This window comes from Pteropus medius, unplaced genomic scaffold (genome assembly GCF_902729225.1).
Source record: "Pteropus medius unplaced genomic scaffold, Ma_sr-lr_union100, whole genome shotgun sequence".
NCBI classification, from domain to species: Eukaryota; Metazoa; Chordata; class Mammalia; order Chiroptera; family Pteropodidae; genus Pteropus; species Pteropus medius.
The window spans coordinates 9,598,483-9,742,661 of NW_024346062.1; the positions used below are offsets into that span (position 1 = coordinate 9,598,483).

Here is a 144,179-nt window from a genome sequence, read left to right on the forward strand (position 1 = left end):
AGCTATTCTGCTTTCTCTTCCCCTATCAGACTCTTCACGTTGTTTTATGTATTATGCCCCAAATTTTTAGTTGTACTTGGAAAAGTATATCTACTCCAACTTCCTGGAATTTACCTGGATATATTTTTGCAGTTTGAATTTTTTGCCGTAAGCATGAATCATTCATTCAAATAAGTAAATACAGACATGGATACATACCTTGCTTTTTTAGAACTGACAATTGCTGAATCTCTATGAAGAAAATAAAGAACAGAATATAGAGTAGCAGAAGTAAGTAAAGCTGCTTGGTTAGAGTGGTCAGGAAAGGCCTCTCATATGACTCTTGAGCTGGGATCAGAAGCCTGTCTAGTGCAGAACTGAAGAAGAGCAGAGGAAGAGTAAATTCAAATGTCCAGATGTAGGAACAAGCTTATCATAATCCAAAAACAGAGAGAATTCTAGTATCAGTGGAATATTGGAGCTGGCTAGTGTCATTTTACTTATTGACATCATAAAAAGAATTTAGTGAACATTCATATTGGAACTGCACTTATCAGTTGCAGCCATAGGTTGAATACCAAAAAATTAGAAAGAATTCTGCAAGAATTAATATGTTATATGAAATTTACCATAAAGAACATTATATGTTTTGTGATTATTTACATGCTTCAGCAACATGTTCTTTATATTAGTAAAATTTATTCTAAAATGTATATATGTATGTATAAACATGTATGGGTATATGGTACTTAAGAGAAAAGTGAAGGCTAGGAATACATGTAAGAGTCATCAGTAGTGAAAAGGTAGTTAAAGCCATGTAACTAGATAAAATAAGCTAGAAAAAATACATGTGTTAAAAAAAAAATAATGAAGTTCAAGATCATTCCATGTGAAATGAAATGACCAATGTAGTAAAAAAAGAAAACCAGGAAAAAATGCACTGGAAACCAAATAGGAGGAAGTAGTCAACTCAGTTGGACTTCACAAAATTGGTCACCTCAACGCGAACACATTTAGTGGTGCAATGTTGGTGTTAGGAGCCAGATTTTATTAATTTAAAATAGTCATATTGTCAATCAAGATTTATGCAAAATGTATTTTGAAATTTTCTTCTAATTATGAGAAGAACCATAACATGGAAAACCACTTAACTCATAGGTTTACCTGGTAATTGGAGAATCATGTCATCTGCAAATAGTGACAGTTTGACTTCCTCGTTTCCTATTTGGATGCCTTTTATATCTTTCTCTTGTTTGATTGCACTTGCTAGGATCTCCAATGTTTTATTAAATAACAGTGGTGATAGTGGACAGCCTTGCCTTGTTCCTGATCTTAGAGGGAATGTTTTAGTTTTTCATCATTAAGTATAACGTTAGCTGAGGGTTTGTCATATATGGACTAGAATTTCTTTTTTTAACCCGACTTTCTAATGAGCCCATCCTTATGCTTGTCCCTCTCCCTATTTATTATTTATAGCAAAGTTTGCAAACTTACGGCCTTATGACCAGATTTTGCACATAGAGATAATTTGTTCAGCAGCAGAGTGTTGGCTCACACAGAATTTCTAAAACTTTAAATCTTAGGGATACATATTACTAGTCTGTCCCATCCTGCTTGCCCTTCCTCTCCCCATCATTAGTAAGAATCTTTCTACAAGACCATTCTCTTTTTTACGCATTTCTTAAAAAACTGTATAAATGTCGAAATATTGACAAATGAGATGATGTGATGTCTTTGAAAACAATTGGCTTCAAAATAATCCAGCATATGGGTAGAGTGGGAGGGTAGGGATTTGGTGAGGGTATAGAAGAAACAAAATTGGCCATATGTTGAAAATTGTTGAGGATGGATGGATACTTGGGTGTTGATTATACTGTTCTTTCTACATTTGTATATGATTGAAATTTTCCAGAATAAATAGATGTTTTAAATGTGGGGAAGAAACTATTTTTACTTTCATGAAAGTAGAAATTTTCATTTTTACTATCATGAAACTTATACACAATTTGAGAAGTCACCGTATTCAAGGAGTTAAAACTCAAAGGGTGAGGGGAAAGAAGTGGTCCTTGGCAAAAGGCAAGATGGCACGTGGATGCTTAAGGCTAAACCATGTTGATGGAGGAAACCAGACTGCAGCATGATTCGAGCATACTAGGAATAAACGTTCACAAAGTGCTTATTTCTGAGTGCTGTCTTGTAGGTATTTTCTCATTTACTGCTCATAGATCCCGAGAGGTCAATATCATAAGCAAAAAAAGTGATGCTGGGACTATTATTTGTTTGGGTCACAAAGCAGGTAATTGTTACCTTTTGAGAAAGTAATCGCACTGGAAAAGCTGTGATTATAATGGGCAGAGGAGGAGATGACCAGAAACCAGAGACTACCTACCAGCTAAATAAGACCTACAGAGATATGTTTAAAATGTTCTATTTCGTTGCTAACATTTAAAAATCGGAAACAAAGAATGAAGACTTGATTTATAGCTTCTCTTAACAAAAGATTTAACATCAGTTAACGGTATCCCCTTATAGCCAAGGCACTGCTGCCCCCTTTCTGTGGAACTTGAGCTTTCCTTTTTTGCCAGAGTAGTCTTCACTCATTATTTTTATTGCAAATATACTGCTTTACTTTGTGCATTATGGCCTATATAAGTATTTGAATTCATTTTTATACTGATTATATTCAACCTGGAGTGTTATGACATAATAGTGTGTATCTGATCAGTGAGAGAGAAAGGAATAGAGTCATAGAAACTCAATGTGATTTATCTACCACATGTTGAGAACTACAGTCCAAACCACTTCTTCAGCAATTAATCTCATACTTTATGCCTATTGCAATATCTCTGACAGAGTTTTCTTGTGCTATAAATGCTAAGTGCCATGTGAATGAGTGGTGTGATAATAAATGCTTGAGGATTCAGAGGTCACAATTATTTTGGCAATAATTAAAACAAAGAATTTTTAAAGTTGTGTTGAAATTTTATAAGAGAAATTAAAGCATTCCAGATGGAAGGACGAATTTTGAGATCATAGAGTTTGCATTTGAATCCAGGCTTTAGCATTTGCCAGCTAAATGATATGGACAACTTATTTAACTTCCACAAGCATCAGTTTCCACATAAATAAAATGGTGACAAGGATAGTTCCCACCATCCTCATTGGGTTGTTGTGAGAACCGAGTACCTTGGTTTTGGTTTCCTCCAGAGCAAACTCTGAAATATGGATTTGGGTTGAGATAGTTTATTTGGGAGAAGATCCCAGGAAAAGAGTCTTTCTGTGGATCCTCCATGAAAGGGCTGGGAAACAAGAAGGGTATTTTCCCCCTACCTGCATTCCTCCTGGGTTTGGGGTTGCACCTCGGTCATTAACTGTCAGACACTCTTGCCTACAGGTCAAGCACACTCCAGGATCAGAGAAAGCCCTTACACACAAAGGTCCAGGGCTTGAAGTAAGCCTTTTGTTTTTCCAGGAACTGTCCACCAAGGCTACAGGTGACCTCTGGAGGGGGCTGAGTGGGTATGGGCAAGGCATAGAGAGCATCTTCTATAGTGAGATAATGTGTTGGTCATAGTAGCATATGGAACATAATCAGCACTAACAAATGATATAAATACTTAAATTTTAAAAAATACTAAGCACTGTGATGGCAAAAGGAAAGTCTTCCCAGTTAGAAGGAAGAGATACTATTATCAAGATGAAATGGAGTCAAACCAGAAACCTGAAACCTGAAAGCCATCTTTTACATCGGCTTCCAATCTTCTTCCCATCCCATCAATTTAATCACTTGAACACCTCTCCATCCCAGCAACACTCTTGTAAAGCAAGCATTTCACATTTCTTGCTTGAATTATCCTATCAACCTTCTAACTGGCCTCCCTGCCAGCCTCTTTCTTGCCTTGCCCTGAACCCCACTCAACCCATTCATTATTATCAGAATGCTTTTTCTAAAACCTAACTCTGACAGTTATTCTTTTCTTCACAACTTGAATACTTCAATGACTCACCACTTATTTCTGAATGAAATTAACACTCTTTAGCTTGGGCTGCAAGACTCTTCATCATCTAGTCCTGCTTGCTTCTCCAGTCCCATTTCCCTCATGCCTCACTTTCAACTCCTAAATTCCAGACATAAGAAACCTTCTTTGGTGCCTCATATATGCCACACTTTCTCATAATTCAGTGTTATTTTCCATGTTCTTCCTCACCTTTTTTCTTCTAGAAAACTACTGAGTTTTATTCAGAAATTCAATTTGGTATTACCCTTTGCGAAAAGCTATCCCAGATATTTACTCTTCCCTCTGGATCAGTGATCAAAGAACATTTCTGTATGTCTCTTAAAATTTACCACTTGTATTATAAATGTCTATTTACTTTCTGTCTTACTAATTAGACCAGTATTCTTCATAATCAGACTGAGTGTCTGCATTCTTAAGGAGTACCCAAGGTGATTTTTATTCCCAATGAAGTCTAAGAATCATATTATTGTTCTAACAGGAAAAACCTAAGAGGAAAAACCTGTAATTCTAGTGTCTAGCATATAGCTGGTACTCAATAAGTAACTCTTGAATTAATAATTACAATTGTTTAAGTTTTGAGTATTTTCACTCAGAGATTTTATCAGGTTGCCACCTATGGTAATAAGACTCATTAAAAATTATTTTTTGTACCATGAGTATTGTAAATTGGGTCTCTCATTGCCCAGTCTTCCAGCTAAATGGCTATTAATTTTGACCTGTTGTTCCACTTTTTCACCCTTGATTGCCTTTAAACCTTTTTTCAAGAAAAGTATTTAATCTGACTGCTTTTGTTAATAAAGTCTAGAAGAGTCGTTCTCAAAAAAATGTATATTAGAAAGACCAAGAAAGCTTGTTAAAAATAGAGATAGCTGAGTCCCAATATCCTAGATTCCAATTCAGTATTTAAGAGAGGAGGGGTAAGACTGTATTTTTAATAAGATTTTGAAGGAAAAATCATCTCTTATATAAATACATCTATATATTATGTAAATAGACAAAAGGTTAGCATTTCTACAAACGGATAGATACATATTTTATTTCCTCTAGACAAACACTGTGACCTGTTTCACAAAAGGTTATCAACACACTTTACAAATAGCTCTTGATGTTTAGCAGTGCTATAATGTTTTGCCTTGATTGACTTGCTTAGTAATGTAATGTACCTAAAGAAAATCCATTGTCTAATTTTATTCTTTACTCTTAGTAGACATAAAGGTAGATTGTATACTTAGCAATCTACCAGAATTCTTTCCTTTTATTAAATTGTTCTATTATAGCAACATTGGGAATGCGGCCAAGGAATTGGTAGTATGGCCATTCAACTTCGGTTTATGTGTGCCCACGTGGCTCCCTTACTGCATGCAGTCTTCTTATTTGATGAGAAAATCAAATCTTACTCCAACCCTAAACTTTGAATCTGTGCTTATTTTCTACAACTACCACAGCAAGATCTGCAGTTACCTAAACCTTGACAACAATTTGAGGTGGGGCTGCAGGATGAGGAAGAGTATTTACAGTAATACTCTTTCCTTCTCCTTACCTCTGGAACACTACCCAGGGGTGGAATAGCAATCTGTGCCTCTGAACCATTTTCAGAGAGTGGAAGCTTTCATCATTTACACAGAGATTGTAAACTGAGCTTATCTGTCGCTCTATCTAGTTTCTGTATCTCTCCTCTAGAATTTATGTCTACCTTGGAAGGTGCCATATAAAGACATTTATTATCTTGTTTATCCCAGGTTGGCACATTCCTGGCCAAGGATGAAAAGGAAACTCTACCAAATTTGGTGTAAGCATTATGGTCCCCAAAGTGTAAAATTTGCTTTAAAAGTAGAATCAGAATACGAAGCAATTGAAAAAATAAGTTTCCTTTTGATGATACCTGGGTACATGATCTGAAAATCTAAAGGGAGCCTGGGAAAATCCCTATCATGGCCAGATGGAGTCAAAACGTGGGGACCTATTGTCTCACATGCTGTTATTAGAAATGAAAGAATTCAATAGTATAATAGAGTGATTCTCTTTTACATAGAACTATAAAAATTTATATCAATGCAGAAAATAAATGATAATGTCTGTGAATTTTCTGTAAATAAAATTTTGCTGGGTTTACAAATGAAATTTTTATAAGTTTAATGTCAAAGTTTTTCAAGTTGGAGAGTTTTATAGAAATATGTTTCTTATTTTATAGTCAAAACCAATTATAAAATACTATTTTATGGAATATTCTTTTGTAGCCAATTTTGCTATAATGGAGTTATTTAGTAAAAGCAAAAGACTCTGGTATAAGAACCTACCCTTAGAGTATACTTCAAAGGCCACTGCTATTATAACTGTGCATAATGTATACCTACTTATTTCATATAGTTTCTTTTTAAAAATTCAATATAAACTATTAATTTGATTATTAATTTGATTTCATGATTTGATTTATATGGTTTAACATCTGACAATCTCTTCAGTGAAACATTTTCTTTTATTAATATTTTTTCAGTTATGAAGCTATCTTTTCCTGTTTTGTCGTATCCTACTGAGCTTAACACTTAAGGAATTAACCTGAAAAGAATGAGAAGAGTGGCAAAGCCTGAAATTTTAATTTGAAAAAATGTATTAATAATTTCTTTCTCAAAACAAATGTGTTTTTTTAGGGCCATTTAAAACGAATATCAATGTGAAACTTCATGAGAAAAAATGTTTTACTGAATTTCTTCAATTAGACCACTAGATGGCAATCTCTTTGTTTCTTTGTGAATCCACTAGACAAATAGCTCTTGAAGAAAACTCTCAATTATCATAATTTTTAAAGCTTTGACCTCAGCTACCAAATAGCTATTCTTCAAATCTTAAAAAAATAAACTATGGAGAAGAAAACTCCAGTCCAGTTAAAGAGTACTTTATTTGTATTTGGGTTGTAGTAAATTAATGTCTTTCTCTAACAGCCAGAGAAGCACTGGGTCACAGAGGTGGAAAAGGGATGGCTTCACCTTGGAGCACACAGACTTCCAAGATTTTAGGCCTATAAGGAGACTGTACAGAAAAACACAGCTGAAACAGTGCTCTTGAATCTGTCTTTATTTCTTTCCACTCTTTTTTTTTCCTTTCTCTTCTAATTTCATGATCTCTAAATTTTCTTTTTCCATTTTATGGATTAAAAAACATAGCCAAGGGGTGGAAGAAAGAGTTTGAGAGTAGATCGCCCTTGTGGAGAAGATTCCTTTACCACAGAAAAGTTTACATACTGCATGTAAAAACTATAGTCACTATATCCAAAATATTCTTTTTACATCACTAATTTTGGGGTGACTTAGGTTTATATGTGTAGTACTCTGAATTTCTTTTTTAACTGGAGCTATTAAAATATGACAATTAGGTATTTAACTAGTTCCTAAAGTATGATTTTCAGAGGAAGGAGGGGGAAAATAAAATAATAAAAAAATAAAATGTTAAAAAAATTATATATATATAGTATAAAAATAATAAACTGGCATTTAAAAAGAAAGAAAGAAAGATGTTCAAAAGGAGAAAATATTTTTTACTCTCATGTAAATATAAAACAAACACATGTGAAAGATTTTCAAGTCAATAATGAGGCAATCAGTTTAAATGAAAATTTCAAAAACATACATACATACACACATAAAAAGGAATGCTAAAAAGAATTTGCTAATAGATGCAAAAGTGGTTAATCTATAGGTTAATAACATTTAATGTTTGTGGTAATGTTTTCTACAAGGCAGAAATCAACTTTGTATTTACAAGACAAAATTAGTTAATTTGCTATATACAAGAATTATTTGCATTACTATTAGTTGTGAACAAGTTAATTTCTACCATGCTGAAATGTAAAATAGCCTCTTAAATAGACAAAGATACATAACCTCTTATAATCAGATAATCTCCAGAAGCTCTGCTAAACTCAGTAACCTCTTTTTCTCATTTCCAAGTAGTGGACAATTTTTCCCAACATTACTATTTTGTAACATAATTATGTTAGTAAGAAGAGCAGTATAATTGCAGAAAGAGCCTTATCCCATATGCTTTAATATTAGGGCAAACCACAAGGAGGCATTTTTTGCACTAGATTTCTTATATAGATGGTGGCCAGTACCAATAATTAAATGAGGGACACTATCATTAAGTTTTGGAATAAATTAAGCAGATCATGGGTTTTCTTAGCTTTAGGAGTAGATGTTAGAGGAGATAAGCAAAGAATTGTCCTGAAATTAAAAGAGAATAGAAATTACCTGTCTCTGACTTGGCTCACTATTTTGAGTATGATGTGGTACCATAAAACATTCTGAAATCTGAAGCTGTGTCCCAATTTCTCCAGATAATTAAATTTAGGGGAAAAAAATAAGAAAATACAGTACATCTTATGAACTAAGAAAAATCAAAGTTTGCAAAAACAAATACCTACAAGGGCAAAGCCAATAAGTAAAATGAATAAGTAAAGCAGGCTGGACGTAATATAGCATACAGTAGGGGTGCTATGACAGAGTGGGAAGCTCATGCCCTATCTGTAGAGACTACTATTCGAGTCCAACTATATGGAAATACAGATTCCAAAATGTTAGATTTTAAGATTTTCTAAGAGAAATTAGAAAACTAAATTATTATATGGGTTCTCCTGTTTGTTTTTTTAGATGCTGCCCACTTAACCAAATAAATAAAAAACATAATGTGTCTTCCCTTCCTCTCCCAAAAAATTTGCCTAAGAGAATTTTCTAGAATCTCTCTCCCATTGTGGAAGGGGCAAGTTCTGAGAAGTAAGAGTGTGATTGCAAAAGTAGCGACAAGAATTGAGCAGCAGGGATAAGCAGATAAACAATAAAAACATGTGAACTGAATACCTATAAGTCAATTGGGAATCACCAGAAATGGAGGGTTTGGGGGGGGCAGGGGGGAGGGAGCCGGGAGGGGAGACGGGGCATTGACTTCTCTTTAACAGAAAAATGAACATCAAAACCAGTATTATAGTTTATTGTACTCCCCACCCCACCCAAATATGTCCAGTGCTGAATTCACTGAAGTTCAAATCAATAAATATTTGTTCATTGAGTTGTCATTTAGATAACAAGTCAAATGGAAGAGTCTATATAACAGCTTTTTTATCAACTGTTTTATAACTCAGACGCTGTGTGTGTGTGTATGTGTGTGTGTGTGTGTTGTCTTAATTTCTTAAAAATCAGTGGGGAAAAGGTGTGAATTAATTAACAATAACTCTCCAGAATAGAACTGGGAATATATTATCACCGAAGCTCGCTTTACCTCTTTAAGGATTTCACAAAACTCTAGATGATATGTATTTTAACTGGCCTTAGCCCCTGGAAGGACATATAGTAAGGCCTCTACCACCACAGCCTATCGATCTGCCTGGAGACACCTGACTTAAATAGAAGAAATCAGATTCTTTTTCTTAGAATTTTTGAATATAGATACTGAGCCAATGAGTCAGAAAATGCTAAACACTTGAACTGAAAAGGTCAGGGCAAGACGTGACAAAGAACAAGAAATCAAAGTCAAGTATAAGAAAATTTATGGGGGAGCAGAGATGCCCAGACACACAGAGACAAGCAGAGGCTATTCTACTCTGAGGGTGATGACAGGAATGTTAGGTTTCTAACATTCTTTTTCCATTTTCCCAGAGACCTAATGTTACATTATTTCTTCAAATATTTTTGAAAGGGCCAATTTTATCCTCTTGATAAATTCCCTCTTAATTGATGCTAATTTGAGTGTGTATTTATTACTGCAACCACACAGTTCTCTGTCTACTAGTTACAATACTGCCAGATACAAGAAGCTCATCCTTGGCAGAATGGAGAGACCTCATTGTGACCTGAGAAGGTGGTGTGGTCTCCATGGTGATTCTTACGGCTGATTCTCAAGTGCTTTTTATTGTTATGACTGAAGGTTAAATTAAAGTGTTGCTAAAAAGGAATGAAATAGAATCTCAGGGTCAAACTGAGTCTTCCTGTGTAATTCTCTCAACATCGTATATTTCTATTAAAAATATCATGACGACCACTTGATAACTGCCAGGTCTACATTTAAAAAGGTTATAATTTCTGCAGTTTTTTGCCATAAGGAATGTCATTTAAATATTTAAAAATTAGTCCATTTTATTACCTATTTAATGGTCAGGTATTTTTAAAAGCTTAGAATAACCTAAATAGCTCAATGGCAACAGATCACCTCAATGTACATGCATTTCTTCTTGATACTTTGATCAATGATTCGATTACTTTTTTTTTCATTTTCCCATTGTGTCTCATTTTTCTCCATAGCTTACCAGAATCTCTATTTGACTTGATAATATAGAACATTCTTTTAATACTTTCTATTTGTATATTCATTCGTTGATTCCCAGTGTTTAGTTCAGTAGTATGTATCTTGTGTTAAATAAATAAAATTTGAATGATAAAGGATGCATATATAAACATGAAATAGTTTTTAAAAACCTTTTCTTAAAAAACATTTTTTATTGGTAAGTAGCTTTGTGATTATATCTAATTATGCCAACTATGTGGACAATCATGTTACAAATAATTAAATTTCATTATTATTATTCTTTTGCTATGAACTTACAATACAGCATAGATTCAGTTTCTCTACCTCTAGTAATAAGCTTCTTGCACATTAGATTTTACCATCGGTAAATAAGTGTATAACTATTAAATAATATTGAGCTGGAGAGAATTTATTAAAATTAGTGTTTTATGGAAATTATTCTAATGGTAATGCTTAGGATCAGAGAGAGAGGAAGCACAGTAGAAGGTTCTTGCAGTAATCCATGTGTTAAATGATAGAACCCTGAAGTAGATGAAAGGTAGAAAGGATGAAAAGTAAGAGATAAGCTTGAGAAACGTCATGAAGACGATGGTATTTTTAACAGAAAAGGGCCTAGATAACTGATTGTTTGATTCTGGATACCTGTGAAAGAAATGGGTAAATCAAGAGAATTGGTTTTGTGGCAACATCATTTAAGTTGAGGTGATGATGCAACAACTCTTCATTATCAGTGATTGCTTTTATCGTTATTTTTCTACTCTAACCATAAACAATTCTACCATAAACAATTATGTTAACAACAGTACACATAAGAACCTAATCATTTGGAATAATCAGGCTTACCGCATTGAATAATTCCAGCAACAACTGAGAGTTCCACATCCTTGACAGCATTTAGTTTTATCAGTGTCTTGGATTTTGGCTGTCCTCACAGGCGTGTAGTGTTATCTCATTGTTGTTTTAATTTGTATTTCCTTGATGACATATTATGTGGAGCATCTTTTCATATGATTATTTGCCATCTGTATATCTTTGGTGAACACTAGATTTTTAATGTTAATTTTATATCCTGCCTCTTTGTTAAATTTTCTTACCGCTTTAAGTGGTTTTTCCAGTTATTTCCAATTATTATTTTGTTTTTTCCCCAGAAGATGGTAGTGTTTAGTATATATATTTAAACTTAAGAATGGAAGGTTTTAGAGTTCCATATGTGAAAGTGGCAAGGAAGGGAGGCTAAGCAATTGTATGCTGCATTGTAGTGATCCCACTGCACCTTTTCCTGGGGACTCCAGATTCAGTATCATTAGGTCTTGGCCAAATCACACTCCAAAATTGCCCCCAAAATGACTGGAGCACTTTATAGTCCTAGCAGCACAGCATGAAATTATCCATTTATTCATATCCTTGCAACATTCCATATTTTCAAAATTTTCCAGTCTGGTCAAAGTAAACAATCTCATTATTTAAATTTGCATTTCCCTGATTACTACTAAGGTTCAGCATAATTTTATGTTTATTAGCCCTTTTTGTTCTCTCTTCTATGAGTAACCTGTTTATGTAATTTACCCATTTTTCTAGTATGTAGTGAAGAGGATCAGAACACTCCAAAACATCCCATTTTAGCATATCGATTGAGCTGAAGGCAATTGAGAAAAAGCAAATATAGGAAGGGCTCTCTGAATTCTTGTTTTCTACCTAATTCAGGGCATAAAATTTCCTGTGAGAAAGATACCCTTCCTGTACCAGAACGAGGAGAACATTCTTATCACTAGGAATGGGGAGTCAACACCAAGTTTAATCTGCATAAACAAACCTACTAAAATAACCCTTGTAGTTAGTTTCTCCTGTGTATTTCCTAGTCACTTTTTCAGAGTTTACCAACTCTAGCCCAAACCTCTTTTTCTGTTGTCAGTCTTTATGATTTATTGTTGTTAAAATGATATATAAGCTCTCAAGCCTATCTGCATCTTTGGGTTTTCATTTCTTACATATGAAGGCCTCCATGTACATGTAAAAATACTAACATCAAAAAAATTTTGTATGCTTTGCTTCTGTTAATGTCTTTTATAAGTTTAATTCTCAGGCCCAGCCACAGAGCCTCAGGGTAGAGAACAGGTATTTCCTCCCCTACAGCAGTTTACCTTTTTCTTACTGATTTGTAAGCGGTTTTAATATTTGTTTAAAAAATGTTTTGTTACACAAGTTGTGAACATTTTCTTCTAATTTATCTTTTTAACTTTCTTTATGGCATCTAAATTCTAAGACATTTTAAATTTTGATGTAAATTTTCTTTTTGTTTCTATATAAAGACCTTCCTATCCTAAGTCTTAAAAATAATTTAAATTCTATTTTAATACACAGGTGGTTCTGTTTTTCACATTTAAGTCTTTAATTCATTGGAATTTATGATGGCAGGGGCCTTATTTCCCACATCAACATTTGGGATATGTATTGAATAGCCCATCTTTATCCATTGATTTGAATGTCAAATTTAACTACTAAAGGCTTATATGGGTATTTTTTTTTGTTTCTGGATTTTCTATTCTTGCCTATGGATTTGACAGCTTTTCAAAACTGTACTTCATATAGTGAATATCCTTACAAGAAATTACGTGGAGAATTTGTTAATATAAAAAATAACAATTACAGATTGAAATAAAATGTCCACTTTAATATTTATCACACAAATGTTTACTTACACTTATCTGAAAATTATAAGAGGACAACTTGTACATGTCACATTCATATTACTATCCATGTAAGAACAACTACACATAACCATTTATTCAACTATATCAGAGTAACATACAAGGTTTTTGTTTAAGACTTCTCAATTAAAAGAAAACACCAAATAAGGAAAATGAATTTCCAAATATTAAGTTATTAACAATATAAATAATAAAAATTACTTATGTCTTACGTTTTGTCAACTTTGAATTATACTTACATACTATTATTTCTAAAAAACATAAATTACAACAAGGGTCACTGTCAGGGTGAAAATATATATTTTTAAAGCTTTTTTTAAAATATGCTATTATGCTTTAACATCACTTGATATTCTTGGCACATGTGGCATCTTGGAAAGTAAAAATACACTTTGCCAATTTTATGTTATTGTGCAGGTACAAGAGAAAAAGCACAGTTTGGGAGGCTGGCAGACCTGTATTCAATCACCAGCTTTGTCCACAATTGTGTTGTGTAAGGCTGGTTGATTACTTCTTGGCACTGGGGCCAGGATTAAATTAAATAATGCACATTTTAAAATTCAAAACATGGGCACTAACTGAATGAGAGATCCTTTCCCTAACTTACTCATATTGAAGCAATAGTAAAATATCTTATGTTTTGGTACAATTTAAAAAACCTGAAAAAAAAATTGAGAAATTTAAAAATAATATCTGTTTTGAAAAATTGTACTTTTAGGGAAATAAGGAAAGCCTTCACCAGGTTTAAATATTTCTTAATAAAAATTAGTGCCTACTATGACCTGGTTAAAAAAAAAAGTCCTAAAGTATGATAAAATGGTCAATGGTTAAGGACTTTTGGTTTTCTTTTGTGCTACTGATATAAAAATAATGGCTATATTTAAGGCTTTTTAAATGATTGTTTGTAGTTGCCCTGAACCAAATTTAAAGTCTTGATGTTGCCCTATCAACTGAAACAAACTACTGCCTTGAAGGATTATTATAGAGAATCTCCCATGATATTCTATGTTTGAACAACCATGGCCTTCTTACTGATATTAAGTAAAGGTTCATTTGGTGGAATGTGACAGTACAGCTTCTTTGTCATTAAGGATGATTCTTGTATACACAATCACAAACCCATCTTTCTTATGCTAAGAACTTGGTATTTGGAAGACCTAAGATTCCTGAAAATTAAATTTAAACTGTCATGTGGAATAGCCTACTGTAGAACATAATGCTTCCATCCTTATTCTCGGATCTTTTTGTTTCCTACACTATCCACCTAACAAATTATCTTTTCAAATCTGACTTAAAAACACTTAAAAACCTCCTCGGGGAACCTTTCCCTAACCCAAACTTCACATCCCGCCACTTATGTCCCTGACACTTCAACCTGCACATACTGTTATTCATATTTTGTTTGCCTTCTACTTCTAGCTAGGATGTAGTCTCTTTGACTTCTTAGACTTCCACAGTGTTTTAGCACAATGCTATACATGTATGTATGTGAGTGTGTGTGTGTGCACACGTGCATGCACGTGTGTGCTGAATCAATAAAAGACTAAAGATGGGTAGGTGTAGGGTGGGAAGTTTCATAATTTTTCAGAAATCAATTTCTGGACCTTCCTAAAACTAAAAGTCTCATTTCCAAAGCTATCTCAGTTTGGTTATGGGCATGTCAATAATAAAAAGGCAGTGAAAAATCTTTTTAAAAAACTTTATGAAATATTCTGAAAGGTTTTTTAATAAATTATTAAGAGCACCGAACCAAAACATTTTACTAAATAGTGGTATAATCTTTCCTATAACTTTACAAATGTAGACTTCTTTTCATTTAAGACAAAGAATACTGAACAGGAATAGGTGTTGTGAATCAGGATTAAAAAGGCAATTAATTCACTCTAAGTCAATATCTAATGCACATTTTGCAATTAATTTGAAAAGCCTTCTTGTGGTACATATGTATGTTATGTTAAGTAAAAGAATAGTTTATATCAGGATGTTGTAGATCTCTATAGTTAGTTGTTTTGATACCATAAAATATGACACATACACTGAAGCTGCTATTTCACAAGAAAAATCTTGTTTATAGTAGTTGTTAATATTAAAATAGGGAATAATAAAAAATTATTCTCAATGTGTATATTTTCAGATTTGCCTGACAGTGTCCTCTTGTGAAATTTGACAATTTGCAGTTACAGATATTTGAATTTCACTTTTATGACTGAAGATATTACACATACATAATAACAAACAACAATATGTAAGAGCTTTTTACTGAAGCCTTCTGCAATTTACATTTAAAGATTTGTAATAAAACAAAAGTCATTGTACTTTTTGTAAGTAAAATAACATATACGCTATAATTACATTAAGAATAAATAAAATGAAGCATAAAAATTCTGTCCCATAACAATGGATTGTTTTAGCTGTCATTCTAAATCTTAGTTTATATGTCTGTATTGAGTTCTAATGTATTTAAACATAAGAACCTTTATCTTTAAATAATATATTAAAAATATCAAGTTTGTAGTATAAACATAACACTATGCCTTTTTTACTAGGTCATCTAGGAAATAAAGACAAATGGGAGGCAAGGACAGTTCTTTCTCTTATTACAAAAATGCCTCCCTGCTTCCCCATATACTTTTATGTCATTTCTAGAGCAAATATTACAAGATGACAGCTTAGGCAAATTATGATCTTATTTAAATGGTTTCTAATTTGGAAGAAAGAAAAAAATTAAACTAAGAACTTTCTTTTTTGGCTTATTCATTCTCAACCATTTTTCTCTAATATACAATAGTAGCATAATAGCACTTTTTGAAATGCTCACCATTAATCATTTTAAACAGCACAAAATAAATTGGGTTAATTTATAGAATTAATCGAAATAGATTATCAGTATAGATGCTAGGGTGAGGTCCTAGAATTTGTTACACGTAGGGCTAAACTTGCAAGAGATCGCATGGCAAAAGTAGAAACTTTGTGACATATCCCGGCTTTTGAAATGTAGTTAGAAGCCAATCGAAAAAGCCTTTCAGCACCAAAGGTATTGAAGTGCCCAGGAAGCACCTTCTCCACCAAACCTCTGTCAACTAATTCTATCAGACGTTCACAGGTTCCAACATAGTCACTTATCCTGCTGTATGGGAGCCAATCAATCAGTGATCCATCATACACCACGTCTCCACTGAAGAGAATCTTTCGGTCTTTGTCATGTAAGCAAATACTGCCCCTGGAGTGACCAGGCATATGCATAACAGTGAGCTGTCTGTCACCAAGGTTGATCACATCCCCTACAAATGGAAACAGAATTTACAGATAAACATGTTGCATACATGACTTCGATAACTTAAAGAACTGAAGAATATTAAATGGTTTGAAAGGGATTTGGAAGGATGACGCAATATACTTTTATTTTTAAAATATTATGTTTCTTAATGATGATTTAAAAATAAGTTGTCTGTATTTTATTTCTATTGTTTTTAAGACCAGTGTTTGCCAAAGTGAATAATGTGGAATACTAGTTCTACGAGTTGTTATGATGCATGAAGGAGAAGAAAAGATTGTGTGGTCAAATAATTCTGGAAATTTTTTCTCCAAAGAAAATAGCAGCTTTCTTTTCTGCAAGGCTTCTTAGAGCTTTTAATATGCAAATGCATATTGTGTATATATATGAAGGAGATATGGTTGTACAGTTTCTCAAACTTATTTGACCACAAAACTTTTATTTTTCAGAATACACATGGTACCAGTATCCTGGTGACATAATTCATGAATGCTGCTCTAGTATTATATTTTTGCTCCTTGTTTTATCACCCCGTTGGAATTTAGGCTTAAGGAATTGGTACATATACTGCTGCTATTGTTTTAATAAACTGTCCTTAGTGTCTAGCACAGAAACTTCATGTCTTCTTTCAGAATCCATTAATTTGTGGCAGACTAACTTGCACATAGGGTAAAATCTCATACTCTTCCCAGTTATTTGACAGTGGGAGGAAATTGAGCCCTATAAGTATAAAACTGCTATTTTATTGGATTTAAATAAGTACTAACTTAAGTAAATCATCATAAATTAAAAGTTTCATACTCTTATTTCTAGTGTAAACACACATACAGAGAAAAAATGAGAGAAATATAGTTAAAAAGTTAATAGAGGAATTAAAATGATGTAATAATCAGGATTTGTTAAGCATAAAAGAATACAATAAAGAAGAAACAGAGGGATAAACTAGAAATGAGACACAGAAAACAAATAACAAAATGGCATACCTAAATACAACTATATCATTACATTAAATGAGTGGGATAAACAGTCTAATCAAAGGCAGAGATTGTCAGATTAGATTTTAAAAGGGAAGATATATGTCAGTCTACAGGACAAATAAGGCCAGGGACGAGGTCCTATAAGCCAAGGACAAAAATAGGTTGAAAAAGTTGTATATACTATATAAACAGAGACCTAGAGTAGCTATATTAATACAGACAAAATAAACAATACTACTAGAGAAAAGAGGTATACTATATGAAGAAATACATTAGGTCAATACGTTAAAAATAAAAATTTTAAATGTATATGCACCAAAAATAGAGACTAAAGGATGTTTTATTATATCTGTACACTGAAAACTATAAGAACACTATGAAGAGAAATTAAAGAAGATCTAAACAAAAGGAGAGATATTCCATGTCCATTGATTAGAAGACTGAAAATTGTTAAGATGGCAATTAAATTCAATTTTTCCTACAGCTGGAATGTCGAATAGAACTTTCTGAGATTATCAAAATATCCTGTATCAAAACTATCCAATATAGTAGCCACTAGCTATATGTGGCTAAAGGCACCTGAAATAAGGCTAGTGCAACTAAGGAACTAAAATTTATATTTTAATCAATATTAATTAATTTAAATTTGTATTTGTATAGTCAAATGTGGCTGGTAGCTACTGTAATGGTCAGTATAGATCTATAGATTCAACATATCAATCAAAATTTTGACATGCTTTTTTTTGTAGTAATTTAAAATGTACCTCTAAAATTTATATAGAAATACAGATGACCTAGGATAGCCAGAACAATTTTGAAAAAGAGGTACAAAACTGGAAGACTTATACTTCTAATTTTAAGAATTATAATAAAGTTACAATAATCAAGACAGTGTGGTGCTGGCTAAATGATATACATAATTAAAGAAAGAGAAGAGAGTCGAAAAAGAAATACTTATATAAGGTCAATGGATTTTTGACAAAGGTGTCACCAAGATAATTCAGTGGGTAAAAGGATAATCTTTTCAATAAATTGGACTTGGGGCACTTTGGACATCCATATGCAAACAAAACAAATAAAAAAATAAGCTCTCAGCTCTTACTTAATAATTTTAACAAAAATTAATTCAAAATGGATCATAAAAAGCATAAAACATAAGGAAAATAACTAATTCGACTTAATCCAAGTTATAAAGTTTCATACTTAAAAGGACACCATTCAGAAAATGAAAAGTCAAGCCATACAGTAGGAGAAAATATTTGCAAATCGTGTATCTGATAAAGGACTTGAATTGAGAATACATAAAGAACTCTTAGATTGCAATTAGAAAACAAAAATTCAAATTTTAAAAAGATGATTTTAATAGATCCTTTACCAAAAAAGATATCTGAATAGCAAATAAGTTCCTGAAAAGATACTTAACATCATTAGTCATTAGGGAAATGCAAATAAAACCAAAATGAATGGCTCACTAGAATGGCTAATCAAAAGGACTGAGAAAATCAAGTGTTAACAAATATGTGGAGAAACTGGAACCCTTATGCACTGCAGTTGAAAATGTAAAATGGTATAACTAATTTGGAAAAACAGTTTAGTACTTTCTTTAAAAATCGACATATACTTACTGTAAGATCCAAGAATTCCATTCCTAGGTATCTACCAAGGGAAATGAAAACATGTATCCACACAAATACTTATATGCAAATGTTCATGGCAGTATTATTCATAACAGCCCCAAACTAGAAAGATCCAAATTTCCTTCAACAGGTGAACAGATATTATATCCATGAATGGATTATTTCCAGGCAACAGAAAGGAATGAATTACTGATACAATAACACAATTAATCTCCAAAACATCATGCTAAATGAAAGAAGACATAAAAAACTATATATCAAATAATTGCATTTGTAGAATATTTTCAGAAAAAGAAACTATAGTGACACAAAACAGATCAGTGGGGTCAGGGGTGGGAGCAAGGATTGTCCTGGTCTTGTCTTGAATCTCAGTAATTACAATGAGATGGGATCAGATACTCCCAAATTTCCCAACATTCCAGTCATAAGGGGCCAGATTCTTTTACAAGATAATTGTTCCAGATTTAAGGTGCCTCTGGGGATCACAAACCACTGCCACTTACTGTATGAGTGGCAGGCAAGGTAAAGAAATTGTAGCTAAGTTGACTTAATAATAGAGCTGTTGGAGACCAACTATTTAATAAGTGGAAACTATTTAATAAGAAAGGAGGGGAGTAAGGGAAATTTGATCCTAACAAAGAAGCTTTAGAGAATTACCAATGTAGAGTCTTATTGATCTTTGGTTATATCCATCTGATAGTCAAAATATTTAGCAACAGAAAAGATGTAAATGCCCAAACTGTTAAGGCCACAGTGGCTGAATATTAGTAGATCTGCCATTAACCTGTGGCTTTATAAATGCCTTACATATGCTTATAATGCTCACATCTATCATTTCATCAAAACCTTTCCTACAAGAACCAGAATTGCCCATGAAATTTCCATTGTGACATACATGCATGCACGTGAACATGCACACACACACACAGACACATATTATCCTTCCAAACCCTCATCCTGACCCACTTACAAGATTCCAGCCACACTAGAGTTCTCCTGGTTTCTCAAATACACTTTTTCATCTTGGCATCCTCAATCTTTTATTTTTATTTCATTTTTAATCAAAGAAATATATGTACATATTTCAAATAAAATATTCCAGAAAGTCTTAGATGTAAGAAAAAGTTCTTTATGCCATTCTGGCTGTTTCCAATCCTGCTCACAAGAGGCAACCACTTTTAACAGTTTCAGCTTTTTTTTTTTTTTTTTGGTAGTTGCCTCTACTCAAAGTAGTTATCTCTAAATAATTTTTATATTCCATTTCCTGATTTACCAATTAGATAAACTGTTCTGATTTCATTCATGTATTATCATTTCTTGCTTTTTAAATTTAGGTATTATCTGTTGACTTTCACTATGAAATATAAGGATTTTTAGCTCCTTAGTCCTCACTCTCCACCTACTGTCACCACACATGTATGTATACATTTCTCATCCTCTCACCCTCTTAGAGAGAGTAATGATTGAACTGCTCCAATCTAGAACCCTCTGTACCTGGAGTACTGTCATGCATCCTTTCAACTTTCTCTTGCATTAACTCTATTTCCTGTATTCCATGTCTTCATCTTGGTTTACTCCCTTGTTTTGAAGGGAATAAATAGGATAAAGGTAGACCTCTCTAGATTTCTAAGTAACAGTATGTGGAAAATAATTTTTGGAGACTTTGATCGTTAGTGGAATAGATGTAGAATTCTAAGTTGGAAATCAATCTTATTTAAATATGACGTAGCTCTTCTTTTCTAACTCCAAGTATAGATAATCTTTTTTAAGTTTCTGGAAACTTGATTCCCAGTATTCTGAAATTGTACAATAATATGCTTTGGGTTTGATGGGCTTTCCTCACTGTGCTGGGAACTCTGGGGACTTGTTCCACCTGGAAATTTACATCCCTTACACGTGGGATTTTTTTCCTTGAATTCTCTCTCCTATGCTTTTATTATCCTCCACTTTCTTTATTCTATCTGTGCTATTATTCCAATGTTGGATTTTCCCAAGTGGTTCTCTACTGATTCTCTTCTAGTTTTCATTTTGCCTATCTGTTCTTTTTGTAAGTTTTCAACTTTATCTTTTGGATCTTCTACTAAGTAATTTCTGACATCTGAAATTCCAAGAGTTTGTGTGTGTGTGTGTGTGCACGCGTGTGTGTGCGCACGCGCGCGTGTGTGTGTGTGACATCTGTTGCTTATTTTTAAAGCATCGTATTATCTCTTGGATATCTTGAATACAACAGCTTCTGTTATCTCCTGATGATATTAATAGTAGTTTCCTCTCTCAAGTTGCTTAATATTGTTTATTTTAGCATTCAATCTCTTGTTAGAGGATTTTCCCAGATTTTTCATAATGCTTGGCTGCCTGTTTAAGAGTCAGGATGAAAAGGCTGCTTGAAACACAGGCATGGGACCTAGTGACTTAGCCTTCATTGTAGAGATATCAAGCCAAGAATTACTTAGGGATCAGCATCTTAGTCTGTCTTCTATGGCTGGGCAGATATTCCAGGTAAGATTCTTCCAATTTACTACCAGGGGATGGGGGTGGGTGGGGTGGGGTGGTAGGAGAGGGGGCTCTAGTCATTTGGGAAACTAGCAGGGAATATATATATTCCCTATTTATTCCTATTTTCCATTCTGAAAATACACATACACACACTTATTCCTCCTATTTCCACTCTGAACCCCTGAGCTCAATATTATTTGACATCTCTCAATCAAGAAACCAGTTTTACTCTCTCCATAGAATAAACTGACTGGATGGATGGGCTTTCACTTAGGAAGAAGGGTTCTAGAATCTTAACAGCTTCTTAAATGGCTTTTAACCAATTCTACTTATTTTAGTGGTATTCCTTCCTTTGCCCCCACTAAAGTACCAGCTACTAATTCCTTTCAAGGCTCTGGCAGTGCAAACTGGGACTGGCTCTTGATTTCTCATTACTAGAATAGGATAAAACTGCTAACTCAGGCATCAGTTACTACTCTCCAGTATCCGAAACATTGAGTTCCTCAATGTGGATTTATACTTAAAATGAACAAACCTCAGTCCCTTTACAATGTTTTGGAAGGGAAAGTCCATTTGAAACAACTGCTCTAATATTTTGGTGACTGTGGGCAAATTGTTTAAACATGCATATTAGAAGCACTTCGTATCACTTGAATATTGGGCAAAATGTGTGCCCATTCAAGAAGAATGTGCTACATCAATCTAAGATTTATCACTGTCTTCTTACAGGAAGATAATATTTCACTAATAGTATGGTGAGTTGTTTTTCCATCAAAGATGATGCACTGGATGATGTGCTCTACTTTTCCTTCTTGTCCCTCATTTACAAGTCGGCTTTTGAGTTAGTGATACAGTGTACAGATTTATGTTTCTCCAAGACAGGTGATCATCAATTCACTTAAATGAAATGTAATATAAAAGAAGACTTCAGCCTCCTCATGTTATAACCAAAACAATGAAGACTTTACACTGCTTGGTATCCACTGTTGATGTGTGTATGTAACTGTGTATGAATTTTTAATATAAATATTTAATATCTCCTTCCAGGCATCTAGATTACAACAGTAATTTAGCAGACCACACCATTCAGAAGAGACAGGAAATTAATATTCCTGAGAAAAGAAGAAATTATATACTACTGGAGAGGATGAGGCATCCAGCTCCCAATGAAAAACAACTTTTGATTTAACATAGTATTATCACCTTCAAAGTGGTAAATATTAAGCTTTCCTTTCACATCTTCAGGCTTAACACACCACACAGGTGGATTGCAGGCCCCTTGAAGCTTCAAAATTCATTAGTCATAATTATAAGGCTATAATTCTACCATCAACTGGGATTTAGGAAAACTGGACTCTAGTCGCATCTCTTTCCCAAAGTGGCTATGTGACCTCAGGCATGATATTCACGCCTGCTTGGACTATTATTCATCTATGAAACAGTAATTTTTATTACTCTTTCACCATTGCTTTCCTATTGCTGGCAGAGAGCAAAAGTAAATAAATCGAAAGTAATTTATTCGTTTAGAAAATTTAAATATATTTTAAATAGTAATGTAAACAATTTTTAGTCTGGATGCCAGAAAAAATTTAGTCTCAACACTCATCAACTACATGGAAATCTCGACTCTAAAAGTATCAATTTTATCAACATCTGCAGTAATTAAACTACATTTAATGTAAATGTACTATTCTTTCTCCTCAGATTGTTAGGTAATATAAGACTCCTCTCTAAATCAGTTCTTTTTTAATCTTTAAATTTAAATTTTTAAGGAAAAGACTTTTTTGGTAGGGTATGAGGTATAGAATCTTGCTTTCTATTTTTTATATCTCAAGTGATCAGGATCTTATTGTAAAACTAATTTTTCTAAAATATTTTATTATTTGTCATATTGGTCAGTCATAAAGTGACCCTACTGTACTGCAGTAACTGAATTTTTCTACCTCTTCGAGGAACATTTTAATAAATGAAATTGGCAATTAAAATGGATAAGATATAATGGAAAGAAAGGGGATTCATATTCTACTCGAAATTACTGTAATATATTTATGAGGTAGGATTTGTGTATGATTTGCATGCTTTGATCTGTTGTGCCTTAGTTCAAAACCTAGCTTTTGTCACTATCTTTGCTCTGTGCACTTTAGGCGTGTTATTTCATTGGGGGTCAGCTGCCTCCCCATCACACGTGTTGTGAGGATAAAATAAAATTAACAAAAGTATTCTAAAAAGAAGGAAATATACAAATATTGCTGCTGTGTCTAATTAGCTCAATTATTTAAGTGCCTGCATAGGGTTGGAAGGATTGGGGCCTTACTCATATTTTATTCCATTAGTTTCTCTCTGAAACCCATCCTATGTTTCGCAGAGCCAAAGAGGCTCCAGGGCTACTATGCATTAGTCCACATACTTTAACTATCGCCGGAAATAACCTCATTAATCTTTCTCAGGCCTTGCTTTCAACCTGACCAGATATATCTGTCATAATGTAAGACTCAGACATATTCTACTTTTTATGTACCCTATCAAGCTTTCGCTCTCGTGAGGCAACATCAAGAACAGAAATCTATCTGGAAAATAAGGATGCACAAGCAGATTAGAACCACTGCTCTTTAATGGCTTTCTGAGCCTACAGGTGGGAATTGCTTATAGCTCATAGCTGGCGGTCACCTAGCAGATGAGGTCGCAGTTCTCAAAAGCACAGAGCATGACACACTCTCCTCCGTGAGACATCATTCCTTAAAAGTCTCGCTAGAAAAGCGCCTGGAAACGTCAGACAGGTGTTCGGGAAAAGAATGGGAAATTCCTAGCCGCAAGTCTTTGCAGCGTTACACAAGAAACTGACTAGGGGGTGGGGCCATCTTTCATTCGAGTACTGAGCCTTGCTACACGGTGCCAGAACTAGTCTCTGGCAGGGAAAGCTGCGATGGCCCTCGCTCTGGTCGAGTGAGCTTTCACTCAGAGGAGGGAGACGCAGAAGTGGTGTTTCTGCGACGTGACGAATCAAGCCCCTTAACAGCCACACACATGTGCAACATGCATCCCCGGGCAGGTGTCTTCCCAACCGCCTCCCTTAATAAGAGCGCGCGCGCGCGAGGGCTCATTACCATCCTGCAGGATGAGGGTGGGCTGCACAGCCTGCACTCGGAACTGCCTGGCCCTCCAACCGGGGCTGGGCGCCCGCACCACCTCACTGTCGGACAGCCAGGTCACGGTCTCAAAGTTGTCCCCGCGAGCCAGTGCCTCGGCTTCGGCGTGGTGCACGGCCACCCGGTCGAACTGGTAGAGACCGCCGGAGTGGTCGAAGTGCACGTGGGTGGCCACCGCCAGCAGCGGCCGACACGCCGCGTCCTCTTTGGCCCCGCCGTCCTGCAAGAGGCCGGAGGAGTACAGGTACTCCGGAAGACTGCGCAGCCCCAGGCCGGTGTCGATCACCACGTCCTGCTCGGAGCCGCGCACCAGCCAGATGTTGGCACGGTTGCCTGACTCATAGAAGCGTTCCTGAATCCAGAAGATGCCGTCGCCCAGGGACTTGTGGGCGTACCACTCGAGCGCAGACATGCTGGGCAGGGTTGCGGCTGGGCGGAGTGAGCGTGGGCGTGTGTGCCTCCGGAAGACTGTTCAGACTCCAGGCGCTGCGGCGGTGTGGAGCGGTCTGCCCGCAGCCAGGAAGGAGGTGCAGAGTAAGGAGGGGGCGGAGGATGCGGCTGCTGCAGGGGTGGGGGAAGAATCAGGCGGAGAAGGCTGCACGGAGACTGCATGCAGTGTCCGCCCGCACTCTGCCGCCAGGTCCGCAGAGAGCAGAGGCTGCTCTGTCCGCACTGGGGCGCTGGAGCAATCGGGAGCTGCAGCACAAGACAGCGTTCACACAAGGGCCACTGCAGCCTACTGGAGACCTAGGAGGCGACACTTGCCCACCTTGGGGGTCTGACTGCAGAGGCCCGGCGCGAGACGTAGAAGGCACCAGATCCGCCCACCCACGGCGCGCCGCGATGCGCACTTTCAGCTGGCTCACAGTCAGGCCAAGCCAGTGTTGGACGACTACGGCGCCTGCCAAGGGCTAAAAAGCTCTTCGCCCAGCGGGCGGGGCCTAGCCGAGGAGTGGGCGGGGCTAACTGGTGGGGTTCTGAACTAAGCTCTGAGGCCGCGTGGAAGGCGGAGCGCGCTTCTCCAGAGCTGGAAACAGCACCCCTGCGCCGGCGCCTTCTGTCCGCACCCTTTCCTTGCCGGTCGGCACTTCGGCTGCAGTTTTGCCCACGCCTCGAGACTTAGCAGGTAACAGAGGAAGCAACTGAGAGCTTGGGAGGAGCTTGAGAAGGTAGAGGGGAGTTAAAGGGCCACATGGAGAAGATGGGGGAAGTCAGGGGCGGAGATTCGGTAAAGCGCCTCTAGGTTGAGGGGCGTTGAGAGATAGCTTTACCCCTCCTGATCCCTTCAAAATCTTTTAAAATCGGCATTTCCAGATCTTACCTAGTCGCCACTTCCTGGGACTGTTTGCAGTGAGTTAGAAAGGAATTTATGCTCTTACTAATGGTACATTTTCAGATCCGGTGATTATGTGATTGGTTCAAGCACGGATCATTGCTGTAGACTTGCTGTTAAGGACAGACTATTCAGAATGTTTTCTTAACTGCTGTCACTTTATCCTGTTTCATGGGGAGAGGGATTGTTAATTTCTTCTCTTCTAAAAAATTAAATTCTGTATTCTTCCTCCGCCCTCTTCTTTTTTTATTGGTTAGTTTATCCGCTCTTGGAAGAGAGCAAAGAAAGTTGTTAGCAAGGCTCAACTAAGGAAAGTGGAGGCAGCCACACCTTGTGAGAACAGAAAAAGTGGATAATAACTGTGTGTGACCCTGCCAGCCACATAAATCACCTCCACTTTTAACGCCAGGTCCCTTTCCCCACCTAGCACCTCCCAGCTACTGAAACATCCATTTAGGCTTCAGAAATCCCCTTGAGAACGTGACTAATTTCCCTCGTCAGCCGCGAAAATATATAGAGACCCATGAGACAGCATTATAAAAGATAATTATGAAAACCCTTATTGTGGCAGCCGCTAGTAACCCTTCACACAAGGAGAGATGTACTCTCCTCTACACGCCTAAAGCTTTTGGTGGGAATGCAGCCTTTCTGAATATTTTCCTAACCTATTTAGAATTTTTCCAGTCACTCTCTTCAGGGCTATCCTTATGTGCAAGCCCCTGGGCTAGATGATTTATTTTAATAGGATCTTATCAAGAGCAAGGTGGGATGAAATGACTGTTGTGGATGTTGAGGAGCTTAAACTGGATATTAAGGTTAAAAGGGATGCAGCCAGGCAGGGAGGAAGGGGAGTAGGTTGCAGTGGAGAGAATGGTAATCAGGACATGATTACAAAAGAATAAGTCAGGAGGATAGGTGCAGCTGTCTTAAAAGGGCTCTGAATACTTGGATAGGGAGTTTGGATTTAATTTTTTTGCCAAGAGGGAAGATAGGAAAAGTAGCATAATCAGAACTATGTTAGGATGAACAATGTGGAAGAATAAATTAAAATAAGAAGAATAAGGGATACCGCAAAATTTGCAGTTAATCAGATGTGAGGTGGAAAAGGGCTGTAGAAGAAATGGAAAGGAAGGGACATTTTAAAGAAAAAATCAGATGATTACTTTGATAGGAGGAATAGGACAGAATGAGAAGTCAGTACTGACTCCAAATCTTCAAATGTTGGTGACTGGAAAGATACCATGGATAGAAAAAAGGACCTTAGATATAAGTTTAAGGTGCTGTCTCAAAATTCTTTTGATAGTAAGAACATGGGCTGAAATTCAGGGCAAAAGTCAGTGCTGGAGGTAATGGTGTAGGAGAGTTTACCATACCTTGAGAGGGGGTGTATTTTCTGAAGACAAAAAAAGACTGGAAGACCAAAGATTGAACCTTAAGGAAATCCATATTTAGGGGGGTTTAAAAAGAGAACTAGACAAAAAAAAAATGGTCATTGGGGTAGAAGAACCTGGAGTTTTATTAAAGCCCAAGAAAGAGAGAGTTTCAAAATAGAGGAGGCAGCAATGAGCTACATATTTCAGAAGTCCACAAACATGACCAGTGGATTTTGCCACGGAGGACCATTGGGACCTTTGCATTTCAGCATATTTGGGAGTGTCGTTCCCATCACAAGATAAAAGCCAAACCCTTTACTATAGCTCCCACAGGACCCCACAAGATCTGGCCTCCACCAGCCTCTCCTTCTCACCAACTACATGGGCTTCTTGTTCTTTGGACACTTCCAGCTGTGGCTTCCTCCTCTACCCTTGCTGTTACTCCTCTGTCCAATCATCTCTATCCCATCTCTCCATCTGTGGCTCAGGCCTTCTCTAGCACAGTGCTCAGATTTATCCCCTACAGAAAGACCTTCCTTGTATGAAGTAAGCCACTACCATACTCCTTTGTTATTCTCTATCCCTTTACCATAATTTGTTTTTTTCAGAGTTGTCTTGATTTACTTGAGCTGCCATGACATATGATCACAAATTGGGTGGCTTAAAGCGACAGAAATTTATTCTCATGGCTAGAAGTCTGAAATCAAGGTGTCGATAGGCTTTGTTCCTTTTGGGAGCTCTGAGGGAGAATCTGTGCCATACCTCTCTTTTAGCTTCTGGTGGTTCCTGGCATTCTTTGGTGTTCCTGGCTTGCAGCGGCAGCACTCCAATCTCTGCCTCCATCTTTACATGGTATTTTTCCTGTGTGTCTCTCTATTTCTGTACAGATTTCCCTCTTAGAAAGATACCAATCTTTGGAAAAAGGGCTCACACTAATCTAGTATGAACTCAGGTTAATTCGATTACATCTTCAAAGACTTTATTTCCAAATAAGGAAGATCACATTCACAGCTATTGGCAGTTAGGGCTTCAACATATTTTTTGAGAGGACACAGTTCAAGTCACGACAAGAGCACATAATATTATGTTATGTACTTATTTGTTTCTTTTTTGTGTTCTTTGATCCACTGAAGACCTGAGGGCAGCAATCCATTTCGTTCAATGCTGTCTGGGTCTTACCACAGTGCTTGGAATGCTTTAGATTGGTTGAATGAATGACACAATGAAATTGGCCCATAAGACGTAGAGGAAGATTCGGTTAATGAGAAAATAGGGAAAGCTGGTTTAAAAAAAACCTTCAAGAAGTTTGGCAGCGTGAAAAGAAACAAAGCAATTATTAAATCAACTTAAAGGATTTCAAAGAGTGATGCTTAGGCCTGTGAGCCATTTTTCCCATGAGACACTTACAGAGTCAAGAGACAGCCTCTCAGCTCTACAAGAGAAGAAAATGAATTTAGCAGCTTCTCCAGGTACAGGAGAACTGACTCATGATGACCTAACTAAAAAGAGATGGATTTGTAGGCCAGAAGGCCATGTAATTATTAAGGATGTCTTTAAAACTAGGATTGATTTTTCTACTGAGAGTGGTACGTTCACTAGTGATGTCAATTATATAGCCAAAGTTTGCTTGATAAATATAGACGTTTAGAAGCAGCAGCATTTGCTATTTCTCAAGAGCTATTCCATCAAGCAATGGTAGTTAATATACTCTCTTTTTAGGGTGAGTTTTCTAAACTGCTTCTCAGGGCCCACCTCCAAAGATTCTGGTGTAATAGGTTTGAGGACTTGAGAATCACTCGAGACTCTGTTCAGTAGGTCCTCCAGGTAATTCTCCTGATCAAGCAAGCTTGGGAGACATAACCTAGAATTGTTCTTAATCTTTAATTAAGGTGTAATAGGTGCTAAGCAATTTTCATACTTGAGAGATGAGCTTTCTGTAGGTTCAGTGTATGCTTTAGTGACTCAGCAGTTAAAACAAGCACATTTGGATATTTTCTTTCTCTTTTAGAGTGAACAGCTGGAATGAGTTTGGTTATTAAAATAAGTAGCTTTCCTATATGAATTGTATTTTATAATTAAACTAAACAGTGGATGAGGGGAAATGATTCCTGGTAGAATTCCAGTTACTAAATACAGAAAGAATGATAAAATTTGTATGTCACCACATTACAATCCATAAAGTAATAGTGGATCATCAAGGGCTGCTAAAATCATTAGGTTCAAAAGGGATGGAGAACTCTATACCAGATGAAACAGACTGACAGCACCTGAACCCACTGACCAGAGTCCGTCACTGAGACAGACACTTCATGTGCATCCTGATGTGGAAAAAACAGAGTATCTGTTTTAAATATTCTTGCAAAAAAATCAAGCACAAATTAGAGTAAGCCTCTAGTCTACCCATTTATAAAATATACAGGGAATAGAGGAATGTATTAAACCACATCTCATGTATACAGTCACTCAAATTTAGCTTATGAGAAAATGTGTAGCCTTGCTACTCTCAAAGTGTGGGGTGCAAACCAGCAGCATTGATACCTCCAGAGAGCTTGTTAGAAATGCATGTTCTCAGGCCCTGCTTGTGGCCAGCTGAATCAGAATCTAGATTTTGACAAGGTATCTAGGTAACTCACATGTGCCTTAAAGTTGGAGAAGCATTGTATGGACAATGAACTTTTTTTTTTTTTCCTTTTTCTGTTTTTTCTTTCTTTTTTTCCTAACAAATAAATGGCAAGGGAAAAAAGGGAGGAAATTGTTAATAGTGATATAGGAGAGCATACTATTGCTTTCTTGGGCTCACAGGATTGAATGATATTCAATCTTATCAGTGAGAAAAGAGATTTAAAGAGCAGGCATTATAACCTTCACTACGGATGCAGAGTTGTAGTGAAAGAGCCTTAGTGTCAGAATCCCTGTTAATGAATGCACTGCTTGGCTCAGTTCTCATATTATAGTGTAATCATGTTTCAGACAATCCAGAATTTCAGTACAGGATTTGAGTATGTGACATATCTACTGTCTCCAAAGTTAAAGAGAGTACAGATTTATTTTAACGATTAACTATTTCAGATGTTTTTCTCTGAACTTAAATTTTTTTTTTTTTTGCTTGGACAGAACTCTTTGGGGTCTTACTGAGTCCATTGCCATTTCTAAAAGGAGGACACTGGACTTGATCTCAAGGATCCTTTCTAACTTTCAAACTCTAGGATAAAAAAAAAAAGTTTAAAGTATGTATGACTGCTGATAGTCATCGAGTTGAATGTCCTCTCTTCATTAGCTCGACCTTCCTCATTGACATTTTTATGTATATCTGAGATCTTGTTGCAAAACCACAGAGGAGTGGAGAAAATTGCATCAACTGGCCGAATAGTGGTTGAGACAGCATCTTAAAGGAGACCCAAGGTCAGCCTCCACCCAGGACCTGGGGGAGATAGTTGAGGCCATCATCACCTCACCTGCCAAACATGATTAGATGTGAGGGGTTCAGGAATCAGTTTATCACATGCTTATTTTTTTGCAAGTTTTGCTTTCCAGAAATGTTTTAAATCAGCTATGCTACTTAAGCGGTCGAGAATATTTGGCTTTAAAATGTCAGTTTCATTTTTTCATATGATCCGGTAAATCTTATTCATTAACAGTGTCTTTCAGAATTTGCCCACTTTTCTGGTATAACTAATTCCAATGGCTGGGAATAAAGGAAGAGGACGTGCTGCTTATACCTTCAATATTGAAGCAGTTGGATTTAGCAGAGGTGAAAAGTTACCTGACGTAGTACTGAAACCACCCCCACTATTTCCTGTAAGTACATTAACAGCAAATTCTCACAATGTGTTTTTTCATGTTTCAGAGAAAATTAAAATTCTCTATTGGATTTGAATATATGATATTGTTATAATATCCTAAAGTGTAAGAAAGTAAGAAAGCACGTGTTTCACTTACCTTTAATTTGAATATTTCCACTGTTCTTCCCTGAACCTTTTCTTATTATTCAGAATGCTTTCTTAAAATATAGAAAACAAAACTGTATATATCTTTCCATGAATATATTCAATACTGTGTGAACTAAATTTTTTTTTCAATTCATGCATCTTGTATTGCTGTTACTGATACAGCCCAATGTTAAAATAACATTTTTAAAAGCGAAGTTAGGTTTTACAGTGGTCCTCAGTTCCCATTGTACCAGACTTTCACTTAATGATTTTCTTTTCATCTCGCATCTATAGAATATAATTTTGCTTCCTAGATACCACTTGGCCTATTTCCCACTGAACTTTTTAAAAATTATTATTTCCATATTTTATTAAAGTCAATTTAAATTTTGCTGTTTCTCAAAATATAAGTGCTTCGACTACAGTTAATGTTGCTTTTAAATTTAATGAGTATGCTGCAGTCTTAATTGGTATGTTTAATCTAATGCTTTTGCTTTATATTTAATTTAAAATGTAAGCTTACGTTTCCAGATGTTCATGTGCTGAAGTATAACAATGAAAAATTTATAAATAACCGGATACTCCCTCAGGAATCTCTTCCTTGTTTCAAAAGGAAAAGGCCTTTGCTGAAAGATTTATGTGAGTCAAGGACCCTGGACAAATGTATCTGGGGATCCAGATGTCTCATGTAAGGAGTCTCAACTTTTGCTTTTCATATTTTGCCTTTCTGATATTCACTACAGCCTGAAAACAAAGATAAATATCTCAGGTATAGGTATAATGTTACCTTACACTGCTTTCTTTTAAAACAAGCTATTGTTCATCTGTGAGATTACTTCTAAACACTCTGAATATTAGTACATACTGTTTTATACATGGAATAAAATTGAAATTCCTTACTGTTGACTAAGAGGCTCTTGTCTGATCTGGCTTTCCTGATATATCTCTGACCCTTTTCCTACTACTGTTCTCTCTTTCTAGCCATTCTGGCGTCCTTGTTCCCTCAGGCATTATCCTTTGCTGATTACCCTGGCTGGATCTGTTCCCCAAGTCTTTGCATGGGTGGCTTCCCAATTTTATCCAGATCTCTGCTCTAACATGATTTCCCCCAGAGGTCGGGCCTGCTTACCCTGTGTAGGCCAGCCACCATGTACTCTGTCAGTCACTTTTTCCTCTACTCAGCCTTATTTTTTTCATATCACTGTAACTATACATTAGGAAATTATATATTACCTCATTTGTTTACTAATTTGTTGTATCTTTCTGCCCTGGGATGTTAGCTCCATGTGAAGGGAGCTTTGACTAGTTCATAATGGTTTCGCCTTTGCCTGACCATGTCTGACTTATAGTAGGCACTCAATAGGTAGTCATAGAATTAATGAATAAATTCGAAGTGAAGTTTTGAAAATGTATCCTAAACTTAGCCTCTGAATCCAGAACTGTCTTTATTATGTACCCTGGGGACCCACTTTTTTACGAATATATATACACACATATATACATATGCGTTTGTGCATATAAGTTTTTTAAATTGAAGCGGTAGATTCATACTCCTGTTTTGCCATTTATGTGTTATATGGGCTTACAGTTTGTTCACCTCTCAGTTTCTTCACTGTAAAATGGGAAGTATCAATGATACTTTAAATGAGATCATGGATGCTAAAACCTAGTAGAGTCCATCCTGGCCATAGTAACCACTTGCCAAACGATAGCTGCTACTATTTCTTTTTTTAATGCTAACACTTCCACCAATACCACCACCACTGACTGAGATTAATTGGAGATGAAAGCAGTTACTCTCATTTGGGTGCCTTGATTTTTAAATTATAGAATCAGACTATATGACAAAATGATAAGTTGTGTGGTCAATAGGAAAATTAGGGCCATTAGGAAAATTAAACATCTTTCCTACCTCTAAAATAAGAGCAAAGTAGGAAATGAGCTAAAAGGTTAGATTGTGGAAGCTCACCATCTTTAAGTTGATTGTATAACTTAGTACCTGTAAAATGTAGCTTTTCAATAAACTGACTTTTCCCAGAATACAGGCAAAAGGGATATTAAAATATTTAATTTATTTAAAAATCCCATTGTCTTTTAACTTAAACAGGATACAGATTATAAACCAGTGCCACTGAAAACAGGAGAGGGTGAGGATTATTTGCTCGCCTTGAAACAGGAGTTGAGAGAAACTATGAAAAGAATGCCTTATTTTATAGAAACACCAGAAGAAAAACAAGGTGCGTATTTGGACTCTGATTTTGTGGTTCAGTGTATACAGACGAAACAAGTTTTTGGCACAAGATATATAGTCTTTTAATGCTGATTGACTCGAGTCAGAAAAAGTATTTATATTGATTTAACAGAAAATATATATTAAACTTTTTGATATTTTAAAAAGTTTTTAAAATTGATATATTTAAAATTTCGGTAATTTTAAGAAATAAGAATAGGGGTGTTATATGTTCAGTGAAAATTATGAAAAACAAAAAATACTAAAAATAAAAATCACCTACAATGTTTATGTCTAGATTAAAATACTATTAATATTTTACCTTATATCCAGATTTTTTCTTCTATATGTGTTGTTTTTAAAAAATTGGATTTTTTTAAAATGACTATGTGGTATTCCATTGTGAGGCTACAACATTGATTGTAATTAGTTCCCTGCTGTTAAATTTAAGGTTGTTTCTAATTTTTTTCCTCATATGTGTATATAATGCCATGATTACTATCCTTATACATAAATCTTTATGCAGGTCTCTGATGATTTCATATTTTGGTTAAAAATTTTAAATGCTTTGACTATATTTTGGCTGATTTATATATCAGATATAATAGAATATAAAACACGTATTCATGTTATGCCAGAGAAAGAGAGGAGAAATTCACTTGGAGAAGGCTTGACAGTCTCACTCTAGAAGTGGGAAGTGATTGTAGAGGAAGATCATCCATTCCTGAGTAGTTATTTAGCACAACAGAACTATATTGATTTTCAGTTTCTGCCCTTGAATGTTGAAATTAGAGAAATCGATATCATTCTTGAATTCTCAAAACAACATCACTAAAACATGAGAAATTCATTTAGTATCATCTCATTCCATTAGTATTGAAAATGCATTCCATTTTTCCTCTCCCTAAAAGACAGAATTGGCTAAGAGTCAAAAAGGAAGTCTTATATAATAATATTACATGTGCTTGTAATTATAAGAAGCTTTTTAGATAAGTTTATTTAATTTTTTAAAACGTAACTGCTTGAAGTTGTATAATGGTTTGATAAGAGATTTACCTCAAAAATACTGAATGTTTTTACTTTCATGATTATGTTGCATGCTTTTATCTATTTGAGTTCAAACTGAAATTAAAGCTCTCCTTTTAAAGATTTAAAAAGTAATACTAAATGAACTAATAAGTATTCATTCTTATTGGAAAAAATAATTGTGTAGGGTTTACTTCAGAAACTTTTAAATTAGTCTTTTCTCTAGACTATGGGACAGATTTGCTTAACTAAATGTGGCTGTTATTAAAGCACACGTCTAATTTTAAAGTGTATAATATTGAAGCATTGATGTGAGTCTTTTAGACATTAAGAATATAATTTCATTGTTGATTTCTGGGTGTGGTTGGCTTGGACCTGGATCAAAAGGCCCTTTGTCTTTGATAACTTCATGATACAGTAATTAAAAATATAAGGAATCTTTTACTTCTGTTTCATTCGGGAGAGAACTCATCTAGAATTTTCCAAATTAGTACAAGTACATTCTCCTTGAGATCTTCATGTTTACTTCTCTTTCCTCATATAATGTGTTTTTAAAAAAACTACGGTTGAAAATAGTTTTTAAAAAACATAATATACACATATGTGGGTATGTAGGTTAATATTATATATATATATGCATACATATGTACATATAGTGTTTATGTAATATACACACCATGAATGAAAAATTGGTTAGAAGGAACAGAAGTAAGCAACTATCAGAGAGAGACATATTCTATGTTACATCACTACACCTTTACCAGGCTTCTCCCATCACTCACCACCAATGAATGTACTGTAGGAAAGAGAGATTTATGAACTAATGTAAAAACTAAATCACTGGAGACTAGGACAAGCAAGTAGGGTATGAGATCTCGAGACTTTCTAATAATCAAGTGGCTGGTGGCTCAGAGCACTGACAAAGAATGGAGGGCACAGAGTAAACATATTTTATGTTGTCTTCAAAGTTTGTTTACAATGTTTTTGGTTAGAATTATAGAAGTGTTTGGTATTTTCTTTGCAATGAAATTTATTATTTTTATAATGAAGGAAAAACAAATTTTAGCTTCAAGGGTACATAGAGAACATCTGGTTCAATGGTTCTCAGCTCAGGTTCTTAAACCACTGTGGTCCTCTGAGGTAGAAACAGGAGTAACAGTGCAATATCTCTGTAAGCCATTTTCAGAACCTAAAGCTTAATGGAAATTATACATTTACCTGCAATATAGCCAGAGGCTCTATTATTGAATAAATGGAGTTTGTTTGGTTTATTAACTCTCTATATACCGTCAGGGTCCATGTGACCCTATTTTAATTTTTGGGTTTCTTTTTGAATAGTTCTTACTATATGTAATGATTGATATTCATAACTTTTATGTTTTCATGGAGATCTTCCAAAGAACAAACAGAATTTTTTGAAAAAAGAAAACTTATTTTATCTTAGCATTTCTGTATCAGCCCATTTAACCCTTTTATAAATCTAAAATGCATTTGAGAATCTTAGTAATCTTATTTTTCCTTCTTCTTGAAACATCTTGCTGTTTTATTATCGTAGATTTTATTTCATTATTATTCATTCATTATTTTCCACTATACTGGAAAAAAAGACTAAAAATATAAAAAAAAGGAAGAACAATAAAATTGTATAGAAGGATGATGCAGTATTGAAGTAAATCATCCCTATTGTATCCTTTAGTTTTCCTATTGTGTTGCCCAAAGTATTACATTAATTTTTAAGAAGATATAAATGCGGTCTAGAGATTCTTGTCTTTGTAGTTGTTTTGTTTTTGAATTAGCTTTTATAGAATACAATTGAGAATTTACATTTTTTAATATTCTCTTTATAATGGCAAAAAGAAGAAAATTGACAGAGGATGATGTTTCACAATTACTAGACAAATCAAGAGATGAACACTAAGAGACAGCAGGTCTCTGTATGCTAATGGCGATGGTGAAATTGATTGTGTAAGCAAAATCTCACACCAGGTCTTCAGATGACAATATTGTGTATGAATTTTCTCAAACTCAAGAATCAGTGAGTAAATGATATATCTCTAAGGATAAAAGGGAAATATGGTATTCTCACATAGTTAATCTTTGAAAAGCACATCATTACATAATATTTTGTGATAATAATCTGGAACATACTGTTTGCTAAAATCACATGTGACCATATTTTTTCTTTTTATGATACTAATGTACCAAAATTTATTTGATGTCATTTATAATTGGACGAATGCTGATGGTAAAGACAAAAATGATTGAAACAAAATAGATTATGTAGAAATGAAACATTTTAGTGGATTAATCATGTTAATCAGTAATTATAAATTTAATAATGAAAATGTTTTTGCAATTTTAGACCTAAGAAGATGGCTGGGCCATTCTTTCTTCCACAAACGTGTGAGCCATCAAAGTTTTTAAAAGTATTATATTTGGATGCTGCAGGTGTAAGAAGAAGAACCAGAAGTAATAAATTAGAACTTACTAAAGATATATTTGAAATCTGGAATCAGGGTATACGAATTGCATATATTCAGGGTTTGTGTATGACAAAACCTAGTTAGCTGCATTCGAAAGATGTTGCCCATTTGGGGTAAATATACCTTCAAATCCAGGAAAATGATGGAATATAAATTTGGGTTTACTATATTTAATTTCTTATTAAAATTTTCAATAATTTTCTTTCTTCTTAAATTACAGCTTTGCTGAGATAAAATTCACATATGTATAATTCACTTTTTAAAGTATAGACTTCAGTACCTTTTCATGTATTCACAGAATTGTGGAACCAATACTACTGATTTTAAGAAACCCGATACTGATTAGTACGACCCCCCATTCTCCCAGCCCATGGCACCCACTAATCTGTTTTGTCTCTTGTGATTTGTCTGTTCTGGATATTTCATATAAATGGAATCATAATATGTGCCCTTTTGTGACTGGCTTCTTTAAATTAACATAATGTTTTTAGAGTTTGTCATGGTATAGCATGTATCAATGCTTCATTTCTTTTTTATGACTGAATAATATATCATTGTCTGTATATACTATGTTTGATTTACCCATTCATCAGTTGATGAATATTGTGGTCAGTTCCACTTCGGGACTATTGTGAGTTATTCTGCTGTGAATGTTCATGTACATGTTTTTGTGTGGACATACTTCATGTCTATTGAGTATATATCTAGGGTCATATGATAACTCTGACATTTTGAGGAACCTCCAAACTGTTTTTCAGAGTGGTTGCACCATTTATATTACCAACAACGTATGAACATTCCAGTTTCTCCACATCCTTGCCAACACTTGTTACTGTCTTTTTGGTTCTAGCCATCCTGCTAGGTATAAAGGGGTATCTCATTGTGATGTTGATTTCCCTAATGACTAATGATGTTTAACATCTTTTCATGTACTTTTTGTCCATGTATATCTTTTTTTTTTTTTGAGAAATGTCTATTCAAATCATTTGCCTTTTTTTAATTGAATTCCAGTAGTTGATTTTCGGTATTTCTTATTCTTCTGTAAATTATTTGAAAGTAACTTAAACATATAAAAATTGGTTCATTGGATCCAGGTAATAAATGGTAATAACTGCTTTTTGTTATACTTACATTGAATTTCTTCAAAATATAGAATCTGTTTTGGAGAAAATTTTTAAATGCAAATGCTGAGAATCTCTCATTTATACTGACTTTACAGATGAAAAACTTGAGAGCAAGCATGAAATCAAACAGTTAAATACCCAGAAAAGCCTGTTCTCTTGGTCTGTGATCTGCTTCAGTTATCTTTGTCTAACACCATGGTCTTAGTATTATTTGGAAGCATTTTCTTAATGTGGAAAAAAAATCAGTACCTATTTTGTTCTTGATTTTTATATTTTAATCTTTTGTATTACTTTCCCTAAACCACTTTTTATGATAATCCATTGTTTCAAGCTATTGCATGATGGTGGTGATTGCCAGCTTGTGCTGCTGGGAAAGGGTTTGGGCCCTCATTAAGGGAGTTCCCTGTGGCAAAATGGGCAAAGCAGAAGCAAGAGCTATAATTGTGGCTCTTTAATTTGGGGCAAGCTCAGAAGGTCCCTGCAGAATTCTCAGTAGGTTGCATGGATGGCTTGTGACTTGATCGTTCATGGCATCATCCGAGTCTAACCTCTCCTACTCGTATCCTTTCTCCCATCCTCCCCAGTGGGTTATGAAATATAGCTCATTGAGAAGCCTAACTGAATGTGTATAATAAGTGCTGGAGGTAAGCAAACAGCCCTCCCTTCCCACTTAGGTATTTAATACGTCACAGTTACACAAGGTTTGAAGATTGGGAGCTGGAGGCCAGTGTCACAAGAAGAAAACCATAGATGCTGAGTAGACCTCCTTGCCCTTATCCATATATGTAAGCGGCTTCTTGATGTGGCTTTGGGCTTTTGTGAATATTTTCAGAGTTTAGTCAGGTCATCTGATTCTAAGAACCATAATTAGGGTTTATGTCTCTTCTCAACCCCCAGCCATTCATACCCAGCTGCTTTTACAATTGAACTTTTCAGTATGTATTCAGGAAAACATTACGTATAATTGTAGGAAACTCCCTGAATGTGAAGTAAAAGATATTATCTGGTGTTTTCAATCATTTTAAAGGAATGATTTAAATTCAGGTTTATTCTTAATTTGTTTAATGAATACGTTTTCCTTTTTTGCTAGATATTGAAAGATATAATAAAAGATATATGAAGGTGTACAAAGAAGAGTGGATACCAGGTAATTATAAAACTGAAAATGTGAAAATAATTTTTAAAAGCTATCTTCCTATCCCGTATTTTTTTTTTAGTACAAATTTTCTGTTTCTCCATAGCAAAATAGAGACTGGCTCTTTTCCTGTAATTAGTAATAGATATCTTTTGAAAACTAAGATGAACAGATTCTTATACTGTAACATGGAAAATTTGATGTGTTTTTGTGGAAGTTTTTAAATGCTGTTTTTTATAAACTAGGACTTGCCAAACCCATATGAGTTTTCCATTTTAACTTGCCACAATCACAATTTCAATCTGTAGAATCAATAGTCCTCATTTCCCTGCTCCTGAGTGATTTTATAGCTTTTGAAGAAAAAATAAATCTAATTTTAAAGAGTTTTAAGCCAAATTCATGGATCATCCTTTCTTTCAAGCAAACATAGACTAATTTTAGTTGTTCAGATGCCTTTTCAACAAAACCATACCTAAGAGAGTTTTTTCAACATTCACATGTTTGCCTTGGATATGGACTAGGTAGAAGAGGTAGAGATCTCATCCAGCGCATTTATTTTGCAGATAAAAAACAGTTGCCATTGAAATGAAGTGACCTGTCAGGATAACTTGGATAGTAATACTAGGATCTAGGTCTACTCATTTTTCAGTCACTTTCCTTTGACATCTCTGTCCTTGGGGTTTTATAGAAACTGCCTTTATATAAAAACATAAGTGGCATTTACAGCATTGTTGCTTTCACGGGTTACAGTGCTGTTTTCAGTGTTGATTGTTGATAAGGTTGAGTCCCCCTGGAAACGCTCTCTTAGATCTTTCATTTTTCCCCTACATAAATATTCATCTCCTAAATGATTATTTTTATATACTTTCTCATGATTATGAGTTGTTTGGAAAAGCAGAAATATATTTCAAAGCAAAATTTATTCAGATAAAATAGCTTGAGATATAAATGTTTTCTACAAAATACACTGAGGTTTTTTATTAGCAGGCAGTGTTTTTAATCTATTTTTATATTGCTTCATTTTTCTGATTAACTCTGCTTAAAAATTAAAAGAAGGTGACAAATTAGAGGACTTGTTTAAGCTAATATGGGCAAAATTATTTGTTGGAGGGAATTTACTTTTACACAGCTAATTGTTTTTAATGTTAAAGTTTTTAGGTAATAGAAATATTTAATTTTGCATATGTTGGGATTCTGGTCACATATTTTAACTTTTGAAAAATCTTTTATTACATAAGAAATACATATCAACTACAAAAAAGTTACAAAATATAGGGTAGTCAAATAATAAATAGACAATGCTTAAGAAAAACATCTCTTATTCTAATACCCACGAAAAACTACTGTAATATTTTGTTCCCAACCTAGAGCTTTTCCTCCACAAATATTATATAGATATAAATATTTATATGTTAAGTTTATTTACTGGGATTCTATACATATTGTTTTAGAACCTTTTTAAATTCAATATTATATCATAAATATTCATACCCCAAACTTTTTATGTAGAAAAATATTTTTCTACATTTTTCTTGTTATGAAATTTATCTTTAAAATTGATTATATAAATACTGTATAACTGTTAAAGAATGTTGTAGAAATTTTATAACACTATTTCAAAGCTATTTTAATGAATACTTTTTCTTCATAGGAGAAAGTATTATTGTTATATTTTCATTCCCAGGCTAAATCTGTATAGTTAGATATTAAGAAATTTTATTTTCATTGCTTGAACAACTGCTAAGTTCTTTAAATAGTTATATTCAGTGCCACTAATTTCTAGAGGAAACTGCAATTTTTATATTTCTTCTTTTGTACACACAGATTGGAGAAGACTCCCAAGAGAGATGATGCCAAGGAAAAAATGCAAAAAAGGTACATTGACTAATAGAATAATCCAGGTAGGAAAAGGTTATTGCTTAAATTCTAATATGGAATTGTCAACTGAAGTTATACTCAGATGTTCTGAATGCTTTCTCTTAAAATATGTTTGGCATTTTGATTATTTTGTTAAAGCTTTTTCTTTAATTATGGAATTTTGATGTGGTAAGAAAGACTTTTCAATTATGTAGATAATTTTATTTGCATATTTGAAATGTTTTAATGGTTATATGGCAATATTTTATGTTTTTAACTAAAACATTTAGAACTGGTAAAATTTGGACACTGGTAGAATAGAACTTTATGTTGTACATTACATACCAAAGTGAAAATTTCCATTGTGTTATGCTTTCATAATTCTCCTGAGTAAATATTGCCAGACACTGTGCTAAAAGGAATGAGTGAGCACAGTGGAGACAGTCTTTGCCCCTGTAGGGCTTATAATCAAACGGAGTGAAAACATTAAACAGAAACACGCTGTCCTCATTGGGAGATTAGGACAGAGTTCTTCAAGGAGATGGAATTAGATTCCAGGTGGAAGGATGGGTAGTTTACTAACATGAAGTTGGAGGAGGGATACCGGAGAAAAACCAGGTTGGTGAGGGAAAATCGTAAGTTTAATTCATGAGTGATATATAAGGTTTTTAAAAAATATACAGGTAGCATTTTTTAATATGTTGCTGGATACATGGGGATGGACCTCAAAATGAAGATGGTAGTCCTCAGAATAGATATGATGGAGACTATGAGAAAGGATGAGATGGGTATAGAGTCAAGTTAAAGAATTTGAAGAAATGAGAGCCTAAGCCTGAGCTTGGAGGAATACCAAAACTTAATGGCTGATAGAAGAAATTGAATCATCAAAGGAAGGTGATGCAGAGAGAGACAGAGGAGAGGGAGAAACAAGAGGGTAGAGTTACAGAAGCAAAAGTATACAGACGTGAAGAATATTTCAGAAGGTGGTCAAGAATGTTAAAGGAGCTTAAATAGTGCTGCTGAGAGGTCCATAAGATAAAGATTGGAAAATGTAAATTTATTTCTGCCGCGTTGATCATTGCTGACCTCAGTGAGAACTTTTTTAAAAGATTCGCTGAGGTAGTATCCAGATTGGAATGGGTTAAACAGCAAGTGGGAGTTTAGGAAATAGAGACAGCTAGCATAGATGAGTCTTTGGAGAATTTTGCTACTAAGAATAAAGAGAGAAAAAGGGAAGTGGCAAGAGAGGTTAAGAACAATGGGATTAATAACTAAGAGAAGACAGTTCCCCCATACCCCCTCTTATTTTTTCAGGCCCTGTTTTTTTTTTAATAGACTTTATTTTTTAGAGCAGTTTTAGATTCACAGCAAAATTGAGCAATGTACAGATTTCTCATGTATTCCCTGTCCTACACACATGCATAGCCTCCCCCATTATCAGCATCTCCTACCAGAGTGGTACATTTGTTACAATCGGTGAACCTACATTGATACATCATAATCATTCGAAGTCCATAGTTTACCATAAGGTTCTGTCTTAGTGTTGTACATTCTATGGCTTTGGATGAATGTATAATGATATGTATCCACCATTATAGTATCATACAGAATAGTTTCACTGTCCTAAAAATCCTGTGTTCTGTCTATTTATCCTACCCGTCTCTCCACCCCTGGAAACCACTGATCTTTTTGCTGACTCCATAGTTTTGCCTTTTTCAGAATAATTGGAATTATACAGTATGTAGCCTTTCGGATTGACTTTTTTCACTTAGTAATATGCATTTCGGTTTCCTCCATGACTTTTCACGGCTTGATAATTTCTTTTTAGTGTTGAATAATATTCCATTGTCTAGATGTACTACAGTTTATCTACTGAAGGACATCTTGGTTGCTTCCGAGTTTTGGAAATTATGAATAAAGCTACTATAAACATCCAATTTTGTGTGGACATAAGTTTTCAACTCCTTTGAGTAAATATCAAGGAGAATGATTGCTGGCTTGCATGGTAAGAGTATTGATGTATGTGTTTATTCTTTCACCTGTACCATACTGTCTTAATCACTATATCTTTATAGCATATTTTAAAGTCAGGTGATGCCAGTCTTCCAACATTATTTTTTTCCTTTGATATTGTGTTGATTATTTTAGGTCTTTTTGCCTCTCCATATAAACATTAGAATCAGTTTGTCAATATCTATAAAATAACTTACTAAGATTTTGATTGAGACTACTGCATTTTATCTTTAGATCAAGTTAGGAAGAACTGACATCCAGACAATACTGAATCTATCTATGCCCCTGGAATATCTCTTCATTGATTTAGTTCTTTGATATCATTCATCAGAATTTTGTTGTTTTCCTCATATAGATATATACACATTTTGTTAGATTTTTGTCTACGTATTTCATTTATGGAAGAGCTAATGTCAATGGTATTAGTGTTTTTAATTTCAAATTCCAATTGTTCATTGTTGGTATGTAGGAAAGCGATTGACTTTTGTGTGTTAACCTTGTATCCTATAACCTTGCTGTAATTGCTTAGTTCCAGGAGTTTTTTGGCTGATTCTTTAAGAATTTTCTACAGAGATGATCATGTCATCTGTGAACAACAACAGTTTTATTTCTTCCTTCTTAGTCTGTATACCTTTTATATCCCTTTCTTATTTGCTTGCATTAGTTAGTACTTGCAGTACAATGTTGAAGAGTAGTGATGAGAGGGAACTCTCTTGCCTTGTTCCTGGTCTTAGTGGGAAAGTGTCAGATATTTCACCATTAAGTGTGATACTGGGTTTTTCACCATTTAGTATGATGCAGCTGTAGGTTTTTTTGTAGATATTCTTTATCAAGTTGAGGAAGTTCACTCTGTCCTTGTTAGTTAGAGTTTGATTTTGTCAAATGCTTTTTCTGCATCTATTGACATGATCATGTGAGTTTTCTTTTTTAACCTATTAATGTGATGGATTACATTATTTGATTTTGGAATGTTGAACCAGCCTTACATGTCTGGGATCAATCCCATTTGGTCGTGGTATATAATTTTTTCTGTATGTTGAATAAGATTTGAAAATATTTTGTTGAGGATTTTTATATCTCTATTCATGAGATATATCAGTCTTTAGTTTTCTTTCTTTTAATATTTCTTTGGTTTTGGTATTAGGGTAATGCTGGCTTCATAGAATGAGTTAGGAGGTATTCTTTCTGCTTCTGTCCTCTGAAAGAGATCTCCCTTTTCTTTTTAACAGCTTTATTGAGATATAGTTGACAAACAATAAAATGCACATATTTGAAATACACAATTTGGTAAGTTTTGACATGTATATAAAAATGGAAGTATATTTTATTTCAAAGCACCAGTATACAAGAATACGTAGCTTGACTGAGTGCAGGATATGTTGAGATATGATAGTTTATCAGTTATCTTTTAGACCCTTGGCTTAGTGCATGTCCTAGTGCATCTCAATTTGTAGCTGACTTTAAAGAGCTGAAAAAAACGAATTTGATTTGGAAGAATTGATGTTTTCAAATACATCCCACTGACTGCTCATCCCTGGAACTTCATGTATATAGTAATCATTAGTAAAAGCTTCCAGTGTGCCAGGATTGTTAAAAACTAAAACAATAAAACTTTTCTTTTTCCATTCTGAGCTGATATTTTTATTGCATATTATATAATTTTTGTGTTTTATTCCTGATAAGCTTTTATTATCCTTTTTATTAAAATTGGCTCCATCGATTTATATGAAAATGAATAGTACCAAAAGGGCCAAAGGCTGAAATTTTTTCTTGAAGAAACACCTACTGGCAGGTGTTGAAAGAAACAAAAATTGTAACATATGCACATATTTGACCAAAGATGGAAAAATAATTCATGTTAATGTTTTAAAACAGTCTTTTAACAAATTTTGGTAATTTGATACTTCTTCTCTAGTTATACATGTAAGGATTAGGCATTGTATAAAACCAGAATGATAAATAGCAAAAGATGCTGAGTGGACTTGAATATGCAACTTACTTTCCTATTTAAGAGATTAGTAATTTTTGATGAGTTTATTTACCTGACCACGTTCTAAAATATCCATTTAATAGACCTATGTGTTATAAAAATGAAATAATTTGATAAAAGGTACTTAGAGAAGAATAATTTGATAAAAGATACTCAGAAAAGATAATGGTATGAGTAAATTACATTCTTAGTTAATGTTATCTGGCATCAATATTATATTTTCAGATTGTATTCATTTATGATACTATGTTTTATGTACTACATTTCAAATTAAACAGTCTTTGTCCTCAAGGGGAACAGAGAAAGTTACCCATCATTAAATCTAACCATTACTTTTGTTTGAGCAAAACTTCACTACTATATGTGTTTGGGAGTTCTGAGCTTGGTGACTGCCCATGTGGCAATTTGGAATAACACTATAAATTATAATTCCATTAGTTATGGGTCAACTACTACAATGTAAAAATTTTTCTGCAGATTAAATGTTAATCTTTAACACAATTACATCTTTCTGAGCCATATTTCCTTTCGTTACTAAGTAATTTCTATGTATTTAGTTTTGATTTGGGGACAGACTGTAATACTTTTTTAAATCATAATGAGACAGTTTTGTAGCATATCATAATGCTTTGGTAACTGACTGATAGGGTATGATCTACATGTGAAATAATTTTCTAGTCTCTTCAGTTTCAAAATAACCTCAAAATGCTACATTTTTTATATGGCTTAAAAAGCTATCCCAAGGTCTGTAAAACATTTTATTTATATTGCTTTGCGTTTTCAGATTTACATATTGGGTATGGTCATTTTAACTATTTTAATCTTCATTCCAAATATAGTGCTATGTTGCACTGAATATAACTTCTTATCTCTTTAACTATTGGCGAATACATGTTTATATTGCACTTGTTTTTTTATTTTCCAAACTCAGTAAAATGGTCCTAGTTAAAATGAAGTACACTAACTAGTAAACAAGAAGCCAGTTCAGATAGTCATTTGTGAGAGCTTTTCACTGGTCCTATAGTGATTCTACTGGAGGTAACGATTTTGGCCTGAATGAAATTAATTGCCAGTACAGATTTTCAGTACTTGTGTAAAGATATTTGTTTGCATTCTCAGAAAATATCTTATTAAGTTATTATCATTTACTTCTCATAGAAAATTGTTGAGGTGTGCTGATTTATTTTGTTCATTCTTTAAGAAAATTAATTCAGTCTGCAAATGATGTGACTGCCTGGTATGACATATCACTATTCTAGAGAGCATATTAAAAGGCAAAGAAATACAACACACAGTTGCTGTTACAGAAAAATGTGTTATTAGTGGTTTTACTTCAGCAGGCCCAAGCTCCAAAAAGACAAAAGATACTGGCAAAGATACTTCACTCAGTAATACTGAAGATGTATTGAAAAAAATCGAGGTAAGTTTTTTTTCTTCTTACTGTAAGAATGAACTGAAAATATGTCATACCTCCTTTTGCCTTCTTCAACCTTTCCACCTTCTTTCACTTTTTAATAACGTGGATTTGGCAGAACCAAGCCCAGCACACAGATAGCTGGAAAGGTTTGAACATTGTTGGCTGGGAGATATGGGGGCTCCATCCTGCCCTTTTTCTACCCCTCACCTGTTAACTTACCTCACCTTTTATCACCTGCTTCTTTTACCACTGTCTCTGTTTCCCCTTGCATTTGAATTATGCATGGGAAAGAAACATAAAAGAGTTATATACTTAAAATGTATTTCTTTTAAAAACCTCTCAGTTTTTCTCTTATTGTATATGTACTTTTTTTAATATTTTTTTTTCTGTCTCATCTTAAGTATAGAAGATTCTGTTGAGGGCAAACTATATCTTAGGAAACATTTTTGTATCTTCCTATTTTTAATGTTTCAAAAACAGAAAGATATAAAATTTGAAAGGTTAATTAATTGAAAATTTACCATCCAATCCTGGTCCCTACTATCCCAATTCCCATCCTAGACAACCAGAATTACCAGTTTTTTATATATCCTTCCAGAAATATTTTATGTATAGCAGATACAGTTTTTCTTTTTTTTTAAATGATGAAAGGTCATATATACTCTTTCGCATTTTCATTTTATTAAAAGTATCTTGGAGATGGTTCCATGTCTGTTAGATTTACTTTGTTTTTTTTTTCGTTTTTTTTTGTTTTTGGCTGCACCATAACAATGAACTATAATTTATTTAATCAATCTCCTACTGATGGACATTATATCTTGTCTAGTGTTTCACTATTATAAGCAATGCTATAGTGACTTCATGTTAAGTATGTAATTTTCATATGTGTAAGTTAGATTTCTATAAGTGGATTTATGGGGACAGTTGTTACATGTATTGTCTTACATATAAATATTAACATATCACTCTCTGTGGAGGGTATACCAATTTATTCCCACTGTCAATGTATTGATGATGATGATATTGATAGCAGCTAACACTTATTGAGAACTTACTATTTACCAGGTTCTTTGATGAACTATTTATATTCATTCTGTCCTTAAGACTTTATTACAACAAAGAGAGATGGGTATAAATTATTCTTTACTCACAGATGAGAAGTTAAGGCTTTAAAACTCTTAATTGCTTGGCAAAGTTGACAGTTACCTGGTAAGAGAAACTCATATTTTTGCTATTTTATTCTTTTACCAATACTTGAGCTGAAAATAAAGCCAATTAGATGGTTGAAATATAGTGTTAACTGTCAAGGTTAACTGTGGTGGAATGATGGATAGGCTTGCAGACCTAGCCAATTTGTATTGATTAAACACAGATTCTGACTCTTCTTAAAGCTTCCTGGAATGAAGTTGCTAAGATAACATGTGCTATAAGGAAGATTGATCTGGACCTGTAATTGTAGTTTCTCATCAGGACAAATTGTGTTTCCTTATTTCCTACATTTAAACACATTTTTCAGTATAAATATTCTTAAAACTGGAGTATTAAATTTAGAAATCAATGAGTTAGCAGTTTTAATAGAGCAAAATTAGCTTCCAGATGACTGTTACTGTTCATTTCTTCAGCAAAAGCACTTGTAAGTTTTATTGTAATAAAACTAATGTGGATGGAGAGGGAGCAACATACAGTCAAACTTCATGATTAATGTGTGAATAACCAGACAGCAGTATACTAATATTTGAGCTTCCTATTTCTGCATGACATACAGAAGACTCTCTCTGTAATGGGTTGGCCAAAAAGAATTTAAACTAAAAGAACTGTTTCCTGTCCATAAATTAACTGTTTTAAAGTGTTTTCTCATTATATTATTTACATTATTTTTAAATTAAATATAAATGTAAAGTAGTAGGAGTAAATAATTAAATCTCACAGAAGAGAAAATGGGGACTACTAAAGAGATGAACCAGAACGAGTAGCTTAACACAAAGGGAATGAAGTAATGAGACAATGTGTGTGGCTCTGAGATCATTTTTTTAAATTGTATAAATCTGCTATTTGTTAACCTATTTAGTACTTTATGAGTTTTAGGTATATGTGGTAGAAATAAATTTGAGGTTATTTATTTGAGGTGGCAGTAATGGAAATGAAGACTCCTAGTCCCTATGTACCATGGAATGGATTTTATATTTAAAAAATATGTTTACATAACTGGTTTAAATAACTCTATTGTTAATTGAGAAATAATAGCTAATGGCATGAATTTTTAGATACAGTGTATACCTTGCACAGAATTAAGTAAATATAGAACTATAATTCCCTTTTAACTGCCCAAACATGGTTTGATTAAAATAGAAAACAAAAAAGGTAACTCAGGGTCAGTATGAACATAATTGTCTTGTTTTTATTTGTTCTGCCTGAGTAGGGTGAGGTGACAAGAAAGGTGGAGTTTTAATTTTCATTAAAAACTGAGTTTATCTGATGTAGTCTTTCTATTGCTCTTGATTACCTTAAATTCAAATTTGTAATTAAAGGAATTTTTAAAAATACATATTTAAGAACCAGTAAAGGAAGAGCTAAATTCTAGTCACTCCAAATATAAAGCATGTTTTAAGCAAATATAATAGGATGGAGTATATGCAAATTTATGAATTAATGTTTTGATTACTATTTAAAGATAGTCACATCTTAGCTAACAAGATCACATGCCTTAATTATGAATATTAATATATGAAATTATTTCTGTACCCACCTCCTAGAAAACTTGTGAAATTCTATCACTTGTACAAATTAAGCATAGGACAATTTAGTAAATGAATGGTGACAGAAATGAAAACAGATCACTTTTTATCAAATGGAAAAGATTATTGGTAGTTGTAATAGGAATATAAAGGTGTATTAAAGTTAAATTTGTGTAGCATAGCATAGTGATTTTAACAGGGTGGATCAGTAGAATTAGGCAGTCAAAGCTTTTCTAATTCTGCACCTCCTTTGCTTCCTCTCATAGAGTTGTTAATAAGTGCTAATGTTGACTGTAATTTGAGTTTTAATCTTATTTTTTTCTCAACCTGCCAGATATCTTAACAAGCAAAATTCCTGGAAATGGGAAGTAAATAAAGAGGGAGAAATAAGGACATGGATGATCTGCAAATAGGATAATCCAGCCCAATATGAATTGATATTTTTTAAAGTAATTCCACTTATAAACTAAAACATAGACATTTTGAAGTAGTACCATTGCATCCTCTTTTCTCCTTTATGTTAGAAGGAAAACAAAATAACATTCTAAAAGTTCTTCACCATAAACTGAGTCAATTCAATATTTTAGAGGGAGATAGGATAGAAATCATAAAATTAATGTACTGTGCTTTTGAGCTGATATTCTAGAATTACCTGAGACCAAATTATGAAGTAACAAAATCAAAGAAAATACTGGTGTCATAGTAGGACAGTGATTTCCTCCTTTCTTGAGTTAACTCACAATTTTCTTGAGATAACATCACAATTTTCCATGTGATGGTCTGGAGGTGTTGGTAAGGGAGGATTAGAATAAGGTAATAGGTTGAGCAGGGAGGTCAAAGGCTAGTGGTTTCCATATAAGTTAATGAAGCTTATTTATACCAGGAATTGGAAAAGAAAGGTGATGGTGAGAAATCAGATGAGGAAAATGATGAGAAAGAAGGAAGCAAAGAGAAAAGTAAAGAAGGTGATGATGATGATGAAGATGAAGCTGCAGAACAAGAGGAATATGATGAAGAAGAGCAAGAAGAGGTAATGGTCTATTTTGGAAGGGTATCAAAGTTACCAAGCTTAAGAGTTATCTAATAAGGAATCAGATATATGGTATAGATTAAAATGAATAAACAAACAAAAAGCAATTTAATGGGAACAGGGGCATATTATTATTACTGACGTCAATTCTTTTGTATCAAGAGAATTATTATAGCACTGAAATTATAATGATGCCAAATTGACTATAGGAAGTAAATTTGACCTGATAGGCAACATTGTTAGTGGAAGTCCATAAGTTAAGGAAATTGATCAAATTAATTAAGGTTTATGGACATAAAATTTTAAGTCGCAGTAAAGGGCTTAGTCCTGTATGTCTGAGGGGGAATTCCTGCAGCACATCGTGTTTCCAATCCTAAAGGGCATGTGACACTAACAGAACATTTATAATCCAACCTCAGGCATCTGAGTGGGTCAAAACTCAGTGTTTTAGATTTCCAGCTTTTAGAAACATGGTGTATTTCAAAGTAAGCTGGAGTCAGTCAAGATATTTTTGAGTAGGGCAACTGTTGGTCACATCCTCTTTGGGACTTTGTAAACACCTCATGCAGTAGCCTGACACAGATTTTCTTCTCCATTCCAGTGCCCTTTGTCTTCACTCCATTTCAGCTTCTCACAACACACTCTGAATCTTTCTTTACCAGAAACCATTCCAACTATGAAATCTTTGTTATATGCTTTAATTATTTTGCATTAAATTTAGATTCTTTTGAAATTCATATTGCTATAAAGGAATTTTTATCTGTTTCCAAGATGCTAGCCAGCTGCTAACCTCATTTATTAAATAATTTGCTTTCTGCATAGATTTGAAATTCTCCTCTATCAACTATTAGATTCCTGCATCTACTTAGATGCATTTCTGGACTTTGTTCCATTGATCTGTATCTGAACCATCACTAAGCTCTTCCAATGGACAGAAGCTTCTGATTATTTGTTAATATTTTTAGCACGTTACCCTTCCTTTTTAGGATTTTCCTAATTATTCTTTGTTTATTCTTACAAATAAATTTTAATTCTAAACATTTTTAAACTAAACATCACATTTGTCTCCAACTTTCTTTCCAAATCATTTACTCTTTTTATTCCTGCACTTTGATATGATTGAGACTGACAGACCCTCTGATCCTTTATTTCCACTCTATTAGTTCCTCTCTTAATTTCTTTCCCGAAGGAGCCTGGACCCTTGCTTACCCTTCAACTTCTTTCTTGCCATTGCTCTTGTCTCTCAGTTTCCCAGCGTATACTCTAGACCAAATCAACCTTTGAACAATTCCATTGTCTCCTTTTCTTCTCCAGACTTGCCTTTTGACTTTTTCTGAAGAATCACAAAAACTGATGCCACTAAAAAAACACTAGCCCCATTTTGCTGGCTAACAGATTTTCTGTTTCTCTTGTCAACTCAGCTCTCCATAGAAAGTATTTTAGATCTTCTTTCTTTTTGAACCCTCTCCTTGAGTACCTTTTTTCATTTTTAGCAGATAATAGCACCTTCTTCCAGAAAATAAAGCCCCGAAGAGAAAACTCCCTTAATTTTATGTCCTCTGCTTGCAGACTAAATGTCTTCCCTCCTCCTCATTTTTTATCAGTGGAAGAAATGTCCTTCATCCTATTTGGGACTACTTGTCCTTCCCTCTTTGGGGACTATAATCCTCATATTATTTCCCTTTCCATATTTTCAGCCTCTTTTTCTACTTATCTCTTTCATTCATGCATTAAAACATGTTCATCTCCCATTGTAAAATATGTTCCCTACATTCCTTCTCCAACTCTTGTACTATCTCTTGAAGACCTCATTAGCTGTCATCAATTGCTCACTTCTCCCCTCCCCTCCTTTAGCTCTTTTTTTCCTTTGGCTCTTTTTAGTCTGATTTCCAACTATGTTATTGAAATTATTGCCAAGTTCACTAGTAAATTTTAGTGTTTGTTTCACTTGGCTTTTCTGCAATTTAACACTGCTCGCAAAATATTTCTTTTATTTAAATTAACAATTTAAGGTAATTATAGGCATCTGCTATATTACAGGCATTGTACTGGGTGCCAATACATAGATAAACATGGTTGCTTCTCTTGTTTTTTGACACACTTCTTGTTTTTCCCCCACTACTGGTACCTTTAATGGTCTCTTTTGAGTTCTTCCTTCTAATCTTTAAATGTCAGTATCCTTCAGAATTCTTCCCTTGGACTTCTTTTTGTCTCTGCAATCTCCCTGATTGATTGAATCCATATCCAAAGTTTTAGTTACCCTATAATACTTATGACTAATAATAAATTCTTTTTCATTCACCCTTTAGTGATTGTACACTGAGTATATACTTGGAATTATACTAGGCAAGGAGAATATCTAGATATAGCTCCCCTCAAGGACTTTGATCTAGTGGGAGACAGATGAGAATGGAGACAGGTATAATACAGTGAATAGTTCTATGATGTAATAGTACAAGATGCTATAGGAGCATGTAAGAGGGGCACCAAACTCCATTTTAGGGATGTCAAAGGAAATGTCTCAAAGAAGACATTTTATAAGATCTGAAGAGTTAGTCAAATAAGATCAAGATGAAAAATGGAGTGGAGACTTGCAGATAGAGGAAAAAACATGGAGAAGGCTTGCAAGTGATGAGAGTGTGGCCTAATAGTATATTTGGCCACGTAAGTCAATATGGCTGGACTAGAGAGTGTAAGTTGGGAGTATGTGGAGAAATGAAGCTGAAGAGATGAATGAAGGGTCTTGAATGCCAGGCTGAGAAATATGGGGAGTCACTGAAGGATTTCAAGCAGCAGAATAGTATGATCATATCTATATTTTACAAAGATCAATTGCTTGGATTAGAAGGATCTAAGGTTGGATCACGTTTGAAAGCTTGTTGCTATAAACCAGTGGTTCTCAATTGGTGGTAATTTTGTCCTCTACAGGATATTTGGTAATGTCTGCAGCCATTTTTGGGTGTCACAATTGGTCTTGGGGATGGTGGAGTGCTATTAGCTTCAAGGGGGTATGAGCCAGTTTTCTAGACAAGACTGGCTTTTGGAATGCTGTTTATAGTCTGCTTGATTTGAGCTGTGTTGAAATTAAGATCTCTCCTTACAAGAACAGCAAACATCAGGAAACAAACAACTCTTCACTTTAATAGAGAAATGACATATGTTCTGAGTGTGAGGCTGGGTGAGGGATGGAAACAGGATCTTGGTTAAAGCCTTTCTAGATTTAAAGTTATTTTTTTTGTCGTTCTTTTTAGAAATTAATGAAAGATTCATGCTAATTAATTTACCCAATGTATTAAGGATTTGATAAGCATTTTGTATTGAAGAATAAAATGGAGCAAATTATCTATGTAACATCTATATAAAACTGAGGAAATATAGACTTTTTTCTTTGTGTTTCAATCTTCTGAATATTGTAATTAAAGATAAAAGCAAGGGCTCAAATGAAACCCAAGAACCATTTAAGTCATCAGTTTCAGCAAGTTCTCACTTTTACCTGTATCAAGGTTACTAACATAAAATTATCTAATGTGAATCACTGGACATACTTGGAGGTACTCATGTCTAAAAGACAAGTGGCATATCCTCAGTTTGGAATAGTAGAGCATCCCTTCCTTACTCATTTCCACTTTTATGTACAAAGTGGCTAGCTTATACTTCCACACAAGTGTCCTTGTCAAGATGTCATTTCCAAGGCAGCCTCAATTGAACTATCAACCATGCCATTCCTCCCCCATACATCGGCCTCAGGCTTCAGCCGGTTTCCAGAATTGTTGGATTTCTTGGCACCAGTGGAGCCAGGCCAACTTCCTGGAAATGGTAAAGGTCTTAGCCATATACAGAAACATAGTGTTTAGGGAAGACAAAGTAATGAAATATTCATCTGAATAATATTAGTTACCTTTCTTGCATTATACAGAAACATAGTGTTTAGAGAAGACAAAGTAATGAAATATTCATCTGAATAATATTAGTTACCTTTCTTGCATTATTTATATAAATTATATATATAATCCCACCGTGCATTAAATAAATTGATATCCAAGAGACTTTCTTTTGGAAATAGTCTCTATTTCTTATCTATCATATTTCTTGCTGTAGACAGTAGAGATGTAGAGATTAATTTTGTATTATGTCTGATTTCAATCATGAACAAAAATCTAGAGACTATTAACATTCACGGACTTATCACTCACCTTTAACAATGATCAATTAATTCATAGTTGATCTTTCAATCACTCATCCATCCACCCAATCCACTTCTGTCCTCCCATTTCCAATCCCATCCGCCTTGGATTATTATAAAGCAAACCCTAGGTATTGTGTCATTTCATCCATAAATATTTGAGTAGGTACTCAAAAATAAGTGCTCTTTAATAACATTGCAATATCATTATTACAGTTAACGCAATGAAATATAATTCCTTAATATTATCAAATATTAAGTCAATGTTCCAATTTTTTTAGTTGTCTCAAAAAATTTGTTCTAGTCAGAATCCAAAGACAGCCCATACACTGCAGTTGGTTAATAACACTCTTAAATTTCTTTTAATATCTAAAATGAATATTTGAATTTTTGATAGCATAGATATCTTGAGTCATTTACATGGATAATAACCTTACTTAACCTTAGAATTAGAATATTCCTGATGGCTTAATCTCTCTTAACCTGAAGGGCCCCTGAATGCAATGTAATATGACATCCTCTAGGTTTGATTTGGTATTGAGACATTTTTTTTTATAGGAATTAAACATTCCTCTATGTATGCTTGTTGTGTACTGTGATCAAACCCCTCAGATCTGGTGTAGTCTAATGTTAATATAAATTGGCTTTGTCTCACGAGTGTCTGTTCATTGTTTAAAATAAGTGTTTCGTGGTTTAGCTAAATCATCCCACTAAGGTGTGATGAGTTAGATGTATCATCCTACTAAGGTATGTAGGCATCCCTTTGTGTTCTCTTAGCTACTTGGTGCCTGAGAATAGTAGGAAGAAAGCAGCACAGGTAGATGTGAGTGAAAGCTAATGTGTTTTGTAAGTGGATGACATAGCAGAGACTTCTTTTAAGCCTGGTATTTTATTACCTATATTTAGTATTTACAAACTTAAAAGGACAGCCTATATTGGTCCTTAACAATGTTAACTGCTCATTCATTTTAATGTTTACTGAAGAATATATAATTTCATTTAGGAAAATGACTACATTAATTCATACTTTGAAGATGGAGATGATTTTGGCGCAGACAGTGATGACAACATGGATGAAGCAACCTATTAGCTCTGAAATTTCTCAAAAAATACTTTTATGATACAGCTTCTGAACATTTGGACAGACTTATTTCTGATAAGGAATGAGTATTTTTGTTCACGTTTTGTTGGACAAATATTTACCACTTTGAGTTTACGTATCAGTTACCTTACCAGTTAGTCTGACATTCTGACATTCCTTCTCAACACCTGTTATCCCTCTTAAGTATTCAATTTTTTTTAGTATTATTTGGATTAGAATGTGCCTAAAGAGTTTTTGCGTCTTTTAATCTATGTATTCGTCCTTGAACAAATTATTAACTGCTGATCTTTTGTAAAATATTAGTAGTCATCCTAGTGGATTTCTGTTGAGTTGATTTAATATTGCACATGGAGCACTTTAAAAAGAAAAACTTGAATTTGCTTTTTGCTTTTACATGGCATGTTTTGTGCTACTACATTATGACTACATAAACCTATTTGAGCTCTTACAAGTGCATATGAGGTTAGATTTGTGATCAAAAGCTTGCACACAGGGACAAATGCCAATTGGAGCCATGTAAATTTCATAGCTCATATCTCAGCCATTACCTGAGATGATTAGTAAAAATACTTGAATTTGGGGTTGACTTCATACCATATATGAATCAATCATCATCCACTGTAATAAGTTTGGTATCTTTGAATAGTTGGGCTTATAAAATATTAGACTAAGACAACTTATTTAAATTTTTACTTTACAATAGGTAAAGTTCTAGGCATATAAATCTCACTGCAGAATGCATGTGTGAAATCTGTGAGGTGTAATGGTCTGTTGTTATTTCAAAAGACTCATTGCTATCCAGTTGATTTATATGACAGTGCAGAATACAACTCAGGTCATTTTGAAATTGACTTTTATTTTAATTAAAAACTAGCTTCCCTTTTTATATTTGAAGAATGCCTAAAAACCTTAGCCTCTAAATACTTAAAATGCCAAAGATTTTGACAGGAATTCATATTACATATTTCAAAAAAGTTTAATATTATCCGCCAAAAGAAACTTATTTTTCCCTTTGGAAAGATAGCACCCTTACCCTCTGAGAATCAGAACCTTAGGTTCTATTTCTCCTTTGACTGTTAAATCTTGAAATTGAGCTTAAGTTTTTTGTATCTTGGTTTCTTCACTTGTAAACAATTTCCTATATAAATTGCTTCAACATTGACTGAAATTTACTGTATTCATTCTCTTAACATATAGAAATGATCACCTCTTAAATTTGGTCTCGCCCTCTAAAAAACTGTAGCTTATAAAATGTTTGAAAACAGTTTTGAGAAACAAACATGTTTTCCTCACAAAACATTGTAACCTGGTTTTCCCATTTTGTATTCGGGTAGGGAAAATTGGGGAACATTTATATTCTCTTGTGCCATTTTGTAACGTGGCTTTCTCAGGAAAAGGATCAGTTTCAATTGTAATACTTTCTCAGATAATTCAAGATAGGTATGCGGACCATCAGATGTTCAGTGCTATGTTGATGGTATGTGAATTATTTCTTGTTTAAAGGAACTTGTAAATTTTTAAAGATACTAAATGGAAAACATGAATGTCTACTTTAAAGCAGCAATCTACTGTACTTAGAATAGAAACCTCACTTAAAGTTGTTTGTAATGGGCAAATAAAGTTATTTAGGATTATTAACAGGTGTTTTATTCTCTCACCTCCATAGTACCTTAGCTAAATAACATGTCTTATCTCTGTAGTTTGTTTTATTGTAAATTTGCAGATAAACACTTGAATAGGGCAAAAACACCAAAATACAGGTATTTTTTTCCCCTCACTTTCAATCTATCTCTACGATTTTGTCCTGCAGAAACCCCTTGGGCAGGTATTTGCCCTGGAAACCCTAGCCATCTCTCTTAAATGCTTTGTCTTTCCCCTTTGGAAAATATCTTTACAGGTTTATAGTAGACTAACGGTAAGAACAGGCAGAAGTATCTGCATGTTGCTTTGCCAGCATGAATCTTATTTTTGTGGCTTAAAATCTCAGTGAAGTTACTCGAATGGAAAACTTTAATGCAGATAACTCATACATAAAAAAAGTATTTGTTGGTGAAGTTTTAAAATTGCTATAAAACAAGCCAAATTTTTGTTGCTATAATGCTTTTTTGTATTTACATATTAAATTCTTACAAAACTGTGTCCTGTTTTATTTTGAACCTAAACATATTTGATAGAAAAAACTTATTTGTTAATACAGATTTTACCTGGTAAAATAACTGTATATTAAGCAGGCATGCCAATATCAAATATTCTTATCAAGTATTATTGAACAAACCATCACTAGCAACAACAAAGAAAACTCTGGGTGATTAATGTTGTGATAATGGACTAAGAGATTTGTCAGACAGTGTAATATGAATGTGATCATTGGACTGACACTGGATCTGAGAGAATGCTAATGAATATTCAGAAGATGTTAACTTGTCCTTCCCCACTACCTTAATGTGCAGTGTCACTGGCTTTGCCTTAATATGGAATTAAAAACGTTCATCTTTTTTTTAAAAAATGTAATTAAATATAATTTTAAGATCAAGATTTTTAAAATGGAAAAAGGATTACACCATAAATTCTTCCATTAAATAATAGCTCCAAAGAACTCTCATTGTTTTACTACTGCAATTTTTAAAAATTAACATTCTTGTAGAAAGGTTTCATAATCAAATTAACTATAGAGCATATTTTATATGACTGATTCCACAATTCACTAATAAGTCAGAGACCCTGCCTTTATGGTCTTCTTCCCTAAGATCCAGGATCCCCTAAAGAACCTCCACCTGAAATTTTTCTTTTCAATTTCATTTCACTTATATCCTATAAATAATCCAGTAGATTTTTTGTTTCAGTATAAAGGGGAAATTTGAATTGGTAAACCTTTGGCAATTTAATCTATCTCACACAGTATATATCAAACAGTTTGAAAGAAGGTTTGCTTTATTCAATTAAATTCACCAGCTTCCATTTCAGATTGAATAATAAAATAGAAACTTTATTACATTTTGAAGATCTTTTAAAATATGAAAAATATGGAGCAAGTTTTAAAAACCAGTCTTACAGATGTACATGCTAACATAATGTTCTACAATTCCACTTTGCATTTGTATAAAATACATTATACAAGATTGATAGTATTTGCATATATAAAAAGAAATAATGCATTCAGATATTTCTATGATCTAATAGTGCAATATGCACATACATGGAAGAAAAATACTAACTTCCTGAGCAACATTGTTGTAATTCAAAATAAGAATGACTCCCATCATAATGCACCATTTAAGTAAATACTTCTAAAAACTCCTTTACCTTATAACTTTGTATCCTTGCTTCACATTTCTAAAACTCTTAACTGTATCCTTCATATTCCCAAGTAGGTAATTTTAGAAGTAGATACCTTTTCAAAGAACTAATTACTTAGTGGTTCGTTTAAAGAACTCTTCAGGCCATTGAATAGCAGAGTCCAGAAAAAGCTTTAAAAAACAAAAAGTCTTCTAGAGAAGTTATTTAATATTAGTCTAATTCTTAACGTGGCCAGCAGACTCTATAATCATATCTTAAATGGCATCCATTAGTTCAAAACAACCTTAACCATTTGTACTGGACTTAAAAAAAATCTGCCCTAAAAATAGTTTTTTCTTCACTTGCAATACCAATTTTTAAAGTGAACCAAATGCAATGATTCACATATAGTTCAGTTACTTTTACATTTACAGATACATATCTTCTAATGTGAAGCCTCAGTGGAAATTCAGGTAAGGGTTTCAACACAAGTGTCAAACAATAACTTTTCTTATTAAGTTTGACAAAGTAATCTGTATTTGCTATAAATTTTTATGTATATTAGTACTTTTTAAAGGCTAAAATTCTGCATTAAATGCTTAGGATTTTTTTTCTTTAAAAAACGACATGATTACAATCTATAATTCTGTAGATGACAGAATTATATATAATTCAAATTATATTCAATTAAAAATATGTAATTCAAATATACAGAAAAAGGAAACTGCCTGATTGTGTCAAAAGGATGTTATATTTCCTTCAAGGAACAGGATATTTTGCAAGACAAATGTTTTTTAATCATCAAGTACATAGTACATCTCATTACTTGAAAAATAAATTACCATGGAAATCAAAGTACCACTAGCAAAAAGGAATCACTGACTGTATTTTTCATCAATTTAATGTAAACAAAGTTCTTCAAAAGACATCTAACCCATTCTATCCTAAAATAGTCTGTATTTTCTTCCCTAAAACTTGATTTTTCAGCAGGCTTAATAAATACAACGTAAACTGACCAAGTTAACACTGAGCATAAATTAGAAAGATCATACTCATCACTTCAAGATGTCCAAGGCACAACAATTTTTAAAATTTTAAAATAAGTTACCCCAAAAATCAATTTGCTCCAACTTCCATGTTAACACTTTTTGGTAATTGTTTAAGGTCCTCAAATATATGCAAAAGCATTAATGTTTGACTTCGTCCTATCTTTTTTATGAAACTTAGCTACTGAAGGTACATAAAATCTCATTTACATTTATTCACCCTACTTTGTATCAAGATTGGAGTTTGAAATATCAAATGACTGGTCAAAAAGTTGAAACATTAAAATTAGGAAATAATGCCTAGAAAATGAGGTGGTATTATAGGTGTTAAGGTACATACTTTCTTATACATAAAACAGGCAATCCAGACTCCACCAGATCTTGCTTCTAATTAATTTTTGATTACATTTTAAAAAACATATGCTTTTAAAAATTAAATGATGGAATCGGTATGCAAAATGCTTATCTAGCAGATCCATAGATCTTAAAAAGTGGCACTATCAAGCCCTTTCAACAAATTTATACACTTTTGGCCTCTGTTCCCCAATTTTATGCTATAGTTCGGGAAAAAAAAGTTTAAGTTGGACATTTTCTCTTTGAAAAACAAGTGAAGGGTTCAATAAACATTTTGTTCTTGCAAATGCAAAAGGTCTCTACTCTTGCTTTTACCTTATGAACCATTTTATGCAACAGATGTCAGAGGCAGACAATGAAAATTTGTTTTGACCCCATTAACTTGTGCTTGATAGTGAAATGAAGGTGGAGACGAATTTATACAGCCTATGTTATAAGTCTGATTGGACCATCTGAAATAACGCCTAATTTTAATTCTAAAAACTGTATCACATGTATTATAAGGCATTAAATGTAATTAAGGCATGTTACCATGTGTGACAGCAAAAATTTATCACAGTATGTGTTTTCTAAATATTGCTAATCTGTACACATATAACACTTTTCATAAAAGAATTACAAAAGTGCTTTCAAATATCAGAGGCAAATAGAATCACTTAAAAAACAGAAGCAAAGGCAGCATTCTTTAAGAGACAAAGATTACTTTTAGGTCTTGACCTAATCCAGTGTTCTAGTGACCAAATAGCAACTTCCCAACCATAACACATTATTTTAGGGCCTTAAAAATAACATTTAATATATATCTTAGCCTCTATTATAGACATTACACATTATTTTCCCACTTGTTTCTACTTGTTTTCATGGCAGACGTGCTAAACTTGTTTTCAAAAACTTTCAAAATGGAGTATTAAGTATGCGTGCTCATAATTTTAGAATCACTTTTTTGCAACTAAATATTTTGATGGTTCACAGTAAATTTTATTCAGTTGCAGATATCTGATGCTATCATTATTCTGCTTTGTAACATCAATAACCTTAAACCAAAAAAATAATTAAAAAGTAAAATTTAAACATAACCAGTCTTAAGAAAAAAGACAGGTTTTCTAAGTTAAGAACTTTCTAGACATATTTAAATTCATTTCTGCTTTAAGCACTTATACAACAGATATATGGATTTACTGCTCTCAATATCAAGTAGCAACTGCAGGGATTTTATTCTCAATCCATTTGTAAATGGCTCAAAAAAGGTGAAAAACAAAAGCATCTTCAATCTCCCTAAATCCTGCCTTTGAAGTGGTTACTGAATATAATTGATTCACCACATTCCAGATGTATATGTGATCACTAACATTGTAACTATGAGCTAATGCTATGTTTTGTGTTGAGCAGCAGGTGACTGAGAATCATGACTATATAGTTTATGTTCACCTTGTTGGTCAAAAGGTATTCTTTGAGTTGGAGCAATTCCATTTTCCACTTCTCTCTGCTGTGATGTGGGTGTGACTCCTGAATGCAAATGTGAAGAATCCACTGTTGAATGGTGACTAACATCCACTTTAGCTAAAATTTCATAATACAGCAAATAAAATACTGGCGTTATTATACCTACTATCAACATTATCACTACAGCTGTCCACCACCCTATTCCCCAGTCTGCTCCATAATAAGGATCCTTACGTTGAATGTTTTTGTTATCAGGTTCAAAACGTATTTGTTGTGCTGTTAAGGCAGACACCACCTCGTTAAGGTTCTCTCTTTTGGTGTCTGTACATTTTACTAATTGTTCTATGTCTCGGTCCACTTCTTTTAAAAAGCTACCAGCTGACTCACTGGAAGAAAGAGAATCATTAGGTGACAAAACTTCCTGTTGTTCTGGAACGAATTGAACAGATAAAGGACGTGAAGCCTGTCTTCCTTTTGGAGGATAAAGTGTTTCAGTCAATGAACTAAACTTTTTTACTGGAATTTTGATAGACCTAAGGGCAAAAAAGTCTTGATCGCTGATGAGATTGTTAACTCTCTTGATATCTGCTACCTGTTAAAAAAAAAAAAAAGCAACATTCAACTGAATTCTAATTCAAAATAGATGTAGCAATACTCATTCACCCCACTTATTTTGGGAGGGAAAAAAATGCTGAGATTAATTATTAGTAGTATTAAGTTATCACATCCAAAGAGATTTTATTTGTGGATAACAGTTCTATACCACTTTTGATCTACCCCAGTCTTAGGAAATCACCAATTGACTTTTTACTTTCACCCAAAGTTAATAACACTAGTGCTAGCTATTTATGTAGATTCTAGGAACCTATTTCTCTTTCTATATCATGCACAAATATCACACTTCTGCAGCTTGTGAACAATTTGTGAAGATTACAGATACTTATGTTCTTCCAATGTGCAATTAAGAATATAGGTAAATGTCAACTTACCCAACTAAAACTACCATATTTTATCAAGATTAAGATGCTATCAAACCAAGATGCGCCATTACTTTATCATTAAGTAAAAAACCCACCTAATACTGAAGATGCCCCCATTCCAATGTCAAAAATGTTAAAATGTGAAAAAATATACCATAGAATTGATAAAATATAACTTTTAACTTCTCAAATTTTCCCAAATTTCTCAGTGTAAATGCAGTATTCAACTATCCCCGAGAGCAGTCATTTTTATAAGCTTCCCCTATGTATTATGTAGTCTTCCACCTACCTGTATATTCTATTCACTTGCCATTGTGAGAAGACATAGGGGAGTGTTTCTCAGATTAGCAATTACCATGCCAAGCTCTCCTACTACCTTTAAGCTGTTTATCTCATTCTTCATTTCCATCAATGCTCTAAACTAAACCCTGAACATTTATCACTTGATTGATGTCAGAGAGGTAAAGTGAGTCTAGGATAAACTTAGATTTCTGGTTTGGTCAACTCAATGGATGATGCTATTTACTGAGACATAGAACACTTGCAGGGAGAAAAAAGAATGAACGCAGATTTTATACATGTTGCCTTTGAGGTGCCTGAAATATGCAAGTGGAAGATGTCCAACAAGCAGTTATAGATGTCTGAAATTCAGAAGAATGATCCTGTCTAGAAATATATATTTGAAGATTACCAGCGAAAATGGTAACTGAAGTCACAAGAGTATAGTCACTAGAAAAAGACAGGGAGTAAAAGGTAACACAGGAAAGACGTCTGAAGAACACCAACATTTGAAAAGTATGCTGAGTAAGAGAAGTCCACAAAGATTAAGAGTGACCAAGAAAGCTATATATGATGGTGGTTAAAAGCATGGACTACTTGGATTGGAAGTATGGCTATGACACTTTCTAGCTGTATGATTTGAGACAAGTTGTTTAACCTCTGAAATTCAGTCTCCACCTATGTAAAATGACAGTAATAATATCACTTACCATATAGGGTTGTAAAAGTTAATGAATTAAAATGTATGAAGGACATTTAGTATAGTGATGCAAATGTTATGCAAATGTTAACTGTCATTAAATATTAACAGTAGGAAAATCAGAAACCTGCAGAATCAAGGAGGTCAAACAAAGTTTTAAGGAGAGAGTAAACTGGTCAATGGCAGACTACTGATCAAGTCCTAAGAAGACTGGTAAGAGTTTTTGGTTGGAAAAATCAGTTCCCTTGAAGTGTATGTGTGGGAGGAGGAGGGAGAGAGGACTGAAGAATAACTAGGAGATAAGACATGAAAGATGAAGGGTGCTCTGTCATTTTACTACCTTGAGACTATTTTTTCTTAAGGCAAAAATTCATTGACAAACCGCAAACCTGACCCTCTTCTCTTTAAATGTTTTTTGCTTGGTTATATTCTAACTAATAATTGCTCAATACTCTTTCTGAACTAAGCTTCCAAGGTTTAGTATCTACTTTGGTTCTCTCTGAATAGTCCTATAGTTTTGCTGTTACGTTAACTTGCTTGGTTAATTTAGGAGTCTAACCTTAGGCTTTCTGGTTTCTTATTACGGTTTTATAACTGGCATATTTTCAATCATTCCTATAACTGAGTATCTGTAAGTGGCACACAGCACTAAATACTGTTTATTTTTTAACTGAAAAGTCCTTTGGTAAGGTTGATCTTTTTTTTTTTTTTCTTTTTGCTACTTGAGCATTGCTTATCTTAACTTTCTAACTCTGTTGTATCAATTTTCCCACTATGGCCAATGTCATCTTTCCTCAAATGTTAAGCTAATTGCCTTTCATCATTCTCATTCTACAAATGGAATCAGCTGATATGTTATATGACTTCTACTAAATACATTTTCTATCAGCTTCTTCTCTATTCTTACTAACAAATAGTTTAAGCCCTAATCATCTTCCTCTGAATTATTCCAATATACTCTTTAATGAATCCCCTCCAATTCACCAGCAGGCTCCCCCACCATTTTGCAGCATTCCTGTTAAAATTGTATGACGGTGTTCTCTTACTATATGGGTCAAACTTCTCTTCAGTTAACTCAAATGCTTCATCCCAGTCTATGATGCTCATTTCTGAACCACACTTCTCTATTATTCACCTTATTTCTTCCTTGAAATCTCCATATCACTATTATATGCTTGAAATAGTTTCTCCTTTTCACCTATCTCATTGTAAATATGACCTATTTTTAATCGTCTATATGGCATTTCAAACTTAGCTCCTTCTAAGAAAATTTTCCATATTTATGAAAGGAAAACTAATGTCTTTCTCTAATGAAGCTACTGGACCACACTCATCTCTTGGATCTCAACTTGGTATTTTTAGCAACACCCCTCATTTTCAATTTCCCTAATCAACCTTTTAAGGCACATTCTGTAATTTATTTCTCAGTGGTCTTATTTTTCTACAAACCACACCTTCACATTTATTTGCATAAAAAAATGAAATCAGGTATTTTTCTGATTTAATAATAAATGGTACTGCCATACATGAACTGTAAAAAACAAACCAAACACAAAAAACAAACCCAAAACCCAGCTCTTCTGGCCTCATATTAAGAAATACATTTCAATAAAATATTGTATTAACTTTTTAAATCAAAATTTTTATGTTTTGATCAATTAAGAATAATTACTTCAGAAAAACATATAGCACCTCATGGTCATAAAACATTTCCATAACTATATTTATATATGTTTATAAATCTGTATTTCTATTGCAGATAATAATATGTAATTATAAAAGGTTTTCAAGTACAAGAATATATTATGAAAGATTGGAGGGGAGAGGATGAAAATATTAACCAAGGAGAAAAAGTGATATAAAATTTCATGCGATTAAAAAAAGAGCATATATATATTTAAATGAATGATTTCAGGTAGCAAATCCTGGTAATATTTAGAATTCCATGCATACATTTAAAGAGTATTCTAACAGTCTTATTTTTAAATAATAGTATTGACAACATTCTAGAAACTATATCCTTTGTAACTATTTTAAGTCATAAGGACATATTTAAGAAGTTCACTTTAAAATGTCCGAGGTACACAGTACATACATTGCAAAATTCTACTGAGTACAAGAACAAATAGTTTGAAAATCAGTGTTCTAAACAGTTTTTACATCAACGTGTTTATATGAAAGCAGATTCCATGCTAAGGATGCAAGATGGACATAATGACACACTTGGGTTTTAAACAGTTTAATATGAACTAAAATAAAAAATATACCTTTCCTTTTATCTGTCAGTCCCACTTTTGAGAATCTATCCTACAGAAATAAAAGTACCTCTATTTAAGCATTAATTGTGATGACATTCACAGCAAAATGCAAAACACGGGGAAAATCCTGACAATCCATGAGGAGAATGGCTTAATAATTATGGCATATTGATACTATGGAATATTATATAGCTACACAAAATAATGAGTTAGATCTATAAGGCTATGAGGGATATCTATGATACACTAGGAAATGAAAAAAGACCAAGGCAATTTATAGAGTAATAAGCATAGCATAAACCAATTTAAAAACCACAATAATCACCAATCTCCCAAGTATTTTATATATATATGTGTGTGTGTGTGTATATATATATATATATATATATATATATATATATATATATATATATATATATATGTATATGTATGTATTCTTAAAAGGAGAAAAAGGTAACACACTTGGGTGTTTTTCAATACTACAAACAGAATCATGGATCTAGAAATGACAAGAAATTCAAGTTTTCACTTAATTTAAAAAGTTGACATCCACCTACATGATACAGATTTCTATGGAAAGAAGAAAAAAGGGTAGGGCATAGGACGAAATGAAAAGGCACAGCATTTATTTCAATTTGTGCTATGAACAGATTATTTTGTACTGCATCATACAATATTAAATTAAAACTTACCGTACAACAGTACTGAAGGGCAATGGCATTTAAAGTATCTCCTTCCTGTATATCTTTTGTTAATACTATAATGTCATCAAGTCTATCTCTTGATGTACTTCTTCGGATTTTTTCCTTTCCTCTGGATCGAAGCTCATACACTTCAACATCCTCCTCCAACACATCACTCTCTGTACAATTTCCAAATGCATGTACTTGACCACTTGAATGAACTCCTGGAAGAGGATAACTACGATTCTGATGCCTCCCTGCCATAATGTCAAAATCTGGGGAGAAAGAAGGCAGAGAAAACTTTGAAATGTAGCTGATCCATTTGATTGATTCACAAGAATCTTACATTCAGGACACTTTATCTTTTTTTTTTTTTAAGAATGATTTTAGTTATTTAAAAATTTAGGTTCATGTTTTATAGCTGTTTAAGTAGTGAACATATTTGACAGTGAAGACAATAGGATAAGACAGAGGTAATCCATTTTTATAGACCATATACCATAAAACGTGTGTAATTACATTTTAACGAAGGCAAACTGCTATAATATTTTTAGGTCAAAAAATTAAGTTCTCTTTATAGTATGTGAAGAACATTAGATATTGTCTTCAAAACTTGTGACCCTTCCTATATATATAATTTATAGTTCTGATGGAATCAAATGTTTTTTAGGTACACACTCAATACTTTTATGAACCCAAAACTTTTTGGCTTGTTCTACATTTTAAGTTCATGTGGGGTTGAAATATCTTTTGTACTACCTCTCTACCTTCCTGGGTCATGGTGACATCGCTATTTATATTTAGTACATAGGTTATGACTTTGCTCCTGACCAGGGAGTTTTCTTCTCTAGAAGCTTTTCATTAAACTTTAACTTATCAAAGTTCTCATCAAACTCAATTTACAGTCCATAATAGGCTGTGAACAGATTTTAGGCCACTACATTTTTACTTCAGAAAAGTCACTACTAAGACTGACTGAGAACTGACCTAAGTTAAAAACATTTATCAGTGAATACTTTTTAATTGTGTACTGACTCTCACCTTGCCTTCAAGTTGGTCTATTCTCATTAAAAACAAATACGAGAACAAACTAAATCCACATTCACAGTTTTAGCTTTGTATAAATTGTTCGCATAGAAAGACTAGATCACTTTCAGTTACTGTGAAAGAAGACAGTTAATAAGAGACGTTTTGGAGACAAAATACTTAGGACTTAGGACTTAATAATATGGCTCTGATATAAAGAGTGAAAAGAAGATAAGGATCCTGCAAAGATTTCTGATTTGCAACACTCAATAAATGGTAGTGCCATTCTTTAAGGTATGGAACAGTAGAAGAAGAGCTTGTGGGAAGGGGGCAGCAACTATGATTATAAACTCCTTCAAGATACCCCAAATAACTATCAAGTAGCCCAGTGGGCTATATGGTGATATTCAAAAAGGTTTGGGTTAGATATATAATTTCATGACTCATTTTGCACCGAGGTAGAAATTTAAAGCTGTGGGTGTTGATGAGATCACCTAGAGAAAGCACACAAGAGAAGAGGGTTGAAGACAGCCTTGAAGAACTGCTATAGTTAGTACCTGGGTGAAAGATAATCATGTAAAGAAGGAAAACGAGTGTTTAGAGGATGAGGAAACCATGTTGTGTCATGGAAGCCATAGCAAAATGATGTCTCAAAGAAGAACATAGTTCATTTGTGATTATTATGGAGAAGTACCAAGTGAAAAAGAGAAAAAAAAATCAGAAAAGACCAACTCCAAATGTCTGAACTTGTAATATGAATGACAATAGGTTATACTTTCTATGTAGGCACATACTTATAAAATTTTTGGAACTATTTCATACAATTGAACCCAACCCTTGAAAATCATTTTCTGACTTTGATCTATGGCAAATTTATAATGCTTTAAAAACTCAAGGGTTTTAAGTCAGATAACATAAGTAACTAATAGCTATATATTAAGTAGGTTATTTCACCTGTTTCCTCAAGGGGCTATATTATTTAATACTATGAATGAGATTCCTAACTTGACAACCACCAAACTAAAGAAAGCTACCCACATTTTACATCTCAAAATCAGTTTCGAAGGCATGATCACACCTATTCTTTCCAGGAATTCTAACAAGTGACAAAATGATTATACTTGTTTTAATACCATAATAAATTAAGGATGATTTATTTTTATTTTTCAAGAAAGTTGAAAGAGTATCTCACCTTCACCTAAAACATAATAGTTTTATTTCCCCTTATTTAATCAAGTCTTTTCTATCCTGTCTTTAATCTAGGGAATGTCTGTGAATCCCACAGATTCATAGGCACATTTTATACATATGTACATTTTTCTGGGGAGACTATTGTTTTCATAGTCTCAAAAGGTGTCCATGATTTTAAAAAATTAAGACCTACTTAATATACAGCAATTTATATATTGCTATACTGACCCAGTTATACTGCCTTTAGACTTTTTCTCTCTTATAATTTGTTCCTAGAAACACAAACTTGCTTAGTACAGATGAAAGTCACTGAGCAATGCCCAAAAGCCATTTTAAGATATTTACATAGACCTCTTTCTGTGATATGTTGCTAAGTAATATCTGAAGACTGAACTTAACATATATCTCTTCACTCCCCATTGCAATGAAATGCAAACAGAATACCACAAACCGGTATTGTTTCTGAATAATCAAGAATTGGTTGTGTGTATAAAAGAATTGAAAAGCTAGACTTTGGCCCACGCAGATAATTATGCGAGCCAACTATATACAAAATAGAAATAGAAAGTACAAAATATTCAAGTCATTATCTTCACCTCTTTTAATTCTCTTTGGGCAAAAAAAAAAAATCACGAATCCCTGCTTCAGAAAACGGAAACAAACCTGCATGCTACGTATATCACAAGCACTCACAAAAAGTAGTTACCAATGGATACGGTGTTTAAGCATTCATCAGCTCAGGCTGTAAATGAAAATGGTTTCCCAAACACCTTCGTTCTGTATAATAAACCGCTGTTGGGGGTTTCGCTTTGACAGTCCTTAAATAGGGAGCAATAGGTACAAGGCAGTTCAGCACAGGGACATTATCACAGGGACCATATGCTCCAGAGCCAATTCAGTTTGTATAAACTTCCCTTCCCTCCCTCTCACATCTCACACGTCTAGTTTTTCCTTTCCCTCATATCCCCTGCGATGACTAAACCTCAATTTTTATGTCACATCATCAAACTTGGACGACGTGGGCAAGATGCCATCAGCGAACATTCAAAACAAACACGAAGTTGTGGGAGAAATACAGTGTTTGGGAAGAAAATGCGTTGCTCCGGGAATCGGGCACGCAAGACTCCGTCTTCTAAACCTGTTTCCCTACACTGTATCGAGGGACTCTGCTGGGGTAAGCCTCGGGGTCCCTCTACCTCGGGGACTCTTCCAGCTGCCCTCGCCACACCTGCGGCCAAAGGCCCCGCGTCGCCTCCAGCGAGAGAACCGCTGGGGCCCAGCCCCGCCGTGCCGGACGGAGCCACTCCCCACCTCTCGCCGCCATCTTTACCTGTCCCGTTAGCAAGGGGGACACAACGAGGAGGCGGCTGCCAGGTCCGCCGGCGCGACCGTTCCGGGTAAGTTCATGGCAGAGCCTCCGTTTCTGGCTGCCCCGTCCTCTTCCTCCCCCACTGCCGCCTCTACAGGAGTTGCCGCGGCGGTCAGCGTCTGCGCCTTCTGGGCCTTGCGCCGCCGCCACGTCCGCAAACCTGTCGTGCGTCATCGCGTCAAGTGGGCGGAGATGGGAAGGGACAGGGGGGGCGGGCGGGAGGGGGGTGGCAGGGGCGTGAGGAAGCGCCCAGAACCGGGGCTCGCCAACCACGGGCCTAGGCCCGGCGCGCATGCTCAAGGATGTCGCCGGGGCCCGGGGGCGGGGCCCGAGCTCCAGCCCGCCTCTGCCTCCTCCCCTTTGGCGGGGCTTTGTTTTTCCAGTAGAAGAGTTAGTTCCTCGTTCCAAGTCCTCAGGCTAACCGAGCGACCAAGGGCGACCTGCTGTCTATGCCTTTGTCCTTTGTCCACGCAGCACTAGCAAAACTATCTAGAAAGCACTGAGTCCGGGAGGCGCTGAGGATTTGTGGGGGCTGTTGTGCATTTCTTTTTGTACTGCATTTGGAGGTTTCTGTAGGATGGGGAATGACCCCGAAAGTACGGCGTTGACATCTATGTTTTAGAATATTGTACAAGTCTTACTCTTCTTCATACAGAAGCCTCTAGACATGCAGAAGAGCCAAAACACTGGAGAAAAACCCCTGCGCTGCAGACAGTTGTTCCATCCTTTGTGTTTATAGATGAGGAAAGTGAGCCACCTAGAGTCAGGCCCTGGGAAATGTTTGCCCTCGAGCCCTGGTTCTCAGGCTTTCTATTCTCGAGACAAAGCTGTCTACAAATTGCAATTCATTTTGCTTTGAAAATGATTGAAAGTCATTGGTAGTTACTTTTGGGGTCTATGAAATATTAGTTTGTTAAACAACAAACTCATGACTCCATACATGGTTTTTCTCACAAATTTACTAAAGTACAATAATGTGTTAGAATTTATGTAAGTAAACATTTTAATAATGTGCCTAATGTCTCCCAGTGTTCACGTTACGGACTTTGCACTTTTCTCTTATGACAGTATACATTTTAGAAACAGGCATGGTGCAGGGTGCATAGCACTTCTTTTCATGATATCTGAATATATGTAATGAAGCCTTTGAAGCTTTGTTTTAAATTATTGTCAGAGCATCTCTCAGTAAAAGTTAGAAATTCTATATTGCAATATTATTCCTTTTTCTTTTTCTTTCTTTTTTTCCTTTTTCTTTTTTTTTTCGAAGGGATAGGCACTGTGTTTCACAATGCTACAAAAAGAACTTTAGGAGAGGAACACAAATTTTTTTTTTAAGTTTGTGAGAGCTGTTCTGTGTGCTCTTGCCCTTGTGACACCCCTGTCTGTAACCATTTATCACTGCGACATTTTCTCATCAGTAAACAAAGGATGTATTCCCTACTTGATGTGTAGGGCTTCAGCTGCTCAGCCTTAATAAATGTTAATGTGAATACAATCTTCATTCTGCATACAGGTTACTTTTCTTATTTTAACGTCAGTGTGCAGTGGAATCCATGTGAGAGCCTGAGCGATAGAATTTCAAGCACTTCTAGGGGACTGCCACCTGTTTACTTTGTATAAATACTTTCTCAAAGATATCTACATGCTCTTGAATTGTTATTTATATGTAACAAAGATGCAGTTATGGAACTTTTACAAAATGACAATAATAGAATTATATTTTATTAGAATACGCAAAGGAAGCAGTTAGCCATGAATTTTGGCCAAGTTCCAAAAAGCCGACCAGTACAAACAAATACTTTTATCTTTGAGAAAAAGGATGTCCCCAGTGTTCAGCAAAGCCAAAAAGATTTTCAGTTTTTTTGAGATCTCATCTGACAGTTTTCATTAAATGGCTGTAGATGAAAGAATATATAGTTTTTAGGAATATGTGTTTCTGTCTTTAACCTTTAGGTTTTGTGATCTGCTCCAGAATAAAAATTGTAATGAGCATTTAAATTCCTCCAACTGGGTAGGAGTGTTACTTGGCAATATCTGTAAGAGTTAAAAATGCAGTGGACTGAACTATTACATTACTAAGTAATTGCCTTGGATTCACTTACAGATACATATGGATAAGTTTTAACAAATATTTTCAGGAATGTTTACTACAGTAATAGTAGAAAATCTTCAAATATTCTTAAATGATCTTCAGTAGTAGACTGGATATTTCTGGTGCACTTAAATAATGTAATATGCTTTTGTTCAAAACACTGAAGTTAATCTGTATTTTCTGATTTATTCATTCATTTACCTAACAGATTTTTGTTGGTGGAAAAGAGTATGTGAGGCCTTTAAGCACTGGACATAGAGTGATTTAAAAGAGAAAGTTTCCTTACTCATGGAGCTTCCATGTAGGCACATGGAAAGATCTCTCAAATGTATTTTAAAAATAAAAAAGTAAGTTGTCATGTAGAAGGTATGATGTTATTCCTTTAGAATAAAATTTTAAATGTGTTCTCTCCTACTCTCATCCCACCCCACACACATTCATCTATCTGTGCAGGAAGATGCATTTAATTTTTCTTTCTGGAAAATTACTAAAGGATTTTTTAAACGGTGGTTGAAAAAAGACTAGATGTGGCAGGGGAACAGGCAGGAGACTTCGCCTTTTCTTCTTAGACCTCCCTATATAAATTGAATTTTTATTACCACGTGCTTTTATTATTATTCAAAAAATACTAAGACCGAACACATTTTATTGTTAAGAAGCCATACTTGTTTTATCTACAGTTAACTGATAGTCAACCATCGATCTTTTAATCATTCCTAAATCTGTTTATATTCAAGTAGTGAGTGCCTGGAGAAAAGAACCAGATCAAGTCACCTGGAAATCAAAAAAATGAAACGATAGCAGAATGTTAAATTCTTTTTACGTTCTTCCTTGATTTCCCTATGCTAGATTTCTTTCATTCCTCCTCTTTTACTCTCTGCTTCTCCCTATATCATTTTATCCGCCTTTCTTTCTAATTCTAGTTTCTAGAAGCAAAACTGGAAAATACAGTTGTACATTAAGAAAATATTTAAAATAAATGCAAATGAATTCAAAACTGGATTGAGGGTGAAACCTAAAAAAATTCTCCTCATTGCTGATCTTCAAACAATCTATACATAGAGAAAATTACTGTGTCTTTTCTCTAAAAGTCTTGGGGAAGTCTTTCCAGATGCTTAGAGACCATGTCTGTGGCAGTCTTCGGTTTAACCAACAATAAACCAAGAAGTTCAAAAGAAAAGCTTCCATGCCCTATAAAGAATCATAGAACAGTGACATGTATATACTTACAGTGAAGGTAGTACTTATCTGACAAAATATAGACAGAAATTATATCTCTTCATCCCATAAAGATTAATTAAGTACCTACTGTGTTTCACACTCTGTTTCAAGTACTGGGGATATATAGTGAACAAACAGTCTCAAATCTTTGCTCTTAAGGAGCTTATGTTCTTATGATGGAAGAAAGATTAAAAAAATAAATATTAAAATGTTAGATGGTGATAAATTAATTATGGAGGAAAAGTAAGTAGAGAAGAAGGTTGGAGTGTTTAGGGTTGGAGGAGTTTGCATTTGTAATAGTGTAGTTAAGGAAAGGCCTACCTAACACAATCCTGAAGAAAGTAAGTATGTGAGCATGCTGGTACCTGGGAGAACTTGACAGGCAGAAGGAACAACCAAGTGCCAGCTAGGTCCCTGAGAAGAACTGTGCCTAGTGTACTAAAGGAACAGCCAGAAGGTCAGCATTGCTGGAATGGATTACACAAGGGGGCAGAAGAGTAGAAGATGAAGTTAGAGCCAAATTATATAGGACTTTGTAGGCCATTGTCAGGAGTTGGGCTTTTACTCAGAACAAGATGGGACACCATGGGAGGGTTTGGAGCAGAGGAGGACATTAGCTACCTTTTAAAAGAATCACTTAGGAGGGCTAGAGTAGAAGCAGGGAGATTATTTAAGAGGCCATTGCAGTAACTAGGGCAAGAGGGAGGTTGGCTTGAATCAGAAAGATCAAATGTCAGATTGATTGGGATTACAAATACTTGGTTTAAAAATATTTTTTCAAAGCACCTAAATTCATGAGGTTATTCAGTTTTAGTTTTAAAGATATTTTTCACAGGTCCTTTCTTGCATACTCTGATTAGTGAGTCTGTATTTAGGGTTCTTTTTCCCTATTAATTCTAAATAAACCACCCTTACCACTGTTTCTCTTCTTCCCTTCTCACCAAGTTTTCTTTTATTTACAGTTAAGGTTGAGCTAATTCCACCCCTCCCTGCTTTTTTTTTAAAGCTTTAATCCTATCTGGCTTCTAAATCCCTTCAGAATTATTTGAAGTAAAGACTGCTTGCTGACTTCAAAGAGTATTTCACATTTGGATTTACCCAGTGGAGTATATAGTAAGAGTAGTGGAACCTTCTTTCTTTTCCATGTAGAATACTGTGTTTGGCAATGATATATGCTGATTAGTAAGCAGTCTGTTAAAAGAAGAAACACACTGAAACTTGCTTTGATTTGTTGTTTTGAAAAGGACTTATTTTCCTTTGGAGTACTTTTTAATACTATATCTAATCTGTTATTTTGTGGGAGAATTGATTTGTATTGCTAGTATAGGGAAACTTCCCTTTCATTACCCTGTCCTTGAGAACATACTACATATTTGGTTATCTATAGGCTAACATAATATAAAAGAATATTTTGTTTGTAAAGATTTCTATATCTTATTGTTTATGTCATTTCATTGAAAGAGAAATATTTTACTATACCAGTCCGCAAAAGAAAATATCTTATGTAGGCATTATAATTAATGCTGACACAAAAGAAGACATCATTAGCTTAAGAATGATTCTTTATGTAAAAATGTTATAGTTGTTCATAAGGCAAAGCCATAAAACAATTACTTAATCTAGTCTAGTAAAATAGATATGCTAGCCCATCTATATTATTTGGTTTTTAGCAACTAGTTGAGATAGAGTTTGGAGGCGAATGTGATGTGAATATGCAAAACAATTTATAGTGAATTCTTTTTTTCTCCCGCCTTGTCCTACTTTCCATGAGCCATATTCAATTTTTTCTAAATATCTGCCCTTTCCCCATTAAAATTCTAGTTTTATAAGAGCTGGAAGTAGGAATGGCTGTTGCTGCTTGGGTGTGTGTACTGAGAGCACCCAAATGCATTTCTAAGTGTCTGGAAAACTTCAACAAGGAGATTATGATAAGAATGGTAACATCCACCTCTTTCAACATTTATGAAGTTAATGCAGTTTGTACAAAACTGACATTTCAATAGCTATCTCAACTGTTGTCAAAACATGGTCTGCAGACCCTTATTGATCCCCAAGATTCCTTCATAAAGTCCTCAAGGTCAAAAGTATTTTTGCAATAATTCTAAGAAGTTATTGGCCTTGTTCATTGTGTTGTCATTGTTACTCATGGTGATCCTTAGCATGAATCAAGGCAGTGGCATCAAACTATTAGTTTTCATTGTATTGTTCACTACTGCATACTCATTAGAAAAAAAAAAAAGTTTAGTTTTTTTTTTACTCCTTCTTTAAGGAGTAAAAAAGTATTCATTTTATTAAATCTCAGCATTGGACTACAGGTTTTTATTTTTTCTGATAAAATGAGAAATATGAATACAGCTCTTTTACTACATGTAAATGTACAATCATTGGAGGAAAAGCTTTTGTGTCCTTCTTTGAGTTGGGAGCTCAACAAGCCATTTTAATCATAGGGCACAAAGTTTAATAGAATGAAAGAAAAATTATGGTCAATAAGACTTGGATATTTGGTGGACTTGCAAAAAGTAGGTTTTAAAAAACTTGTATTGCCCCAATGAGTTTGGCAGCTTCTCAAAACAAAGACTTTGTGAGAAAATTGGTGGTGATATTAATAATGGGTTTTTTCAAATATCGTGCAATGAAAAGTATCAACACTTAGAAAATTTGCATAAGTCAGTGAATCAATATTTCCAAAGGTACAATGTAACAAAATCATGCATGAATATAAGACCCGTTCAAATTATAAGGCCAAGAGTTTTAATATGACTGAGTAAAAAATGCTTATTGATATGATTTCAGATGCCACATTGTGAATAACTTTTAAGAAACTATCACTTACTGAATCTTGGTATAGTATCAAAGACAAATATCCACAATTATCTGAAAAAACTATTAAAACTCTTCTCCCTATGTTAGCTATATATTTATGAGAGGAATAATTTTCTTCATATACTCCCGCCAAAACAATGTATATAGCAACAGACAGAATGTAGAGCAAATACGAGAATCTACCTACAGTTAGTGCTAATAAATGCCTTTAGTGAAGTTGCATGATACAAAATCAACATATAAAAGTCACTGGTATTTCTATACACTAGCAATGAACAATCTGAAAAAGAAATTTAGAAAATAATTCAATTCACAATAGCATCAAGAAGAATTAATACTTAGAAATATATTTAACCAAGAAGATGCAAGACTTGTATGCAGAAAACCACAAAACAATGCTGAAAGAAATGAAAGCATATCAGTAAATGGAATGACAACCTGTGTTCATTAATTGAAAAACAATATTGTTAAGATGGAAATACTCCCCAAATGATAGTTTCATTGCAATCTCTATCAAAATCCCAAAAGACTTTTTGTAGAAATGGAAAAGCTGATCCTAAAATTATATCAAATGGCAAAGGATTCCAAATAGTCAAAAAAAAACACCTTAAAAAAGAAGAGCAAAGTTGGAGAACTCACATTTTCCTATTTCAAAACTTACTACAAAGCTACACTTATCAAAACAGTGTGGTACTGAAGGTGTGCCATGGTTGCATCATGGTGAGAGCCCTCTTCCTGGTTGCAGACTGCCATCTTCTTGTTTTCTATATGCTGGAAAGAAGAAAGAAGTCAAAGCAAACAAGCAAGAATATTTTTAACCACAAATGATGCCAACCCTGATGGAAAATAAAATATTACTGAAAAAAGGGAGGAAAAAAATGGTGTAGATGATAGAGGCTTTGTTCATCCCTCTAGTGACCAAATCAAAGTTGTGATGGAAACAAGGAGCAAGTAGCAAGGAAAAATCACCTGGGATCAAGATGAACAAGCCATACATCTAGGGAGAAACTCAAGAAATCACCCTGCAACGGCAGAAGGTAGGATGGGGTGAGGACGCAGGGCTGCCGGGTCTCGAGTGGCTGAGTGAGACGGAGGCTGTAGCAGTGGCAGCGGCAGCAGCAGTGGCAGTGGCAGCGGCAGCGGCAGACACTTCTAAAAAGGGCTGCATACTGCAGCGGATTTTCATGGTGACGGACCTGCTAGCTCTGAGCACCAGTGCCCATTTGGCTAAACACAGGATACACCAGGGACTTACAGAGAGATCTTGTTGGAGGGAGGGCTTAGGCGAGACTTGCTCTGCACAGAAGTGCCAGCAGTATCCATTGTTCCCTTTTGAGCCCTCCCCATTCCCAGTGCATGGACACAGTGCCACCATAGCTGAGACATCATCACACTAGATAACAGAAGTCACTCTGCCCAGAGGATTCCCTGAAACCCCACCTCTCCCAACTCATGGCTCCACCCAAGCCACAACCAGGTGTATCCTCAGCAAGTCGGGTGCTTCTTGCTGAGCAGTGCCTAGATTCATACTAGAGGCAACTGGCCTTGTTTTCTGGTGTGGCCTTTTGAGGCAACTATAAGCACAGCATCTGTGGATTAATTGCTGAATCTTAACAGGTGGGCCCCAGAGGAGCAGAGGCTTGGGCTAAATTTGGCCCTGAACCCCTCTCATGACTGTACCACTGGAAACCTACTTCACAAATCCAAACTAATAAGACTGGGAGACTTAGGAGCTTTGCTTAGTTCATAGAAACAGACACAGAAAGACAGCCAAAATGGGAAGGCAAAGAAGCAGTAACCATATGAAAGAACAGAACAGAGATCCAGAAATAATGGAGTCAAGAAATCTAACGGATGCAGAGTTCAAAACACTGGTTATAAAGATGCTCAATGAACTTTTGGGAAGTGTAGATAAATTCAGTGAGAACTTCAACAAAGAGACAAAAATATAAAAATGGAAATGGAAATTATAAAATGGAACCAGTCTGAAATGAAGAACACATTATCTGAGATGAGAAGTATATTAAATGGAATAAATGAAGTGAATAAAGAAGAGATTCAAATGCCCTATCTAGAGGATAGGAAAGCCAAGGACACTCAATCAGAATGGCAAGAAAAAAGATGCCAAGACTATAAAAATAATTTAAGGAGCATATGGGACACTATTAAAGGTCAAAATATTCATCTGATCGGCATATCTGAAGGAAAACAAGATGTTGAACAGCTGTTTGCAGAAAGAATGATGGAAAACTTCCCTACCCTGGTGAAGGGAATGGACATAAAACCCCAGAAAGCTCAGAGAATCCTAAAAACTAGGGATTCAAAGAGGCCCATACGAAGACACGTCATAATTAAAATGCCAAAGATTAAATACAAAGAAAGAATCTTAAAAGCAGCAAGAGAAAAGCAGATAGTAACAAGGGAAGACTGATAAGACTGGCAGCTGATTTCTCAAAAGAAACTATGCAGGACAGAAGGACTTGTCACAAAATATTGAACGTAATGAAGACCCAGGATCTACAACCAAGAATACTTTATCCAGCTAAGCTATCATTTAGAGTTGAAGGGCAGATAAGGAGCTTCCCAGACAAAAATAAGCTAAAGGAATTTATCACCACCAAGCCTGTATTACAGGAAATGTTGGAGGGCTCCTTTAAGAAGAAAAAACATATATCGAAAACAGGAATAAAGAATGGTGACAACTACTTTCCTATCAATAAGTATCTCAAATGGAAAAAATTAAGTGCTCCAACTAAAAGATAGAGTGGATGAATGGATAGGAAAACAAGACCCCTACATGTTGCCTACAAGAGACTCACTTCAGATTAAAAGACATACACAGACTTAAAGGAAGAGGATGGAAAAACATTTTATTTTGATGGATCTGGAAGGTATTTAAGTCAGACAGAGAAAGATAAACACTATATGATTTCACTTATATGCAGAATCTAAGGAATAAAAAGAACAAACTAATCAAAAACAGACACAAATATCATGGACAATTTGGTGACGGACAGAGGGAGGCGGGTTTGGGGGGTTGAGAGAATGGGGTGAAGGATTAAAGAAATACAAATTAGTAGCTGATGGATGGTCATGGAGATGGGGAGCATGGCATAAAGAATGCAGTTAGCATTAATATGTGGGCTAGGTGGAGGGTCAGGGGAGGTAGGGACCAAATGGGGGGATCGTTTTGTGAACTGTATAGATGTCTAATCAACGTATTGTATACTTGAAGCTAATTAAAATAAATAAATTGTAAAAAATTAGGACAAGGATTAGGCCTAGGGTCAGATTTGACATTAGGATTAATATTAGGTTTATGTTGACAATTGAGTTTTGTTGTAGCATTAACTGTAGCATGTTATTATTATGGTTAAGATTCAATTTAGATTAGGCTTAGGGTTAGACCGAAGGTTGAAGTGAGCATCACGTTTGGAGTTAGGGTTGGGACCGAGTTAGAGTTAGGGTTAGAGTTAAAATTAGAGTTAAGTCTGAGGTGAAGGTTTGAGTTTAAATCAAAATTAGGCTTAGAGTTAAGATTTAAGGTTAAGTTTAGGTGTCATTTTTGAGTTAGGTTTTGGGTCAAATTTAAAGTTGGGGTTAGGGATAGGTTTATGTTTATGATCAGGTTTGGGTTTAGGATTAGGGTTAACCTTATCTCACATTAGAGTGTGGGTTAGGTGTAGGCTGAAATTAAGGGTTAGGGTTAGTGTTAGGTTTAGGGTACTGTTAGTTTTTTATTTAGGCTTAAAGATGGGCTTTGAGTTGTTTGTGATTAGAGTTAGTGTTAGAGTTAGAATTAAACTCAGCTTTGAGTTTATGTTTTGGGCGAATTTATAGTTAGGTTTAGTTTAGGGCTTGGATCTGGGCTTGCGTAAAGATAGTGTTTATGGTTATGTATTGTGAATGGGTTAGGATTAGGTTTAGGGTATAGAGTGAGATTTACAGTCAGGGTTATGGTTAAGGTAGAGATTATGATTGGAGATAAATTAGTGTTAGAGTTAGAGTAACTTTGAAGTGGGTTTTGGTTTAAATTCATGTGTTGTGTTTAGGGTTAAATTTATGATTATGTGAAGTGTTAGTGTTAAGTTTGTAGTTCGCTTTGATGTTAGGCTTTGGGTTTCAAGTAATATTAAGGTTAGGTTTAAAGTTAAGGTGAGGGCTAGAGTTTGGGTTAGGTTTAGGGTTAGAAGTAGAGTCAAGGTTTGAGTTAAGGTTAGTGATAAGGTTAAGTGATTAAGGTTTATGTTAGCATTAGGTTGGGTTTTTGATTATGGTTATTGCTAAGGTAAGGGTGAGAGGAGGGCCTAGGGTTTGGTTAGGTTTAGAGTTACAGTCAAATATAGAGTTAGGGTTTGCGTTTGGATTAACTTTGGGGTTGGTATTTGGGTCTTAATTAGAGTTAAGGTTAGGGTCGGCTCTATGATTATTGTTAGGGTTAGAGTTAGCTTTGTGGTCAGGATCTGTGTTTAAATTAGGGTTTGGGTTTGTGTTGGGTTTAGGTTTAGGTAGGGTTACACTTGGGTTCTGAACTAGGGTTAGGATTATGGTTAGTACCAGAGTTAGGGTTGAGTTTATGTTTAAGCTATGGTTAGGATTAAAACTGGCTTTGAGGTTAGAGTTTTAGTTAGGTTTAAGGCTAGGATAAGGCTAGGTGTAGGTTTCATTTTAGAGTTAAGGTTAGGATTAGGTTTTGAGTGAGTAATAGGTTTAGGGTTAAGCTTAGTGGTAATGTTCAGTTTATAATTAGACTTGGGGTTAAGGGTAGGGTTATAATGAGCTTTGAGGTTAGTGATTGGGTATAATTTAGAGTTAGGTTGAAGTTTAGTGTAACGGCTGGACTACATGTTAGGGTTAGGTTTAGTTTTAGGATTAAGTTTAGGGTAAGTGTAAATGTTAGGGTTAGGTTTATTTTTAGGATTAAGTTTAGGGTAAGTGTAAATGTTAAGGTTAGGTTTAGGTCAAGAGTCAGAGTTAGCATTAAGGATAGATTTAGGGTGAGGGTGAGGGTTAAGGTCAAGTTTGGGTTTATGATTAGTGTTAGTGTTTGGGTTAGAGTTAGATTTAGCTCTGAGGCTAGAGCTTACTTTAAATTTGGGTTGTGTTTAGATTTAAAGTTAGTGTAATGGGTACGGTTTAGTTAGGTTTAAGGTTGGGCTTAAATCTTGAGTAAGGATGTATGTTATGCTTAGGGTTCGGGTTATGGTATGAGTTAGTGTAAGGTTTGGGGTTAGAGCTAGAGCTAATTTTGAGGTTAAGTTTTGGGTTAAGTCATGGTGAAGGTTAGGGTTAGAATAAGGACTAGGTTTAGGGTTAGTTTTACAGTTAGTGTTGAGCTAATTAGGGTTAGGGTTAGAGTTAGCTGTGAGATTAGGTTTGGGTTTTAAACTAGGGTTAGTGTTAAAATTAACATTAGGATAAGGCATAGCATTCAGATTAGGTGTGGGGTTAGTTTTAGGTTTAAGGATGGTGTTTGAGTTAGGTTTAAAGTTAGTATTAGGATTAGGGTTAAGCATAGGGTAAGGGCTAGGGTTAGGTTTATTTTAGGGTAGGGTTAAGGTTAAGGTTAGGGTTAAGGTTAGAAAAAAAAGTGTGGTACTGGCATAAAAATGTAGATCAATGGCATATAATTGAGTGCTTAGAAATAAACCTATACATCTATGATCAATTGATTTTTGACAAAGGTGCGAAGACCATTCTATGGGGAAAGAATAATCTCTTCAACAAATGGTGATGGGATAACTGGATATACACATACAAAAGAATGAAGTTTGACTCTTACCTCGCACCATGTACAAAAATTAACTCAACATGGGTTAAAACCTAAATATAAGAGCTATAAAAATCCTAGAAGAAGATATAGACATAAACTTTCATGATTTTTGATTTGGTAATTTTTAAAAAAAGATATGAACAACATATAAAGCATAAACAACAAAAGAAAAATAGATAAAGTGGACTTCATTAAAATGAAAACCTTTTGGGCATCGAGGGCACTATTAAAAGAGTGAAAAGACCTCATAGAGTGGAGAAAGTATTTGTAAATCATAAATCTGGTCTAGTATCCAGAATGTATAAAGAACTCTTACAACTCAACAATAAAAAGACACTCAGTTAAAAAATGGGTCGATGACTTGTTTATATTTTCTCCAAAGAAGATACAAATAGCCAACAAGCATATGAAGAGATGCTCATCATCATTAGCCATCAGAAAAATGCAAATCAAAGCCACAGTGATATGTTACTCCATATCCTCTAGGTTGTCCATAGTTCTAAAAATGTGAAATAACAAATATTGGTGAAGATGCAGAGAGTTGGAACAGTCATACATTGCTAGTTGGAATGTAAAATGGTGCAACTTCTATGGAAAACAGATCGGCATCCTTCAAAAAAATAGAATTACCATATGACCTAGCAATTCTAATTCTAAGTATATACTCAAGGGAATTGAATCAGGTGTTCAAACAAAAACTTGTATATGAAAATTAATTTCAGCACTATTTATAATAGCCAAAAGGTAGAAACAACCCAAATTTCCATCAACAGGGAAATGGATAAACAAAATGTGATTTACACATACGACCGTATAGTATTCAGCCACAAAAAGACATGAAATAATGCTATATGTTACAACATGGATGAACCTTGAAAACGTTATGCTGAGCAAAAGAAGCCAGACATAAAAGGCCACATATTGTATGATTTCATTTATATGTAATATCCAGAATAGACAAATCCATAGAGACAAAAGCAAGTGAGTTCTTGCCAGGGACTACAAGAAGGGAGAACTAGGAAGTGACTGATTAATGGCTACTGGTCTTTCTATTGGGGTGCTGAAAATGTTCTGGAACTAGAGAGTGGTGATGATTGCACAATACTGTGAATGAATATATAAAACGCCACCGAACGGTACACTTCAAAATAGTTAAAACGGTAAAGTATATGTTGTGTGTATATTACCACAATTATTTTTTAAATACAGCTGTCTTTTATTTAGCTAGACATTAAAGAGATTTATAAAGTAGTAAATGAAGCCACTGATCTCATTATTTTTGTTTGAGGAAATATTTTTCATAAAAATATATTGTTTATATTAATATGAAATGGGTTTATTTTTAACTGAATTAATAGATATCTTAAATTGGTCTTAGTTTTTAATTTTAATATTGTTAATATTGATAGCTATAACTACCATAATCAAAAGCTTGAATCCTCAATTTTTAAGAGTGAAGAAGTCCTAACTCTAAAATGTCTGAGACCCACTAGGCTATACCAAAAAATATAGCCTTAAAGTTATCTAAGCCATGTTACTGTGTGAATTTGAAGGTACAAAGATTTTCTAATATAAGTCAGTTGTGAATCTAAATACTATGGATTAAAGCATAAGTGGAAAAAAGCCTTCTGATCATATTAGCTACCAAAATGTAAATTAGGAGGTTAGAAACTATAATATTGGTGGAAGGCATGGTCTGAAGGGAGGAGTGGAGAAAGTTAAAGAAAGATAAGTATTGGAGGTTGGGAAAAGTGGAGTGGTGGATGAAGAGGGTATTAGGAAATTCATGATTTAGTACAGTAATTCAATTTGACAAATGCATAACAATTTTAAATGTGATTTTTCCTGTTGTCTAGGTATATGTGCTAACAATACATAAATTACACTTACTGAATATTATGTGCCAAGTATCATTCTGAGATTTATTATATATATGGCACTATTATTTTTATTTTTAATATAATATTTTGAGGAACAATTAGAGAATAAGTTATAGTTATCATGACACTTCACCCTAAATACCTCAGCATGTCTCCTAAGAATAAGAACGTTCTTTACATAACCACAGCATAACTATCCCTCAAGAAATATAATACTGATACAATCTTATTCTCTAATACTTAGTTTATATTGAAAGATCCAAGATTACTCTGGTTATGGCCTTTATCTGGTTTTCTTTTTGTGTTTATTTATTTCAAGATGAGAGCAAGGATTTAATTGAGGTTCATGCATTGCATTTAGCTGTCATGCTTCTTTTGTTTCTTTTAATCCAGAGGAGTTCCTGAGTTCCCTTCCCCCATCTAAATGTTTTGGTCTCACATGACTTTGATATTTTTTAAAAATCTAGACTACAGTTGTTTTGCAGACTATACATCAATTTGGATTGTTTGATTGTTTTCTCATGATTAGATTCAGCTTACATACTTTGGACAAGAATCCCATACTGGTGATATTGAATACTTCTCAGCGCATCATATCAGAAGGCATGTGATGTCAGTTTGTTTCATCACTGGTGACCGGGCACACTTCTAAAAACTTAATGAGCTTGATTTTAAAACGACCCATGTTGTAGTTATTTTTTTTTTTTTTTTTTTTTTTTACAAATTTCAGTACTTTGTACATAAGGACACTGAGAAATTAAGTATCTTGTCTAGGGTTACACAGCAAGTACATAGTAGAGAAGAGTTCTGAACTCAGTTCCAGAATCTGCAAGATTAGCCCTCAACTACATTGTGAAGAGACTGATTGTGTGATTCTTAAGTCATCACCTATCTTCAAGGCATATAAGTAGAGGCCAGAAGATTGGTCTTGAGGCCTGTAGTGAGAATTCCTTTGGAATTCCTCAGGCACAAGAGATATTGAATCAGAGAATCACTTGGAGAACTTGACATGGAGTTTAAAGGACAGAGGGACTGGTACCTGATTCATCCAGAAAAAGTTAAAAACTGAGTTTGACCTTGCCTTGCAATCCGAGTAATGGCAGGGGAAAAGTGTGATGTTATGAGGGCCAGTTGTGGGCAGAATGAAAGGTCTTAAATGTCTAAAGACAGCATATAAGAAACATATCTGGAAGAATAAAGCGATCACAACCAAGAGGATCTGTGATGGGCTGCCAGAAGCTAGAGATTGCTTGGAAGGTTAATTGGAAGTGGCCCACCCAGGGAAACACAGCTTGTGTCAGGTATCCTTATAGATGAAAGTCTTCAAAGAACTCAGTTAGGAAAGAACCTTTATAACTATTACCCTGCTTTTTAACCCCGAAGGACCCATAAAAGAGTATAGTGAAAGGGATAAATATGAGTTGGGAGCAATCAAGGAAAAGAATGACCATGTCCTTCCTCCCCACTGTAGGTTTTATAAACTGGATCAGGCTCTAGCAAGCACAGAACTAGCTCTCAAAGCATAAATGGGAGGGTAAGCTTTGCATTGTACTATCCGAGAATGAGATTATTTGTTAATAATTGAAAATGAATGTGAATCATGGGATCCACCCAAGATTTCATCCTGAGGACAGCAAAGAATGATTAACAGTTCAGGTTTAATTCAGTAAACTGAATGCAGTGAACTGGCTACTTAGGTATTGAGCCCCTTTCTATTATTTCCTCCTCAGGTTATTTCATGCTAAACTCTGGAGAAGAACTTTTTTCTTAGTCACTGATGGACTGCCTCTGACCTTTGACTCTAATTTAGGAGGATTTATATAATGGTTGTTATCCTAGAAAATTGTGTGCTGTGTTGCCTTTGTGTTAACTACAAACATCTTTTTCAGTTGTTTGATGAAGTAGATTATCACTGACAACATGATATTTTTTCAGTAATGCCATCCAAATTCTGCTTCTACAATGGGAGCCAACTGCAGTCGTCTGAGCATAGGCCAAGCATTTGTTTAGATATTGATTCTGCTCTGGATACTGAGCTCTGGAATATGGATAGGGCCTGTCCACTTCCCCACCCCACCCCCAGTGTTACCTCTTTAAACTAGGTTGTATAGAAAGCACTCAGTGGCAAAATTCTTTTTCTCTTTGTACTCAGTCCCATCTTGCCTCTCTTCTCAACTTCCTTTTTTCTCTCCTTTCAACACTGTTCCTAAAACAATCCAGCTTCTAAGCTTTGGCTTTACCTTCTATTTCCAACACTAGGCTTTTTCTGTAGACCCTAGAGGAGAAGTGGTGTTTCCTATTGGAGGGTGGATGTTCATCCATAATAGGATTTGGTTTTGCCCTCCAGTTCCATTACTATCAAGCTTCACTTAGTCCCAATCCAGCAGCTCTAGCCCTCCCTCTCAGATCCTCCAGTCCCTCAGCATGCCCACAGTACCTGCCCCAGGGCCCCTCAAGGTAGCAAAGAGAGGAAACCTGGCACTTAGCTTACATCACCATTTTGTAGAAAGGATATAGGAGCAGAGTCTATCCGAGGAAGAATATCCTCCTTCTATCATCAGCTCAAATAGAGAAGGCTTCCCTTGAAGTGCCTCATGACCAGCTGAGAAAAGGTCCCAACAGACCAATGAACGGGAAATTTTGATATATCCAACTTAAAAAAAATTTTGTAATTAAGGGAGAGAAAAAGAACATTAATTGATTCACATATTTATGTAATCATTTCATATGATTTTATGTCATTCATATAATGTTAAGTAACTTAAGATTAAATAAATTACATTAAATTAAATAAATGTCTTTTATTCTCCTGGATGGTGATGATAAAGAACAGAACAGGCTGCCATTTTAAATTAGGAGGAAAGTTATGTATTAGTTATGTACTGATCATATGAAATTGCAGTTATTTAACTATTTGCTAATGTTTAACCATTTTAACATATGAAAATATCAATTTCATGTGGTTCAACCTAATACTGATGTTTTGAAGATGTTTCTGATAGTATTTTTTTTTTTTTGCTGTAAATGAATGATAATATATGTTAGTCTAAATTTTTCTTTTATATTATTTTCAATTACTTTACCCTGCCAGTAGAGTGCATTGGGTGCCTGGTGATATCAAAGAAAATTTTTATAATAAAATGTATGTATAGATGCATCTGGTTATGATTTGCCTTGCCTTTTCTCCAGTTGCATAATTTAAGTTGCCACATAATTCTTTTTCCTTTTATTCCATTCCATATGGTGGCAGAACAACTACCAAAAGATGAATACTTTCAGTACCTTTCATATCAAAGCTTCAGCATTCACATTCTGTTCTATTGATACTGCATTTGGCAGTGGATAAAGGGACACAGTTAAAGTCTCTGCTCATTATTGGTTTTATTTGGGAAAGATTTTCTTTGAACTGGTCACCACCCATGATTTTATAATCATCAGAAATTAACCAGCTTAGTATTTCTTGGAGGAAATATTCAGAATTCATTTCCTTGCTTTTAGAAAAAAGAAAAGAAAAGGAAAACTAGACTATTAGAGAACTTCATTTTGCCTGAGAGTGCTCCATGTGAGCTTCCTCTAATACAATGCTAAAGCTGTATTTGTCTGATATCCTTTAAAGCACAATCTTAAAAATCTTTTTACTTTCTTAGAACCCTATAAAAAGAAGAAAATTCAAAAGAATTTTGGTTTTCTGAAAAGTGAGACTATTCCTGTGTAACTTTTCTGATATGATCTGACTTACTTACAAGCTATAGACAAAGCATTAAAGCTTTCTGCAGGGTACTCTTTTTTCCTTTTTTTAGACCACTTTCTTGAGACATACCATACAATTTATCCGTTTAAAATGTGCTATGATTTTTGATATATAACATTATTTTTTTAAATGTGGTAAAATAAATATAACCTAATTTGCCATTTTAACCATTTTTATGTGTACGTTTCAGTAGCATTGATTACATTTACAATGTTGTGTAACTGTCACTGTTATCTACTTCCATAACTTTTCATCATCTTAAGCAGAAACCACAGAGAGTACTTTTATATGCCTTTCAGTATGATTTGAAATTTATGGCTGTATGAAGTTAAGAAATCTCACTGGACATTGGAAAGGTATGACACTCCACACTTAAGTCTAAACCTGCTGGCAGAGGTGTCTGTGGTAAGTGGACCAGGCACCCACACACATACCAGCTTTGCAAGGCCCTGCATGCTCCCCAAACATACTATCAGTCAAGCTTCTCTTTAACTGGGTTTGATTTTCCCACCCGTGTGCGAAACAGACAGTGTGGGCTTTGTTTGCAGTGGCTTTGTTTGCTCGCGGCCATTGGTAAAACAAACATTACCTCAGATTAGAGAAGTTGTTGGTAGAGTTTGGGGATCCTGGGAGAGCAGATTCTATATAACCCAACAGAGTTGACTTCATCATGTGTAAGACTCGCCTCATTGGGAATAATTGCAGCCTCCTGTGCAGATCTCAGTGGGATGGTCCAGGTCATGGGATGTTAAGTGGGGGACTTCCCAGCCCTGGAAAGAGTGCTGAAAGAGGAACACTGAAGAGAAGCTTGCCCTTTCTCACTTTAGCCTGGCTGAGTATATCAATGAAGCTTCAAAGAAACTTCAGGGTCTCCTCAGGCAGATCGATACTTATGAAAATTTCTCATATTTCATCTTTGGACAGCAGCGATGAGCTCTGAACTGAGTTTAGCTCAGTGATTATCCACAGTGAATGCTTGGATTAAGAAATCAGACTCTTTTTGTGACCCAATCCACTAGAAACTTATGTGATTATAAAAAAAGTCTTTAAAGAAATCTTGGTATTTTAAAATAGAAAAGGTCAGTTTTATATGTGTTGAGTGAGGAAAGTTATTAATAAATGGACATTATTAAATAGAAAGATTTAGTAGATAACATACTTCTCCTGGTTCTTATTAATTATACTTCGAAATGGGATGTGTATAAATGAAATTTAAAGAACCTTATATCAAAGATTTAAGGGTATTGCATCAAAAGTTTTACATTTCTCTTCCTGTCTTTCTGCCCCACATATCCCAGAAAATTAGCTATTTGAATTCAACCTTTGAGAAGTTTACCACAGCCCACAGAATGTTTTTAGAAACTTTAAATTCTTTTTCAGGGTATTAGCAGGCATGTAAATGCAAGCTTATTATAAGTTAACTATTCAAGGAGCAGAAACCTTATAGTCTATTCTCATAAATAAAGTGTAGACAGAAATCATAATCTTGGCCCAGCTAGAACTCGATGTTAGGAATGAAGGATTTGTTTGCCTCTCCTGCTCCCAAACCTCAAGCAATAAATCTCAAAAGCTTCAATGTTGATTCAACAAAATGAATGGCTGAGTCATTTCAGAAAGACCTCGACAAGTGGACAAATGCTGCCATGGTGACATTTTGATATGCAGTATGGTTACTGAGCCTTGCTGTTTTCCTCCCCCTGCCATTAAAGCAAAATGACAAACCATGGGAAGTACCACACACAGCGTGCCTAAACTAGAGGCAATTAGAGTGAAAAAAGATTTAGATTATAAATTCCATATACATTTGTATTTGATTTATGGGTAAATTCCTTTTAAAATACGAGAAAACCTGTTCTGATACTTCTTTCATGTTAAGAAATAGAAACTTACTAATCTAAAAAATGTCTCAGCATTTTTTTTAAATGTTTTGTAAATAGATTTCTTAGGAAAAAATTTTTAACTTGGGAAGATAAAAATTTAAAATATTTTTCACAGGACATAAAATTGTATTTAATTCATTCTTTGGTAAATAATGTAATAAAATAATGCATATGGTCATAATAAAAATAAAATATATGTGTAATCAAATACTATTGCTATAATATTGTAAGGAGATGAGACTGTTAGATAGCAGTATGTACACTTGGCTATTACTTGATTTTACTATTCATTTGATGGAGCTGTTTAACAGTTGCATATATGTTCTTTTCATCATTTAATTAAAAAAATCCAGATATATTAAAGACAGGTATAGTCACATCATAGCAGTGAAAATAAATTATTTAAAAATTTTAATGAGAAAATGCTTTAAATAGATAATTATGGATTTGTAAATTTATTTATGTATAATTACCATTGTAATATTTTCAATATTCGATTGGTGAACTCAGAAGAAAATCTTTCTCCATTGCATCTAAAATATAGCTAGAGTAGGAAGTCAATATTTTTTATTTTATTTCATTGTTTTTCTCTGAATTATCAAAATTTTACTATATACCAGAGTTCAGTATCTCATTCAAACCATACATAATCCTGTGCAGTAGGTATTACTAAAATTTCCATTTTGCAGATAAGGAAACTAACATGAAAGATTAATAGGTTTATGTAGGTTCGCTTAATCTGTCTACATATATTATCATTTGGCATCATCTGGACCTAACTATGGGAAATGCTTTTATTTTTGCTCTTCTGTGCCTTTAAAAATAGAAACAGTGCTACTTATCTTAAAGTTTTAGATATGTTCTATAAATAGACTTCTTAAAGAAAAACATTTTAGCTTAAAAAAATAAAAATTTAAAATATTTGAAGTTGAATGAAAAAAATAAAATATTTGCAGTAGAACATAAACATCATACCTAATTCACCCTGTTTTTACTTACTAATTTTAGAAAAATTAAATATTGAAAGTACAGAAATTTTTGAAAGGGAGACATAACCAAGTACCAAAAAAGTGAAATATTGATTTTACATTAAAAAACACAAGAGAGAAAAAAGTTTTGATGTTAGTAGGGTTTTTGTTTGTTTGCTTGTCATCATCTTTCTGGTTTAAAATTCTAAAATACCCTCTGCCTCTGTTGTCTGTGATGGTCTGGATTGACTGCTACCTTGTCAAACATCTCAGTCTTAAATTAAGGAGGAACTACTCATTCTACGCCTCATCCATATAGGGACTGAATCATTTACAGAGAAGTTTCTGCCATGTAGCTAAGAGATTTTGAAGCAATCGTAAGTCATGATAAATTGGTCACCTCTAGATAACTCATAGATAGTCTAGATAAGATCTAAGGTATAGGGCTTACAAAGCTCTACATACCTCTTTCCTCAGGAAGGTGTGAAGCCATCTTCAGCTAGAGCTGTTCTGCCATTCTCCTGTGTCCTGGCTCCTCCTTCATACAATTATACATATGTCAGCTGTCCTAGGGCTTTGGTATCAGTTTTGTTTTGTATTTCAGCTGCAAAAGTTTGATCATGGAAATCTTGTGTAGGGTAGGAAAGACATCAAAAATGCCTCTCAGGAGCCAAGGTACTGATAATTTTCTAGTTCTTCCAGAATTCCAACTTTAAATTACTTTCTGATATAAGCATTATAACCCCTAGAAGCACTTCTCTCAATTTTCCAAGACCTTACCCAGCTTTTCAAACCCTTCACAGAGTACATATTTTCTCATGTGGTCTTCATTGGTGAGAACAACTCCAGGGGCCATTCTTTACATACATTACCATGTAAATGGCACTGCAAAGAGTTGTACAATTCCTGCAGCCCTGAAGGGAATGACAGATAGGCATGACCCCAAACCATAAGAATCCCAAACCCAAAAGAAACAAGTTTCTTTCCATTAACTGCCCAATTGGCCTTCATCTAACTTTGATTTTAGAATAGCCAGGCATTAATCCTCCTTTAGGATAGAATTTCTAAATGTGTAATTTGAAGAATATTATTGGAAATCACATAGGAAAAAAGTTTCTGCAATCAAATAAATTTATAAAACAATGAGTTAAATTTAAACTGGTTTATTTATGGTAGTACTCAGATCTTTTAATATTTTATTGTGCTTAGTGATTTTCTAAGAACATTTCCCACATTTATGATTACTGAGACTTTAGCCCTTTGCAAGCTTGGGCAACTGAAATCCACAGTATGTACACTATCAGAAATGCTGATCTAATTAGCTTACTGAGGGGTTTTTATTCAGTGGGGTTCAAACATGAACTCCAAACACGAACGAGAATCAAGTCTCTTCCGTATGTATTCTATGTTAAATCAGTCGCTGGGTTGCAAATTCGTGGAAAGATTTCATAACTTCAATACATGCCAATCTTAGATCATATTCAAAGCTTTCTCCTTCTCATTATTGGTTAGACTAATGGCTCCGGGGGCCTGAAATGGGGAGAAGACATGGTTAGTTGTTGAACTGTGTAGAGTGTGTGTGTGTGCGTGTATGTGGTGATTCTGGTTTTAGAATATGTCTGCTTCATTTCAAGGCCTAACTTTCCTAATACTGAGAGCTGAGGGGTAGAATAGGAGGACAAACATCTCTTTGCTTATTGGCATTATACTCATTTGTATGGTTGTGGCTGCTTCTCTGGATAACAGACTAGCTATCCTCCCTTGACTGGTGTGCTGACATTTTCCAAAGGCACATGGATAATTTCTGGTGGGTTCTGTGAGCCCTTCTCATTGCACTGTTCCTTGAAGTGGGTATTTCCTTAACCTCTTCCTTCAGCTACTGCCAGGAAGTACACAACCTCTTGTTCCTGGGATCTTCGCACTGAAGAAGCTGTTCTTTCAGGTCAGGTAAGGTAAGATTTTGCTGAAGTACAACTTCCACAGTATCATAATCTACAGGAGATCTGCACATCCTTGTTCAAAGGTGAAAGTGGGGTTGCTTTCTTGCACTCTTTCTGTCCTGCCATCTTTATTCCCAATTCTCTTTCATCTTAGTGGGTCAGGGCAGATCAACAAAGCTATTGGCCTGAGCAGACACCCAACGGCAGAATGAATTGCCATTTCCCCTTCTCCACTCTTATCTCCAATCTCTACCACAATTCTCCTTGAGGAGAGAGAAAAGCCAGAACGTCCTTCCTAGGCCAGCTACTGATGGCTGATTCTTATTTCCTCAGGGGTGAGAATAGAGACAAGCGATTGTCCTACATTGTCTTTCCACCTCTTAAAAAGCCCCGGAGGCACAGTCTGCTCTCAATGCTTGTCAACTTTCTGTAGAAATCAGGTACTTGTTGTCTCTTTGGTCCTAGCTTGGGCCAAATCATGCAGTTCTAGAGGAGCAGAAAATGGCCCATTCAATACATTGATTTTTAATATTGCACAATGTACACAGGCAGTGCATGAGAAACCCCAGCTGGTGAACATTTTGATAATAGTTGTTAGCTGCTTTTTTTGTTTTTTGCTTTTGTTTGTTTTCAAAGAGAGTAAGATTGAGGAACTCAAGACAAGTCTGTTAAGGGTCAGAATTTTAGGTCAGAGCAAGCAAGAAATTACAATCTGAACGTATAGGTGTTGTGAGGGGCACATGAAAATATTGATCAGAAACTAGGCAGAGAACAAAAGAAATAGCTAATTACAAAAATAAGGACCTAGGACAGGGAATATTACAGATTTCTTGCAAAGAACCAGGGCTACAATGTGTGTGTGTGTGTGTGTGTGTGTGTGTGTGTGTGTGTGTACATACACATACATATGTACATACATATAACATGTAATACATAGAGGGACCTTGTGCAACAGGACAGCAAATTCTGCTACAGAAAGCTTCCTAAGGACTGAGACCATATCTTTATTAATCTTTATATCTCTGAAGCATCATATATCATTGGCACTCAATAAATGTTTGTTGAGTGGATTAATAAATTTAGGATACCAGTATCAAAAAAGAACCTGATAACTAAAGTAATTTTAGCTTCTGCATAAAGCAGGTTCAGCAAACTAAGTTCTTTAGGCCATTTCTGGCCACTGCCTGCTTTGTAAATAGGTTTTATTGGAACACAGCCATGCTCATCTATTTGCATATTGTCTTTGAGTGCTTTCATATTACAAAGGCAGAGAGGAATAGCTGTGACAGGGACTGCATAGCCTGCAAGTCTAAAATATTTACTATCTGGCCATTTATAGAATGTTTTCCAACCCTTGAGTTTTAAAACTGCCGTTATACATGTTTTGTGTTGAGTGTAACTCAATCACAGCATGGCTAGCACAGGTCCAGAGGTAATTGGGAGCCCATGGCTGTTCTGTCAGACAGGGTAAGAGCAAGTCCTGGGAACCAAACAAGGTGGGTGTGAAAGATCTATCAGAGCCAAGGAGAAAGCCATCTTGATGCAATCCAGTAACCTTTTCTCCCTTCTTTGAACCATCTTCATGTCTCTCTGACAGCACTGGTCACATTATACTTTGGATTATCATGATTTTTGTCTTCGTTCCCTTATATGAAGACAGAGATCAGATTTTGTTCACGTTCATATTCTGAGTGTATAGCGATGCTTCTGTTTAAGTAGATACTCATTTAAAATATCCATGGCAGCTAGCAGGATTATGGTATTGTCTGAAAAAGAGGAAAAGCAAGGCCTGCCAACTCAGAGGCAGTAGGCTTTGAAGTATTAGTAAGCGAGAGATCAGGTAATAAAAATCAGTTTGGAGTAGAGTATTCAAGGGATAGCTCTGTTTAAGTGACTGTTCAGGGAATTAGTACTGAGATTTTCTGAAACTTTTTATTTCCCAAAGGCCCAAGAAGGTTTGTCTTTTTCTGACTCAGGAGCAGAATCTCAAGCTTAAAGTAGTCTCAGTTATTAAATGAATTCTCTGATCCATCTGCAGCAGGAAATTATGTCCTTTGACTCACAGATTCTAATTATGGGTCTGAAAGTGCGGCCTCCTTGTCACCTCTAATCACATTACTTATCGACAAATGTTTGATGAACTACTACTCTGTGCCAGGCTCTTTGAGAATTTAGATTTGAGTTCTATTTTTCCATTATGGAGTGCTAGGATGATAAACACTAAATTTTATTGAGAATTCTGCTACATAAGGTGTGCTGGGTGACTAGTAGCCTAGGTAGGTCTGAACTTAGGCGTGGGGAGAGAAAGAGGAGTCCAGGTCTGTGGCAAGCTCCTGAGAAGCCTTAATTTTTTTCCCATCTGGGACCTAGGTCCCTAACAGAAGCCTCTAGCAGACGGATTTGGGCAGTCTTGAAGTAACATCTTACTTTTACTCTTTTGGAGGGGAGGAAGTAGTTATTGTCTAAGCTTGGTTTGGTTCCCTTGATGAGATTCCCTTACATATGCCTAAATTTAAATATCAGAACTCAGAATGTCAAGTATGAGAAATACTTTTTTTCGAGAAACTACAAAGATCTTTGCAGAAGATTTACAAGCTTATTTAGTATGCAAGACTAAATTGGAGAAGGAAAAAAATTATATGACATCTGCACTTTTCTTATAGGGTTTAAGAACACTAATCTGTACTGTGTGAAATTTAAGGTTATTGAATTGATTCGATGAAGATTATTATAGGGAAAAGGCTTACACTCCATCAACATTACATTTAGGTGGAATTGGGAATTAGGTCAACTTTGCTTTCAGAACTTTCAACTTTCCTTTCAACACCCTTCTTTCTCAGTGGCACCTGTCACCTCCCACCTCCAGATGCCTAGTAATCCTCTTCCTTCATGTTTTCCTTATCAAAGCCTGACTTCAAGAACAAAGTCTAAGTTGTAAATGATGGAAGAACTTTAAAACATCTCTGACTCAGGCATATTTGTATTTTAACATGAGATCAAATCATGTTTTAAGATTGGATTGTTAAGTACAAGGAAATAGGCTCTGGGAATCTTTTTGATATGATAGCCTTCCAGCTTCCTCACAGAACCCTAGTATGTATCCCTCCCTCTCCCCCTCCCTCCCTTCTTCCTTCCATATGTATCGAGTTTCTACTATATCCGAGAGCCTATTCTAGCTACTGGGTATAGAGCAGTGAATGAGAGAGACATGGAAACTACCCTCATGGAGCTTTTGTTCTTATGGGCAGACAAAAACATCTAAATAAGCAAGTAAGGTATTTATTAGGGATAAATGATGTAAAGAAAATAAAACAGGGTAAGGGGTAAGAGTGCCCATAACGTGGAAGTTATCAGGGCAGATGTCTCCGAGGAAGGGATGGTTGAGCTACTTCTCAAATGAAGGAAATGGTAGAGGGGCTGGGCATATGAAGGTCTCTGGAACATTGTGCCAGACAGAGGGGAAAGCTTGTGCAAAGGTTCTGAGGCAGGGAAAGTTTCGCTGTGTTTGAGGCAAAGAGAAAAGGTCATTATGATAGGAATACGGTGAAAAGAGGGAGAATAGAACAAAGTAAGGCTGAAAAAGAAAAGAGGGACAGAATCATGTGGTTCTTTTAGTCTGTGTGAGGACTTTGGATTTAAGTGTGACTGGCATTCATTGAATATTTTCAGCATTTGATAGTTTCTATATTACTTTGTCAAATACTTGTGCTAAAAATACCACCTGTACTGCTTGCTGCGGTTTTATTCTTCAAGGCAAAGATCATCAGCTCCCTGGAGAAGCCTTCACCATTCCACATAATCTCTTCCTCTCGGAGCATCTCTAGCACTCTGGGATGCTTATGTTTTGACTTGACATATTCTGCTTTTTGGTTCATTAAACTTTCACCCCAGAGAGAGTGCAAGCCCAGTGAACTCAGGGTCATGCTTTAGAGATCATTGTTTTTCCCACAGTGACTTCCAGTGTCTTCTCCTTTCCAAACACTTGGTAATAATTGTTAATGAATGACTTAGTTCCTTTAGGTAGCTTAGACAAGGACAGAGGGTGTAAGTTTTCTATTTGACCCATCACACTACCTTGGGTAGTGTCAAAATGAATGCTGAATAAATCCAGTTGTAGAGAATGTGTTTAATCATGGACTTGGTGGAACAATGATTAAGAGAATAATTTATGATAGACACTGACTTTGTCAGAGTCTTAATAAAGTCACATTTAGCTACAAATAAAGCCTTTAAGCTGCAGGTTGAATATATATATTTAGTAAGACATTTTAAATAATAATCTAGAAGCTATAAATCCATAGGGTGTATTAACAGAGTAAATGTGTGTTTATAATAAATAATGTAAGAAAACATTTTTCTAATAATATTGTTTTCTATTTTCACATTATCACTTACATAGATAACTGACTCACTGTTTTGACTTTAAATTGTCTCAAGTTTCAGTTTTTTTACTGCAGGATATAGTAAGCATGTCTGTTTACTCTTTGAGAACGCTCGGTGGACTTACAGCTTCTAGACCCAGGTCCACTTTTGCAGTTGAGCCTCTCGGGAAAGCTGTTCAGTCTCCTTGATCAGTTAGGTTGCTCTTCTCGCTACCCGTTCTTTTGCCTTGAAGTGCAGCATTTGCATTCCCACATAGTTTCTGTAGGAAAAACCCTTCTGCCTGAATAACCTTTGCCTTTAATGCCCACCTGTTTACTGTTGCAGCTTTAAGATGAGGCATTCAGCAACTGCTCAAAATAATGCTAAATTAGTACACCTGGATAGCAGTCTGCAATTCTAGTAGTTCCTGCTCTTAGGAAGGGTGCCACATGCTCTGTGTTTGTAGTTTAGGAGACCTAGGACTTAGCCCTGCTTCTGCCTTTAACTGAACCAGTCAGCTCTTATTTAATTTTTTCTTACATATAATCAGCGGTGAGGTGTTGTTGGACTAATTGCTAATTTTTAACCTTCCTTCTGGTTTGAAACTTCTAAGGATGCTGCGTGTGTTTTTTAAAAATCTGTGGTGCAGATGGGGATTTGCACGTTGCTGATGATATGGGCTAACCTTAGGGGCTTTGCTGTTAAGCTCTGGGTATAATTGTCAACATTTGTTGAGGGCTTACTGCGTGCCAGGTGTACTATAAAGGGTTGCACGTCACGTATATCTCATTCATTTAATCCTTTTAACAGCCGTATGAGTCAAGCATGAACAATCCTATTTTGTAAATGGGACAGCTAATTTACCCAGATGTTGACCTCAGTCCCTGTTTTAAGTGTATTTAGAAGATTACTCATTTCTACTATTTCATCAATTTATGCGCAAATTCTCATGAGGTGAACATTTCAAAGGTGTTTTGGTGAACGTTAAAAGAAATGTGCTTAAGAACGAACAAGACTCAATAAATGGGTTTTCTTCCTGGAAATAAAACCTGGAAATGGTTACACCACAGTACCCAAGGCGGGATGCCCCTTTCTCCAGGTGAGGGGGTCCCTTGCGCTTCAGGAGGACACACTATAAAGTTTAATTGAAGCTGAAGACTATAAAGGGCTCATCGCGCACTTCGCCTGCGATGCGCCGGTCGAGGCAAGATTCGTGCATTTCTGCGCGCACGCAGGTCAGTTTAGGCTCTCGCTGCTGGAAGATTCCATTAGGGATGGTCAAGGCAGGGTGTTCCCGACGTCGGAGAGCGAACCTGGCTGCCCGCTGCGCAGACGAGGGCGCACTGCCTTGGGCGGCCACCCCCTCTCTGCTGGTCAGGTGAGCGCATCCCGGGGAGCCGTGAGTCCAATTGGAGTAGACGGAGCACGAAGGAGGAGGAGTGTGGCGGGGAGAATTAGGGGAGGAGGATGGAGCCACTTTCCTGATCCGAGAGCGGGAGAAAGAATAAGCAGCCCTGGAGCAGCGTGGGGACGCGAGCGAGAGGCAGAACGAGCGTGTGCGAAGGGAAGACTGGCACGGACCACAGGCGCGTGCGAATGTCGGTATCCCCGGGGCTAGGTAGGCTTTTGACGCGGGGGATGGTGCTGCAAGCATCCCTGTGCCCCAAGGGAGCCCCGTAGCATCCTTGGCGGCGCAGGATCGCTGCTCCGCACCTGTTGCTGGAGGTGGGAGGCGAGGGCACCGGGAGGCAGATGCACAGCGGGCGCGGCGGGCTGCGGCTGATGGGACAGGGCTGCCCGCGTCCACTCTGCCCACTGCTGCGGCTGCGTGGTGAGAATGGCATTCCTGCCACCCTCCCTTTCCAAAGCTGCCTGATCCCAAAGAAGATGAGATGTGAATAAGCAAAGGGAAAAGTTTCCCTTCCCTTTCTGCCAGTTTGAAACCCGAACCCTAGCTTTAATTTTAAAATGTCTGCTTGAAAAATAACTGACCCAAAATAGCGCGACATAGGTAACAATATTTGGAAGGTTGAAATAAACTTAAGGGGTATTATGTTACAGATTGACCGCTGCGTCGAAGTACTTTCACGTGAAATATTGATTTCAGGGGGTTTGGAATTAGACTGGAGCTGTAGGATAATTTCTTTTTTTTAAAAAAAGCTTACATATTTTTAATGTCTTGGGCTATTTTAAAATTTATTTTTTCTTAAAACTAAAACTAAGAAATGGCATTGTTCATCAGGGGAAAAGCTGATTTTAAAGTGCAATATTAACTTATTCTGTGTAATTTTTGTTTTAAAGTAACTTTACATTTCACAAAAATCCACAATCTTTAAAAATGTGTGTAATGTGTTTATATATAACCTGCACACTTTTTAAAGAAATTACTGATATCAAATGTTATGAGTGCATAATTCTGACAATTAGGATAAAGCTTAAAAATGTGCCTTAACTAATACAGCATTATTTAAAAATTTTGCTGAAGTAATTACCTTAAATGACAAGTGCCTTTTCTTCCTTTTTGTCATTTATCAAAAGAGCTAGATAGAACAACAAAAAAGGCACCAAAGGAAAAAAAAAATATATATGTTCTAGTTAGCATACAAATGGACACCAACAATTTATTTTGGAGTAATTTTCTGGGCCACAGGAATGCCAAATACACTCTGACCTGTATTATAATAAGAACTATATGAGATTAGGTATAACATCCTGCATCTGCCATTAACCTTCAGTGACTGGACATAACCCATCCTTCTGGACCTTAGCTTCTTCATTAATTAAGTAAAGGGATTGGACTAGGTGATTGAAAGAAGTAACCAAAATGTATACACTAAAACAAATATGGCTGAATCCTATTTCCATGTTCTTATTTCCATGATATTCACATTAGCAGTCATCCTGTATTAAATGCCTGTTGTGTAATGGATTCTGAGAAGCTCTTTATATAGATTATTGTATTTAACACTCACAACAATGCCATAAATTAAATAGTATTATTCCAGTTTACAGATGATGAAATTGAAGTGTGGCAAGTTAAGCTCCTTGTCTAAAGTTCCCCAGTTCGTAAGAGCTGGATCATGGATTTTTTTTCTTGAGTTCTCTGAGCATCTATACCATATTGAATGTGATGATTAAAAGCTGAAACTGCCTGTAAACAACTAAGAAATAATCTTAGACTCAAATATAAGTTTGTGATGGTGTGAAGATAAATTATGCAATGACACCGAATATTGATATCATCAGATACAGAAATGCTGTATCAATGAATATTTATTATATTTTAACAATTATAGTTTTGTTCTGTATATATATTTATCAGATATTGAATGCCAGTTGCATTCATTGTCAGAAAATGATAACATGAGATATATTTAAAACACAAATGCTTGAACATGGTTCCATAATGTAGCGGTTAGCACGTCTGCTTTACATGCAGAAGGTCCTGGGTTCGCGCCTCAGTGGAGTCACCGCCCTTGGTCTATGGCCATGCCACCCTGAACAAGCCCGATGTCTGATCTTGGAAGCTAAGCAGTGTCAGGCCAGGTTAATACTTGAATGGGAGACCCCCTGGGAAGACCAGGTGCTGTAGGCATAAATTAAAAAAAAAATGCTTTTCTGGTAATAAAAAGAATGATTAGAAATAACATGGGAAGGCAGAAGCTAGTGTTAAGCAAAAGTATTTCAGATTTCTTTCTACTTGGAGGCATCCTTGCCCAAACTATACCCAAAGAAAAAAAGTTGTCATAGCAGAATTAGCTGTGACTAAACCTGTTTGTTCATATTCCCATAATGAATGATAATAGTATGCCACATTTATTGAGTGACCATTCTATGCCAGGAATTCTTCTAGGCCCTTTAAATAGACTATATTTAATCATCAAATACTATTATCCTGATTTGTAGATGAAGAAACAGAGGCAGAAATATTGGTGCTCTGGGAGGACCCACAAGGAAAATACATTTTGCCTTAGATTAAGTGTGTGACCTTTCATTGTTCAGAAATTAATAGATCGTGAACACGACATTGAAATCCTTAAACACTGGGAGGAGACTTGGAACCAAACTAGATCGACCCCTTTATTTTATATTTGGGGAAACTGAAACCAAAAAAGTTATTGAGACTTACTATAGTCATATATTCTATTTTCCCATTTATGGCTTTAGTTATCTGTACGTTCTCATAAACTAATAAGGGAGAAGTATGTTAACAGGTTAACTTGATCATTAAGTGTCTGATTGATTGCCACTCAACCAAATGCTGCCTGTTATTGAAAATTTCAAGGTTACCCTAGGTAAGGCACAAAATTTTTGAGGACAGCGACAATATTATATGTTCCTCTAGTAGCTCTAAGGTTTAGCAAAGTGGTTAATATATTGAATAAATGTCTTCATTATCTATTTACCTGTGACAAGTCATTTTATGCACCGGGTCCAAAATCTGCACAGTGGAAGTACTGTGCCATCACCAGGTTTACTGCACCTAGAAGGCATCTAGATAATTAACAGATTTTTATAAAGCATATTGAGCTCCTTAGATGACGATTGTTTAATTTGATTATAAAGTATAATGTGTTTCCATAGAAAGATTTGGATGGGTATTTCCTTAATTTGGGGGGGGTGGGGGGCGGGGTGGGAATTACCCAGTGAGATATTATACACAATTGAGTATATTTTGCTCTTTTTGACTTAAAAATAACTTTTATTTCTGATTGTAAAAATAACACAAAGCTATGTATGAAATTCACACAATATGGAAGAAAAGAAAAATCACCAGGAACTACACTGTCCAAAGGTTTTGGTAAACATCCAGCCAAAGAGATGTTTTTCTTCCCTTAACTCTTGCTGAGTCAGGGTGAGAGCTGAATTATATATTGAAACCATTTAAAGCTCTATTTAGTTTTAGTATTCTATCACTTTTAGGCAGCTCAAACTTTATATAAATAAGGATATTTGTTGAAAAATGAAGATAAACGTACTACTAACAAACTGGACTCTTTTTGTCTCAAGTACAGTGAAGTAGTATAGAAACTTGATTTCCCCATGCATGCATGCCTATTTTTCTCCCTTCACAAGGCAGGATTGGGGGGACAGGAGGCATCTTTGCATGTATGGAGGGTTCCCTCGTATGCCAGGATGTCAGGCCACACAGGAAGCCATGGCCCCTGTTCTCTGTTGCCCTGATAGAGGTGTGGTAGAGGAGGAGAAGGGTGGAGCTGGGGCACAGGAGGCTGTAGGAGGACAAAGGCTGTGTTTTCTGATTCCACTGTGATGCATTATACACTTTAAAATATACCAGATCAAATCCCTTCCTCAGCTGCTGGGCAGGTGGTCACGGGCCCTTTCTGGTGCAACCAGGCATAAGTCTGACTATAGACTTCAAAATGAGAGCAGGATGCTGATTGGACATTTCTCTTTCATTTATTCGGGATTCTAAAACCCAGAAAGAACTCTCTTCTATATAAAGGAGCAAACTGCCTGTTGGAATAGTTGTCTCTAAATGAGTTCTGAACTAATACAAAGTTACTAGGTATAAAGAGAGGCTGGGGGGAGGTCTCTTTGAGAGAGACAATGATAGCTCTTTCCATATGCATTTGAAGGTAATTACATTGAAAATATGTTTTAAAGATTATATTGTTTGATTATATTTCATAAATTTGTTATTCAAAATTCCTTTTCCCTAGGTACATTTTCTTTATTTGTACTATATATTTGAGTGTAGAATTCTTTCATGCTTTATTAGAGGCTTAACAGGGCTTAAATCCGACCATCTGTTCACATCTTGGCACATCAGCACATTGGAGGTGCTGGTAGGGGCTAAATAAATTTCCCACATTTTAAAGGTTAGGGAAAGAGCTACCTTTATGAATAGATTTCAAATGATTCTCAGCAAGACAATGGTGCAGAAGTGGAGTAAAAATGCATTTCATTTTCTGAAGCACAAGGTCCCCTGTCTGTCTTTAGTTTTGCTGAAAGGCAATTAGCATTTCAACTAGCCAATTTGGTTACAGGCAATGAAGTACTTGGGTTTATAATTTGCTGCTCTGTCTGAGGCTGTTGAGCTCTAGCTCTTGTGCAATCCTCTCCAAGTAGCCTTCACTCCCCACAGTTATTGTTGCTGGTCTTACATAACTAATCAGCAGAGAGTTTTCCTTGCCTTCAACTGTAGGGTGCCATAGGGCAAGGAAAATGAAATGCCAAGCTAATAAGGAGATGATTGTAATTATTAAATAGTGATTATTGAAATGTGGCACAGGTTGGAAGATATAGAATAGTTTCAAATAAAATGCAGCTTCAGAAAGGTATGATGTGGCACTCCTTAGTTTATTTCTGCATGTGGTATGCACAGTAAACAGGGTGTGTGTGTGTATATGCACATATATTTTGTTTAGGAAGTGACTAAGATGAGTCAAAATTAACAAAGAAGAAGCAATTCTTAATTATATTGACTTTGCTCTCTTGCTGCAAGAAAGAATTCTGTGGCAAATATGTGTAAAAGAGAAAATAATTTTTTTCTTAAATGTTAAAACAAATGAACAAGTGCTCTGAAACATTATGGAAATAATTCAGGGTTTATATTTGTGTGCTAATTGAAAATAAGATTTTGTTATCTTCTCTATTCATGAATTCTGATAATTAGGTAATATTAATATGTTTATGTATATACTCGTATTCCTCTGAAAGAACCACTGTATACTATGATAATCCTTATGTTAGGATAATTGGAATGTTATTATCCTTTAATCCATGTCATGGGGCTGTAATTCAATTTAGCTCATCTTTTAATGCAATATTGTTTTTATAAAATTGTACTTACGTAATTAGTTGGAAGTTAGATAATACATTTCTCATTTTGAACTGATAGAAGGCATAATAGAAGTGTTTCAGATACAAGCCTTGTAAGTTATCCATATAATTTTGAGAATATATATATGAAAGAATTGCATTATCTTCTGTATTTCCAATCTGTAATATAAGGAGAAAACCCTCTCTGCAGCCACAATTAGAGTCATTCGTATATTATTCAGCTAAAGTCAATAGCATTGATGAACAGAATGAAACAAAGAAGGCTTACCAGTCCTCTGGCAGACTAGTCAGCTAAGGATGGAACGTGTTCTGGAAAAAGTGGGACTTGATCTGGACTTTGAAGAATGGTGGAGGAGAGGAAATAGGGAGAGGTAGAGAGAAGGCCCTGGGGAGTAGAATGGATCAAAGGAGTAGAGGTAAGGATGATCCAGGTAAACTGTCCCAGATATAAATTAGATCAGCTTCACTGGAACTGTTTAAGAAAAAGAAGGAGATGGCTGAAAGTGCAGGGTGGGTTTTAATTTTTGTTTTTAAATGGAGGCATATTCACTTACTAAAGAAAAAAAATCACCCTTTAAAGTTTTTCAGTGGTATTTAATATATTTACAAAATTGTGTAACTGTCACCACTGTCTATTCCAGAATATTTTCATCACCTCAAAAAGAAATCATGTAGCAATCAGCTTTCACTCCCCATCCTCTCCCCATCCCCAAGTCCCTGGCAACCAGTATACTTTCTGTCTTTACAGATGTCTGGATATTTCATATAAATAGAATCATATAATAAATGGCTTTTTGTGTCTACCTTCTTTCACTTACCATAATGTTTTCAAGGATCATCATATTGTAGCATGTATCACTACTCATTCTTTTTTATGATTGAATAATATTCCATTGTATGACTGTACTACCTTTTGTTTATCCATTCATCAGTTGATGGATATTTGGGTTGTTTCTACTTTGGGATTATTATATTATGGACATTTGTATGCAAATTTTTGTGTGAACATACATTTTCATTTCTCTTGGTTATATATCTAGGAGTGAAATTGTTGGATCAATAGGGAGGGTGGATCAAGTAGCCAGGATGCATTTAGAAGAAATTTATCCCTTGTGTACATTGTTACACTCAGGATCACATTATGGGGCAAATGCATCAGGTATGGCTTGAAGATTTATTACCTAGAACTTTCTTTGCATAGATCTGTGCCAATTAAGATATTTAAGGCCACCAAATTGTGAGAAAACAAAGGAATATTTCGTAGCCAATGACTTTTCCCTCACCATTGACTGTAGGTTTTCCTAAGGGAAGGATGGTAGTGGCCAGCATAATGATTGACCTTATCTAGGATATGCTAAAATCATATCCTAGTGTGATTGTATGTTATTTGAGGTACACTGAATTCAGTTTTCTGATGATTTTTCAGTAGGAACTCATCTAAATGATATTGGTTGAACTACCAAAATGAGTAAAATTTATTTTATCTTCTATGACAAATTATGGAAGCTTTAAAATCAGGACAATTTAGTAAATCATTTGATTGAGAATTGGGCTTTAAGTAAAAAGTCCAATTCACTAAAGTATAGTTTGTCAGATATTACTAATTCAGGTGTACATGTGTGGACACTTATGTACTTATCTGAAACCTTAACTAACTTCCTGAAAGGATCTGATGTACTTTATAAGATAAATTGACATTTAAACAAATTTGTCTAAATTTGTTGGAGGCAAAATATTTAAAGTTTTTTTAAAAAAACAAACCTTAAAAAAATATTGCTTAGTGCCTTATAACTTGCAACATATCTTCATATAAATTAATTCATGTTACCTTAACCACTGGGCTGTAAGTTAACTGTATTTTATAGATGAAGTGAAGATTCATGCAAGTCAACAAAATTAATTAAAAACAGCAACAAAGCCAGGTCTTCAACTTAATGTCCAAAAGTTGTCCACTTATTAATACAATGATTGTAATGTAATATTTCATTATTTGGATGTTTCACAAAAATATTTCCAATTTTAAAATAAATTGACTTCTTAAAGTGCCTAATATAGATAAATCTGTTTCATCTGATAGCATTACACTGAAAAACTTTATTATAATAAAAATATTTTCAAACTTCAGCTAGACTTCACTTCTGAAAATTTGTTACCAAAGTTTTAACTAATTGGAGATAATCTTTGAATAACAGTGTAAAGCAGTTTGATCATTTTTTACTGACCCACTCTATCACGGACTTGAAAAACACAGCTGGTGATTTCTACTTTTATATTTTATTACGGCTACTGACCAAAAATTTATTTAGCTTTTATAGTGATTTTTAATGATATTTTAAAATCCCAATGATGTCATGGCACCATATGTGTAGAAGTCCTAACTCTACTCTTCTAGGCAGCCAACACCTTTTTTCCTCCCTGCCAAGGCTCACTTCTTTCAATGCAGGAGATGAATGTAACCATGGATAGAATTAGGGCCACATACTTTTTTCATGGCTTCTGCTTTTATTAAAGTATCATGTGAGCCACAAATAAAATCTATACTGACAACAAATTACCTTGCAAATTGAAAATCACTGTGGGTGTGAAATTGTACATAATATGACCATTCTTAATACATCATTAAGCATTAGGTGTAGGGCTGTTCTGTTCACTAGGCAATGCTATTGAGTAGGCTATACTGCCAGTAAGAGGCTGAATTTTATTATAGAGAGAAGAGAATAGACATGCTCTCTCATTTATGACATTTTTATGTGATAGAATGTATAGATATAATGACTTTTAAAATTATCTTTCCTGTATGACTATTAGCAAGATTCTTTTGTTAATAGACAATATTAATCTAGTACTTAAGAGCATGGGGTCTGGAACTTGAGAGCTTGCGTTTATATTCTGGCTTTGCATTTCCAAGGTATAATCTTGACAAATATATTTAATCTTTTTGTACCTCAGGTTCTTCATCTGAAATGAGCGTAATAATAGTGCCTGTCTTATATTTCAAATGGTTATTATGAGGATAAAATGAGTTAACACATGTAAAGCAACAAGAACACCTAGCACTTAGTAAAGTGAGCTGCTATTAGCTGCTATTGTCACACATGAAATCCAAATTATTGATGATGAGTTTGCTTAGGATACTTTCTTAGCTCCTTTTGCCTGTTCTAGATTCCTGAAGAGAATTTAAATTAACCTTGAAGCTACTAGAGCTCAAGCTTTAGCTTCTATTTTTTTTTTTGTTGTTGTTGTTTTTTTTTTTTTTACTTTGTATCCTTATTTTGGATCCTTAGCACACTAATCTTTAGCTTTTTTTTTTGTCCTAATATAAGCATCTCCTCGAGGAAGTCTTCCCTGAACCCTCTAATTGAGTTTTACATCTTTCAGGTTCCTGTTTCCATAATGTTTGCTGCTTTGACCCATGAGTCTTTCTAAGGCTTTTTAAAAATTTCTAAGTGATGTTTCTTTGTTTTTATTTTTTGTATTGTTGATTTTTAAAAGAATTTTATTCAAAACAGAAGATCTGTATGATATCCACTTTTTGGAATTTGTTGTCAATTTTTATAAACTTTTTCTATGTGCTGAAAAGAACATTGTATTCTCCGAATATTGGGGATATATTCTGTATGCCTATTAGATCAGTCTTAGTAACTGTAATTCAGATCCTCCATAACCTTCATAATTTTTGTTTACTTGATGTATCAGCTAGAGAGAGAGAGAGAGAGAATGAAAATGAATTAAAATCCTTTACTTCTCTTCGGAGATCTATCAATTTTTGCTTTATATATTTCAAAGCTATGTTTTAACCTGGTAAATTTACATTTTTATTATATAATGACAGTCTTTATCTGTAGTAATGTTTTTTACCTTAAAGTTTATTTTGTCTGTTGGTAATAGACACCAGTAACATGTCAGTAATATTTGCCTGTTGTCTCATGAACTTCAGAAAGAAGACAATAATACCAGAAAGGTCTAAGATATAACGAATTTGACTAAAGTAGAGAGTAAACATTAAGATAAATGAACAAAATATTAATGATTGAATTCTGTGACTATTTCAAATGTTAAATATTGAGAGTTAAATAAGACAAGATATAGCTTACATCATACAGAATATATAGCATGATAATGAGGTTTGTATGATAGATGATTGGATTTAAATATTCTAAGATCTTTTTATTGTTCAACAGTGAAGCGAAGATATTAACTTGAAACTTTTAAAAGTTTAAATGGAATCTCTAAGAATATACAAACAAACCCACAAGCACAGCAAAGGGAAGCATGAGAAGAAAAGAAAACCGTGAAAGCGCTGGGTAAAAACACAAAAGAAGATGGGGAAAAAAATTAAATGTGAGATAAGTATAATAAGTGAATATAAATTGAACTCTTCAGTAAGAACATAGATTTTATCAGAGAAGACCAAAAATATAGAATCAATTACATGTTCTTTACAAGGCACACATTAAATATAAGGACATAGAAAGGTTGAAATACAGAGAATGCAAAAAGAGATAACAGCCCCTAAGATTTTATATTTAATTTGTAGCCTCTTATTAAAGAGGTTCCCCAAATTATCTATGCTTTGGTCATTACCAACCACTCTAAAATTTACTGGCTTAAAATAACCACTTATTTTGCTCATGAATCTGCAATGCGAATATTGCTTGGTAGGACAAGCATAATAAGAAACAGGAAGTGGAAACTGCCAATTCTTAAGGTTTGGACCTGTAAGCTGGTACTACCAATATTCACTTCCAATGAATTTTGTGGTAAAGTGGCCAGAGAGCTAAGATTTAAGGGGGGACAAATAGCCCACCTCTCAGTAGGGAAGGGTCAAAAAATGTGGGGCCATATTTTAAAATCACCACACTGCTTTTGTTTTTTAATAAAAATAATAACTATAAGAAAAGTAGTATCATGGATTGCTTGGTTAAGTGGTAGAAATTTGGCAGAGAGTATGGTTTCTGGGTTTCTTAAAAAGGAAAAAAAACCACTTTGACTTCCTGATGACAATATATTTATGCATTTTTAAAATTGGAATTTTCAACTGAGGCACCAAAAAATAGATGTATCTCAAATGTCAAAGTGAGTTGTGAGACATTATCGAGATTCAGAATTTCAAAGAAGGTAACAGAAAACTAATTGCATAACCTTGAATTCCTTCATAACAAGTACATAAAATAGTCAAACCAATGAAGTCTGAGATTTTCTGAGGAAAGTTTATAGCGGAAGGACTGTGGAAGCGCTGTGAGTGCCTCTGTCTCATGTGTCTCTCTGTGCCTCGTCTAGAGCGTGGTGAGGAGGGCATTAACAAAACTTTTTTGGAGAGTTTGATTTGTAGTTAAGGACCACAGCAAAAAAAGTTTCTGAGTAATTTCTGAGAGAGCCAAGGTGGCCCTTGGCAGCAGGATGGAGAGCTGTGTCTGGACTGAACTGTATCACCTCCCACAGCAAGGCAAAAGGAAGTGAGCCCTAAAGGCCAGCTATGAAACTCCCTTTAGGGATGTTAGCCCGAGGTCATTTTTAGAGGGATCTTGTTAAAGAGGACAGCCTGTAGGGAAGGCAAGGGGAGCTGAGTAGTAATTTGCTATGAGTATATTTCCAAGAGCAGAAGCTGAGGGGTTTGGTTGGGGTGGGGTGGCGGGGGGTGGGAGAATCTGGATTAGCCAGCTGGAAAAGAAGCACAGCTTGCATCTTTGGGATTGATGTTGGTGACGCACAGTGGTGGAACCTCTGTGGAATCTGCAAAAGTATCCACAAGAATAACTTAGCCAGTCTGTAGAGAACAAAGTCATCACATGACAGTCCAGCTAAGTAAGAACATTTCTGACTCCTTTACCTCTCCTCACTCCTCTCACCTTGCTGTGCCCTTAGTGGGGATGGGTAGTTGGCCAGCTGAGGGAGGAAGAAAACTATAGATGGACAAAAAGAAAAGAAGGACGATATCCCATTCTCCAACTGTAAGCCACCAGCTTGTAGCAGGCTCTAGTTGGGGTAAAAGTTAATGTTAAAATTAGAGCTTTGATTATTGTGTGAGTTTGCCAGTAAATATATTTTATTATGAAAGCTTTCAAATATACACAAAGTTGAGTAGTAAAATGAACCCCTCTCCACCTATGACCCAGAATGGGCAATTGTCAGGATTTTGCTATACTTGTTTCATGTATCTCTACGTAGCATAGTATGCAGCTATAAATCTTACATAACCACAATGCTGTTGTGCTACCTAACAAAATTAACAATTCCATAATACTATTCAATAATGAATCCATATTCAAATTTCTTTGATTATCTCAAAAATGTCTTTTTAGAGTTGGATTCTTCTAGTTAGGAAATAGTAATTTTTAGGTATTCCATGTGACTCTCTAAAAGCCTCCTCGAATCTCCTTTTCCCCCTAATAACATTGATTTGTTGAAGAAACTTGGCAGTTTGCCCCATAGAATGTCCATGTTCTGGATTTGATTGTTTATTTTGGAATACTTGATATGTTTCTATATCCCCCCCACCCACCTTTTTTATTTTTAGTAAACTGAGATTTAGCTCTAAAGCCTCTCTTGGATTAAGGTTAAGTTCTTTGGGCAAGAATGCTACATACATAGGTGGTGCTATAAACTTTGTTGTATCATGTCATGTCTGATTCTGTCACTTTAGTGACACTAAGAGTCAGCATTGGGTTTAGGTGGTGAAAGTCCAATCCCTCCACTCATAGATTTTCCATTAACTTCCCCCTCGATTTAGTTTTATTGAGATATCTGACATATAACATTGTATTAATTTTAGGAGTACAGCGTAACGATATATGTATATATTGCAAAATGATTACCACAATATGTTTAGATAATATTCATCACGTCACATAGTTACAAATATTTTTTCTTATGATGAGAACTTTTAAGATGTCCTCTCAGCAACTTTCAAATATATAATACAGTATTGTTAACTATAGTTAGCATACTGTACATTACAGCCCTAAGATTATTTATTGTATAACTAGGAGCTTATACCTTTTGACCACCTTCACGCAACCCCCTATTCCCTCCTATAGCAACCACCAGTCTGTTCTCTCTTTCTGAGTTCAGTTTTTTAAAACTCCACATATAAGCGACGTCATACAACATTTGTTTTTTTTTTCAGTCTGACCTATTTCACTTAGCATAAGGCCCTCAGGGTCCATCCATGTTGTCAAAATCACAAGATTTTTTTTTTTAATGGCTGAATAATATTTCTGTATGTGTGTGTGCACACGTGTGTATATTGTGAATAATGCTGTAATGAACATGGAGGTGAAGATATCTCTTTCAGATAGTGATTTTGTTTCCTGCTGATATATACTCAAAAGTAGAATTGGTAATTCTGTGTGTAAATTTTTGAGGAACCTCCATAATGTTTTCTTTAGTGGCTGCCCCAATTTACATTCTCAGCAACAATGCACAAGTACTTTTCTCCACATTCTTGTCAGCACTTGTTCTCTTTTTGATTACAGCCATTCTAGCAGATCTGAGGTGAATAATGTTGAGCACTCTCGCATGTAACTGTTGGCCATATGTATGCTTCCTGTGGAAAATGTCTATTCAGTTCTTCCGTTCATATTTTAATCAGATTGTTTTTTGGTATTGAGTTGAATTGGGTTATTTATATATTTTTGGATATTAACACCTTATTAGATATATGATTTACAAATATCTTTTCCCATTTCACAAGTCGCCTTTCATTTTGTTGATGGTTTCCTATGCTGTGCAGAAGCTTTTTAGGTTGTTGTAGTCTCACTTGCTTATTTTTGCTTTTGTTCCCTTTGTTTTTGGTGTCAAATCCAAAAAATCATTGCTAAGACCAATGTCAAGTTGCTTACCTTCTATGTTTTCATCCAGGATTTTAATGGTTTCAGGTCTTACATTCAAGTCTTTAATTCATTTTGAGTTGATTTTTATCTAATTGTTTCATCCATGAATGATCATTTTCTTAATTTTATTAAGAGTTGCAAACCGGTGCTTTTCTGTCATTCTTGCCACATTAGCTGGAATTCTTTAAGGAAGAACATTTTCCTTAACAATAGGCTATTTGGTTACCTTGAAAAAAAAGTTTACCAAGGATAGACGGGATAAATATTTAATTATTCCCCTTTAAATGTTAATTTTATAGGAAAGAGTTGATGCCCTAGTTACTTTCAGTGGTGACTAATGAGATTTCCTTCCTCCTCTCCTCCCTCCCTCCCTTCCTTCTTTTTAATATCCTTATGAACATGAGGATTTATATAGTCAATGTGTTTCAAACAGTTGCAGTCATTACCCTTTTAGAGGTGCACAAATTTAAATCTTTGACCAATGGGAACACTTTCACATTCCTTTTCTGTCTCATTGACATGACCCCATTAATCTTTGATAGCTTTTTTGCTGGTTCAAGATGTTCAGGTTCATTTTATATATTTCTCTCTCCAGACATCAGTAATTCCTGCAAGGAACCCTGGTTCATTTTAGTGGGGAATGGTGTTTAGAGACAAAAATCTGGGCACTAGTGATACTTATTGTTACTACCTTTTTAATGGACAGTCAGGAAATACATATTTTGACAAAGAAAAAAGTCATGAGGTGATACTGATATTTAAGTTTAACCTTATAGAGACTTTACGTATTTTCTTTGATTTCACTGTCATTTCTGTTTTATGTAATTACTTATTATTTGCTCTATCCTGCAACATGTCTACTTTCAAAATAAATATTCTACAACATAGGAAATATAGTTCCAAAATATATATTCTACAATATAAAACTTTAATTTAAACATAATAATGCTGATATTACCACCGACAATAAGAATACTTAATGAAGTATAAGCTTTCTTTGTAGCTATATTTGTCCTTAGGATTTCTTCTACTAAGAGCAGACAGTCAAAATACTATGTTCTAAAGCCACTAGAAATAAATATTTCTATCCACGGCCTTGCTACTCTGAACATGCCCCATTTCGTCTGATCTTGGAAGCTAAGCAGAATCGGGCCTGGTTAGTACTTGGATGGGAGACCACCTAAGAATACCAGGTGCTGTAAGCTTTAAAAAAAAAAAAAAAGAATTATTTTGTCTGTGCAATTATATCATCACTTGATATACAGTTATTTGTTTCAATTTGTTTACCTATAAATAGTTATATTTGCAAAAGACACATTGATAACATAACTCAAGGCCTAGTAAAAATAGTTATCTGTAGGAGGAGAAAAGGAATAGGTGGGTAGAAGTGAGAATTCTCTGAATATACCCTGTTATATAGGTTTAAGCTTGTATTCATGTGTTATATATTACGAAAATAAAAACTAGGTTAAAAAATTATCTACACCTGGAGATATCAAGTATAGTCTGTTGGATATGAATCTGGTTTTTTGGGGGGAAGTTTGGCTGGAGATGTAAATTTGGAAGACTGTCAGCAAAGTGAATGAGATTACAGTGAGAAGGTGGTGTAGATAGATGGAAAAGACATTTGGGACTGGGAACTGGAATATTCTATTATGTAGCGGTCAGAAAGAAGACAAGGATCCATCAAAGGAGGCTGAAGGATACTTAGTGAGTGAGAAGGAAAACCAGATGAATGTGGCATGAGGAAGCTGCATGGGAAAGTGATTCCAGAAGAAGATTGGGACCACCTGCTCTTTCACTCACTTTTTGCATTGCTATCCTTCTAGTATGCTTAACCACAGGTCACTTTTTAAAGAATTATAGGAGGGAGCTGAAGTTAGGGAAATGGGAGATATTTAGAGGGGGAGGGCATGCGCTTTAATAATGAGAAAGCAAGTCCAATTTAGAAGAGAAATTCAAGTAAGCCAATTTTTGTAAAACTTTCACTCTTAGACTACCTTATAATAACCTCAAACTTCTCAGTTGATTTTGTTAAACTTAAAAGAAACTCTGGATTTAAAATAGGATCAAGTTAAAATTTAAAGTTGGAAGAAAGAGAATAAACAAAAATATTATTTTCCATGAATTGTAAAAAAATACAAAGATAAAAACAGTATAGATACTTTTTTTTTTTTAAAGCCAATTGATTAGTCTAATTTTTATATCGAAAGAAGGCACAATTACCATGATAGAAAGTGAGGGCAGAGTGGATGGTATAACTTCAAAGTATTCTATACCCTGGACACATTGATCAAAGGCAAAATAATAAAAGAAGCAAGTCCAAGGGAGTCATTGCATTATTAGAAAAAGACTCCCTGTATTTCAGTTTATGACACCAAATCTCCTAAGGCAAAGTCAAGAGATGAAAGATATCATAGTTGGAGCACACAATGAATCTATTAAAGGCTTTCTTCTCACTTGTGAATTTTCTCCAAAATTTTCTCTAAAGGTGAATTTTAGGTATAAAGGATTTCATAGAAGGACCTGAAATACATGTGTTGGAGTGGGGTGGCGGTGGGGGTCTGTTCTCTCAAGTTAAATATTGTAGCTTAAGAAAATGGAGAGTGGAAGGTAAGGAAGGAAACAGCTTAGAAGTACAAAGATGATCAGATGTTTGTTTGTCTTTATTCTTGTTTTGATTAAATGATATTTCTGCTTTTTTACTTTATAAAACATGGGTACTAAACATATCCAGAAGTTCAGTATTTTGATAGTAGGTTGAGAATATATTCATATAAGTCTTATTTTAAAGTTGTAATTCTTAGGTTGTAATTAAGCCCTGGGGTATTATAGCCACAATTCAGGTGTTAGAACTGGGTGTTAAATGATCTTACTTTTAGAGTTTAGTTTCAGAGTTCAAATTCTTGGTATTTTGCTTTACAAAAACAGCATCAGAAATAACCAAAGTAAAACATATCCAATGCAGAAACTATGGGGAATATAGAAAAGTAGTAATAAAGAGCAAAATCACCTAAAACTTACCTACCTAGGGTTGATCACTGTTCTTTCAGTTCATTTCTATATATATACTTATATGTAAATGTATGTGTATTTATTTTTTGTGTAATTTTATTTTAGATTAATATATTGCATCATAAAATTTATTTCATAATATGATGTTCTTTATTATTTTAAATAATTATGTAATAAGAATTAAAATGACATTTTATTTGGGGAATTAGTCTGTATTAAAATGGCAGGATCATGAAGAGAGATGTTCAAATTATCGTTGCATAAATAAACCACACCAAAATTTAGTGGCCGAAATTAGTTTATGATGATCTCTCACATTCTGGGGTATGAGGGGTTTAGCTGGGTTCTTCTTACTTGGGGTCCACCATAGAATTGCAGCCAGATAGCAGCTGAGTATAAAATTGTCTGATGCTTAATCACTTACATGTCTGGTGTCTGGGTTGTGATGTCTGGACATGACATGTGTGGACAGCCAGAAGCTGTCCAGGTAGCTCTCTTTCCATACATCCTCTTCGTTTGGCTAGCTTGGGCTTCCTCAAAGCATGGTGCTCTCCAGGTAGCCAGAATGCCCTGCATTGTGATTGGCTTCTGCTGGAGCAAGCATTCCCAGGATTGGACAGAAGCTTCAAAACTTCTTACAGTCTAGCCTCAGAAGACCCAGAATGTCATATTTCTGCTGCATTTTATTGACAAAGCAAATACTAAAGCCCAGATTCAAGGGGAGAGGAATTAGATTCCACCCTCCAGATAGAATAGCAAAGAGTTTGCGCCTATCTAGAATCTGTTACAAGTGGCTTCATCCAATTTTAGTGTGGAATAATGCACTTTAATTCCAGCTTGCTATAATAGAAGACTAATATCAGCCATGTTATATATTCATTTAACTATTGTTACTTGAAAAATGGATACTTTTGTTTACTTTTACTTTTAAAAAATAAAAATGTTATCATAGTATAATATTGTATTTTTCTTTTTACCCTCGGACATTTTCTCATGCCTATAAGTATTTTTATAGAAGATTTTCAGTGATTTCATATTGCTCTGATACTTTTTTTTTTTAAAAAAAGGTTTTAAACAAAGATTATTTACTGGTTTTACTATAGTAATGACAAAATAATTTAAATTGCTCACCTTAAATTGCAGAGGGGTTAAGCAAACCAATATAAAGGGCTAAAATAACTAGAGAGATCTGCTAAAGGAAAGGCATAACTGCTAATGGCTCATTATTAGATAGCCTTTAGGGAATTGTAAATGCTTTAAAAAGTCAACTAATCAGGGACTCCTAATGTGATTTCCTGTTTTAGTTGCTAAAAATAATTTCAACCTACAGCCCTACTTCTTGAATATATATATATATCCTTGTGGAAGCGATGGTTTTGTTATTGTAAATTGGGTAAATTAATAACAATAATGTACAATTATTGTGCAGTTACTATAAGTTAGGCAATATGCTAAGAGTGTTATATTTTTCTTCTTCTAATACTCATGACTGCTCTTTAAGGTAGATGATTTATTCCCACGTTTTCATGAGAAAACTGAGGTTTAGAGACACAACTGAGTTTTAGAGACTCTAAGCCACTCCCTAAGCCAACACAAATGGCCAAGTATGAGCCTGGATTTAACCGAGGTAGTGTGACTGCAAAACAAGTGTGTGTAAGTTTGTGTAATACAGTTTCTTATTGAAAATAATAAAAAAGTATTGATCACAATTTGGAATAAGACTAGCTTTAGTGCAGAGGAGGATGCAAAGATAAATAAAGCATGACACCCCTTTTTAAGGAGACCAAAATGTAGTGGATGATGGATGTCAAGGAATAATATTATAAGTGATTTGTAAGAGAGGGGTGCTCAGCTCATCTCTGCTATGAGAATGCAGAGGCAGGGGACAGGAAGAGGGGATGTTGGGATGTGTAGTGCTTAGTTTTGGTTTGAGACATGTTGGAAAGACTGGTAGGATTTCTGTATGGAGATGCCCAGCAGTCAGTTGAAAGCTTCTTGAGCTCAATATTGGGGCTTCATTGAACAAGGATCGTTGCCTACTACAGTAAAAATAGTTTGCTGGAAACTGTGGGGTAGCTAGATGGAAGTGTCTAAGTAGTTGACAATGTGAGTCTAGCTCTGCAGAAGGTAATTAGCTATCAATTAGAGAAAATTGTTCTGTGGTCATTATAGGTTTGGAAAATGATAGGTTAAATAAAGTTAACTCTGTGTTTAGGCCTTTTTGGTGTTTATTTTATATTTAAGTATTTTGACTAAGAAAATATCTAGAATATCCATACAAATTTATTTCCTTATTCACAACAGAATTCTTTAGTCTGGTCAAAATGTGGGCATAGCATTGCATAGAACACACTTTGGGGAATATTGATTGTAGCTTATGTGAAAATTTAAGAGTTGGAAATGGGAGTGTTTTATAGGGATGAGGAAAACCTGATATTGCTCCAAGGGAAAGTTTAATTTGATATTGAAGGGAAGGATAGAGTTGAGGTCGAAGCTTGGAGCAAGGCTGAGGATGGGGAATTGTTTGTAGGTAAGAAGACTGCATTTGGGGGACAGGGAGAGCTGGAGGGAGGGAAAGAGAGAAGAAGAGAAGAGATAGGGAGATTAATAGGAGTAAAACTTGAAGAAACATGAAGGGATGGGGTCGGAAACATAGGTGTTGAATTTTTCTTACAGAGGAGTATGCGTGTTCCATATTTGGAGACAATCTATGGAAATGGAGGCAGAGAAAATTTTGAGGGAAATGAAATAAAAATCCCTTAAATGTTTGAAATACTATACAATTTTAAAGGTGGGCAATTATTGATGGGAATTCTGATGCGGTAACGAAAGCAAAGAAGAATAAACATTATTCTAATTTTGAACGTATTAAGATGTGCAATTTATTTCCCAGTACTGTTCACATATCAGTGTTGAGGGTATAGTTGGGAGGTAAAAACTGATCTAAAGAGGATTTACCTTTTCTTTAGGTAAAATTTACCTACTCAAGATAAAATTCTATTTTAATGTCTTGATTCTGGTCATATTTACTGTCGTGTGTCCAGAATTTAGACAATGCCTGGCACATAGTAGAGAGTCAGTAAGTATTTTTTGAACATCGTTGAATGATGAATGAATGATAGACGCAGCCATAGCACATCAGTAGGATTCACATGCCATGCATGGGTTTCCATTAAGCTCTTCTAAACTTGTGTGGATGAACGAAAAGACTAAGCTCTTAAAAGGACCTAGCACTAAACTCTGTATAGGGACGCCGTTGGTTGAAGATACCGCTAAAGAAGTGACATGGGCGGTGGAGCAGCCCTCCTCTGAAAGATAGTGCTGACCTGTGTCAGGAACTGTGGCCAGTGTGGCATGAGAGCCATGGCCTGAAGCAGCAGGCCTGGGCAGATGGAGGAGGACCAGGTTCAAACAGGGCACCAGGTCCTGAGGCTCAGTGGCAGCTGGAGCTCTGTAATCTGGGAGACACCAGACCTTTAGGAATGCGTAAGCCTCTTGTATCCTTGAAGCATACAAGTAGGGACCTCCAAGAGGTAAAACTGGATTTCCTTCCAGCATGGTTTATGGCATCTTGAGCAGGATTTAATTAATTTGGAGAAGTAATAACATGGTAACATAATTGCACCACTGGGTGTTGTGGACTAGTCCACACTTGCTACATACTAAAGATTCCAATGAATTAATATTTTTATTACAGTCAACCATAAGGAAATTTTAATAAAATCTAACCCTGTCATCCCCTAACCCCCAGCATAGTACTGAAACAAAATTTGGGCTGCATTTAAAACAACAAAAACACTATATTATTTAAGAGGAAGAAAAGAAGAGAAACATTTAATTTTAGAATATATGTAGGCCATAGATCATGACCATGAAAGACCCAAATGAGTGGAAATTTAAGGTAAGAAAAGAAAAAAATTAGTTAAGAAATCAGTGGTTAGAGTGAATGCTTTGAGAAAAGCAGAGATATAGTTATAAAGCATAATCATGAAAGCAAGAAAAAGTATATTAGGCATTTGCTTCTCCGTAAAGATGAACTAAATTAAATGTTACTCATACCTTACATAAAATTAAAAATCATATCTTGCAAAATGTTTTATGCAGCTCAGACTCATCTCAATGATCTGTTATTGATAAACTCCTAGGCTTTCCCTGAACTAGAAAATTTTCAAACTTTGACATAGAATTTTTAAATGTTCTGATACATATTATTAACATTTTTATTAGTGAAAAACAACCCGAACTGAGTTTTCTCTGGAGTTAGTGGCACTTCCAGAGGGTGCTTAACAGTGTTTAATGGATTCAGGAAGAGTATTTTAGCATTTGGAAATTTTGATCTGCTTAATAGAGGTACTTTTGTAATCTTACCAAGCATTAAAGAGAATTATTAAAAATGGATTTTAGATTTTATCATGATACTTTCGATTTGTAAACTAATATATAATTGGACAGTGAGAAAAGCTGTCTCACTGATTTTCCTTAGAGATAGGAGTATATTGACAAAGCATTGTAGCACACTGAGATGACATAAAATCTGTTTCTTATAAATTCAATGCATGTGAGACAGATGGAGAAATGAATTAATATTGTAAGGTCATTGGCTTTGAGCTTCCTGGGGTGGAAATGTTTGTAATCCAGTCTTAGGTTTTACAAGTGTTAATGTTGTAGGGCATTGTAAAAGTGGGGGGAAGAGTAGAGGGTGTTCAGATATTTTGGTTTCATATCAAGGCTTTTATTTTAACATTAGAATTTTGTACAGTTCTTGAAGCCCTGTGGAAAATTTGAAATCGTTAATTGAAGGGATCGAGTACCTAAAAAGTATTTTGTTTTAAATTAGGAAAATGGCTCCTGGCAGTGACAGTAGATCACATGGCACATAAACACCTTACCAGTGTAGGTGGCAAAAATCAATCTTTAAATTCCTACAACCTCTTTTCATAATTAATTGATTGTTTTGAAGATGGAGGGGTGCCATCTAATGGTGGTTCAAGAAATCTTTATACACGTGTTTCTTTATATTTCAAAGGAGAAAAAAGGCAAGTAAGTGTCTTACTTCTCCTTGACAGAGACACCTTTCACACGCTTGGATTTGGCAGCTGTGTGAAAAAATCTTAACTTACTTTCTTGCATCTCAGTTTGCCTCAGAGGATTTAGTATAGTAACTCTTTCATTTTATGCTTTGTCAAAGTGGGGTAGAGAGAGCATAAGTGAAATCCATATTCGCATAGCTCTGCAATTGAAGCTTCTGTACTCTGTTCTTACTGTTCTCTTGGTGGCATTTGTAATCCAAATATGAACAGCTTGAATGACTTTTGTCATGTTTGTTTGCTGACTCATGCATATGGGTATACGTGGTCTCATGGAAAATATCAAGCTTAAATATTTGGAAATACGATAGAAATCAGAAGTCCACACACATTATTTAAAAGATTTTATGAATTGTATCAAGTATTTACTTACCTGATTTGTGTTAAGTGACATGTTGCTTTTCCTGGAAGTACTGGTCCAAACTGTACAACTGTTCACCGAAATGACTGCTGTGGAATCGAAGTCCTGTGTATGTGCCATATAATTTGTTTTTTCTTCGTTACTCTTCATGAAAAAAAAAAATCATTGCATTAAAGCATGCTTCACAAAGATTTATAAACATACTCTTATACAAATGTTAAGTGAGCACGTCACAGATTTTATTCAATCCATTAATAAGGGAACCAGTAGGGTGTTAATACTAGTTCAAAGAGCTTTTGAAGAGCTAAGTATTTAAAGAAAATTAATAAAGGAATGTTAAGATTTTTAGGTTAGTTATAAAACTGATTAGTGTCCTTTTGGGCAATAAAACTGTGACCTTTAGATTACTGTTTTCACTGGACAAAAATAATTTGTACCTTTACTGGATGAAAATTTCCAAATTTATATGGTAACTTCACTAAGTCTGAAACCTTTTATCATTAGTAAATAGTTGTTGAGTTGAACAAAATATATTTTTTTTAAGTCTTGGATGGATCTGTGCCCCGTATACTGAAAGTATATGCCACACACATTTTTTTTTTGCCTTATATCCAAGTTTTGGATACTTTTTTTTAAAAAAAAAAGGTTAATGTCGAGGTGCCTCATGTCTATACCATACTATGGGAATCAAAATCCAAATAAGACTACTGTTTTTGGCCCAGACAAAATTAAATAAGGCAAGGGAGTTTGAAGAGAGTGTCTCTTTTCTTTTATGACACCATATTTTCCCATTGCTTTAAGAAGATGAGTTAATTTATTCATTCACTTATTTTTTCATTAATTAAACGTATCTTGAGGGCCCATTTTATGCCAGGGACTGTGTTAGGAGAATGCAAAGGTATCAAAGATGGGCAGAGTCATTCCTGAAGGTGTGTTTGTTCTAAGGAGAGAGATGGAATAAATGGAAATTATGATAAGTGCAGTGAAAGAAAAGGCTGAGAGAAAGATATCATAAGACAAGTCTTTTTACCTACAGAGACTAGAAAGGTCCTTCTGAGAAAGTGACATTTAAGCGAAACCATATAAAATCATGGGAAAGGGTCATGTGAGAGGTGGGAAAGAAGAGAGGCCTAGGCCTTGGGAGCAGCCAGCCGTGGTACAAATGTGAGAAAGGGCTTGACTCTCTCAAGGATCTGAAACACCAGCAATGCTTAGTGAGGAGGAGAGTAGTATTTGATAGAAAAGACAGCATCTGTTTATACTGGATCTTGTGGTCCATGGTAAGGAGTTTGCATTTTATCTTAAGTGCAGTTAGGAGCCTTTAAAGACTTTTTTTTTTTTAAATGCCATTTATTACAGGAAAATTTAAACATACACAAAAGTAGAAGTCATAATATGGTGAGTCCCTAGGAACCTATCACTCAGTTTTGGACTAGATCTCATGTATTTTGACTCCTAATGCATGATTAATACAAAAGTAGGTGAATGAATAAAAATTAGCTAGCTGAAAATATGAAGATGATGAATATAAACTGTTTGTAGCACTTAATAGGAGACTCCAAAATGTTTTATAGAACCGTGAAAGACAAGATTTAAAGTGATTTTAAATACTTGGGAAAAAAAGAACCTTTTCATATGTATCTTTTATATTGGATCTACCTAAACCACCTAAAACTTTATAGTAAAGCATTGTTTGTTTGTTTGTTTATTTTTTTTGATAATTAGATAAACTCACAAGGATAAAAGAGGAGTGGTGAGAATAGCAATGCACTTTTTGAGCCAGAAGGTAGATGAATGAGTAGTGATTGGCTCAGCAGACCCACAGTAGCTTAATTCTAAGTTAGTAGACCACGGAATAGGCAAGTTTGCAAAGAATAATCAAAAGGTATAGGAAATGGTAGCACCAGGTACCTCTGTAACTATAAGTGGTAGGTAAGCAAATAGATGAGGTGACAGCTGCTCTAGAAGTAGTTGGATTCCTAGAATCATTATTTATTCCATTTTAAACTGCTGCTGACTACACCCATTCCTGTAACTGTGCTGTTTATTCTCTGGAAATGGTAAAATTGGTGTCTTGACTGGAGATGCGAGACATGTTTAAGGGTGGTGAAGATCCCTAGAGAAAACATGATCATTAGATGATTACTGACTTCCCAGACTCCAGTCCTTTTCCCACCCTTAGTCCCAGAAGTCTTTGTAATTATATCTATATCTTCTTTGGGGAACCTGTTCAACCCAAGGGTAGTCTTTTCTAAAGGTACTAAAATTGAGACATTCTAATATAAGGTTTATCCATTTCACCCAGTGTTGACAAGCTACACTCTCCTACACATGTTCAGAATTTCAAATTGTTATTTTGAAACAATTTGGTCTCTTGTTCTTAATCAGATGCAGATATACAGATTCATATATTCAGGCCATTCAATCATCATTTTAGTCTCTTACTTTTTGTAGTTAACCAAGAATTACCAGACATTTGAAGATATCCCCTTATATAGAAATTAAATTTCAGAATAAATCACAAAGCACCTTAGAGGTAACAGAGACAAAAAGAGAACAGAAAATTTTGAAAAACAATATTATTGAGAGATAAAAGAATGAGATATCATTAAATTGTAGAAACTGAAAACAATAGCATAAATAAAAAAATTAGAATTGAAATTTAGTAATGAATTCTCAGAAAGTAGTATAAAATCAAAGAATTAGAAATCAGAGAAAATAAAAGATAAGAAAATGAGAGTCAGTTCTAGACTATAAATATTAAATAATAGGAATTTTAGGATGAAAGAACAGTGAAAATGGAAGGGGCACAAGCATTGTGAAGTAGAATAAGAAAATTTTCCAGATCTGTAGGAGTGTCAGACTGAAGAAGACAAATTGAGTCCTCAGCCAAATAAAAATAAACCAAATTCCAAGAAAAATTCTGTGAAATTTTATAACACTTGTGGACAAAAAGAACTTTCCAGAATTAGGGCAACACGAATAAGCGAACACGTACCACACTTTAGAATCAAAATGATTTTAGGTTTCCTAACCGCAATGCTGGGAGTTTGAAAATAATAGAACAAAGCTTTCAAAATAATGAAAGAAAATTATTTTCACCTAAAATTCAATACCCAATGAAAATATTAGTTTGGTGGAAGATTAATATCACAATAATTTCTAACATATAAAACCTAAAATGTTTATCTCTACATACCCTTTCTTAGGAAGTTACTGGAGAATGTTCATCATCAGAACAGGGAAATAAACCAAGTAAACCAACAAAGAGGAAAACATGGAATCAACAAAGAGGAGATAACAGACAGGAAAGAAGCAAAGGGGAATCACAGAATGATGTAAGCAGGGAGGAGGCAGGATGACTCTTGTGTTCTAGGTGTAGAGGTCAAGTTAGTCTTGATTAATGTAGGTTTGACAATGTGGTCTTGGAAAGTGCAGGTTGCTAGATTTTGTCTACCTTTCCCGAGAGAGTGAATTGATAGGTATACTGAAAGTCAATGCAAGCCACCATTTTATTGATGAGATCTACAATAATGATGGTGTGTATTTAAGACAATAAATGTGTTCCCATTATGATTGTCTACATCGAAGTTTAGTATCTGTTAACCACCATCTTGAAAAAAAATGTGTTGATTTCTGTAGCCTGTATGCAGAAGAAAACAAAATCTGTCACAAGACTTTTCTGGACGTACATCTTAATATATGCACAGATTCTTTCTTGAGACAGACAGATAATAAGTTGATAACAAATTGACTATGAGTAGGAGAGGCATAAGGATGGTGGGGAGTGGTGTGAAGGAGAGTTACTTTTCATTGTTTACCTTTTTGTTTTTTTAATATGATGTATATATATGTTATTTAAAGATGAATAAAATAAAAATTTATTCCTTAAAATTTTTAAATAAATAAAAAATAAAGGTAATAAACATTACATATAGTTTGAATAACAGTAAGGGACTATCCCCTTTATCATTTAAAAATATTTAGCATTTTCTCCATTTGTAACGTTAGATTTTTTTTTTGAAAAGTACAAATTTAAATTATGTTTGGTATAAAGGAAGGAAGAGGTCAATTTTTTGTAGTACAAATAACAGATTAAGAATTCTTTGAGGCTGAATAATTGATGATATGAATGATGAAACTTCTCTTATTCCACAGGAGTAATTCTATAGTTTTAGAGTGCCCTTTAGTAAATGTAATAGAATTCAAGTAATTCTAAACTTGAAAACCTTGCTCCATTAGGATCATATTTTCAGTATTAATTACCTGGTGGTCACACCGTGGGAAGATGCTTGCTACAGCTTTGACAAGGCAACAGCTGAAGCTAAAAGGTCAGTATATTCCCTTCACTGTGAACTAATAATCTTTGTCTTTTTACTTTGTCTTATCACTCATAGATATTCTTAAAATTGTTTATTCTGAAACTTAGAAAGACAAAATTAATTTTCAAATTGATGAAAGGTTTTATATGAAAGTTGATTGCTGCAAAATCAGTAAAATAAATTGAATTCTTATGATTTTCTTTACATCATCATCTATTGGGTGCTGATTCTAATTTACTCTATTCCTTATTCTGTTGTGCCTACAGACTTATTGCAACTTAAAATAGAAGACTATTTTATTTACTCAGAATATATTTGCAGCCTTTTCTAAGGTACTCATTAATAAGAGGCAAGATGGGAGGAAGATAATGTCCTATATAAATAGGATTTAGAATTCCATGGTTATTATAATATATTGTGTTGGCAGTGTTTTATAAATGGCCTTTGATATGTTTATGTGCTAAGTAATCCAAATGGAGAATAAAGTTAGCAATTATCAGTAGGTTTTCAAGAGGGAAAAAAAAGCTAGGCATCCAAGACAAAAGCAAGAGAAAGGAATTAATGCCAGAATTTAAAGAATCATGATGTTAGGGTTCTTTGTGACACTCAGAAAGGTATTAACTTTTTCAGGACATGGAGCCAATGCGATATACTCCTGTCCTGCTTTGTTCTATCGTGGAAACATCTTTGATTTGTCTACATGTCCTAATTTTCCTTACTAGTGACTATCAGTTTCGAGGTAGAGAGGAAAATATTACAGATGGTGGTAATAACTGCATGAGAACAGGAAAGGTAGCTAGTGTGGTCCTTTCACAAACTTAATCTTTTCAGTAAAGATTAAGATTGTCGAATGTCAGAGTGGAGAATGAGGGATCTTCCACTTGGTATATTCTAACATGCATTCATAATGTCACAGCTTGGAGATTAGTAGATAAATATTGATGTTGTAAATGACAGAAAATCCAACCCAAGCTGGCTATATAAAAAAAATTAATTTATTGCCTCAGTAAAGCTTGATTTATGAACCTAAGCTTGATTATCAAGACTTGACTCTTCTCTATATCTTGGCTCTGTCTGGCTGCGTTGGCTTCATTTCTAGGCTTTGGAGGAAACTAGCCCCAGCCAATATGATGCTGAATCTAATGGGAGAGAGTATCTGCATCTTTATGTTTAAGCAAAAGTCTCAGAATTTTATCTCATTGGCTTCTTTGGGTGTGACCTGAATCTTAGGCCCATCCCTGTGAGTATCATGGAGCCAAGGATGATATCTCATGGGTCCTTGTGTCCTCAATGATTAGCACAGGGTGTTGCACAATGTAGAATAAATGCTCTGTATAGAAATGTTATACTAAAATGTAAGCTGCTCTTCTGAAAGCAACCAGTTTGCATTGTAGGAGCTACTCTACTATATTCTTGATTTTAATTTTGAAATATTTTTTGCAGAATTCGATGACTAGTTGAGTAGGTTAAATGTGATTAGTAGAATCCAAGACCCTAAGACTTTGTGCCTGCATACTATCAGGACTCTATCAGAACTTCATAGGATATCCCAGGCAAGTAAAAGCAAAAGGAATTTATCATTACTGAATCAGTATTACAAATGTTAAAGGGACTTCTTTAAGAAAAAATCAAAAATATGAATAATAAAAAGACAATAACTACATCTAACAATTCCTTTAAATGTAAGTGGATTAAATGCTCCAATCAAAAGACATAGGGTGGCTGGATAGATAAGAAAACAAGACCCTTACATATGCTGCCTACCAGAGACTCCAGATCGAAAGACACACACAGACTGAAAGTTAAAGTATGGAGAAAGATATTTGAAGAAAATGGAAAATGGGACAGCAGTACTTACACCAGACAAAATAGACTTTAAACAAAGTCTATAACAAGAGACAAAGAAGGACTCAGTAATTTCACATCTGGGATTTATCTGAAGAAACTCAAAACACTAATTCAAAAAAACGTGTATCTATATGTTCATTGCAGCATTATTTACAATAGCCAAGATATGCAAGCAGCCTGAGGGTCCATCAATAGATGCATGGCTAAAGAAGAAGTGGTACATATATATAGTGGAATATTACTCAGCCATAAAAAAAGAATGAAATCTTGCCATCTGCAAAACATGGATGGACCTAGAGAGTAGTATGTGAGTGAAATAAATCAGATAAAGACAAATACCATATGATTCCACTTGTCTGTGGAATCTAAAAAACAAAATTAATAAGACAGAAACTCATAGTACAAAGAACATTTGGGTGGTTGCCAGATGGTAGAAGGTTTGGGGCTATGGGTAAAGACGGGGGAGGGATTAAGAGGTACAAATTGGTAGTTATGAAGTAAATAGTCATGGGGATATAAAGTACAGCAAATGGAATATAGTCGATAATATTTTAATTACAATGTATTGTGTCAGATAAGCACTAGATTTATTGGGGCGATCTCGTTGTAAGTTATAGATACTAATTGGCGTGTTGTACACCTGAAACAAAATAATATAGTATGCCAACTGTAATTGAAAACAAAAAATTATTTTAAAAAAAGTAGTATAATTCAGGAAATAAGAAGCAAGAAAATAATCCAGATCTTATATTGTTTTACCACAGTAAGAGATCTGTTAAGAGATATATCTATTAGCCGGAACAGTTTACTGAGCAAGAGTGGGAGGTGGGAAGAGAACATAGGTGATAGAAATGAGAGGATTCGAATATGGGAATATCATGCCATTTACAGAGCAGAGAAATGACTCAATAATGCCAAACTTATTCTTTCATAATTGTGACAGACTACAAATTAAGCACATTATGACCTTTAAATATTTGTTGTTCAGAATTCATTTTATAGAGTTTTAAAATAGGTGGTCTCACGGGTCATGTAAAACTTATTAAATCCAATGAGAGAAAAACTGACCTGAATAGATATGACTTAAATGTTGTGTCAGTTACTGATGCCTTGTCTTCTGAGTTTAATAAACGGAGTTCTAAAGATTAGTTTTTTAGTATGATACAGGAGAATGTACCTAGTTTCTCTGAAAAAGAAACTTCAGTGTTTGTGTAATTATGCCTGGGAACTTCACTTTCACAACTTTTTCTTCATCTTTTAATTTCTATTGAATGCCAGCTTTGCCTCAACAACTTTTCTTATAAGTTGAAAAGATGAAAGCAAAGGAGGTTCAATTATCATTGATGTCACAGAATTTGAGGCATTTCTAATCATGCCTGTTTGTTCATTTTGCATAATCCCAAAACTCACTGATGTTCACCAATTTAAAATGAATTTACTGACTTACCACAAGTCCTCGGAGCTTTAATTGCATGGGAAACTGCAAGAATATACCATTTGAACTCATTGTTTCTGACATTCAGAGATGCTGTTATATTTAAAGTAGTCAAGAGAACTATAATTTCAGTTAAATAAGTGTAATGTTTATCAGAATAAAGTGCATACTTTTAGGAGACTCATAATGATGCAGTTTCATAGTAGTTTTGGTTATCGTACATAAGTTTAAAATAGTCTAATGCTTGGAAGCATGTAGCATAAACAGTCTATCATATTATTTGTGATGGTGGTGAATAGGACTAAAATGTAAGAGGCAATATAGCTACTTGCTTAGCCTAAATAACATTGCATATGTTAACTAGTCTGTCTGTTAGTTTCTTCAACTATAAAATAGTATTAATGAGTTATTATATATAAAGTACCTAGAACAACATTATATAAGCATTTGCTGTTCTGATTACTTTCTGTAGGTCATTATAGTTTTTCTTTAGGATATATGGCATCTTAAAATGCAATATGGTAATATGTAGAAAAATATGTGAAGAAGTCTGCAGTAAGTTCATACTGCATTGAAAAATTTCGTAATTAACTTAAAGCTATAAATGTGGTCTATTGTATGTCCATTCCAGCACACACTCCTCACATTCTAACTCAGTGTATTTCAAAGTGTATCCCAAGGATCAGTTACATTAGAAATCAGTCAGGCTGCCTGTTAAATGCAGATTCCTGGGCCCTACCCCAAACTCACTGGATCTGAGTTTCTGCATGTGAGAATGAGAATTTTAACAAAGGTCTGAGTGGATTCTTCTGCAGGAAAAATTTTGAGAACTTATGTTCCCAGTCACTCATGATTTCTCCTCATACTGTAACTCATTTTCACTCTTTCTCTCTTAGAACTTTTTTAGGTGTCTTCTTATCTCAGCTCAGGGTACTATCACATTTCATGTTCAAGGAATTGAGATTTTTCTTTCAAAGTCACAATAGCTCAAAGTTGATCTTTTACTTACACACCCAAGGCCCCAGTTGCTACTTCCTTATCCCTCTGCTCTGTATTCTCCTCCCTAGTTCATTTCTTTCTCACTATTTGTCATAAGTGAGGTGTGAAATCATTCTGGCTTTAGAATTCCACAGAAGATCTTCTTCATTTGCCTTTAGTTTAGCCCAGAACTGCTCCCAGGTATTGCCTTTTTCCTCACCCAGGTATTGCCTTTTTTCCTTCTCTCTCATATTTTTCATTTCCTTTCTTTCAATAAATGCTCCTGGCTTAGAAGTCAAGAGTGTGCAGCTGGAGAGGGAGAACTCTTTTCAGTTCTTTACCCAAATCCCTTAGCCCCATGGCAGGCTTTCTTTAGAGAGAAGGCACTGGTGTAAGAAGTTCCCTAGTTTCCCAGAATCTTTTTCCCTATTGGCCTATGTCTCTTTCCTAGACTCCATCTGAACTCTGCATCTCTGTCTATAGATTTTGCTGCTCTAAGCATGTGAGATGTTAAGCAGTCTCAGACTGCATTGTTTGAATGTACTTGACTGCAAAAATTAGATTTAAACCCTAAATATATCAAGAACTTATGTATTTTGTGGTTCTTAAATATAAAGCCATGCGCAGCCATGTGGAAATACCACGAATGTGAAAATTTTATTACTTCTTGACCAAGGTAAAGATTAATAGGAAGCATTTTGGCTCATAGAGTTTGTAATGCAACTCTCCTTTAAAAATGCATGAACTTGTTATGTTCGTGTGACTGATCACATAATCCATTGGAATCTTAATGATCCGTGAGAAAAATTGTTCACATTTTTTAAGGTACATCTACATTACAAAACAGCAGTGCTTTCAAGAGGCCACTGCACTGTTGTGCTTTTGAAAGACTTGAATCACACAGTGCTGAAAGTAGGAACAATATTGATGACTCATAAACATGCAGGTTGTAGTAAGATGAAAACAATAGAAGTTATGGAAGTAACATGCTTTGCCAAATTTGCTTGTTTTTAAAGCAACATGGACATTTTCTAAGAAGTGGTGTTAGTATTTTAGCTAGTAAAATGGGAAAATTTTAAGTTCTGGGAATTTATGTGTTCTTTAAAAAGATTAATGTTTCTTTGGAATAACCAAAAACTTTTAAAAGCATGCTCAGGTAAGACCAATTTAAGGAAAAAGTAGACACAACTATGAAATCAATTTATAAAGTTTTAGGTTAAATGCTTTATATACTAGTTTCAAGAGTTCTCATTTGAGTGATCACTAAATAGACAAATAAGTTCCATTAAGATTATCGATCCATTTGGTAATTTTTAAAAGTTTTTGCTTGTAATTTATAGTTTCATTTGGGGGAAGATGGGCTTTAATTAGTTTTCATGTTGCTGCGTAGGTTTTTCTTATAATAATTTGAGGGTCATTTTTTTTTTTTAAACAAACTAAATTTAGTAAATAAGTTTAAAGCTAGTATTATAAACCTATTATCTTGATATGTAAGTTAACAAAAGTAGTTCTGAATAGTGAAAGAGAACCATAGAAGAGTTGGGATTTTTAATTTATTTCTGTAATAACACATTTGGATCGGGTAACTTAGTATTTGATGTATTTATGTCTTAGTTGCTTACTGTCTGAGTCTTCACTCTTTATATCTGTAGACAACACAATTTTATGAAAATAACGTTACATATGTTTTTGTGAACAAAGTTTTTTTTCTCTTGTAGGGATGCCTTCTTCATCTTTATTAGTAAATCTTCTTTCAGCTTTATTCATCCCTTTTGTGTTTGGAGAAACAGAAATAAGGTTTGCTGGACAAACAGAATTTATAGTTAATGAAACAAGTACAACAGTTATTCGTCTTGTCATCGAAAGGATAGGAGAGCCAGCAAATGTTACTGCAGTTGTATCGGTAAGAAGTGATTGTACTCTATTCTTATTGAAATAGATATGAAAATTTCTTAGTTTCAGTTTGAGATTCTGAATAGTTTCATCATTATAAGGTAGCATGTGCATTTGACAGTAATTGCATATTAAAGGTATAGACTGATTATTTTTAAATGTTCATATATTTTAAAACAAAACAAAAATATCAATAAGTATTTCTAAGTAAAAGAACATTTTATTTTGGGTAATTTGACTTCTAGTTCTCTGCGTGGATATATTATCTATTGTCAGGTAGCTTTAAGAAAATACATGAAATATTTAAAAGTAGAAACATGGCAATAATTTAAAAAAACCCTTAGTTATGTCAGAGAGCTCTTTTAGGAGAAATCAGATATGTTAAATAGATGTTAGGTAGAATTTGTTAAACTATTGCCCTCGCACACGGTGTAATTATTGGATGGATTCTGTGTGCATATGTTTGTGTTTATGTTTAACCAGAAAGTAATGTCATATGCCACTAAGGATATTGGTATATTTGAGGTCCAATGTACTTAAAATTTTTGTTTCCATAAATATATTTTTAAGCAATAGGTTAAATTATTACATTGTGAAACATTATGAAAAGAGACAAAGAAGAAAAAACTACCTATGAAACAAACCCAATATTATAATTTCATGCATTGCTTTTCATTCTTATGTTATGACATATATCTATATATTGAATTAATTTTTAGTTTGAGTATATATTATATTTGATAACCTTTTACATATAATTTTGCTTGTATCCTAATGATTTTTTCAGATTGCTCTATTATTTTCACAGCGTTTCTTGATGGTGGTGTCATGATTTCCTAATTATTCCTCAACTGATTTTCATTGAAGTTGCTTCCAATTTTTGCTGTTATAAATGAAACTATTTATGTGTTGATTTTTGCATATTTTAGATTGTTAAATTATTTTTGGGAGTTTGATTACTGTGTTTTTCCCTTCATTTCAGTGGCTTTTGATATGTAGTGCTTTCAAAAAGACTGTGCCATTTTTTATATTAAAGTATGAGTGCAAGTTTTCCAACATCCTTGACAACTTACTTGGATTTCTCAAGTATTTAAAACAATTGATTTATATAAATGAAGACTAAAAATTAACTATATGCATCTTTAATTTTTGTTTATACTAAATAGTTTCATTTTAGTAACTGAGTTATTAGTTTTGAGTTCTTTAGCAAAATAAATCTCATTTAGATTTTGCACAAGAAGTTGCCCCATTATAATTTTATAATTATTTTTCTCTTAAAAAACTTATTAGCAATGCTGTTATTACAGAATTAGGTCTTAAAAGTTAAGGAAAAGTTTATAATGACTAATAAGTTTATTGGATCTTTATTGGCGCTGTGGGAAAATATAAATAAACTGCACGTTGGAAGCTTTGGAAAGAGCAATTTCTTTGAAACTGATAAGGAAAAGAATTGATTTTCTTGATATATTTTGGCAGGCTACTTTTAACCCTTCTTTGGGAGAGTTTTAGCTACAACTGCCTTCTCGTTAGGTTTGCTGTAATCCACTTCAGGTCAGTCAAGGGGCAGAGAAAAAAAATACATCATTGCTTTCCTTTATAATTATTACCTTTCTATGTGATGATTCCTTTGTCTTCCAGAGCATAAGCAAATATTTTTTGTGTAGAATCATTTCTTTTTGTAATGCTTTTTGATGGTGATTTTTATCAGTCAAATATTTGTTTTTGTATATCTTATCTATAAACATCAGTGTCACTTGATGATTCATGGTTTTTTTTTTCTGTTGATCGCTCCAATTAGCATCAGTCTTGTTTGTCCTCACTGTGTTATGTAAGAACTATCTATGTATTTTGCATTTGATAGCTTTATGGAGAAGACACCAGTGACTTTTTTGACACATATGCTGCAGCTTTTATACCTGTTGGAGAAACAAACAGGACAGTGTATATAGCAGTTTGTGATGATGACTTACCAGAGCCTGATGAAACTTTTATTTTTCACTTAACATTACAGGTAAATCCTTCTCCCCTACCCTCCCTTAACCTTAAATTCATAAAAATCTTGTAACCCTTAAAAATCTATTGCTATAGAGATAAGCCGATTTAGGTGACTGGTGGTGGTTTTCACAGAAGCCAGAACTGAAAACCTCTCTGGCAGTTCCATGGTCTAGTTATTCCTCAGACAATCTTGTTTAGATCCTACAGCTAGTTTTTGGATCCATTCAGCTTACTTAGCAACTGCCATGACAGATGCTCAAGAAAACCCGTTCTTCTCTTTGGCCCTTTTCTCTTTTATCCTTCCCCTGCTGCCAGATGCACAAAGAATGACCATGACTTTTGAGTTCAAAGGAGAGGAGCACAAAAAGCATGCATGGAAGTGGGAGGTCCCTGTGCTTTAGAATAAATTCAGAGTACCCCTGGGAAAAATGCTTGAAAAGCTTAAGGTTTAATTGTTCCTTTATGGGTTTATCTGTTAGGTTGAGTCAACAACTGCCAATGCTGCTCTGCTTAATTTCGCTGAAGGGCATCGAGAATTTTTTTAGAATGATTATATTGGTATGATTAAAATTTTTATGAAAATGATACTTAAAACAGTCATGTTTTGCTTATTATCCTCTTTTTTATATTCCTTTTTGCTGCTGTTGAATGGCAATAGAAATGTTGCAGACAACTCTTCTCACATTTATTAGAAAAATGCTTTAACTATTTTTTATCTTTAGCTTGGCTCTGTGATTATGGAATAGCTAATTATTAAGTTTTAGCACCTTCTATAGTATAAGAAAAGAATCTTGTTTGAATAGAATTTCATACTGCTTGCTTAATTCTCTTTTCTATTAGTAATGAGATTAGAGTAATTGTAATATTTATCGTATTACTAGCCAATGGTTACTTATAATTATAATAATTTATATTTTAGTAGTTAGTGATTAATGATTTCAAAACTTTTTGAAGAATTCTTGTTGGGACGTTTTTACCATATTGACTTAGTTTGAAAATATTTTCTTAATCCGTGCATTGAAAATATTCTTGTATTTTTATTCATACTCTGAATAATTATTTAAAGACAGAAATTTTGTTAAAATGATTATTATTTCTTCTTATCTTTAATTTGTTAATATATATTTGGGCTTTTATTTTAGAAACCTTCAGGAAATGTGAAGCTTGGATGGCCAAGGACTGTTACGGTGACAATATTATCAAATGACAATGCATTTGGAATTATTTCATTTAACATGGTATGTTTATAGTTTGATTAATCTTGTGGTTGCTAGATAATAGCTTATTTTTTAAATCGTTATAATGTTATTACCTAGTATCATTGTCTTTTGATACTAAATAAAATTTGCTCTGACTTCATCCGTATTCTACATTCTATAGACTGTCCATTTGTTCTACCTAAGATTTTTTTGAATTGATAAGGCCTATACTATCATGGTTGTTACTTGCCCTAATCTCTTTCTGCTGATTATTCCACCTGACTCACTGTTACCTCCTTTGGTGGTCTCTAACTCGGTTGTTGTGTTTGTCGGTTCAGTCTGTTATAACAATACCATAGACTGAGTGGCTTAAAAACAACAAATTTATTCCTCACAGTTCTGAAGTGTCTGGTGAAGGCTCACTTTCTGTTTCATAGACAGCTGCCTTTTTGCTGTGTTCTCTCATGGCAGAAAGAGCAAGGGAAATCTCTGGAGTTTCTTATAAGGGCACTAATCCCATTCATGAGGGCTTTGTCCTCATGACCTAATTACCTCTCAAAGGCCCCATCTCCTAATACTGTCACATTACAGATTCGGATTTCAACATGTAAATTGGGGGTGGGGGTGCAAAAACATTCAGTCTATAGCAGATGTCATAAACTATTTCCTTATGCTTAATTTCCCCAATTGCCACTTAAAGAAAGTGTTGCCTGTCAGCCTCCTCTGAAAATTTGGAGTGACTTGGAAATGAGAAAAATGTGTTGAAAGAATACTGGAAAAATCTATAGTAACCTTAAAATTGAATAGCAGGCATTACAGTGCTTAAAACATCTGTAGTTAATCCCTACCCTGAGATTTTCCCATTAATTAATATTTCATAAAGGTTAAAACTCCATGTCATCCCCTTCAGTTTTTCTCAGCAGTTCAATTTTTTTCTCCCTTATCACCAGATTCCTATGTCCCTGGCCAATCCTATGTTCAGAGGGTTTATCTTTAAACACAAACACACAAGACAAGTCCCCCCTTGAGAGAAATTGTAAGCAGCTCTTTTTTTTTGTCATCATATTCATTTTTTAAATTAGATTAATTGGGATGATATTGGTTAATAAAATTATATAGGTTTCAAGTGTACAATTTAATAATACATCATGTGTATGTATATTATGTTGTGTGTTCACCACTCAAGGTTAAATTTCCTTCCATCACCATATATTCGACCCCCTTTACCCTTATCTACCTCTCTTCCCCGCTTTCCCTCTGATGACTACTGAACTGTTGCCTGTGTCTATGAGTTTTTGTTTGTTGCTTTCAGTTTTATATTCCACATATGAATGAAATCATATGGTTCTCAACCTTTTCTCTCTGACTTATGTCCCTTAACATGATAATCTCAAGGTCCATCCATGTTGTCTCAAATGGCATATTTCATCTTTTCTTACAGCTGAGTAATCTTCCATTGTATATATGTACCACATCTTTATCCAGTCATCTACTGAAGGACACTTCGGTTGTTTTCATGTCTTGGCCCCCGTGAATAATGCTGTGGTGAACATCAGGGTGCATATATCTTTACGGACCTGGGTCCCCCCTTTGCTAAAGTCACTGGCATTGGTGGTGTAGTGGTGAGCATAGCTGCCATCGAGGTCTAAAAAAATAAAACAACTTTTTTTTCCTAATACTATTGGATTTTGCCACTAAGTATTAGACTATAATCACTTTCCTGATATGGAAACTTTTGAATCATGTTACTAATTATCATTACTAAAATATGATGTGATGCTCCCCAGCCTTTTCCCCAATTTAGAATGCTAACTACAATTGGTAGATCATATGTCATTTTCTTACTACCTTAAATTATCTTCAGAACAAGGTGGGCTATAAATAAATATGATCTTTATAACTGTAGTATCTTTATTAAACAAGATATGTGAATAACATAAATATAGTAGACATTTTGTAACCTCTACTCTATTGTCATTTGCAGAAATTAATTAAATTATTTCTATTTGAATGCTAGGGAACTATTAGTTAATTATAAAGCAGGCTTACTTGCTTTATTTCCTCCCTACTGCCTTTCCTCTGCACTCACCCCCCAACTTCATAGTGATTTGTTTAAAGAATTCTTTTTTTTTTTTTTTTGAAAGTAAACATATTTAAAAGTCCTTTATATAGGATTGGACAAATTTTGAGTTATAAGAACTTCCTTCTGGACTACAAATGGAAATATAGTTCAGAAGAGAAATATTTTTTCAGTAAACAAAAATCACAATAAATCACTGTCCAATAGCTGGCTTGCTTCTCCCCTGTTCAAAAGGGGTTTCCAGTTGAGACTAGTAAATATATAACAGTCCCCAAATTTGTCCCCCCCCAAAAGTCCACATATTTTTCATTAATGCAAGATCGAAGTTACTAAACACATAACACTCTACAATGTCTGAGAGGATATTTCAGCCATCGTTAACTCAAGATGGAGCATTTTCCCCAGAGAATAAAAAGATCCCAAGGTGGCATGAGGAGAATCGCCTGAATTTCTGTAAATGGAAGCCACCATAGAACAAAAGGCAAAATGTGTATTTCAGTAAACTTTTCCTTAGTTCTCTCACCTTGCCAATACTGAGATGAATGAAAGCCTTTGAAGGTGTCTTAGTAATTAGTGAGAAATACAGGTAGATTTGCTGTCCAAATCTACTTGGCTTGCTGTGATAACACAAGTTCCAAAATGAAAAGAAACAGGGATGGGAGTAGTTATTATTACTTTCCAAATTCTCCTCCTATTGATTATAAAAATGTTGTAGAATCATAGGCCAGGGTCAAAACACTAGTGGAAAATTTCAGGAGCCTGAAAGCCTGAAGGAACTCCATACCAACTGACTTGGCAACTTGAGTGAGGGCATACATGTGGAGTATTAGTTGGGAGTGGTTGCAGCACTAAATCCAGAGTCCCTGGGGGAGAGTGGCACCCTGGCGACACTGTATTCTTAATATTCAGTTCTGATCCAGTAGAACATGGTACTCAGGAGAACCAAAAACCACCATCTTGACCAGAAGTCCTTTTTTTTTGGTTTTGACATTATATATCTTAGCCTCTGGGAATGAATTCTGTAGTCTCCAGCATTGGTTCCAGGTTCCTGACTATTGTCTCATTGCTGCCAAGTAGCCTTTGACTGGGAAGCTGTCCTAAATGATTAAAATTAAATTAAGTATCTGTTGAGCTTATAATAGACATTAAATAGGCTGGCATTATTTCCTGATCTAGATAATGAATATATTGACGATGAAGGTAATATTCTCGATGATAATAATAGCCAACATTTCCTGAACCCTCGCTATGTGTCAGGTACTAGGTTAAGCACTTGATATGAATTATCTTGTTGAAACCTCATCACAACTCTTGAGACAGGCATTCCTAACATCATTTATAAATGATACTGGAGAGATGGGCACCACTACCCTAGGTAGTATGTACCTGGCTACTTCCCTCTTCCACACCAACTTTCAGCCAGCCAATGCATATTTCAACGTTTGAAGTCCTGGGTTTTTCTTCCCCTCAGCGATCATGACCTGAAAACGTCATTAGCAGCTGTCTGCTTTTCAATGATGAGCTCACCGATGAAGAAAGAATAGTGGTTGGGAGCTAGGCTGAGTGTTGGTTCCAATGAGATGCCCTGGTTTGAAGGTGCAACTCATTTCTGTGACCCGGGTCCCTGTGAGCATTTGAGTTTGTCATTTTTCAACAAGATAACCTTTAAGATTCCTCAGCAAAACAGTTTGATGGTAGAACCAAGACAAGAATCTACATCTTTTGTCTGACTAGTTTTATGTTCCCTTAACACTATTGTTTTTAACCTTATAAGTGAAGTGCTTTTATTAGCTGCCGTTAATTAATGCTAGGAAATACCACTTTCTTAAGAGAACAACGTGGATTGATTTGCCTGTGGAAATGTAGTATTTCTAAGGTAACATTTTGTAGCACCTCCTACCTCTGGCAGATCAGTGCCTGATTGTCTTCGCTCTTCCCAATAGCCTTTCTCAATCACAGTGAGTGAGCCTACAGGCAGAAACGAGTCTGTGCCTCTTACTCTCATCAGAGAAAAAGGAACCTATGGAATGGTCACTGTAACTTTTGAGGTAAGTTTACTCTGAAATCATTTCGAATGGTAACACTTTAGAGTTCATATTTTTAAAATTGGCATAATTTTAAAAATAAATATGGCCTTTAACCAAAATGAAATAAAAATGAATACTTTTATTATCTGATACATTTCGTGGTTAAGTTAAAAATGCTTTCCTTGCTTTTTGAATATACTGTGGAACACGACATCTCATTTTAGATATAGATTAATAATAAACCACAAAATAGAATAATAATGTTAATTTCATAAAAATTCATAGAACCTGTATGATAAACCTTTTCAAGAATATAAATTAAAAAAAATGCCCATGGGTTACTTAGGCTTATATAAAATTATTTAATATGTAGTATTCCCCCATTTGCATTACCCATTTTAAAAAATACACTTAATGGATGATGTTAACAGAAGTTGAACTCCACCATAGAGGACCATAGATGTTATAGCATTTGACATGAATAAGATAGGCTATGAGTGAGATGCATTTCTTAGGGTGCTACCTGTAACCATTCCATTTTATTGCTTACTCAGCACATGCTCACCGTAGTTAGCTGTTCTATGAGGTAAATATTTAAATCTTCAACTAATTTTTGTGTTTTATAAGATCCAGAACATAATCATATGCTATTTTCAAACATTAAAACTTTAGAAAGTTCTGATACCAGATTCTATCTTAATTATTATAATATCAATAAAATGGATAATTGGATTTATGTAATATAATTCTACAGAAGCATAGAAGAGTTTTTCTTGTGCTCATGGGGGCCCACATCATATAATGGTTATGTTAATTACATAAGAAAATAAAATGGCAAAAGGCAGTAATGCATGAAAAACATAGTAAACACTAATTATGCAGTAGTCTTGCAAGTTCTGTACAGGAAGCCTTAATCAATATTTCATGTACTTAGTAATATGCAGTTAGATAATAGATTTTTGAAAATAATAGCTGATAACGAATATGGGAAAATTAGAAAAACATTGCTTGTAGAAAGGATAAGGTATCATCAGTTATAGTGTTTTCAACTTTGCTATGTACGTCTGAAGTTATTTTACTGAGTCTTGAGCCTTTGTTTTATTGAAGTAATTACAACTAACATTTGTGGAGCACTTAATATTGCCATATACTGTTCTGCTTGACACTGATGCTGTTTTCACTGCATATAAACAGCAACTCTTCCTATCACTCAATCTTCCTCATGCCCTTTTAATTTTTTTCTCCATAATACTTATCATCATCTGCTACATACACATTTATTTACTTATCATTTGTTCTCTTTCATCAAATGTAAAGTCCTAGTCTGTAGGGAGGTTGCCTTGTTCACTGCTCTAGCCTTAGTACTTAAAAGAGTTCAAGCACAAAGTACTTAATAAATACATTTCAAAAGAAATGATTTTGTTAAATCTTCACATGTGAAGTGAACATTATTCTCATTTTAAAGATGACGAAAATACTGCACAGAATGGTTAACTACCATGCCCAAGGTTATATAGTCCATGATGGAACTGGTATTTGATTCCATTACCTAAGAGAATTTACTAATTTTGAATACCTTCCTCTCAAGAAAAAAATAAAAGTTTTTTTTTCTCAAGCTTAATAAAATGGTTGAGAAAAAAGAGAAAGCTCTTAGAAACCATGTTGTTTGATGTAATTATAGTCAAAACCTATAATTATACGTCTTGACTATTAATTAGAAGGGGAGTCTCACATATGGGATAGTATCATTCTTATAGAACATTTTTAAGTAAACTTCAGATTTTTGTCAGCTGACATCGCAATAATGCTTTTTTACTCTTGTGAAATATTTTGTATGTATTGATGGCACTGTGTGTTTCTTTACAGGTAGAGGGTGGCCCTAATCCGCCAGAAGAAGATTTGAGTCCACTTAAAGGAAATATCACCTTTCTCCCTGGCAGAGCAACAGTGGTTTATAACTTGACGGTGCTTGATGATGAGGTCGGACAGTGTTCAATGCTTAAATGGGACAGGGACTCTTTATTACAAACATGTTAGAGAACATCATGTCAATTATTAAATGTGTTCAGTATTTGAAATTATTCAAGAACAGTCCTATGTAAAGTTAGTATATAATGGCCAGTCATACTTTAACTAACTATAAATAACTATTTTGGAAAGTATCTTGGAATATATTTTGGAATATATCTATTTAAAATATATTTACATTATTGAATTAACATTAAATCATATGTCTAAAAGCTGATGAACCTGGATATAACTGGCAGCTATACATAATACAGAAATTTAAACATTTTGTAGATCCTGATAGCTGATTTTTGTTAATAATTACAGTTTTGAGCAGGTACAGTAGTACTTACCCAAAATAAATATTATAAAAACAAAAAAAATTTACTGTAATTGATATTCTTTGTTTGAATATTTTAAATGTTCACAGGCACAGGAAGGCTTTCATTAATTTTACATTTCACATTGACGGTTACCAGGGTTTGAGATATATGACACAGTTCGTTTAATTGCTCAGAAAAGAATGAATTTGAGCAGTAATGTGCCAGTATATCCCCTTTGAGCTAAACAGAAGAAAACATGACAATAAAAAAAAAATCTTAGTATTGCCAGGAAAATAAAGGTAATAGCTAGAAATTTATAACCATTGCTCTACCTTCCTACAAAAAAATCATGAAACCAAATCACAGATCCTAAGAGAAGAAAAAAAAATAAATGAATTAGAAGACATTATTAGAAAGGAGTGATCCTGTTGAAAAAATGAAATATTAGGTAGTAGTGATAACTCTAGTTCATCTGGTTCCAGAAATTAATGAAAACCATTTGTTTTTAGATCCTGGAATATTGAAAAGCTTATAATTTGGGGCAGTGATTATTTATACGTTTTAACTGTGAACTTAAAAGATCATCTTCTGGGGATCTAATGTACAGCATGGTGACTGTCGTTAATATTTATGGTATTGTATACTTGAAAGTTGCTAAGAGTAGATCTTAACGTTCTATACACACACAATGAGTTAATTATGTGAGCCGATGGATGTATTATCTTGATCTTGGTAATCATTTGATAGCATATATATCAAATCACATCGTATACTTTAACTATATTATAATTATATTTGTCAATTATTCCTCAATAAAGTTGGGGAAAAAAGATTATTAATCAAGTTATAATATTTTATTTTTTGAGATATATAGCTTTACCTTTTATAGTACTATTAATTGAGGTACAAAGATGTATTTTTTCACTTTTATTCATAAAATAGAATTTATAGTGAAGGAAAGCTCAAACAGCACAGTAGAAGTTATCCCTAAGATTTCTGTGCAGTTACCAAAAAAAAAAAGTTTCATTTTAACAATAGCAACATTTTCCCTAATAGCGACTCTTAGAGCTTATTCTCCAGAGAGGCATGATATGTATTTGGAAATCACATGATTAGTTTCATATGTTTGATTCTTGAATTAGAAACCATTTAGAGAGAAATAAGAATAAATCATAGTGGAAAACTAACAATTTATATGTGATATTTTATGTAGTTTTCCAGATTCTTAGATGTTAGTTGACCTTGAAAGGTGCTTCTGACCCTACTCACCTGATAAAGCTAGAAAGAATATATGTTCATTTTACTATCCTTTAAAGTTATCTAAAGATTGATCAAGATCAAAAGACATTATGCCTATACTTCATTACCTGTTCATATCATTGCCTTATGAAGTTTCCCTTCCCTATCTAAAATATGTTACTTACCTTTAGAAAATATTTTAGTAAATGGATACTAAACAAGCTTCTACCTTCTCTTTTCATTAAAGATTTTTTATTTTTATGTAATTGTATTGAAACATAGTGACTTTTTACATTTTGGTATTTTTGCAGGTGTTTTGGCCATTGGTGTTTTGCCACTGTTTATATTTCTTTGACAGGTACCAGAAAATGATGAAATATTTTTGGTTCATCTGAAACGTGTGGAAGGAGGAGCTGAGATCAATGCCTCTAGGAGCTCAGTTGAGATCATCATTAAGAAAAATGACAGTCCTGTGAGATTCATACAGAGTATTTATTTGGTACCCGAAGAAGACCACATCCTCATCATTCCAGTGGTTCGTGGAAAAGATGATAATGGAAATCTGATTGGATCTGATGAATATGAAGTTTCAATAAGTTATGTTATTATAACTGGGAATTCAACAGCGCATGCCCAGCAAAATTTAGACTTCATTGATCTTCAGCTAAACACATCTGTTGTTTTTCCACCTTTTATTCATGAATCACACCTGAAATTTCAAATAGTAGATGACACCATACCAGAGATTGCAGAATCATTTCATATTGTGTTACTAAAAGATACCTTACGGGGAGATGCTGTGCTGTTAAGTCCTTCTATTGTACAAGTCACAATTAAGCCAAATGACAAACCTTATGGAGTCCTCTCATTCAACAGCATCTTGTTTGAAAGGACAGTTATAATTGATGAAGATACAACATTGAGGTAAGGTTTATTTTAAACCTGTTGCTAAGATTTATGTTTGTGGCATTGGATACAATGCTGAACTCTTAAGAGTATGTCATTTCTTCTCTCACGGTCTCACTGTTTTCTTTCTTATTTTGGGAGTGATTTAAATATGCAAGTATATTTATATTATGGTAGTTTCCTAGGATACATCCATGTATCAACTCTTTCAGATTAAAAACAACCATTCTTTATGATATGGATTCTGCTTTTACCAGTGCCTGATGGCCAACTTGACATAGAAAAGTCTATCCAAGGGAAATAGAGAGTATCGTATGACTGTATATATTTCTTTTTACAAAATTCTAGATTTGAGGAAATTACAGTGGTTAGAAATGGTGGCACCCATGGGAATATTTCTGTGAACTGGATACTGACAAGGAATAGCAGTGATCCCTCACCAGTAACAGCAGATATCAGACCAAGTTCTGGAGTGCTTCATTTTGCTCAAGGGCAGATGCTGGCATCAGTTCCTCTTACTGTTATTAATGATGATCTTCCAGAAGAGGCAGAAGCTTATTTACTTCAGATTCTGCCTCATACAGTACAAGGAGGTGCGGAAGTGAGCGAACCAGCAGAGGTAGATTTCTTGTTATGCTTTACTCATGTGAATATTTCTGTTATAGAAGAGCCAAAGAATGATTACACAGATCACACTAATGCTTAGGTTGATGTGACAGGAAGAACACTGGTTTCAGAAATAATGGTTGCTTCGCATGTTCAAGGTTGTCTCTTCTGTAAATAAAAAGTTTACTCAAAAAAATTCTACAAACTATAAATTAGGAAGGTTTTCAAATTTGTTTTTGACTCTATTACTGTAGCTCATGAAGAAGTGATTGTTTTTAGACACGATGTATAAGTAAATATTAAAACTCAGATCGTTTTTAGAAATGACATAAATAAATATTAAAAATAAGAATAGACTAGAAAATAAACAGTTTGGTAATCTCAGATGGGAGAATTCTGCATTTCAATATTTTATTCTTTATCTACAGCTTTTGTTCTACATTCAGGATAGTGATGATGTTTATGGCCTAATAACATTTTTCCCTATGGAAAACCAGAAGATTGAAAGCAGCCCAGGTGAACGATATTTATCCTTGAGTTTTGCAAGACTAGGAGAAACTAAAGGAAATGTGAGGATGTTTTATTCTGCACTTTATATTCCTGCTGGAGCTGTGGACCCTTTGCGAGCAAAAGACGGCATCTTAAACATATCCAGGAGAAATAGCCTCATTTTTCCAGAAAAAAAACCCAAAGTCGCTACAAAATTACCAATAAGAAATGATGCATTCCTTCAAAATGGGGCCCACTTTGTAGTACAGGTACTTTAATAATTAAAACAATATCAGCTTTGTTTAAACTGCAAGTGTACTTATCTACATGAGAGAGTTAGCTAACCATTATTTTGCCCTCATTTAAAGTTTGGATTCTACTGTTGGTTACTATAAGTTACTTAGGAAGTTCAAAGAAAGACGCTGTCTGCTCCTAAGACATATAAGGATGAATGAAACAAGGGTTCTACTAAATAATATTTTAATCAGGTCAGAGTATAATGGATAACATAATGAAGTAACTCACAAACTGTTAGTGGGAGAGGGCTGTGAGAGAGAGGAGAGAGAGTTGTCATTCTTTTGAAATGATTTGGGAAAATGTGATGTAGGAATAGGGTGTGTAGGAGGAGTATGTTTTTCATGAACAATACTGCAGGGAAAGCATTCTAGAAATAAAAAGCAATATGAGAAAAATTGTGTACCGTAGGTACTTTTAAATAATATACTAACAGTCTGTTTCTTTGTCTATTAACTATAGATAGCATCTCTGCATTTTCATCTATTTAGGAAGAATTAAGGGCCCCATAACATATTCTTCCATCTTATCTCTTTTATTTCTTAACTTTTATTAACATTATTTTTACTGTCAAAGTTTAAAACATCTGCACTCACATTTGATACTGTGGTTATGTTTTCTATGCATTTGGTATTGGTTGATTCTGAAAATTAGAAT

At 34.6% G+C, this 144,179-nt stretch overlaps 4 protein-coding genes and 2 pseudogenes across 10 annotated transcripts in view; 4 read left to right on the forward strand and 2 right to left on the reverse strand.

The window, feature by feature from the left end:
• Positions 1-12,939: 12,939 nt before the first annotated feature.
• Positions 12,940-25,465, reverse strand: MBLAC2 (metallo-beta-lactamase domain containing 2). Its single transcript, XM_039875043.1, has 2 exons — positions 24,483-25,465; positions 12,940-16,278 (listed from the first exon to the last, which is right to left on the reverse strand). The coding sequence occupies exons 1-2, from the start codon at positions 24,934-24,936 to the stop codon at positions 15,893-15,895; spliced, it is 840 nt and encodes a 279-aa protein (XP_039730977.1). The 5' UTR covers positions 24,937-25,465; the 3' UTR covers positions 12,940-15,892.
• Positions 25,004-57,623, forward strand: POLR3G (RNA polymerase III subunit G). Of its 7 annotated transcripts, none has more exons than XM_039875046.1 (8): positions 25,004-25,058; positions 30,869-31,028; positions 33,267-33,396; positions 39,113-39,169; positions 40,982-41,032; positions 46,355-46,437; positions 50,053-50,199; positions 55,386-57,623. In XM_039875046.1, the coding sequence occupies exons 2-8, from the start codon at positions 30,912-30,914 to the stop codon at positions 55,470-55,472; spliced, it is 672 nt and encodes a 223-aa protein (XP_039730980.1). In that variant the 5' UTR covers positions 25,004-25,058; positions 30,869-30,911; the 3' UTR covers positions 55,473-57,623. The 7 variants fall into 7 exon arrangements, with proteins under 7 accessions (XP_039730980.1, XP_039730978.1, XP_039730982.1 ...); XM_039875044.1 differs by lacking the exon at positions 25,004-25,058 and adding an exon at positions 25,502-25,650 and having other exon boundaries at positions 55,386-57,621; XM_039875048.1 differs by lacking the exon at positions 25,004-25,058 and adding an exon at positions 25,502-25,650 and having other exon boundaries at positions 46,358-46,437; positions 55,386-57,621.
• An 823-nt stretch (positions 57,624-58,446) lies between these two features.
• On the reverse strand, positions 58,447-70,190 carry LYSMD3 (LysM domain containing 3). Its single transcript, XM_039875042.1, has 3 exons — positions 70,051-70,190; positions 66,513-66,778; positions 58,447-62,195 (listed from the first exon to the last, which is right to left on the reverse strand). The coding sequence occupies exons 2-3, from the start codon at positions 66,765-66,767 to the stop codon at positions 61,530-61,532; spliced, it is 921 nt and encodes a 306-aa protein (XP_039730976.1). The 5' UTR covers positions 66,768-66,778; positions 70,051-70,190; the 3' UTR covers positions 58,447-61,529.
• A 30,068-nt stretch (positions 70,191-100,258) lies between these two features.
• LOC120612669 (uncharacterized) lies at positions 100,259-100,374 on the forward strand (annotated as a pseudogene).
• A 4,097-nt stretch (positions 100,375-104,471) lies between these two features.
• ADGRV1 (adhesion G protein-coupled receptor V1) overlaps positions 104,472-144,179 on the forward strand; it is a 471,657-nt gene continuing 431,949 nt past the window's right edge. Inside the window, 12 exon segments of the mRNA XM_039875052.1 lie at positions 104,472-104,745; positions 107,768-107,927; positions 123,091-123,219; positions 124,124-124,212; positions 130,183-130,367; positions 132,219-132,368; positions 133,495-133,590; positions 137,575-137,679; positions 139,525-139,638; positions 141,586-142,151; positions 142,482-142,752; positions 143,168-143,497. Of these exon segments, the coding sequence (XP_039730986.1) occupies positions 107,926-107,927; positions 123,091-123,219; positions 124,124-124,212; positions 130,183-130,367; positions 132,219-132,368; positions 133,495-133,590; positions 137,575-137,679; positions 139,525-139,638; positions 141,586-142,151; positions 142,482-142,752; positions 143,168-143,497 (2,037 nt within the window). The 5' untranslated portion in view covers positions 104,472-104,745; positions 107,768-107,925.
• Positions 112,505-112,623, forward strand: LOC120612657 (uncharacterized; annotated as a pseudogene).

Coding starts and splice junctions, on each gene's coding strand:
- MBLAC2 (XM_039875043.1), bottom strand. CDS start 24,936: ATGTCTGCGCTCGAGTGGTACGCCCACAAGTCCCTGGGCGACGGCATC. Junction 16,279..24,482: donor CACCCTCATCCTGCAGGATG/GTAATGAGCCCT, acceptor TTCCATTTGTAG/GGGATGTGATCAACCTTGGT.
- POLR3G (XM_039875046.1), top strand. CDS start 30,912: ATGGCTGGGAATAAAGGAAGAGGACGTGCTGCTTATACCTTCAATATT. Junction 33,397..39,112: donor AACACCAGAAGAAAAACAAG/GTGCGTATTTGG, acceptor CTTTTTTGCTAG/ATATTGAAAGATATAATAAA. Junction 41,033..46,354: donor AAGGAAAAAATGCAAAAAAG/GTACATTGACTA, acceptor GTTTTACTTCAG/CAGGCCCAAGCTCCAAAAAG.
- LYSMD3 (XM_039875042.1), bottom strand. CDS start 66,767: ATGGCAGGGAGGCATCAGAATCGTAGTTATCCTCTTCCAGGAGTTCAT. Junction 62,196..66,512: donor CCCTTCAGTACTGTTGTACG/GTAAGTTTTAAT, acceptor TTTTTTTAACAG/GTAGCAGATATCAAGAGAGT.